Source organism: Oncorhynchus kisutch, linkage group LG6, assembly GCF_002021735.2.
Source record: "Oncorhynchus kisutch isolate 150728-3 linkage group LG6, Okis_V2, whole genome shotgun sequence".
NCBI lineage: Eukaryota > Metazoa > Chordata > Actinopteri > Salmoniformes > Salmonidae > Oncorhynchus > Oncorhynchus kisutch.
In genome coordinates this window covers 20585106-20729284 of record NC_034179.2, presented here as the reverse complement: position 1 = coordinate 20729284, position 144179 = coordinate 20585106, and the positions used below count along the sequence as shown (strand labels likewise).

At 43.1% G+C, this 144179-nt stretch overlaps 4 protein-coding genes across 11 annotated transcripts; 2 read left to right on the top strand and 2 right to left on the bottom strand.

Annotated features, from left to right (window-relative positions):
* The first annotated feature begins 32907 nt into the window (after positions 1 to 32907).
* On the top strand, positions 32908 to 65800 carry LOC109892494 (zinc finger protein GLIS3-like). Of its 2 annotated transcripts, XM_020485065.2 has the most exons (10): positions 32920 to 33246; positions 37796 to 37991; positions 38153 to 39311; positions 44973 to 45134; positions 51974 to 52084; positions 52618 to 52756; positions 54030 to 54162; positions 63486 to 63652; positions 64720 to 64902; positions 65008 to 65800. In XM_020485065.2, exons 2-10 carry the CDS (start codon positions 37819 to 37821, stop codon positions 65139 to 65141), a joined length of 2361 nt encoding a protein of 786 aa, XP_020340654.1. In that variant the 5' UTR covers positions 32920 to 33246; positions 37796 to 37818; the 3' UTR covers positions 65142 to 65800. The 2 variants fall into 2 exon arrangements, 1 of the variants encoding a protein (XP_020340654.1); XR_004210216.1 differs by lacking the exons at positions 54030 to 54162; positions 65008 to 65800 and having other exon boundaries at positions 32908 to 33246; positions 64720 to 64830.
* A 920-nt stretch (positions 65801 to 66720) lies between these two features.
* Positions 66721 to 115867, top strand: LOC109891731 (transcription factor RFX3-like). 4 transcript variants are annotated; one of them, XM_031826374.1, is made up of 17 exons: positions 66721 to 66858; positions 88143 to 88243; positions 88400 to 88491; positions 90110 to 90377; positions 91297 to 91371; positions 99018 to 99199; positions 101268 to 101387; positions 101831 to 101955; positions 102260 to 102375; positions 102767 to 102882; positions 104882 to 105180; positions 105289 to 105386; positions 105530 to 105679; positions 105916 to 106124; positions 106245 to 106398; positions 106525 to 106567; positions 109638 to 115867. In XM_031826374.1, the coding sequence occupies exons 2-17, from the start codon at positions 88148 to 88150 to the stop codon at positions 109928 to 109930; spliced, it is 2436 nt and encodes an 811-aa protein (XP_031682234.1). In that variant the 5' UTR covers positions 66721 to 66858; positions 88143 to 88147; the 3' UTR covers positions 109931 to 115867. The 4 variants fall into 4 exon arrangements, with proteins under 4 accessions (XP_031682234.1, XP_031682233.1, XP_031682236.1 ...); XM_031826373.1 differs by having other exon boundaries at positions 90110 to 90383; XM_031826376.1 differs by having other exon boundaries at positions 66722 to 66858; positions 105026 to 105180.
* Positions 112800 to 136086, bottom strand: LOC109892493 (mothers against decapentaplegic homolog 4). Of its 4 annotated transcripts, none has more exons than XM_020485062.2 (12): positions 135999 to 136086; positions 134495 to 134891; positions 134109 to 134283; positions 133982 to 134011; positions 133675 to 133881; positions 133254 to 133385; positions 131841 to 131948; positions 131499 to 131549; positions 131185 to 131368; positions 129415 to 129583; positions 118669 to 118807; positions 112800 to 117331 (listed from the first exon to the last, which is right to left on the bottom strand). In XM_020485062.2, the coding sequence occupies exons 2-12, from the start codon at positions 134732 to 134734 to the stop codon at positions 117120 to 117122; spliced, it is 1647 nt and encodes a 548-aa protein (XP_020340651.1). In that variant the 5' UTR covers positions 134735 to 134891; positions 135999 to 136086; the 3' UTR covers positions 112800 to 117119. The 4 variants fall into 4 exon arrangements, with proteins under 4 accessions (XP_020340651.1, XP_020340652.1, XP_020340653.1 ...); XM_020485063.2 differs by lacking the exon at positions 135999 to 136086 and adding an exon at positions 135522 to 135825; XM_020485064.2 differs by lacking the exon at positions 133254 to 133385.
* A 2745-nt stretch (positions 136087 to 138831) lies between these two features.
* On the bottom strand, positions 138832 to 141723 carry LOC109892066 (bone morphogenetic protein 10-like). The gene is made up of 2 exons (XM_020484483.2): positions 141182 to 141723; positions 138832 to 140616 (listed from the first exon to the last, which is right to left on the bottom strand). Exons 1-2 carry the CDS (start codon positions 141537 to 141539, stop codon positions 139553 to 139555), a joined length of 1422 nt encoding a protein of 473 aa, XP_020340072.1. The 5' UTR covers positions 141540 to 141723; the 3' UTR covers positions 138832 to 139552.
* Between the last annotated feature and the right edge of the window lie 2456 nt (positions 141724 to 144179).

The following is a 144179-nucleotide window of genomic DNA, read 5'->3' as shown; positions in this document are numbered from 1 at the left end:
AGCGATCAAACTCCCTGTGTCAAATATAAATTGCTTTGACCTTTTTTCCTCTCCGACTCATAGCTGGGGACATTTTATGCCAAATGGAAATAGTGCTCAGGTCGGCAGAATATTAGAAAAACAGGGACTGGAATGTGGAAATTAACAGAGGTATGTCCTCTATGGGAGAAACTGAAAACTGCAATCCTATGGGAATGTGCATTTCCTATTTCCGAAAAAAATGTTCCAGAAACCTTGACATTCATTTCAATACTTCCAACCCTCAAGGTAAATTGTATGGATTGTACGATAATGGAAATATTAGGAAGTCTGGGGGGAGGCATAGAGCAAATGATCATATTACAGCATTAGCTCATTTTTATTTCGATAACTACAAAAGGTGAAGGGGCAGCTTTGTGTTGTTTTCTAAGGCTTTACCTCATTCCCACATTTAAGTTCTTCAAAGTAGCATAAAGTGCCTTCAGAAAGTATTCATACCCCTTGAATTATTCAAAATTTTGTTGTGTTACAGCCTGAATTCAAAATGGATGAAATGTTTTCCCTCGCCAATCTGCAAACATTACCCCATAATTACAAAGGGAAAACATGTTTTTAGAAATGTTTGCTAATTTATTGAAAATTAAATAAAGAAATACAGTTGAAGTCGGAAGATTACATACACTTAGGTTGGAGTCATTTTAACTCATTTTTCAACCACTCCACAAATGTCTTGTTAACAAACTATAATTGTCACGGCTTCCGCCGAAGTTGTTCCCTCTCTTTGTCCGGGCGGCGTTCGGTGGTCGAAGTCACCGACTTTCTAGCCATCGCTGATCCTCTTTTCATTTTCCTTTGGTTTTGTCTTGTCTTGTATCACACCTGGCTCTAATCCCATTCATTACATGTTGTGTATTTAACTCTCTTTTCTCCCTCATGTCCTTGTCGGTGATTGATTGTTTGTAAGCGTTGTGCAAGTTATGTTTTGGTGTGCGATGGATTTTGTACCCCCACTTACATTATTTTGTATATTGTGGTTTTCGGAGTTTTTGAGTACTTAATAAATTGCTCTGTTATACCAAGTTCGATCTCCTGCGCCTGACTTCCCTGCCACCAGCACGCACCCTTACAATAGTTTTGGCAAGTCAGTTAAGACATCTACTTTGTGCATGACACAAGTCATTATTCCAACAATTGTTTACAGTCAGATTATTTCACTTATAATTCACTGTATAGCAATTCCAGTGGGTCGGAAGTTTACATACACTTAGGTTGGAGTCATTAAAACTCGTTTTTCAACCGCTCCACAAATTTCTTGTTAAACTATAGTTTTGGCAAGTCAGTTAAGACATCTAATTTGTGCATGACACAAGTAATTTTTCCAACAATTGTTTACAGACAGATTATTTCACTTATAATTCACTCTATTACAATTCCAGTGGGTCAGAAGTTTGCATACACTAAGTTGAAATTCCAGAAAATAATGTCATTGCTTTAGAAGCTTCTGACAGGCTAATTGACATCATTTGAGTCAATTGGAGGGGGATTTATGTGGATTTATTTCAAGGACTTCAAACTCAGTGCCTCTTGGCTTGACATCATGGGAAAATCAAAAGAAATCAGAAAAAAATAGCAGATTTCCACAAGTCTAGTTCATCCTAGGGGAGCAATTTCCAAATGCCCGAAGGTACCACGTTCATCTGTACAAACAATAGTATGCAAGTATAAACACCATGGGACCACGCAGCCGTCATACAGCTCAAGAAGGAGATGCATTCTGTCTCCTAGAGATTAACATACTTTGGTGCGAAAGGTGCAAATCAATCCCAGAACAACAGCAAGACCTTGTGAAGATACTGGAGGAAACTGCTACAAAAGTATCTATATCCACAGTAAAACTATATCGACATACCTGAAAGGCCAGTCAGCAAGGAAGAAGCCACAGCTCCAAAACGCCATAAAAAAGCCAGACTACGGTTTGCAACTGCACACGGCGACAAGTATCGTACTTTTTGGAGGAATGTCCTCTGTTCTGATGAAACATAAATAGAACTGTTTGACCATAATGGCCATCATTATTTTAGGAGGAAAAAGGGGGAGGCTTGCAAGCCAAAGAACACCATCCCAAACGTGAAGCAAGGGGGTGACAGCATCATGTTGTGGGGGTGTTTTGCTGCAGGAGGGACTGGTGCACTTCACAAAATAGATGGCATCATGAGGGAGAAAAATTATGTGGATATATTGAAGCAACATCTCAAGACATCAGTCAGGAAGTTAAAACTTGGTTGCAAATGGATCTTCTAAATGGACAATGACCCCAAGCATACTTCCTAAGTTGTGGCAAAATGGCTTAAGGACAACAAAGTCAAGGTATTGGAGTGGCCATCACAATGCCGTGACCTCAAGCCCATAGAAAATATAGAACTGAAAAAGCATGTGCCAGCAAGGAGGCCTACAAACCTGACTCAGTTACATCAGCTCTGTCAGGAGGAATGGGCCACAATTCACCCAACTTATTGTGGGAAGCTTGTGGAAGGCTACCCAAAACGTTTGACCCAAGTTAAACAATTTAAAGGCCAATGCTACCAAACACTAATTGAGTGTATGTAAACTTCTGACCCACTGGGAATGTGATGAAAGAAATAAAAGCTGAAATAAATTATTCTCTTTACTATTATTCTGACATTTCACATTGTTAAAATAAAGTGGTGATCCTAACTGACCTAAAACAGGGAATTCTTACTAGGATTAAATGTCGGGAATTGTGAAAAAATGAGTTTAAATGTATTTGGCTAAGGTGTATGTACACTTCCGACTTCAACTGTATATAATTTACATAAATATTCACACCCCTGAGTCAATACTTTGCAGAAGCACCTTTGGCAGTGAATACAGCTGTGAGTCTTTCTGGGTAAGTCTCTAAAAGCTTTCCATACCTGGCTTGTGCAACACTTGCTCATTATTATTTTTTAAAATTCTTAGAGCTCTCTCATATTGGTTGTTGATCATTGCTAGACACCCATTTTCAGGTCTTGCCATAGATTTTCAAGTATTAAGTCAAAACTGTGACTCTGCCACTCAGGAACATTCACTGTTTTCTTGGTAAACAACTCCAGTGTAGATTTGGCCTTGTGTTTTAGTTTATTGTTCTGCTGAAAGGTGGATTCATCTTCCAGTGTCTGTTGGAAAGCAGACTGAACCAGGTTTTCCTCCAGGATTTTGCCCGTGCTTAACCTTATTCAGTTTCTTTTTTATCTTGAAAAATTCCCCAGTACTTAATTATTACAAGCATACCCATAACATCATGCAACCACCACTATGATTGAAAATATAGATGTGTTATATTGGATTTGCCCCAAATGTAACACTTTGTATTCAGGACAAAAAGTGAATTGTTTAGGCACATTTTTGCAGTTTTACTTTATTGCCAGGGTGCATGTTTTTAAATATGTTATTCTGTACAGGCTTTCTTTTTTCACTCTGTCAATTTGGTTAGCATTGTGGAGTAACTACAATGTTGTTGATCCATCTTCAGTTATCTCCTATCACAGCCATTAAACTCTAACTGTTTTAAAGTCACCATTGGCCTCATGGTGAAATCCCTGAGCGGTTTCCTTCCTCTCCCGCAACTGAGTAAGGAGGGACGCCTGTCTCTTTGTACTGACTGGGTGTATTGATACACCATGCAAAGTCTAATTAATAACTTCACCATGCTCAAAGGGATATTCAATGTCTGCTTTTTATAAACATTTTACCTATCTACTAATAGGTGCCCTTCTTTGCAAGGCATTGGAAAATCACCCTGGTCTTTGTGGATGAATCTGTGTTTTAAAGTCATTGCTCGACCGAGGGACCTTACATATAATTATATCTGTGGGGTACAGAGATGAGGTAGTCATTCAAAAATCATGTTAAACACTATTATTGCACACAGTGAGTCCAAGCAACTTATTATGTGATTTTCTAAGCACATTTTTACTCCTGAACTTGTTTAGGCTTGCCATAACAAAGGGGTTGAATACTTATTGACACAATACATTTCAGCTTTTCATTTTTGATTCATTTGTAAAAAATAATTTGAAAAACATAATTCCACTTTGACGTTATGGGGTATTGTGTGTAGGCCAATGACAAAGAATCTGAATTTAATCAATTTTAAATTCTAGCTATTTTTTTTTTTTACCTTTATTTAACCAGGCAAGTCAGTTAAGAACACATTCTTATTTTCAATGATGGCCTGGGAACAGTGGGTTAACTGCCTGTTCAGGGGCAGAACGACAGATTTGTACCTTGTCAGCTCAGGGGTTTAAACTCACAACCTTCCAGTTACTAGTCCAACGCTCTAACCACTAGGCTACCCTGCCGCCCCATAATACAACACAATTTGTAAAAAGTCAAGGGGTCTGAATACTTTCTGAAGGCACTGTAAATGCATCTCATAAAGGGACCTGTCTTTGATGGCCATCTGGTCAGAAGTCATGTTTATAAATGGACCCTTGAGACACTTGACTTTTGAGTTACCAGCCTTGATTACTCTCTTGGCCTAATGCAATATTCATGCATTAGCCTGGGCGTGCATTACTTTCTCTCTTCTCCATTTCCCCTCCTCTCCTTGTGCTGTTCCCAGTAATTGAAATTTGTGAAGTGTGGCATGTTTAATAATGGAATTAATTTCCCATGGAAAGTGTGTGAGACAACGCACGGCGTGCAGAGGCGGGGAGTGGATGTATTTTTTTAAGGGAAGAAATGTCTGACTGCGAGCTAATTTACCCTGTAGTAGGGTTTATAGATTTATCAAGGACTGGGTTTTATTTAGCTTTATGCTTGTGTTCAATTACCTAACGCATGGAATGATTTCATACTGTACTGCCCACGAAGATCAGATGTCCATAACTGATTGGAAATGAGTGAGATGCAGTTGAGTGATCCATAAAACAGTTTGAGATTAACATTTTCCATCTTAGCACTGTGAGTATGTGTAATATCAGCGACATTCATACTACAAAATGTAGTGTAGTGAAGAGTCAATAGTGAAGAGTCAACGAATGAAACATGTCACAGTGGTTTTTTTCATCATATGAGAGGTAGCGAGGAAGAGACAGAGAGAGAGAGTATTAGGATATGACAGAGTAGAATATGCAAAGTGCTGATAAATGGACCAGAAGGAGGACGGGGATTCCCAGCTGCTTGTTAGGAGATAATGATCAAACTGGGTTGACCTCTGAGGCAGTTAATATGAAGCAGACTGCAGCTCCCAGTGAGCTGGCTCGGGCGTAAACGACAGACAGACCATCTGAGACAGAGAACAAAAGCCTGCAGCTCTCAGTCCAGCACTTCTCAGCATGGCCACTCACTCACCACGCTGGAGAGACAGGGAACAAAATCTGCATCCCGCTTCACTAGCACATGTTTTAAATCACTAGAGAACATGATGGTGCTATTCTTTCTATCTCTCTCTGTCTCTCTCTGTCTCTCTCTCTCTCTCTCTCTTTCTATCTCTCTCTCTTTCTCTCTCTCTCTCTCTCTCTCTCTTTCTCTCTCTCTCTCTCTCTCTTTCTCTCGCTCTATCTTTATAACACACTCCTTTCGCTCACCATCCACTTTCTCCTTGGTTAGCATCCACTTTCACCATCCACTTTCTCCTTGGTCAGCATCCACTTTCACCATCCACTTTCTCCTTGGTCAGCATCCACTTTCACCATCCACTTTCTCCTTGGTCAGCATCCACTTTCACCATCCACTTTCTCCTTGGTCAGCATCCACTTTCACCATCCACTTTCTCCTTGGTTAGCATCCACTTTCACCATCCACTTTCTCCTTGGTCAGCATCCACTTTCACCATCCACTTGCTCCTTGGTTAGCATCCACTTTCACCATCCACTTGCTCCTTGGTTAGCATCCACTTTCACCATCCACTTGCTCCTTGGTTAGCATCCACTTTCACCATCCACTTTCTCCTTGGTTAGCATCCACTTTCACCATCCACTTCTCCTTGGTCAGCATCAACTTTCACCATCCACTTTCTCCTTGGTTAGCATCCACTTTCACCATCCACTTTCTCCTTGGTTTAGCATCCACTTTCACCATCCACTTTCTCCTTGGTTAGCATCCACTTTCACCATCCACTTTCTCCTTGGTCAGCATCCACTTTCACCATTCACTTTCACCATCCACTTTCTCCTTGGTCAGCATCCACTTTCACCATCCACTTTTTCCTTGGTTAGCATCCACTTTCACCCATCCACTTTCTCATTGGTTATCTCTCTACCTCCACCTTTCTTATTTTTCCATACCTGTATCTCATTATTTCACAATTTCTCAGACCTCCCCCTATCGTGCTCCCTCTCTCCATCTCCTGCTATCCCTCCATTCATATTTTTCTCATTTCTCTCCTCCTCCTCCTTTCTCTTTCTCTCCACCTGTTGTGTGGAGCTGTATGTCTGTCAGGCTGGCCGTGGGGGTGGTAGTGGCAGTGTAGTGGGGAGCAGAGATAGAGTGGGTTCCAGCTGGGTGATGTGTTCACACATGATGCAGCAGCCAAGCCATAGACATATTAGTTGTAATTGTGGTAATGGGAGGGCAGGTCCCTCAAGAAGGAAGACCTGGAGATGAGGCACTGTACTGTACAGGCAACCAGGCAGAGAGATAGGAGGAGAAAGAAGAGACAAAGAGAAGAACAAGCCATCAAGCAAATTCGAAAGGTATTATGAAAAATCTAAAGGTATTACATCCACTACAATTATGATTTGATGATTTTTTTTAAATATATCGAAACGCTAATTGCATCCTGTCAAGAATCTCCCTTTCTTTTCAGTGGAGTTTTTTTCTCTTCATCTACTTCACTGTCAAACTTATCCCTTCAGATCTGATCTGCTGTCTGTCTATAAACGCATGAAGAAGAGCATCCCACATCTGTCACTTCTTAGAGCCGGCTAATTAGCTACTGTCTGAGATTTGTCAACACATTATCACATCCCCTCCTACAGCAGGCTCTGTGCTTGTCAAAGAGACTACCCACACATTTTCCAATTGTTCCGTTATAAAGAGCAGACAAATAAAATTTCTCAAAGATGTAAAATGATGAAGAAAATTAAAAAGCAATGAAGTGAGAAAGAGAGAGAAGTCCACTGCATATTCTGGGGGAAGTCAGTTGCATTCTAATCTGTGATGATTACATCTCCTAAAGTGTCAAGTACATTTCCATTTAAAGTGCTTGCTTAAACACCCATGAAGAAGGGCTCTACGCCTGGCCATGCATACAGTTGATGACTGGGGAGTCTCCAAGGATCCTGGAGCCATCAGACTCTCACCTCTCCTTCCTCCTCTCCCCTGCTGGTGAACTCCATCATTAATTGGCAAACATTGTGTTAAGAAGGTGCAGGAGAGAGGAGCCTAATTAAAAAAACATACAGAGCATTCAGAAAGTATTCAGACCCCTTCCCCTTTTCCACATTTTGATACGTTACAGCCTTACTCTGAAATGGATCAAATATAAAAAATCCTCAATAATCTAAACAAAATACCTAATAATGACAAAGCGAAAACAGTTTTTAAGAAATGTTTGCTAATTTACTAAAAATACCTTATTTACAATTTACATAAGTATTCAGACCCTTTGCTACGAGACTCGAAATTGAGCTCAGGTGCATCCTGTTTCCATTCATCATCCTTGAGATGTTTCTACAACTTGATTGAAGTCCACCTATGGCAGTCAACTGTGGGATATTATGTACATTATTTACAAATCTTGTCCAATCAATTGAATGTACATGTCAGAGCAAAAACCAAGTCCTGAGGTCGAAGGAATTGTCTGTAGAGCAGGATTGTGCCGAGGCACAGATCTGGGGAAGGGTACCAAAACATTTCTGCAGCATTGAAGGTCCTCAAGAATACAGTGGCCTCCATCATTCTTAAATGGAAGAAGTTTGGAACCACCAAGACTCTTCCTAGAGCTGGCCACCTGGCCAAACTGAGCAACCGGGTGAGAAGGGCCTTGGTCAGGTAGGTGACCAAGAACTCGATGGCCACTCTGACAGAGTTCCTCTGTGGAGATGGAAGAACCTTTCAGAAGGACAACCATCTCTGCGGCACTCCACCAACCAGGCCTTTAAGATAGAGTGGCCAGACGGAAGCCACATGACAGCCTGCTTGGAGTTTGCCAAAAGACACCTAAAGGACTTTCAGACCATGAGAAACAAGATTCTCTGGTCTGATGAAACCAAGTTTAAACTCTTTGGCCTGAATGCCAAGCGTCACGTCTGGAGGAAACCTGGCACCATCCCTATGGTGAAGCATGGTGGTGGCAGCATCGTGTTGTGGGTATGTTTTTCAACGGCAGGGACTGGGAGACTGGGTATGATGCGTCATTTAAAAATAAAGTTCAAATGGACTGGGAGTCAGGATTGAGGGAAAGATGAACGGAGCAAAGTACAGAGAGATCCTTGATGAAAACCTGCTCCAGAGTGCTCAGGACCTCAAACTGGGGTGAAGGTTCACCTTCCAACAGGACAAAGACCCTAAGAACACAGCCAAGGCAACGCACGACTGGCTTCGGGACAAGTCTCTGAATGTCGTTGAGTGGCCCAGCCAGAACCCGGACTTGAACCCAAACGAACATCTCTGGAGAGACCTGAAAATAGCTGTGCAGCGACGCTCCCCATCCAACCTGACAGAGCTTGAAAGGATCTGCAGAGAACAATGGGAGAAACTCCCCAAATATGGGGTGTTGTCACGGCTGGCTGAAGGACTGGACCAAGGTGCAGCATGGTAAGCGTACATTTGAACTTTATTTTAAAATGACGCCGACAAAACGAAGAACAAAAACCAAACCGTGAAGCTTTGGGCTATGTGCCCTGAACAACTACAAAGTTAACTTCCCACAAAACAGGTGGGGGAAAAGGGTACCCAAGTATGGTTATCAATCAGAGACAACGATAGACAGCTGTCCCTGATTGAGAACCATACCAGGCCAAGACATAGAAATATAAAATATAGAAAAAAGGACATAGAATGCCCACCCTAGTCACACCTTGGCCTAACCAAAATAGAGAATAAAAAGCCTCTCTATGGCCAGGGCGTGACAGGTATGCCAAGTATGTAGCATCATACCCAAGAAGACTCAAGGCTGTAATCGCTGCCAAAGGTACTTCAACAAAGTACAGAGTAAATGGTCTGAATTCTTCTGTAAATGTGATATTTCAGTTTTTTTAATGCATTTGCATTTGCAGAAATGTATTAAAACAGTTTTTGCTTTGTCATTATGGGCTATTGTGTGTAGATTGATGAGGGGAAAAAACAATTGAATCCATTTTAGAATAAGGTTGTAAAGTGCCAAAATGTGGAAAAAGTCAAGGAGTCTGAATACTTTCCAAATGCACTGTATGTCAATCATGGAGGAATTATAACAATATCCCTGAAAACTACATAGATACAGTATGTGTTGTGAAATGTGTTGGAAAATGCCAGAAAAACACAAGCAACACTAACCATGGGCATGTAAATCAAGGATCTATTTGTAGAGTAGTAAGAAGCAGCAGCTACACTAACATGTGTTGGCGCAGGGTGTGAATTACAGCAACAGTGACGTTTTTAGGATGTAGCTGGCTGCCTTCCGTTGGTATGATGATGATCCAGTCACTTACAGTAGGTAGGAGTGTGCATTAGATTAGAATGCAGCACTGTTGTTTGCCTTTGTGTTTCGGCCTCTTTGTCTTTATCGTCAGAGTGCCCTCACCTAGCGCCACATAAATGCCAGTAAACAACATGAATGATGTGTCTTGTACCATGGCCGCCCCTAACGCAGATTTATTAAATCACACTTTTCAGCCACACATCAGCCTTCTCCTTTGATTCATACCCCTTAATGAGTTTGCTGATGTAGAATGGCAGGGTGTAATGAAAAGGTAAAGACAAGCAAGCTAGAAAGGCATAAATAAGTCTAGGAGCAGGAGGAATAATGACAGGAGTTTAATGTCCAATTATATTAAAAGGCTTGGAGAGACAAAGGTAGGATGTGGGCTCTGGTGAGTGCGCTGCTCAATGAACCTCTGAGCGACATTGATTAATGCTAAACGGATGTATTACTCCCATCTGCGGCATCCTGATCAACAGCTCTGGCTGCCATCTCTTGCACTGCCGTACCCATCGCTGTGTGTGTGTGTGTGTGTGTGTGTGTGTGTGTGTGTGTGTGTGTGTGTGTGTGTGTGTGTGTGTGTGTGTGTGTGTGTGTGTGTGTGTGTGTGCACTCATCTTCTCCCCTTAGTGAGTTGTGGTATTAAGAGAGCTTGGGAAATTATTTCAATCAGGTTATAACCATTCTCAAGGGCGTCCAACTGATTATTTATTCACCATTTGTTGTTGCTTATTAATTGTATTCATAAGCTAAAAAGAAAGCTGAGCCAAGCTGGTTTTACAATCTATTATCTTTGATATATGAGTTTCATAAAACACAGTTGCCTTCCCATGAGAGTTCAGAACATCTTACTATCAATCAGTGCTAAGGGTGGCTGCCTCCTTCTCAAAGGAAGGGCTTAACAACCAGCCTGGTCTAATAGACACTCAAATTAGTATGATATGTTACGTTTGGTATGGTTACATAAGACATAAGATTACTTAACGCAAAAATGAAAGTTGAACTTCCTTCCTTAGCAACGTTGGAGTGACAGACTTAATAGTGTTAGCCAATCCCATCCTACCCTGGTTAGGGTGGGAGGAAACTCCCTCTCTTTACAAAGTGACTGATAGAGTGAAGTGTGATCTCCTTCCTCTGGTGAGACCTGTCAACACCTCTGATACACCAGACAGGACAGACTACCACCTCTATCTGTCCTCTTTCTACCCTCTGCCAGGCAGCCCAGAGGATGTGGTTTACAGGCCCTAGATCAAGCACACACATATCCCTACGAGCTGTAATGAGTGTCTCCCAGAGAGCCGAGAGGTAGGTCACTGCCTCACGGTAAAAGTCTCAGAAGTAAGTCTACCTCCTAAGAACTATACTCTACGATTCAATCCATTTGATCTAAATGTTTTGCTACACTTTTACAATACATTTTATGAAAGGAATTAGCTGATAAAAATAAATAAATTCAATTTTCATCTCCTTTCCATGTCTTTATATTGTAATACCTGATAACTCTTGGATAAAAACCAGTAGCTAAATGTCCAAAAACAAAAATTCAATGGATGGTGACAAATGTCTTTACCCACGGACCAGTCCCTTGGCGTGAAGTGCAGTGAATGTTCCACTGGTGACTGTCTCCTGCAGAGGCGGTCTCTGGCTCAGATTGAAGATGAAAAGACTCTGACTCGCCCGTTTCTGATTCGCCCGTTTGCTTGCAATATTATTTTGTGGCTTCACCATCGAGTTTAACGAGATGAAAATGCAGCCGGCGCTGACCCTGCATCCTCAGCAGGCTAAAACGAATGCACCAAAATAGTAGGCTACCATGTCGTCATGATCTGCTCTCTGCTGTCAAGAAAAACATGGATGCTGACATTCTCACAGGAGTCGGGATCATCAACACAAGTATTAGTCCTTTTCCGTGGCATGTTCACACTCAATTGTATAAAAATAATACATATGTGGACCAGATAGCGATGAGGAATCGGCCCCTCTTCTGGGGGGTGGGAACTGATTGAATCGACCCGGAATTGGGTGTTGGACTCGGCCCAGAATCAAAAGGAATGACTGGCCAGAATCGGCCCGATGTACCGGAATTCAGCTGACTTTGCCGTCATCTTACCAGAATCACCCCAGAAAAGGCCCGATGCAAATTTAAATAAATGTCTATAAAATTACCAGATTTGGTCATTTTAAATATTACTATTATACATTTTATGAATACAAATTATACCCATCCACCAGGAAAAAAATGGTGTCGGAGGAAACACCATGCACCTGGTGACCATGTCAGCGTGCATGCACCTGGCCCGCCACAGGAGTCACTACAGCATGGTTCGATACCCCTGTAATACTGCCTAAGGCGGCCCAGACTTGGGCCACATGACGTCGGTCGTGTCTAACTCTCAGCAGAGTGTCCCGACTCTCAGTCGGAATTGGCCCAGATCCACTGTGCTAGCTGGGAGGGTAGGTGAACTTCAGCTAAATGATGCTGTGGGGCTAGTTTCTGTGTCAGTTCTCCCAGTAACGTTGCAGACTATTATGCTATCAAATGTAGCTTTTTGTAGGTCAATGGTTACTTCCATTCAATTGAGAAAAAGGTAACTGAAAAATATTTTATTAAAGTTCCCAAGACAAGCTACAATTTCAGCTAACTAGGCTGGCACTAGCAAACTCCACAAGTAACAGTACACGTTAACTGAAGACAATCTGTGGCAATGAAACAACGGAAGTCATTCATTTTTAATGGAAGAAAAGTGATGAGAAGCGAAGTGGGCGGGGAACCTTTGGGCGATGCTGACTGGCGACTTTTAGTGAAATTTTGTGAGCCCGAAGAGAGGGAAACGTTCCTCGAAGCTGGTTGGTCCATTTGGGCTTCAGGGGTAGGATGGGAAATTGACATTCATCATAGTGATATATGGAGGACTCTAGTGCGCAAAAGCCAGATTTAGCATGGGTGGCGACATTGAGGAATTTCACAATTTTGAAGAAATATAATTCCAATGAATCATACTTGTGAGCAAACATTCCATAACTGCAGGTGGTAGTAAATCCCAACCTTGGCTTTATACCTGTTCAAACAACATACTCCAGGTGTCAGTATGCACCCTTTCAGTTTGTTTACCAACTCATCGAAGCAGTAGAAGAAGAAAATGGACTACTTAAAAATGTAGATGGTCTTAATGACGTTGTCCATTCTCTCACAGATGACATAATGGAACAGATACATTATTGTATCCTCTAACTGTCTCTATGATATTCATCCGGTAAGCATTACATTATTCCTTGATTTAATGCATTTGTTCTCTGGGAAAACAAATATTTGACCATTTTCTTTTTACATTAATAAAAAGACATACTATCTCCTCTCTACAGCCCCCTTATTCCAAAGGTTTTATTTAGCAATTCAGAGGGTGTCTATGTATCCCTGTCTTTTAACAAAGCCTGCACTCCTAGTAAAACACTTCAAAGGCCAATCTTGATTGTGCCAAGAGCAAGGAGAGGGAACTGAGCGCTTCTCTCTAATGCAATATTAGAGTAATTAAAGCCAGGGTCCCACAGGATGCTGCTTCCTCTACAGAACTTCATCAAACTAATGACCTGTGCTCTGACACTAGGGGTCAACACTCAAAATCAAACCTTAATTTTGCTCTGATTACAACTGATGGGCCCGTGAGTGGCTGGGAGGGGAGTTAGCTCACTTAGTGGATGGGTTCACAGTTAACAACGAGAGAACCAAAGTTATCAAGTTGTTTTCTCTTTAGAAGTTTCTCTAAGTTCTAGCACATAAAAATAGCCACTCCACACATCTACACCCGGCTCTCCTCCTCCATCTTTTTCTTTGACACAGACTGAGCATATTTTTATTTATTTATTCATAAATAATTTCTGATCAGTTATTATAATCATATTACATTATTATAATTCAGGATTATCTATTTAGATTTATTTTATTTATCTATTTAGATAGATATCGATTTATTTATTCGATTTATTTATCTATATAGATCTATTTAGTATTTCTTACCTAGCAAGTTGGTTTGTAAAACAAATTAAAAAGTGTATTTATTAAATCAATTGGTCAAAGGAATATTGGGGGATACTTCTTCTTCTGCACGGTGAGTTCCCTGTTGTTCATATCAGGCCTAGTTCCACAGGGAAGAGAAGCAGTTGCATTTCTTTTTGGCCTTGTTCTCCTTCCTCTTCTGAGGCTTCTCTGGCTCCTACACATTGGGCTCTTCCTCCTTCGTCTCCTCCTCCATGACCACCACCACAACCTGCTGCACTTCCTCAGGCTGAGGCTCCAGGTTGCCAAGCTGCTTGTACTCCTGGGTGAGCCCCTGTGACTCTTCCTCCCCCAACTCCTGTGAAAGCTCCACCTTCTGGCACTCCACCTTCTGGTGCAGACCCTCCAGGGTGGCATGCAGCTTCTGGACTTAGTCAAACACCTTGTCCCCCTCCAGCCTGAACTATTCTATCTCATCAATGACAGCCACCAGTGAGCCAGTGCACTGCCCCAGTCTCTCTTTTTCCACAAGGAGAATGTTCTCCAGCTTGGCCAAGTTGCCTTCGTTCTCGCGGACCCATTGAACAGCCCTCTCATCCCTCTGTACCTCAGTATGGAGGTAGTAGCTCTTCTTCTTCAGCTTGGCATTCTCCCCCTCCTGGATGTTGATCTGCAGGTGCAGGTTGGAAAGAGTCAGGACCAAGGGGTCGTCCATGCCGGGGACAGATGTAGAAGCATCATCTGGGGCTGCTGGGAAATAGTTTGCCAAAGTCAGTCATTTTACTTCTACTTGAGTAAAATGTAATTAAAGTAACATTACTTCTAGTTGACTGAGATACTCATCTTTCCACCCCTGGTGAGGGAGTGAGGGAGTGAGGGAAAGAAGGAGTGAGTGAGGGGGCTAAGAGTGTGAATGGGTGAGTGAGTGAATGTCCCATTCCACTCATTCCATTCCTTGCAGCCAGATTATACGGCACCAGTTATGTTTGCATAGATCTGTCCACAAGAGATTAGTATATTTTTGACAAATCCTTTTTTACATACAGATATGCCTTGTTGCAACGCGTAAAATAAATAAACTTAATTCCCACTGTACATTCATTATTCTTTTTCCATTTAATGCATGGAAAAGATCATGTGTGTCCCTTTACAATAGTGACCACAAAGAGTCAGGACACCCATTGAATGTCCCATCCGAAAGACAGCACCCTATACAGGGCAATGTCTCCAATCACTGCATTGGGATATTTTTTTAGACCAGAAGAAAGAGTGCCTGCTACTGGCCCTCCAACACCACTTCCAGAAGTATCTGGTCTCCCATCCAGGGTCTGACCAGAACAAACCCTGCGTAGCTTCAGAAGCAAGCCAGCAGTGAGATGCAGGGTGAAACAGTGGCTTGCGAAAATATTCACCCCCTTGGCATTTTACCTATTTTGTTGCCTTACAACATGGAATTAAAATAGATTTTTGGGGGATTTGTATCATTTGATTTACACAAAACACTTACCACTTTCAAGATGTTAAATATTTTTTATTGTGAAACAAACAAGAAATAAGACAAAAAAACTGAAAACTTGAGCATGCATAACTATTCACCCCCCCATAGTCAATACTTTGTAGAGCCACCTTTTGCAGCAATTACAGCTGCAAGTCTCTTGGGGTATGTCTCAAAAGCTTGGCACAACTAGCCACTGGTATTTTTGCCCATTCTTCAAGGAAAAACTGCTCCAGCTCCTTCAAGTTGGATGGGTTCCACTGATGTACAGCAATCTTTAAGTCATACTACAGATTCTCAATTGGATGGAGGTCTGGGCTTTGACAAGGCCATTCCAAGACATTTAAATGTTTCCCCGTAAACCACTCTAGTGTTGTTTTAGCAGTATGCTTAGGGTCATTGTCATGCTGGAACCCCCGTCCCAGTCTCAAATCTCTGGAAGACTGAAACAGGTTTCCCTCAAGAATTTCCCTGTATTTAGAGCCATCCATCATTCCTTCAATTCTGACCAATTTCCCAGTCCCTGCCGAAAAACATCCCCACCACATGATGCTGCCACCACCATGCTTCACTGTGAGGATGGTGTTCTCAGGGTGATGGGCGGTGTTGTGTTTTTGCGCCAGACATAGCGTTTTTCTTGATGGTGAGAGTACCTTCTTGCATATGTTTGGGGAGGCTCCCACATGCCTTTTGGTGAAAAACAAACGTGTTTGCTTATTTTTTTCTGTAAGCAATTGCTTTTTTCTGGCCACTCTTCCATAAAGCCCAGCTCTGTAGAGTGTACGGCTTGGTTCTGTGGACAGATACCCCAATCTCCAATGTGGTGCTTTGCAGCTCCTTCAGGGTTATCTTTGGTCTCTTTGTTGCCTCTCTGATTAATACCCTCCTGATTAATGCCCTCCTTGCCATATTCTTTCCATTTCTTTTACAATGGATTTAATGCTGCTCCGTGGGATGTTCAAAGTTTCAAATTATTTTTAAAATCCCAATCCTGATCTGTACTTCTCCACAACTTTGTCCATGACCTGTTTAAAGAGATCCTTGGTCTTCATGGTGTCACTTGCTTGGTGGTGCATCTTGCTTAGTGGTGTTGCAGACTCTGGGGCCTTTCAGAAGAGGTGTATATATATACCGAGATCATGTGACAGATCATGTGACACTTAGATTGCACACAGGTGGACTTTATTTAACTAATTATGTGACTTCTGAAGTTAGTTGGTTGCACCAGATCTTATTTAGGGGCTTCATAGCAAAGGGGATGAAAACATATGCACGCACCACTTTTCCGTTTTTAATTTTTCTTAATTTTTTTACCGTTATTTTAAAAAATTCACTACACCAGTTTGGACAATTTTGTGTATGTCCATTACATGATATCCAAATAAAAAATCTATTTAAATTACAGTTTGTAATACAACAAAATAGGAAAAACACCAAGGGGGATGAATACTTTTGCAAGGCACTGTATGCTGCTGGAAGCTCACCACACAAAGTTCAGAATAGTAGCCAGTCGTCCTCACTACAAGCACTCTGCCTCAACACTGCTGTATTCCTCTGAACCCATGTTCAGCAATCAAGTGCTGATTTGTTTTGGCGGGTTTAGTGTGTGAGATAATAAATAGAGGGAAAACACTTTTTCACAAATAATCATTATCTCATGAACACATAACAGACAGGTGTTCTAACAACTCAAATCAAAACAGGAGTGAATCAATAAAAAACATCTATAAATATATTTTTTTTTCAGGGTGTTCAAGCCTAAAATACACCAGTTCATGATGCAGTGGATGTGGTTTACAGTTCCTGTCTCTCCTCAGTTGGGAAAAGCATTTGCTATGTGAAGAGGAAAATAAAGGAGTACATTACTATAAAAGTTGAAAAGATAATTAACTAGGTGAGCCTAAGGGCTCTTACAAAATGCCTCCCCAAGCAAGATCAGAGAGCAAGAATGACCCCCAGCTACCGCAGACCTGCTTACTGATACAGAAAATATGATTGCTTTTCATATTCCACCGCATTTTGAACATTTCCTATTTTACCTCCAGGACAAAGCGATGCCCAGAACACATTAAAATAGGTGCGATGGGGGAAAAGGGGCAGGGCGTGTGGGCGTTATTAGATAAATGTATTTTAATCAACAGCATTGAAACATAAGTAAACATAATGAGGAAATTAAATGCTTGATAAAAGAATCCACCGGAAACAGACTGGAGGTGTGTTTGTACAGCTTGTTCAATTTATATGAAAATGATCCTACCAAAAACCATTTGAAGTGCATAATATATTTCACAAACTTGTGTTTCTCTGTGCAACATTCGTCTCCACATGGCACATTTTTTAATGTTTTATTATTCTTTATTTAACCAGTTGAGTTGACTGAGTCAGGGTAGCCTAGTGGTTAGAGCGTTGGACTAGTAACCGGAAGGTTGTGAGTTCAAACCCCCGAGCTGACAAGGTACAAATCTGTCGTTCTGCCCCTGAACAGGCAGTTAACCCACTGTTCCCAGGCCGTCATTGAAAATAAGAATGTGTTCTTAACTGACTTGCCTGGTTAAATAAAGGTAAAATAAAATAAAAAATTTGCAGCAACAACCTGGGGAAAATTACAAAACATAGACCTAGTTACTGTACATACCAAGATATAAGCAAGAAAAACACAATACAATAATGAAATAATGATTAATAAAGACATAACATCAATCACAGAATCATAAAAAACAAATACATTGTTGCTTAAAAAGGTCCTCACTTAGCCGTCTGAACAGCTTCAGATGCACCACTTCATTCAATTTCAGTGAATTCTGTAGACCATTGACAAGACACATAAAGATGGCCTGGTCTCTCATTGTATGTGTCCATGTGAATGTTGCCAGTAACAAACAAGCTGTTCTGTACACCCTGCTGTACGTGTGAGTGTAAGATAGATTGAGGTTTCCGCAACATGCCACCACTCTCAGTATGACACGTTCTACTGTCACCTCTGTGTAGCCTGGGTTGTACAACGACCTAGTCTGTCACTTTGTCTCTCTTCATTAGAGCCACAGAAGAGGACGACGAGACAAAATACGACATGCTGTTAACGTAAACCCCCTCTGGAGTGTGGTCTTTGACCACATATACATTCTGTAGAAACAATGCAGGCTCACTGACAGACATAGAACAACATCCTGTTGGTGATTTACTTGTACGGTACAGAACACATTCTGTCAAGTACAAGAGTATCTCTTATGAGCTTCTTAATGAGAGGAGCTAGTCTTATTTCTCTCCACAGCAGTGTATGGAGCTTCCCTGGGACAGAGGTGTAATTCAGTCCCACTAATGGTGAGGACTAGAGGGAGTGGAGCCAGGACACCTGTGTCTGTCTGCTGAATGAAAATGAATATGGTGAAGATGGATAACATATTCACTCTACTGACACTGCTCTCTGGTGGGGAATCATTACAGAAGTAATTTGGGAATCGCTGAGACTGCTGGAGTTATCTGTGCACGGATGTAGATACAGTAACATTGATTTAGCTTATTTCAACTCAAAACCAGATCTACAACAAATCACCGTTGACAATGCAGTAATCAATATCAATTTACAACTAAAGATAATAAAAGCTCGAACAAAAACACACAAGAAATAAACATAAGAATAAGAAATAAGAAGATGCACCAATTCAGGGTTAAGGTTAGGGGAAGGGTTAGATAAAATGGTTAAACAGTTAGGGTTAGGGTTAGATAAAATGGTTAAAAGGTTAGGGTTAGGGGAAGGGTTAGATAAAATGGTTAAAAGGTTAGGGTTAGGGGAAGGGTTAGATAAAATGGTTAAAAGGTTAGGGTTAGGGGAAGGGTTAGATAAAATGGTTAAAAGGTTAGGGTTAGTGGAAGGGTTAGATAACATGGTTAAAAGGTTAGGGTTAGTGGAAGGGTTAGATAAAATGGTTAAAAGGTTAGGGTTAGTGGAAGGGTTAGATAAAATGGTTAAAAGGTTAGGGTTAGGGAAATTATTAAAAGGTTCGGGTTAGGGGAAGGGTTAGATGAAATGGTTAAAAGGTTAGGGTTAGATAAAATGGTTAAAAGGTTAGGGTTAGGGGAAGGGTTAGATAAAATGGTTAAAAGGTTAGGGTTAGTGGAAGGGTTAGATAAAATGGTTAAAAGGTTAGGGGAAGGGTTAGATAAAATGGTTAAAAGGTTAGGGTTAGTGGAAGGGTTAGATAAAATGGTTAAAAGGTTAGGGTTAGATGAAATGGTTAAAAGGTTAGGGTTAGGGAAATGATTAAATGGTTCGGGTTAGGGGAAGGGTTAGATGAGATGGTTAAAAGGTTAGGGTTAGATAAAATGGTTAAAAGGTTAGGGTTAGGGAAATGATTAAATGGTTCGGGTTAGGGGAAGGGTTAGCTAAAATGTACAAAAGGTTAGGATTAGGCATAGCTGCGGGAAGTAGGGTGCTGAGGATGCTGCAGCACTCCCTGATAAAAAAAAAGGTTACCTACATTATGAGATTATAATGGATAAGAGCGATATTATTTGTAGTTGTCAAACAGCAGCCAAGCATCGATCAGTCACCAGATTAAATAAATTATGATGAACTTCACAGTGTGGTGAAAGTGTATGGTGATGATGTTTCTTTTAATAAATATTGAGGGTCATATTGTGGTGACATGCTGATCGATGCTCGGCTGCTGTTTGACAAATAAAAATAATCTTGCACTTTTGTACATAATAATCGTCATGTAGTATCGTCATCGTCTATACTTGCACTGTATCTGCAAGCTGTTGGCTAGAGTGCAAATGCCAATACCAGAGTGTGTAACGCCGTTCTTCGTTTGTTGAAAGAGAGTCGGACCGAAATGCAGCGTGGTGGTTACTCATGTCTTTAATGAATGAAAAGTGACGATACATGAAATAACTAATAAATACAAAAACAACAAACGGAACGTGAAACTTATTACAGCCTATCTGGTGAACACTACACAGAGACAGGAACAATCACCCACAAAAGACAAAGCGAAACTCAGGCTACCTAAATACGGTTCCCAATCAGAGGCAACGAGAATCACCTGACAGCTGATTGAGAACCGCCTCAGGCAGCCAAGCCTATACAACACGCCTAATCAGCCGCGATCCCAAATACAACAAACCCCAATACGAAATACAACACGTAAACCCCTGTCACACCCTGGCCTGACCAAATATATAACGAAAACACAAAACACTAAGACCAAGCCGTGACAGAACCCCCCCCCCCCAAGGTGCGGACTCCCGGACGCACCTCAAAACCAAAGGGAGGGTCCGGGTGGGCGTCTGTCATTGGTGGCGGCTCCGGCTCGGGACGTGGACCCCACTTCATTAATGTCCTCGTTCCTCCCCTTCGCGTCCTGGGATAATCCACCCTCGCCGCCGACCATGGCCTAATAGTCCTCACCCAGAACCCCACAGAACTAAGGAGCAGCTCGTGACTGAGGGGCATCTCGGGACTGAGGGACAGCTCGGGACTGAGGGGCATCTCGGGACTGAGGGACAGCTCGGGACTGAGGGGCAGCTCGGGACTGAGGGGCAGCTCGGGACTGAGGCAGCTCGGGACTGAGGGGCAGCTCGGGACTGAGGGGCAGCCCGGAACTGAGGGGCAGCCCGGAACTGAGGGGCAGCCCGGAACTGAGGGGAAGCCCGGAACTGAGAGGAAGCCCAGTACTGAGATGAAGCTCAGGTAGGTAGTAGGCTCCGGTAGATCCTGGCTGGCTGGCGGATCTGGAAGATTCAGGTTGACTAGCAGATCTGGAAGATTCTGGTTGACTGGCGGATCTAGCTGCTCTATGCAGACTGACAGCTCTATGCAGGCTGACAGCTCCTTGCAGACTGGCAGCTCTTTGCAGACTGACAGCTCTGACTGCTCCATGCAGGCTGACAGCTCCTTGCAGACTGACAGCTCCTTGCAGACTGACAGCTCCCTGTAGACTGGCAGCTCCTTGCAGACTGACAGCTCTGACTGCTCCATTCAGGCTGACAGCTTTTTGCAGACTGGCAGCTCCTTGCAGACTGGCAGCTCCTTGCAGACTGGCAGCTCCTTGCAGACTGACAGCTCCTTGCAGACTGGCAGCTCCTTGCAGACTGGCAGCTCTGGCTGCATCATGCAGACTGGCAGCTCCTTGCAGACTGGCAGCTCCTTGCAGACTGACAGCTCCTTGCAGACTGACAGTTCCCTGCAGACTGGCAGCTCCTTGCAGGCTGACAGCTCCTTGCAGACTGGCAGCTCCTTGCAGACTGGCAGCTCCTTGCAGACTGGCAGATCCTTGCAGACTGGCAGCTCCTTGCAGACTGGCAGTTCCTTGCAGACTGACAGCTCTGGCTGCTTCATGCAGACGGGCAGCTCCTTGCAGACTGGCAGCTCCTTGCAGACTGGCAGCTCTGGCTGCTTCATGCAGACTGACAGCTCCTTGCAGACTGACAGTTCCCTGCAGACTGGCAGCTCCTTGCAGGCTGACAACTCCTTGCAGACTGGCAGCTCCTTGCAGGCTGACAGCTCCTTGCAGACTGGCATCTCTGGCTGCTTCATGCAGATTGACAGCTCTGGCTGCTCCATGCAGGCTGACAGCACCCTGCAGACTGGCAGCTCAGGCTGCTTCAAACAGGCAGGAGGCTCCGGCAGCGCTGTAGAGAAGAAAGGCTCTGATAGCGCTGAGCAGGCGGGAGACTCCGACAGCGCAGGAGAGGCGAGGCGCACTGTAGGCCTGATGCGTGGTGCGGGCACTGGTGATACTGGAGCGAGGACACGCACAGGAAGCCTGGTGCGGGGAGCTGCTACCGGAGGACTGGTGTGTGGAGGTGGCTCTGGATAGACCGGACCGTGCAGGCGCACTGGAGCTCTTGAGCACCGAGCCTGCCCAAGCTTACCTGGCTCGATGCCCACTCTAGCCCGGCAAATACGAAGGGCTGGTATGAACCGTACCGGGCTATGCACCCGCACTGGAGACACCGTGCGCTCACTAGCATAACACGGTGCCTGCCCGGTCTCTTTAGCCCACCGGAAAGCACAGGGAGTTTGCGCAGGTCTCCTACCTGGCATAGCCATACTCCCTGTAAGCCCACCCCCCCAATAATTTTTTGGGGTTGTTTCTCGGGCTTCCTTGCCAACCTTGTTCCCTCGTATCGCCGGCTCCTATCTTCTGCTGCCTCTGCTTCCTCCTTGGGGCAGCGATATTCACCAGGCTGAGCCCAGGGTCCTCTTCCGTCTAATATCATCTCCCAAGACCAGAAGTCCTTATATCGCTGCTCCTCATGATTAACAGGGAGAGTTGGCTCAGGTCTGACTCCTGACTCTGCCACTCTCTCCCTGAGCCCCCCCCCCAATAAATTTTTTGGGGTGACTTTCGGGTTTCGCTCTGCGCCGCCGTGTTTTGCTTTTCGACTCCATTCGCCTATAGCCTTCCTCGCACTGCTCAAGCGAATCCCATGCGGGCTCCTGCACTCTCTTTGGGTCGGCCGCCCACCTGTCGATTTCTTCCCACGTGGTATACTCCATGCCATCCAATACGTCTTCCCATGTCCATTCCTCCTTTCGCGAAACTTATTACAGCCTATCTGGTGAACACTACACAGAGACAGGAACAATCACCCACAAAAGACAAAGCGAAACTCAGGCTACCTAAATACGGTTCCCAATCAGAGGCAACGAGAATCACCTGACAGCTGATTGAGAACCGCCTCAGGCAGCCAAGCCTATACAACACCCCTAATCAGCCGCGATCCCAAATACAACAAACCCCAATACGAAATACAACACGTAAACCCCTGTCACACCCTGGCCTGACCAAATATATAACGAAAACACAAAACACTAAGACCAAGGCGTGACAGAGTGGGCATATTTGCTATCCCTGCGCAACATTTTTAGTCTGCCTAGAATTGAAAATGCTACGGAAACCCATTTATCTTCTATTTTTTTATTTGGTGCTTGGGAATTTAAACACAAATGTAATTTGCATGTGCACTATGTTTTTAAGCACAAACTTCTATCCACAACAGGTCAATTTGATAGAAACACAATGGTAAAATGTGCGTATTGTTTTTATGCAGATTTTGGAATATTTGCGTAAAAATCTGTCGTCAATTGGATGCAAACCTAGCTATTGAGACCCTAAAGACCTAAGTGTCATTTTGGTTATGCCTGCACAACATGGTTCACCAGCAGCTCTGTATCTATGTACTGTGTCTGTATCTATGTACTGTGTCTGTATCTATGTAATATGTCTGTATCTATGTACTGTGTCTGTATCTATGTACTGTGTCTGTATCTATGTACTGTGTCTGTATCTATGTAATATGTCTGTATCTATGTACTGTGTCTGTATCTATGTAATATGTCTGTATCTATGTACTGTGTCTGTATCTATGTAATGGGTCTGTATCTATGTACTGTGTCTGTATCTATGTCATGTGTCTGTATCTATGTAATGTGTCTGTATCTGTATCTATGTAATGTATCTGTATCTACGTAATGTGTGTAACGGCTGTCGTAGGTGGAAGAAGGAGAAGACCAAGGTGCAGCGTGGTACGTGTTCATGATCTTTTAATTACACTGAACACTAGAACAAACAAAAATCAACGGAACAAACGAAACAGTCCTGTCTGGTACAGAGACAGAGACAGAAAACAACTACCCACAACTCAAGGGCGAAAACAGGCTGCCTAAGTATGGTTCTCAATCAGAGACAACGATTGACAGCTGCCTCTGATTGGGAACTGTACCAGGCCAAACAAATAGAAATACAAACATAGAACAAAACATAGAATGCCCACCCCAACTCACGCCCTGACCAACCTAAAAAATGGAACGAAGGTCAGGACGTGATAGTACCCCCCCCCCCCCCCGGACTGTGGACCCTTTCAGTGGGCCATGAATAGACAGGAGAGTCTGGCAGCGCCGGAGTGAAGGGTGACTCTGGCAGCCCCGGAGTGAAGGGCGACTCTGGCAGCTCCTGACTGACGGGCGGCTCTGGCAGCTCCTGACAGACGGGCGGCTCTGGCAGCTCCTGACTGACGGGCGGCTCTGGCAGCTCCTGACTGACGGGCGGCTCCGGACCTTGATACCTGATAGTCTGACACTGTATCTATGTAATGTGTCTGTATCTATGTAATGTATCGGTATCTATGTAATTCTATATGTATTGATGTAAAAAAAATAGGGACCACAATGGAAATAAGTCCAGGCTTTATTTGCAATCCCAGTCACTTTTAAAAATCTTTGTACTGTGTATGTACTATATATATATGTATTTTTTTCCCTGACAAATACAATTAATAAATCAATTCAAACTGTGCAGCAGCCATTTGGTGAATGGAACGAGTCATCTGTTTCAAAACACCAAAAAGTTAAATGACATCTAGAGATTGTCAAGCCAAGCCTTTGATACTGGGTAGACCTACAAGGTAGGGAGAGAGGTTTGTCGAGATTTACATCTATTTATTGTGGTGTTGAAAATGCAAACCATGATATTGAAGTGCCCGAAGTCGGTATGCTTTGTTTATTCGTTGTGTGGTGCATTGGCACAGAAACCTGTTGTTGGAAAATGTGTTGTATACATTTTATATCATGTATAGGCAACTCCAATCCTGGTGGGTCAGAAGGGAGACACAATCCCCCCCCCCCCCCATCCCTAGTAAACACAGCTGAATAAACTACAGTGAACAAAAATGTAAAAACAACATGCAACAATTTCTAAGATTTTACTGAATTACAGTTCATATAAGGAAATCAGTCAATTTAAATGAATGCCCTAGGCCCTAATCTATGGATTTCACATGACTGGGAATACAGATATGTGTCTGTTGGTCACAGATACATTTTTTTAAGTAGGGGCGTGGATCAGAAAACCAGTCAGTATCAGGTGTGACCACCATTTGCCTCATCCAGCGCAACTCATAAAGTTGATCAGGCAAATTTGTGCACAACAGCATATGTGGGAACTCCTTCAAGACTGTTGGAAAAGCATTCCAGGTGAAGCCGGTGGAGAGAATGCCAAGAGTGTGCAAAGCTGTCATCAAGGCAAAGGGAATCTAAAATATATTTGGACTTGTTTAACACTTTTTTGGTTACTACATGATTCCATATGTGTCATTTCATAGTTTTGATGTCTTCACTATTATTCTCCAATGTAGAAAATAGTCCAAATAAAGAAAAACCCTTGAATGAGTGAGTGTGTCCAGAATTTGGACTGGTAGTGTACGTCACAGACTTTGTCCCACGAGAGCACGCATGCTCAGTTTTTACCCACCTCCGCTGTTGTTGCAGTCGGCCACATAAATTAATGATATCAAATAATTGCAATCATTTTAGGTGGAAAAGTACACATTTCCTGACTCAAAACCGATGGTGCTTTTGATAAACAGAGTTCAATCGGCCATATGCTTTCAATAAAACAAAGATTTGTCTACAATTCTCTGATTTCTAGATCGTTCTTTGACTGACAATGGAGCAGAGCTAGCAATGCCAGGAAAGAAAGGGGGAGAAGGCAAACTCCACGTAACAAGTTCCAATGTATGGAATCAATTGGGAAATGTTTGATTTTAGGTCAAATTCCCCTTTAAGGCCCCCAATATTAACCAGATAATGATCAGTTTGCGCCCCAAAAAATAACAAGTTAGACAAGCCTACTGGGCTAAAAATGGACCAGCCCATTAGGCATTTGCCAGAAATACCAGATGGCAGGTCCACCACTGCACCTGCATCCCACACAGCTCTACTGGACAGATGGGACATGGAGGAAGAGAGAAAGAATAGCCTATGTCTTTATCAAGCCTTATAAGACAAGACCTGTATAGAAAGATACTGTAGTCATCATTCTACTGCTGAAGTTAGAAAGTGATGTAAAGCACGATCAGGGTGAGATACTGAGATAAAGGTAGCTAATTACTGTCTTAAAAGGATAACACAGCTTCCGGTTAATCAGGTGAGGTGGATGCCATCAGCAGTACATACACAACTGTGTTATGGGAATGTTCTTTCCAACATACAGTAAGAAGTCTCCACAGTATGGACAGATTTGATTTCCCATCTGACACTTTACAAACTCCAAGTCGATTGCAAATAGGTTTTAATTCATTCTATGGCCATACAAACATGCTGTCATACTGTCAAGACATTCAAGAAATGTTAACATCCAATCTCACCAAGTCAAATGCTAGTTATTACAGTATGACCTTGGATGCAGATTGTCATTAAAAGTTTGCTTCATCACATGCAATGTGTCTGAAAAAAACCTTTGAACAGGCCTAGCTAGTGTCATTGTCAGGTGGCCTCGTGGGAGTTCCTCCACTCCAGTGAGGGGTAGCTAGTATGACTATATGGTGCAATTAGAGGGGTGATGTGATGGTTGTCCTCCAGGTAGTGTCCCAGTAGAAGTAGGAGGAGGGGGGCTATTAATGACCATCTGCTCAGAGAGCGGCTAGTATCACCTCTTTAATGAAGATGAATGTGTAGATAGGAGGGCCTGACCAGGAGGTGCCATGCAGGGGGCTAATGACACGTGGAGGGTCCACTGCCCAGGCTCCCTAATGAGAGAGATTGGAACCTGAAGACTTAATACAATCAGTATCAGACATAATGTTACAGAGAGATTGAGTAGCCCCTGCATGACTTTACACTATTCAGTGAGCATCAGCTACACACTTATCAAACACAACTTTTGATGGCCTGTCACATTTAATGTGATGCCATGTCTATTATTCAAGAGGTTGAATACGTTTGAAAGTGTCAGATAAGGATGTAAAAAGTGTAAAGTTTTATGTAACGGTGACATCTCTTTTTGAAGTGGTTATTCCTCTAGTTTGAAGTGATGCTGCATTTGTATTGTCATTTCAAAGTTCATGCTCAACACTCAACATTCCAAGTAGAACTACTTGGAATGTTGAGACTCATCTCCTATGAGTGCTCATATTTACTCACTGCATCGAGAGGAGTCAAATGAGAACTATGTTCAACCCAAGTTCAATTCAATTCAATCTAAAAATCCTGTAGGCCTACCTAATTCACAAGCAAGCCTATTGATCCTTTTTTCCCCCTGGGATGTTCACAAACTCATCTGGCACAGGTCTTGCTTATTTTCTCAACTACCTCTCAAAACTCACAATAGCTCTGGGAAATTGCAGCTCCAGCTCTTTTATGTTTACACATCCACAGATCACCACTGCAGTGGAAGAAGATGATGAACAACACTGTGCTTCATGTTTCAAGTTACTGGATTTCCATTCATATGTATACAAAGAAGTACTTCCATACAGAAAACATTTCATGAGCTGTGAATGTCAATTTCAAAGCTTTTAAAACAGAACAAATGTCTAGTATCTTTTCATTACGTTTTACAAAAATACTAGTTTCCATTGTCTGCCTTAATTTAGGTGTAGTGCTGGCCCGGGAATCCTGTCAGATTGGCAGAGGGAGTCGAGGAGCTGAAGGATGTCCAGTACACTCTTCAAAAAAGGGTTGCAAAAGGGTTCTTCGGATGTCCCCATGGGAGAACCCTTTTAAGTTCCAGATATAACCCTTTTTGGTACCAAGTAGAACCCTCTGTGGAAAGTGTTCTATATTGAACCCAAAATGGTTCTACCTGGAACCAAAAATGTTCTTCAAAGGGTTCTCTTATGGGAACAGCCGAAGAACACTTTTAGGTTCTAGATACAGTAGCAATTTTTTCTAAGAGTGTATTAGGCAACATATCAGAGGTCCCATATAATTGTGCTGTTAATAACATCCAAAGAGAAGTGAGTTTACAACACATACCCCCAGGCCTGACCCTGCAGGCCTACTGAAATGAAAAACAAGCCTTTGCCCCGACGGCTGTTTTCAACACGAGCTGTTCTGTCAGCAGTATTTTATTAGAATCATCCTGTTCTCAAAGACAACAGTGAGAACAAAAAAAGAACACATGGTCAGAATGAAAGAGTAGGGGCTTCTGTCTATGTCTCTGCATCCATCTTCTGACTGCAATCCATACATTTTCCTCAGTTAGTGGTCATTCTGTTGCCCAGGTTATAAGTGAAATAGAGTAAGATTGATGGATGGAAGTGAGAGACATTTAGAGGCCCATCTCTTCCTCGCTCATCTCTGTCTGGAGGATTATACCTGGAGGGACTGCCTTCAGAGGGCAGAAGGATGGATGCCTTACACTCCTCCTTTACATTGGCATTCACACAGTGGATGGCATCATCCATACTTCAGAGGAGCGGAGAGAGAGAGTTTATGGCCTTTAGAGTGATGATGAGGCATTGTTTCCAGGGAGGCTCAGAGTGCCAGCACTTTTTAACACCTACTCCACACTGTTGTTTACAGTGGAAAGCCACTCATGGTGGGCTCTCGAGTGGCGCAGTGGTCTAAGGCACTGCATCTCAGGGCTAGAGGCATCACTACAGACCCTGGTTTGATTCCAGGATGTATCACAACCGGCCGTGATAAAGAGTCCCATAGGGCGGCGCACAATTGGCCCAGCGTCGTTAAGGTTTGGCCCAGGTAGGCCGTCATTGTAAATAATAATAAAATAATTTGTTCTTAATTAACTGACCTGCCTAGTTAAATAAAGGTAAAAAAGATTACTGTATGTTACAGGTTGTCTGACATGATATAAAAAAATCCATCCTTTATGTAATGGACTTTTGTTGGAGTATCTATTGAATATCTCTTAAGTATTCTTGATTTTGCATTACATAAAAAATAAATAATGACTCTGTAATTTGTTAATGTAGTAAAAGGTATGATTCAAATAAATTGATAACTTTAAATCACTACACACATTCCCTCTGTCTCACTCTGCCTACACTAAAAGGGTTGAGTCAGCCTGTAGTAACCTTGTGTTTGACTTGTATTGTCATTAGCAAATCAAACGTGGATTAATTAGCCAGCAGTCACGCGGGATGTGCATTACAGTAAGTGACTATTTTAATATAACTTCAAGAAAAATCGCCAATAGTCTTTCACATTGACACCAGTGCTTGCTGCTTTTGGAAGTGCTGCTACTGTCATTAAGTATGGAATGATTGGTTAAGTGTCAGAAAGCCCATAAATGCATTAAGTACAAATGGATCTCTTTCCAGAAATGGTTGTCACCCCTTTCCCCCCTCTACACCCCTTTCCCCCCTCTCTCTTTACCAAAGTATTCACTCGTTTACACATAAACTGTTACAGTATATACTGTTTACATTCACAATAGCAGCTTAATGTGTGACACAGAAAACAGCAATATTTTACCTAGACCATTGTTAAGCTACTGTATCTACAGTATACAGTACACAAATACATGGTTAGAAAGAATGCTGAGTTTACCTTAAGGGTTACATAAACAGTAAACACCATCTACAATGGACATAAACCCTATCGTGGTGTTCCTGCTGTATCAGTGTTTGTAGTGAAGATGGAGTCTGCATTGTTGCTCTGTCCCCAGCCCTACTACTGTATCAGTGTTTGTAGTGAAGATGGAGTCTGCATTGTTGCTCTGTCCCCAGCCCTACTGCTGTATCAGTGTTTGTAGTGAAGATGGAGTCTGCATTGTTGCTCTGTCCCCAGCCCTACTACTGTATCAGTGTTTGTAGTGAAGATGGAGTCTGCATTGTTGCTCTGTCCCCAGCCCTACTGCTGTATCAGTGTTTGTAGTGAAGATGGAGTCTGTGTTGTTGCTCTGTCCCCAGCCCTACTGCTGTGTCAGTGTTTGTAGTGAAGATGGAGTCTGTGCTGTTGCTCTGTCCCCAGCCCTACTGCTGTATCAGTGTTTGTAGTGAAGATGGAGTCTGTGTTGTTGCTCTGTCCCCAGCCCTACTGCTGTATCAGTGTTTGTAGTGAAGATGGAGTCTGTGTTGTTGCTCTGTCCCCAGCCCTACTGCTGTATCAGTGTTTGTAGTGAAGATGGAGTCTGTGTTGTTGCTCTGTCCCCAGCCCTACTGCTGTATCAGTGTTTGTAGTGAAGATGGAGTCTGCATTGTTGCTCTGTCCCCAGCCCTACTGCTGTGTCAGTGTTTGTAGTGAAGATGGAGTCTGTGTTGTTGCTCTGTCCCCAGCCCTACTGCTGTATCAGTGTTTGTAGTGAAGATGGAGTCTGTGTTGTTGCTCTGTCCCCAGCCCTACTGCTGTGTCAGTGTTTGTAGTGAAGATGGAGTCTGTGTTGTTGCTCTGTCTCCAGCCCTACTGCTGTATCAGTGTTTGTAGTGAAGATGGAGTCTGTGTTGTTGCTCTGTCCCCAGCCCTACTGCTGTGTCAGTGTTTGTAGTGAAGATGGAGTCTGTGTTGTTGCTCTGTCCCCAGCCCTACTGCTGTATCAGTGTTTGTAGTGAAGATGGAGTCTGTGTTGTTGCTCTGTCCCCAGCCCTACTGCTGTATCAGTGTTTGTAGTGAAGATGGAGTCTATGTTGTTGCTCTGTCCCCAGCCCTACTGCTGTATCAGTGTTTGTAGTGAAGATGGAGTCTGTGTTGTTGCTCTGTCCCCAGCCCTACTGCTGTGTCAGTGTTTGTAGTGAAGATGGAGTCTGTGTTGTTGCTCTGTCCCCAGCCCTACTGCTGTATCAGTGTTTGTAGTGAAGATGGAGTCTGTGTTGTTGCTCTGTCCCCAGCCCTACTGCTGTATCAGTGTTTGTAGTGAAGATGGAGTCTATGTTGTTGCTCTGTCCCCAGCCCTACTGCTGTATCAGTGTTTGTAGTGAAGATGGAGTCTGTGTTGTTGCTCTGTCCCCAGCCCTACTGCTGTATCAGTGTTTGTAGTGAAGATGGAGTCTATGTTGTTGCTCTGTCCCCAGCCCTACGCTGTATCAGGGTTTGTAGTGAAGATGGAGTCTGTGTTGTTGCTTTGCCCCCAGCCCTACTGCTGTTATATTCTGCCACACTCTGACATTTACAAACCCACCGTAGCTAGCTTAGCCAAGGAAAGGAGAGGGAAAGGAGAGGCCAAATCACAGTGGGATCAACGGAAGGTTGCTGCTTGAAGGAAACATACCCTGAAAGTACATTGAATTGTCATGATAATCTTGTAAACAACATCCAATCATATAGTTGACCTCCACAGGCTGAAAATGTTGCCATTTCATGTATTTTAAGAGCTATGTCTGTCCAAAAGGGACACTTAAATACTGTACTACTAGACTCCTAAACCATCTCATTGGTGTACTAACAGTAGCCCCTGCTGGTAAGAGGGAGAACTTTTTACATACAAGGATGTTACAGAACAGAAAATCATACATAGCATACATCAGTCCTGTGAGCTGATTAATATTACACACAGTACTATTCATATGCAATTAATTATTAAATGATAAATGGGGAATTAATTAATATTGACAGCAAGAGAGAATAGGGAAAGGGACGTGTGAAATACACAGGAGGCTGGTGGGAGGAGATATAGGAGGATGGGCTCATTGTAGTGGCTGAAATGGAATAAATGGAACAGAGTCAAACATGTGGTTTCCATATGTTTGATGTGTTTGATACTGTTTAATTTTTTCTATATCGTTGCCATTACAATGAGCACATTCTCCTATAGCTCCTCCCAACAGCCATGATTCTATATCTATGGTACCCACATACGTCAATGTCCCCAATATAGTGTTTTTGACCAGCTCCCTGTCTGAGACAACATAGAAAATGCATTTATTTGGCAGTGAGTGGCACAATGTGTCGTTTATTCCCCTAATATTCCCCTTACATTTCTCTTGACACTATTATTGACTGTGTTGCCCCTGTCCAGAGGGTTCCTCCTCTATACGGGTTACCAAGCAGACTACTTTCAAGTCACCCTAGAGTAAACACAATTGTTGCTATGCCAACTTGGAGCAAGATCCACAGGGTAAACACTCGAGACGCCAGGAGAAAAGTAGTTAACAATGGAGCCTGAACTGAGGTTGGTGGGGTTGGTGTGGAGGGAGTTTTTGACTAGATGGGATACAGCTTTTGGCAGATTTGACTTTTCGTAGCAGGTTAGCAGAACTTACGCAGCAGGTTAGGAGAATTAGGTTAAGGTTAGGAAAAGGGTTAAGGTTAGAGAAATGCTAAAATGTTGATTATTTTATGTTAATTTGACAAAAGCTGTATCCATTTATAGCCATGACCATGGAGGGGTACACTCTTAAAAAAAAAGGTGCTATCTAGAACCTAAAAGTGTTATTTGGCTGTCCCCATAGGAACACCCTTTGAATAACCCTTTTTGGTTCCAGGCAGAACCCTTTTGGTTCCAGGTAGGACCCTTTCCCCAGAGGGTTCTACATAGAAGCCAAAATAGTTCTACCTGGAACCGAAAATGGTTCTACCTAGAACCAAAAAGGGGACAGCCAAATAACACTTTTGGAGCCCTTTTTTCTACGAGTGTGGACTGGGAATATTTCTAGACGGAGAAATTAAGTTCCTTATAGCTAAATAAAACAGGCTTAAAAAATAGGAAGTTATTTTATTTTATCTTTATTTAACTAGGCAAGTCAGTTAAGAACAAATTCTTATTTTCAATGACGGCCTACCCCGGCCGACACTGGGCCAATTGTGCGCCACGCTATGGGACTGTCTTTTTTTCATTCATTCTTTCTTTCTCTCTATCACACAAACACACACACACACACAGAAAGATACAGCGAGAGAGAGACAGACAGACAGACAGACAGAGGAAAATGACACTTGTCTTTTTCATAAAACATATTCATCTGACCATCTCTGACCTGTGAATGAACTCCCATGAATATGAAAAGTAGGCTAGGCCACATCGATCATATGATGTAGCCTAATATTCAGCTAATTGTCCACAATGTCAATCATTTGCCCAGTTGTAAAATACTACAAACGGCTTTTGGATTTGCATAGAGCAGAGTTACAGAACGTCCTCTTCAAAATGGAATCATATCTCACACGCAAGGGCAAAACAGTAACCGATACACGTCCCTGCTGGAGATGATGACTAAAACGAATAGCCTACTTAGACTACAAACAAGAGGAGAGCGCGTGCCACTAACTTCCTCACAATTTCTCAAACTCTCAGAGAACATAGAGGGGTATAATATATCGAAACAACAGCGTGGTGATATCGAGAAATTATTGTATAACCTAGAAACATTATTTTATCGAAGTCATCGTCACCTTGCCGTTTCCAGTTTCACCTTGTCAATCTACTGCGCGCGAATTCACAGAAGATAGTTTAAGTGAATACTTTTCAGGTGAGTAAAAATGTCAGTGGCTGTATTTCCAATTCAATGGTTTGGCATTGTCATTGACTTTAGTTGACTTTACTGTAAACGTTAAATCTGCGTAATGTATTAATACTACAAACGTATAAAATAGTAAATTATTTTTCTTTAAAATGACTCTGCTAATAAATTCTAATCTACCAAATTACACATTGAGCAAATTACGTAACGTTAGCCAACAGTAATTTGAAACTGCAATTGGTTTTGTATAAAGTTGTTTTTAATTAAATAACATGTACGATTTTATTGACCATAGCCTATCATGTGTGTTGGACAGAAAGTGCATTAGTGAATTCATTAGGCCTGTATCACCTCTTGAATACACTTATTTTGCAAATCCTGTATTATTATCCTTGTTCATAAACAGTTTGGTCCTAATCACCATATGTGAACTTAGAATTTATATAAGTGTATTACATTGTAGACATGCTCGAAAATGGATGCAATATTTTGCTTTTGTAGGTGAGAGAGTAGAGTAGACTATATGTGACAGGTTGGCTTGATACAGTCTTATGTAGCAACATTTTAAATTGTTTTTTTCATTGGGTAAAAGTAGAGACTCAGAGTTAGAAAATGGTATATCAAACACTACAGTTAAGGGAGAATGGGGAAAGTAATTCTGCTTTGAATGTTGATAAACTTGTAACCTAATTTTTGAGAAAATGGACCTGGAATGTTTTGGTAAACCTACTGGAGAGCTCTTTCTTGTCTAAACCAGGCAACTAAAAGCAACTTTCTAAACAATGTTTTGGTGAATTTCTAGCTTGTTAGCTAGCTAGCTAGTTCAAATAATAGCCATTTCATATAGCTGACAACGTCTTCACTTTAGCTCATTTGTCTTAAATATTACAGGAAAATAAACTCACAACAAGATCATTATTGACAAGTTAATGGCGAGCCAATTACAGAAAATAGCTTACCATTGTGAGTGTGACGAAATAAAAGCAGGGCATTCTACCAGAGAATTTTAGAACTTGGACACTGTCTCGTTGACTTTATATCCTAATTTGATTTTGGTGCAGGTCATGTTCTTCACATTCCGTCTCTGGTAAACACATACTATATCAAATAAAATCAAAGTTATTTGATACAAAAGGTGTAATGAAATGGTTACTTGCATAGTGGAGTCTTTTGTTTAGACAATTAACCATAATCCCAATTCATAACATTACTACCCTGCATGAATCTGCGGGTAGCTAACTAAACAGGTTCAATGTTAGCTAGCCAGCTAACATTAGGCAATAACTAGCAATGCAAATGTCTTTGAGATATGAATAATATTACTATACAGATCATACATGTAACATTAGCTAGCGAGCTAGCCAGCTAACGTTAGCTAGCTAGCTAACAGTACGCTTTAACTTGAAATGAAAACAACTTTCTGACTAAATCAGAAATGTATAATATCTGAAAATGTAGCTAGCTAGACTATCTTACCCGTATACATGGATGGACACTTCTCCCTTTGTCACGGATGCCATGGTTGCCCTTAGTTTTAAGATGTAATCCGGAGACACAACAGCCTTTTGTTTGTTCTCTTTTCGACTCCCTCCACATATTTGCAATCAAACGCCAGAATTTTCTCCATCTCCTTAGGTATCATCATCTTCTTCCACCAGGCATTCCACTGATTTCAAAACTCAGTCCTCCAGAAAGTGGAGAGCAACATGTTTGCAGTTATTACCTACACATACTGAGCAGCCCTTTGTTATAGACAGAAGCGTGCTACATGGCAGACCAATCCAAACTCATCTCTTGACAAGTCCAGCCCATTCATTATCTCAGCCGATCATGGCTAGCGGGAAGGTTCCTCTCTTTTTTCCGTGGCTAAACAAACTAGGCTCGTAATTGAACAATGTTATTTGTATTTACAGATGGCATACAAGTTTGTTATTAAGGCACATGAAAGTTCACATGTTCCAGAAAGCATTTCTGAAAAAAAACACACTTAGATTTTTTTTAAAGGTTTACATTCAAATGCCTCTCCTGTGAAGTAGTGACGCGTGATATATGCCTAGTTTCCTGAAACGAGTCACATATGGCAACACCTGGGTGGCAGGTAGCCTAGTGGTTAGAGTGTTGGACTAGTAACTGAAAGGTTGCAAGATCAAATCCCTGAGCTGACAAGGTAAAAATATGCCGTTCTGCCCCTGAACAAGGCAGTTAACCCACTAGGCCGTCATTGAAATTAAGAATTTGTCTTGCCTAGTTAAATAACGATAAAATAAAAATATTCTTTTGAAGATAACAGTGAATTCTTCCCTATGCCAGTTATAGTTTGTGACTCCCTTATTACTCATGACTATAAAATATGCCTGTCTCACAGATGTCCGTATGGACAGACCACTGAGGGCCGAAGATGAGGGAAAGGGAAAGGGTATACATAGTCAGTTGGACAACTGAATGCATTCAACTGAGAGATGCTGATTTAGATGCTGCTCTTCCTCTTCTGCAAGACTCAATCATTACTTTTGGGAAGAGGAGCATTTTGGGACAAGGCATTATTTTCTCCAAAGGCTATTTGTGAAGAAGACACGGGGTCAGACATGAACGGTAAGGGCTGTGACCTCCTGGTCTCCCCCTCTGGTGTGCCCCTTTCCCTGGGCATGATCACAGGACAGCAGGCCCCATCCATCAGCATACCTATACGCACCACCCTCTCCCTGGGATGCTGTGCCACCCTGAGCCCATCTCCGGTGGGTAGCAGGGGCAGAGGGGTGCACCAGGACAAACTTTGGTTACTGCCCTGAGCCTCCGCAAGCAGGTGTTGACCAATGGGAAACAGCCAAATGTTTTAGGTGTCTTACAGATGTCAGGGCAAAAGTTCCTACCACTAATCAGTGCTTGGCGTCTGACTGCTCTGACTGGTGTCAAAGGTAATTTCTTGAAAGCCTTGTAATAAACAACGTTAAATACAGAGTAATACATTGACACATGGGTAAACAGCCAATGATGATGTCCTGATCTTCTATGTAAGATAACTGTTATGGACTCGAGCAGCCTCAGATTTTTCAGTGATCATCACTCAGCATGTTAAATGCTGATACACTTGTAAATGAGGATGTCACTCCAAATAAGTTTGAAGTGTCCTATTGAAGTAACCACTTGTGGTTTCCTACCATCAACTATTATTTAAAACTTAGATATTTTGGATATGCTCTGACAGGACCTGTGTTGAGGAACTCTTCTTCCTCTCAACTGAAAGATCCCAGAGTTGTTCAATCAGCCCCTCTCTTCTCCCCTCTCTTCAAAGTAGCACTGATTTACTGTAGATTGACGTCTTCATACTTCCCTTAACCTCAATATCGTCTGCCCACCCTAACCTCCGGGTTGGAGACCTCCTTTGTCCCTGGCCTGTTTATTGATAATTAACCAAGCAGAAAGCTTGTCCCCAAATGACCCAAGGAGGAAAAAGCGGAAGAAAATAAATCTAATCTGAAATGAACAGAGCAGAAAGCAGAAAGTGTCTCTGTTCAGGTTTGTTAGGGGGAATTTCAGGATTCATAAGCTTCCCCTTACAGAAAAACCACATGATTAAACATGTTTTTGGAAAATATTTCTCAAGTGATCACATTTTATTGTGTAGTTTCATGTTATCACGTTGCTTTACATGTTCAAATCTTATCACATTAACTTCACATAAGAGCACATGTGATCACAGGAAAACATGTTTCTGGAACAATTTACATGCGATCACGTGAAATTCATGTGGTTTTTCCGTAAGGGTCTACTGAACACGACAAAAACCATTAGGTTTGTGTTTGATTTCTGTTGAAGATGTCTGTCTCACGGGTCCCTGGTGTGCAAACACAGGTTGCTGTGTTAATATGGTGAAGTGAACTGTGATGGAGATGAACAGACCCTGAACCATGGATTCATTGCATCTCTATCAAAGTCAGATACTGACAGTAAAAACTAGAAATGTGTGTCAGATACATTTTTATTTATTTTAGTGAACCTTTATTTAACTAGGCAAGTCAGTTAAGAACAAATTCTTATTTACAATGACGGCCTACGAAAAGGCAAAAGGCCTCCTGCGGGGACGGGCTGGAATTAAAAATGTTTTTTTAAATTATAAATATAGGACAAAACACACATCACGACAAGAGAGACAACACAGCACCACATAAAGAGAGACCTAAGACACAGTATGATGACTGGTTGGATGCAAATGACAATGCCACAACCACATTGTAGAAGACTGCAGTAGTTAAAGCGCTCACTACAAATACACACAGTGAGAGTTCTCCACAACCTTCTTTCTATTATATAGACAAGTTGTCTTGTCTATAATTTACTTAGAAAAGCTTAATTCTATCATTCTCAAATATTATATTAAAAAAAACATATTTTAGTCGTTAAAGTTTACACTGAAAGTGTTTTTCCAACCCATAAAATGTCATCTTTTTTTTCCACTGTTTTGATTTGTAAAGCATATGGTCTAATTTCCTATGTCCCTGTAGAATATGATCTTGGTGGTGAACCCTCAACTCTCTAATGGTGAACTTGTCTCTACCAGGTTACTTTGTCTCAGGACCAAATATGCAGGTGTTGGGCCAGCAGGCTGGTGCTAACTTCTGGGTCACCAGTAGTCCCATGGTGGTCCAGAGCCTGGGTCCAATATCTCCTGTCACGAGTCAGTCCTACACCTCTGTGCCTCTGGTACCACACCCCCAACCCCCACAAGGCCTGATGGTACCGTACACAGATACCAGGTGAGTCAACCTCTGTACCACTCTAGGTGAGGGAGTATACCACCATACTCTTGTCATTACACTGATTTCTCTACTCTAAACAAAGTCAACATACAGTACAATATTAAACAGTTGTGTTACTCATTTGTGAGATTTCCCTTGTACTTCTATCCTTTCTTCAGGTCCTTGTTCTCCAGAGACTCCCTGGCATCCACCACCCTGAGCCTAGCAGAGACCCACTCAGTTCTGAGTGGCAGACAGGAGTGGCCCTATGGCTACCGGGTCCTTCCTCCACTCTGCCCACAACAGGGTTCCACCCAGGCCAGCAAGGGGGGTGAGCTGCTCAGCCTGCCCCCTGGCACTGCCATGTCTGGGGGCACCAGCATCTCCAACTCTGCCTCCTTGCCCTCCTACCTGTTTGGGGGAGATGCCAACAGCCCACGGCAGTACTCAGCCCACTCCAAAAAGAGGGCCCTCTCCATCTCACCTCTGTCAGACGGCTATGGCCTTGACTTCAACTCCATCATCCGTACCTCGCCCACCTCGCTGGTGGCTTACATCAATGGCTCCCGGAGCTCTCCGACCTCCCACCACACCCTTTCACCCCTCCAGCCTGAGGTCTATGGCCACTTCCTTGGGGTGAGAGGGAGCTGTATCCCCTATCCTCAGACTCCAGGCCTCCTCAGCCTCACAGCCTCCACGCTCGCTCTGACCCCACTGAGTTACCCCCAACCTGAATTGGAGTGTGGCCGCATGCAGAGGCTGGAGCAGGGCAGGACGCTGGAGAGCCAGATGGCTAACATGGTGGTGGAGCAGCAGTGTCTCCCAGAGGAGGGAAGAACACCACAGAGGGCTGCCAGTAACACTAATGACCTGGTGCCATCTCTACACTTTCAGCTTGAGTTGGCCACCATCATCAGATCAGATAGTCCACCGCAGTGCCCCCCACCTCCTTACCACTCTCACTACCAGCACCGCCACCTCCAAAGACCTCCTAGACACATCCAGGGTCAGCCCCAGTCCCAGGGCCCTGTCTCTCAGCCCCCCCCAGCTCCCCCTGGGCATGGGACCAGCCTCGTGCCCCATCCCCTGTCCCTCTTCCCCATGCTGGAGGACTACAGTGGGGGGTACTGCTGCCGCTGGGTGGACTGCAGTGCTGTGTATGACCAAAAGGAGGAGCTGGTTAGGCACATAGAGAAGCGCCATGTGGACCAGCGGAAGGGCGAAGACTTCACCTGCTTCTGGGCGGTGTGTCCACGCAGGTTCAAGCCGTTCAATGCCCGCTACAAACTCCTCATCCACATGAGAGTCCACTCTGGAGAGAAGCCCAACAAGTGCACGGTACATAGCAAATCAATCTCTGGTGAAGGCCTCAAAACTGCCTTTAACATGCAAGTGTGTATCTGTTTAGACATCCAATTCAGAATCCATTGGCTTTACCTGAATCCAATTTTACCTCAGCTTTACATACCATCCCCCTTATGCATAATGGTTAACATCCTTTTTTCCATAAGTGTGTTACAGGGGGTTAGTGAGTGCAGCAGTTCCCTTCCCGACTGTCTCTCCTGTCTACTGTGAGTCAACCAGCCAGGGAAATAGACATCTTGAAGTACGCATGTTGTACCTCTTTAATGCCTTTGTGTGCTCTGATGTACGTTTGAAGGCAAAAGGTTGGGGTCAGAAATTTGGTCTTTCTCCTTTTAACTGTTGCCATGATGGGCTAATTAGCCAGTTCTGTGAAAATTGACATGAGAGTTGTAGTTATTAAATCAGCACAAAGACAGTGCAGTGCTTAATATCTGGCAGGGTACCAGTCAGTAAGCCTCCTGCTCTCTCTCTCTCCCCGTCTGCCCCCCCCTCTCTCCCTCTCTCCCTCTCTTGCTCTACCAGGCCTGTCAGTAGCCAATAAGACTTATTAGTGCCAAGTCAGGTACAGACTTGGCTGGGGTTCTGTGAAGGTGATGCCCCCTGGCCCAGTTTTGATCGGTCTGGTTATATGGCCAAGCAGAGAGACAGTTGAATGGAGTTAATCTGAAAGCCATGTATCCTTGGACCTGGTTCTGATGAGGGAATTGGCTGGATTCCCCCCGAGACAGGTGCTCCCAGGCCTAGTGCTGCTGCTGGTGGTTCTCTTAAATGTGCCACGTTTTGGTTCTCTTCACTAGTCTCTATCGGTTGACAGATGAGTTGTACTACACTGTATATTAGAGCTGGGTGATATGGACAAAAAATCCATATTTTGCCCTAAATTACCTGAATTGATGCGATAATGATATAACAATACATTTATAACATTAATATGCATTATCCTTTGAACTACTATGACTAGTTTTATGGTTGTTGCCATCAATTCTAGTACAATCACCCATATTAGCAAACTTATTTCAAACGTATTTACATTTCTCTAGTATAGGCTACTTATTGCATTGAACGATATCAGCAAAATGCCTGCGATAAGTGATTGGTGTCGTTAATTTTCAGTTAATCGTCCTAGCTCTACTGTGTTGTAAATGCAGTTAAAGGTATACTTCAGGTCGGATGGGTCTGTACCATGTAATCTGACCCCCTACCCAAAAACAGAATAGACATTGGATGTGTCAGAAATGGTGCCTTATTCCCTATTTAGTGAATAGAGTGCCATTTTGTACGTACATATGTAGGATCTTCATTTGACCCGTATTGTCGCAACAAAATAATTCTGCAGCAACAGGATTTGAACATTTAGTCCATAATGTTGCTTGATCAGTGGTTAGGCTAGCCAAAATTAGACTACATGAAAAGTGGAATACTGTTACTATAACTGTGTGTTATTATTGGTAGAATCTTACATTTATCACCCTGTTGCTGGAGAACATTCAATGTATTTGAGGTTTAAAAAAGCTTACGAAAAATGTATCAACCCCTACAAAAATGTCCATTAATTATAATCCACATAATAATTCACATTTCCTGTTGCTTCAGGATTATTTTCCTACTGTAGCAAACTGGCTCAAATTAAGATCATACATCTGTATCCATTGTACACCATCCCATCATCCCAGGTTTGACTTGGCAGCATAAGATAAAAAAAGTCCTACTGAAAAGAAGTAGAACATGGTCAGTACATTATTGACAAAAACAGTCAGAAAACCAAGACTTACTGAACAAAAACAGTCTAAGCAATCAAAGTCAGGATCCTGACAGGATCCAGACTTAGACAACAGAGCCTCTCACAGAGAGAGAGAAGGTCTTAGATGCCATGCCAGCCAATTGTTCAAGATTTACGCTCTGGCTTATTGTGAGGAATGATTGACAGGAATAGGGTTGCAAACAGTAGTCCTATAAATCTACCCCAATTCTTGTATTATTTTTAACTTAACAACATGAATTGGGGTATTTAGAATATTGTATAGGTAGAGAACATTGTAAGGAACAAGTCTGTGTCAATAACTCAGTTTTGGCAAAAATGCAGATAAACCCTTCCCACTGGGCACAGATATCAATTCAACGTCTATTCCACGTTGGTTTAATGTAATTTCATCGAAATTACTTGGAAACAATATTGATTCAACTAGTGTGTTCCCAGTGGATTATCATTCCAAGCTCTCAATATGTTGACTGGTGTATATCTGATATCTGAAGTTACCCGTTTTGATTGATTGGGCCTCAAAGTATGTCACTTAACCAAAAAAAAGGCCTTCATTCATATGCCATTTCCCTTTCATACTGTAAAAAATCTGATTGTACATTTTCTTGGTGTTGGGTGTTCTATTCTGCACCAGGTTCAAATGAGTTATAGGTTCACTTGTGTAATCACAGTGTGCATTTAAGCATATCAGTTGTTAAGTTGAAAGAAGACATTCAGACTGAAACCCCAGTAGTTCCGTGTTAATCCACTTAGTTCCTTACAATGGACAGTTGCAATTCTAGTTCTGCCCACACCACCACAGAATGCAGGCCTGGTGAGATTTCTGGTTTGCCAAGATTTTTAGCGGCATCTCTACAACCGCAAGGAGGGAAATAACCAGCTTCTTCTCAAGTTTCTGTAACTTTTTAGCTCTTGTTTTAAAGTAACTGTCCAGTGTTTCCGGAGTTCTATGAAATATGACCTAAAATGAATTACAATATGAGTGAAATAGTTTTTCTTCACAAAAATTGCAATTGAGTATGTAAAAATTGAAGATTTTTCTGTGTTTGAACGGTGTAGGTGTATCCCAACAACAGAATGGTGTGGGTGTAGACCAGTCAGTAAAAATATTTACATGAGTAGACCACTGATTGGCCATCTCAGCCAATGAGCCATCATGACATTGTGTTCTATGTGGAAATAGAAAGGATTTTTTAAACGGTCTCTTTGAGATACAAATTTGAGGTTGGGTTTTTTAAGTGTAGGATGAGTGTAGGATGAGTCAACATTATTTGGGTATGAGTTAACAGAATATTAACTTTTAAAAGTGAGATTTTCACTGGACAGTTACTTTTAAGACCTAAAAATCTCATGCACTAAACTTTTACATTTAAAGAAGATGATAGCAGACAAGAGGATAATTTGACTGAGAATGAGGAGAGGATATGTGAGAGTGAAGTGAGACATGAGAGTCTGAAGAGGATAAGAATGGGAGTTGAGCTGTAGATAAGAGTATGAAAAACGCCATGTGAAGATGTGAGATGTGAGAGAGAACAGCGAGAAGAAGTAGGTGAGGAGAAGAGAGAGTTGAGATGTGAGAGAGAGTGGAGATGTGAGAGAGAGTGGAGATGTGAGAGAGAGGGTGGAGATGTGAGAGAGGGTGGAGATGTGAGAGAGAGAAGAGAGAGTGGAGATTTGAGAGAGAGGAGATTTGAGAGAGAGGAGATGTGAGAGAGAGGGTGGAGATGTGAGAGAGGGTGGAGATGTGAGAGAGAGAAGAGAGAGTGGAGATGTGAGAGAGAGGGTGGAGATGTGAGAGAGGGTGGAGAGGAGAGAGTGGAGATGTGAGAGAGAAGAGAGAGTGGATATGTGAGAGGGGATATGTCAAGAGAGTGGAGAAGAGAGATTGGAGATGTCAGAGAGTAGAGAGAGGCTAAGGCACTACTGTGGGCACTAGACTGACTCTGCTGGCACGATGTGGGCGGGTCATTGTTCCCCAGGGCATAGGAGGCTGCCAGGGCCTGTCAGGAGGCTGGCTGTGGCATTTAGTTCCACCGAGGAGCCATGTTGCTATCTCTTCAGACCCTCTGTCTCTCAAAGCAGCTAAAAGGGGACTATTAGCTTTATTAGAGGGGGGGGGGCACTGCTGGGCTCCTGGCAGTATAGTGTGATGCTAGTTCTTAGTTTTTTTCCCATCCCCAGGTTGAATGACTATTTATCCTGCTCATTCTCCGTGGCCTGTGTTTTTCTTATGCTAGCCGGTCTGAATGGTCCGATGCTGATCCCTTTCTCTACACTGTTGTTTTGAGTGTCTGGTCATAGGGTACTTTCCTAGGATGCCACTGTATTAGACAACATTTGGACAGAATATCCTGCTGTGTGTGAGGAAGACTTGTGTAAGACTGGCTTTCTCCACTTTCAGTAATACACAACGGCTGTTAGGTCATGTCCCCAGACATGCAGGGCATGGTAAACACCCACAAGGAGAGAGATCGTCATCGTTGCATGGGAAACTCCATCTGTAAGCATTAAAATGCTGTTGAAAATACCCCCAAATTCACACATTTACTATGATACAGTCATGCAGAATCAATTTTCTATCCCTAATAGACGGTTGAGCACTAATAGAATTCTCCGGCATATCCGCATCCCTCGATTCCTCTTGAGTTACTTAAGGATTATAAAATATATCCTTTACTCCATTCCTTTGACTTAAAGAACATATGGTTCCCATCAGACAGAGTCATAATGGCTTTACTGGAATTTAGTTTTGGCATAATGACAGTACTCTGCTGGTGGTTGTGGTTTTGCTCTGCAGGGTGTATGTTTGTGCCTGCTGTTTTCCAACTTCGAGAGAGAACATTTGCGAGTGTAGTGTCTCTGGAGTAGGTAGTGCTTTGCCTGTACTGTATGTTAGATATGTGAATTTCATGAAGATACTGTCCTGCAAGAAGATACCAGCAATGTTGATTCAGATAGAGTTCAGAAGAGAAATAGAGTTTGAAGTTAGCGCTATGTTATTACATTAATTAAAGGAATGGGAAATATGTCCCATACGAATGCGATGAGTCAAATATTAAAGGAACTGTATTTAGTCAGTTCAGACTGAGGGAGAGGTATAGCTATGCAAGGAATCCAGTCCTGGAGGAACAATAATAAAATGGGTCACGGTTCCATGACTTTACTCTGTGATGCTGAAGTAAGAACATTCCAAGCACCATGACCGCAGAGAGTGCAAAGTGCTAGGCTTGGCTTACAGTAAGAAACTGTGATGATTCACATGTTTTGAGGGTGAAGTCATTGCAGTGAGGTGGGTAGTACTACACAAAGGAGAGCTATTCAGTTCTGCTGACTTGAATTAACTACACTACTACTGTATCTCATACCTTGTGACAGCGAGTGCAGTAGACCTGGGCAGAGAGCAAGTTATTTTGGCAAGGAACAAACCTCTCTACCTTAGCCCTTCTACCAGTTGGTGGTAGCATTTTTCTACAATGAGTTACTCTGTCATGTAGCTCCTACGAGACCCTAGAGACAAGATCGTTTTTACAGACATTGAGGTCTGTTTACACACATATACTGAACCATGCTGGTTACATTGACAACCTCACCTCTTATATAGTGTTTGTCAGTGTTGTTTTTTCTCGGATATTGTTTTGTGGTTAGTGCTATCTGCAATCCTTGGGTTGTCCGTACCCTAAACCCTAACCTTAACCTAACCCTAACCATTTTAAATGTCAATTTCAATGGGGTATTGTCAGAGTTGGGACATCCCAAGTATCCCAGACAGCCTGAACTATTGATTTGTGGCCCAAGATGTACAGTATAGTTTCATGATAGGTATACTAATTGTACACTATCACTCCTGTCCCTGTGCCCTATGTGTGTGGTTGCAGTTTGAGGGCTGTCAGAAGGCTTTCTCTCGGCTGGAGAACATGAAGATCCACCTGCGCAGCCACACTGGAGAGAAGCCTTATATATGCCAGCACCCCGGCTGCCACAAAGCCTTCAGCAATTCCAGTGACAGAGCCAAGCATCAGCGCACACACCTGGACACGGTGAGTTGAGTGGCATAAACTCAGACAGACACACATATGGTGGGACAATGACGCTGGAGGAGATGGCTGCCGTTTTACGTCTCCTAACAAATTGTGTTATTGTGTGTGTTTTTTCGCAACTTATTTTGTACATAATGTTTCTGCCACCATCTCTTATGACTGAAAAGAGCTACTAGATATCAGGACAGCGATTACTCACCTCGTACTGGAAGAAGAGTTTTTCTTTAACAAGTCGGATATAAAGGACTTACTTCAGACACCCGACAAGGCCCTCATCCCCGTCATTCGCAGGAGAAAGAGACAGCGATATCGGGGACGTAGGTCGTGTTGCCGATATCAGTTGAAGTTTACATAGGTTGGAGTCATTAAAACTCATTTTTTCAACCACTCCACAAATCTCCACAAATTTCTTGTTAACAAACAAATAGTTTGTGCATGACACAAGTAATTTTTCCAACAATTGTTTACAGACAGATTATTTCACTTATAATTCACTATCACAATTCCGGTGGTTCAGAAGTTTACAAACACAAAGTTGACTGTGCCTTTTAAACAGCTTGGAAATTTCTCGAAAATTATGTCATGGCTTTAAATGCTTCTGACAGGCTAATTGATTTGAGTCAATTGGAAGTGTACCTGTGAATGTATTGCAAGGCCTAGCTTCAAACTCAGTGCCTCTTTGCTTGGCATCGTGGGAAAATCAAATGAAATCAGCCAGACCTCAAAACAAATTGTAGATCTCAACAAGTCTGGTTCATCCTTGGGAGCAATTTCCAAATGCCTGAAGGTACCACGTTCATCTGTACAAACAATAGTACGCAAGTATAAACACCATGCGACCACTCAGCCATCATACTGCTCAGGAAGGAGAGGGGGTTTGTCTCCTAGAGTTGAACATGCTTTGGTGCGAAAAGTGCAAATCAATCCCAGAACAACAGCAAAGGACCTTGTGAAGATGCTGGAGGAAATAGGTACAAAAGTATCTATATCCACAGTAAAACGAGTCCTATATCGACATAACCTGAAAGGCCAGTCAGCAAGGAAGAAGCCACTGCTCCAAAACGCCATAAAAAATCCGGACTACCGTTTGCAACTGCACATGGGGACAAAGATCATACTTTTTGGAGAAATGTCCTCTGGTCTGATGAAACATAAATAGGACTGTTTGGTCATAATGACCATTGTTATGTTTGGAGGAAAAAGGAGGAGGCTTGCAAGCCGAAGAACACCATCCTAACCGTGAAGCACGATGTTGGCAGCATCATGTTGTGGGGGTGCTTTGCTGCAGGAGGGACTGGTGCACTTCACAAAATAGATGGCATCATGAGAAAATAAAAATTATGTGGATATATTGCAGCAACATCTCAAGACATCAGTTAAAGCTTGGTAGCAAATGGGTCTTCCAAATGGACAATGACCCCAAGCATACTTCCAAAGTTGTGGCAAAATGGCTTAAGGACAACAAAGTCAAGGTATTGGAGTGGCCATCACAAAGCCCTGACCTCAATCCTGAAGAAAATTTGTGGGCAGAACTGAAGAAGCGTGTGCGAGCAAGGAGGCCTACAAACCTGACTCAGTTACACTAGCTCTGTCAGGAGGAATGGGCCAAAATTCACCAAACTTATTGTGAGAAGCTTCTGGAAGGCTTCCCAAAACGTTTGACCCAAGTTTAACAATTTAAAGGCAATGCTACCAAATACTAATTGAGTGTATGCAAACTTCTGACCCACTGGAAATGTGATGAAAGAAATAAAAGCTGAAATAAATCATTCTTCCTACTATTATTCTGACATTTCACATTCTTAAAATAAAGTGGTGATCCTAACTTACCTAAGACAGTGAATTTTTACTAGGATTAAATGTCAGGAATTGTGAAAAACTTGAGTTTAAATGTATTTGTCTAAGGTGTATGTAAACTTCCGACTTAAACTGTATATTACAAAGGCACTACAGAGGGTTGTGCGTACGGCCCAGTACATCACGGGGGCCAAGCTTCCTGCCATCCAGGACCTCAATAGCTTGCAATGTCAGAGGACTGCCCTTAAAATTGTCAAAGATAAGACTCCTGAACAGCTAATCAAATAGCTACCCAGATGATTTGCATTGCCCCCCGCTGCTCTTACTCCCCGTTTATTATCCATGCATAGTCACTTTAACTCTTCCTACATGTACATTACTGTTCAAAAGTTTGGGGTCAGTTAGAAATGTCCTTGTTTTTGATAGAAAAGCAATTTCTTTTGTCCGTTAAAATAATATTAAATTGAACAGAAATTAGAGTGTAGACATTGTTAATCTTGTAAATGACTATTGTAGCTGGAAATGGCAGATTTTTTAAATGGAATATCTACATAGGCGTACAGAGACCCTACAGAGCTGCTACAGACCTATATCTATCCTACCCTGCCTTTCTAAGGTCTTCGAAAGCCAAGTCAACAAACAGATTACCGACCATTTCGAATCTCACCATACCTTCTCTGCTATGCAATCTGGTTTCAGAGCTGGTCATGGGTGCACCTCAGCCACGCTCAAGGTCCTAAACGATATCTTAACCGCCATCGATAAGAAACATTACTGTGCAGCCGTATTCATTGATCTGGCCAAGGCTTTCGACTCTGTCAATCACCATATCCTCATCGGCAGACTCGACAGCCTTGGTTTCTCAAATGATTGCCTCGCCTGGTTCACCAACTACTTCTCTGATAGAGTTCAGTGTGTCAAGTCGGAGGGTCTGCTGTCCGGACCTCTGGCAGTCTCTATGGGGGTGCCACAGGGTTCAATTCTTGGACCGACTCTCTTCTCTGTATACATCAATGAGGTCGCTCTTGCTGCTGGTGAGTCCCTGATCCACCTCTACGCAGACGACACCATTCTGTATACTTCCGGCCCTTCTTTGGACACTGTGTTAACAACCCTCCAGGCAAGCTTCAATGCCATACAACTCTCCTTCCGTGGCCTCCAATTGCTCTTAAATACAAGTAAAACTAAATGCATGCTCTTCAACCGATCGCTACCTGCACCTACCCGCCTGTCCAACATCACTACTCTGGACGGCTCTGACTTAGAATACGTGGACAACTACAAATACTTAGGTGTCTGGTTAGACTGTAAACTCTCCTTCCAGACCCATATCAAACATCTCCAATCCAAAGTTAAATCTAGAATTGGCTTCCTATTTCGCAACAAAGCATCCTTCACTCATGCTGCCAAACATACCCTTGTAAAACTGACCATCCTACCAATCCTCGACTTTGGCGATGTCATTTACAAAATAGCCTCCAATACCCTACTCAACAAATTGGATGCAGTCTATCACAGTGCAATCCGTTTTATCACCAAAGCCCCATATACTACCCACCATTGCGACCTGTACGCTCTCGTTGGCTGGCCCTCGCTTCATACTCGTCGCCAAACCCACTGGCTCCATGTCATCTACAAGACCCTGCTAGGTAAAGTCCCCCCTTATCTCAGCTCGCTGGTCACCATAGCATCTCCCACCTGTAGCACACGCTCCAGCAGGTATATCTCTCTAGTCACCCCCAAGACCAATTCTTTCTTTGGCCGCCTCTCCTTCCAGTTCTCTGCTGCCAATGACTGGAACGAACTACAAAAATCTCTGAAACTGGAAACACTTATCTCCCTCACTAGCTTTAAGCACCAACTGTCAGAGCAGCTCACAGATTACTGCACCTGTACATAGCCCACCTAAAATTTAGCCCAAACAACTACCTCTTTCCCAACTGTATTTAATTTTTATTTATTTATTTATTTTGCTCCTTTGCACCCCATTATTTTTTTATTTCTACTTTGCACATTCTTCCATTGCAAAACTACCATTCCAGTATTTTACTTGCTATATTGTATTTACTTTGCCATCATGGCCTTTTTTTGCCTTTACCTCCCTTCTCACCTCATTTGCTCACATTGTATACAGACTTGTTTATACTGCATTATTGACTGTATGTTTGTTTTTACTCCATGTGTAACTCTGTGTCGTTTTATCTGTCGAACTGCTTTGCTTTATCTTGGCCAGGTCGCAATTGTAAATGAGAACTTGTTCTCAACTTGCCTACCTGGTTAAATAAAGGTAAAATAAAATAAATAAAATAAAAATACCTAGGTGTCTGGTTAGACTGTAAACTCTCCTTCCAGACTCACATCAAACATCTCCAATCCAAAGTGAAATCTAGAATTGGCTTCCTATCTCGCAACAAAGCATCCTTCACTCATGCTGCCAAACATACCCTTGTAAAACTGACCATCCTACCGATCCTCGACTTTGGCGATGTCATTTACAACATAGCCTCCAATACCCTACTCAATAAATTGGATGCAGTCTATCACAGTGCCATCCATTTTGTCACCAAAGCCCCATATACTACCCACCACTGCGACCTGTATGCTCTCGTTGGCTGGCCCTCGCTTCAGACCTTGCTTGGTAAAGTCCCCCCTTATCTCAGCTCGCTGGTCACCATAGCAGCACCCACCTGTTGCACGCGCTCCAGCAGGTACAGTATATCTCTCTGGTCACCCCCAAACCAATTCTTACTTTGGCCGCCTCTCCTTCCAGTTCCCTGCTCCCAATGACTGGAAGGAACTACAAAAATCTCTGAAACTGGAAACACTTATCTCCCTCACTAGCTTTAAGCACCAGCTGTCAGAGCAGCTCACAGATTGCACCTGTACATAGCCCATCTATAATTTAGCCAAAACAACTTCCTCTCCTCCTACTGTATTTATTTATTTTGCTCCTTTGCACCCCATTATTGCTATCTCTACTTTGCACATTCTTCTACTGCAAATCTACCATTCCAGTGTTTTACTTGCTATATTGAATTTACTTTGCCACCATGGCCTTTTTTCCCCTTTACCTCCCTTATCTCACCTCATTTGCTCACATTGTATATAGACTTATTTTTCTACTGTATTATTGATTGTTTTACTCCATGTGTAACTCTGTGTTGTTATATGTGTCAAACTGCTTTGCTTTATCTTGGCCAGGTCGCAATTGTAGATGAGAACTTGTTCTCAACTTGCCTACCTGGTTAAATAAAGGTGAAATAAATCAAAATAAATAAATCAGCATTTGTGGGTTTGATTACAGGCTCAAAATGTCCAGCAACAGAACTTTCTTCTGAAACTCAGTCTATTCTTCTTCTGAGAAGTTATTCCATGCTATTCCATGCGAAAGATTGCCAAGAAACTGAAGATCTCCCTTCACTGAACAGCTCAAACTGTCTGTAATCAAAATATAAAGAGGAGTGGAAGGCCCTGGTCCACAACTGAGCAAGAGGACAAGTACATTAGTGTCTAGTTTGAAAAACAGACTCCTCACAAGTCCTCAACTGGCAGATCCATTAAATAGTACCCGCAAAACACCAATGTCAACGTCAACAGTGAAGAGGCGACTCCAGGATGCTGACCTAGGCAGAGTTGCAAAGAAAAATCCATATCTCAGACTGGCCAATAAAAAGAAAAGATTAAGATGGGCAAAATAACAGACACTGGACAGAGGAACTCTGCCTAGAAGGCCTGCATGCCAGAGTTGCCTCGTCACTGTTGTCGTTGAGACGAGTGTTTTGCGGGTACTATTCAATGAAGTTGCCAGTTGAGGGCTTGTGAGGCGTCTGTTTCTCAAACTAGACGCTCTAATGTACTTGTCCTCTTGCTCAGTTGTGCACCGGGGCCTCCCATTCCTCTTTCTATTCTGGTTAGGGCCAGTTTGCGCTGTTCTGTGAAGGGAGTTGCTGATGCTCTAGATACTCAACTAGTCTGAAGAAGGCCAGTTTTATTGTTTCTTTAATCAGAACAACAGTTTTCAGCTATTCTAACATCATTGCAAAAGGGTTTTCTAATGATCAATCAGCCTTTTAAATTGATAAACTTGGATTAGCTAACACAACATGCCATTGGAACACAGGAGTGATGGTTGCTGATAATGGGCCTCTGTAAGCCTATGTAGATATTCCATAAAGAAATCAGCTGTTTCCAACTACAATAGTCATTACAACATTAACAATGTCTACACTGTAACTCTGATCAATGTGATGTTATTTTAATGGACAAAAACTTTTCTTTCAAAAACAAGGACATTTCCAAGTGACCCAAAACTTTTGAACAGTAGTGTACATATTACCTCAATTACCTTGGCTAACCAGTGCCACTGCACATTGACTCTGTACCGGTACCCCCATTTGTTACGATTTTCTTCTTCCTCCTCTGAGGAGGAGGAGTAGGAGAGATCGGACCAATGCGCAGCGTGGTAAGTGTCCATGTTGATAATTTATTATCACGAGAACACTAAACAAAATAACAAAGGAGAATGAACAAAACAAAAACAGTCCTGTCTGGTGTAGACACAAAACAGAAAACAATCACACACAACTCAAGGGTGAAAAACAGGCTACCTAAGTATGGTTCTCAATCAGGGACAACGATTGACAGCTGCCTCTAATTGAGAACCATACCAGGCCAAACACAAAAATACCAAATCATAGAAAAACTAACATAGACAACCCACCCAACTCACGCCCCTGACCACACTAAAACAAAGACATAACAAAATAACTAAGGTCAGAACATGACACCTTTATATAGCCTTGCTACTGTTATTTTACTGCTGCTCTTTAATGATTTGTTATTTTAAATTTTTTACTTAGCAATTTTTTACTTAACACTTATTTTTCTTAAAACTGCATTGGTGGTTAAGGCTTATAAGTCTTAACCTGTTGTATTCGGCGCATGTGACAAATAACATTTGATTTGATTTGAAAACACACATTGAAAGCCATAAATTGTTGGTTTTGTGACAATTTACATTTTGTGTCTGTGTGTTTGTGCAGAAGCCGTACGCGTGTCAGATCCCTGGTTGTGTAAAGCGCTACACTGACCCAAGCTCCCTGCGCAAGCACATCAAATCCCATTCCTCCAAAGAGAGGCAGTTGAGGAAGAAGGTCAGTATGGAGCTGCCTGGACTCTGCTCTTAACAGTTATACCTGATAATCAGCTCCATCACACTTTACAGTCAAAGTGTGACTGCAATCTCAATGTCTATTTAGACTCTTTAGACACACTCTCACTCTCTCTCTCTTTCACTGCCTCTTAGTTTCCCCATTTACTGTACGTGATGGGGACACTTCTGTTGTATCACAAACACATTCACTCGTACAGTACACTATGCCTAAACATAATATTGTATACATCTTCTCTAGTTAGTTGATTTGCTTTGCTGCGTTGTAATACTCAGACTATTAAAGTTCCTGTTGATAAAAATCATCCTCATTAACTCTATCTTCGAGTTAAGGTTATGTAACCATAGATACTGTACAACCAGCCACAGAAGGTGAGTTGTTTCTATTTTTTTTTAAGTACAGTTTACAAATGCGCGCTCCCACATTCACAGCTTCTTTCATTAGCAAGTTACTTTATTCTCTGCTTGCATTTATGCTGATCTCTGTACATCTGTTTCTATGTGATTGGTCTTAAGCTGAGGTCATCTATTGACATGGGCCAAGAGGCATTAACGGACTGTCTAACCATCCAACCCCTGCTACCCAGCCTCTCTCTGGACATGATTAACAGCAAGCTGGGCCAATCACCAATACCTTCCCTAGATCTCTACACAGGTAAGCATTTTTCACATGCATTGACGGTGCCTTTAGTACAGTAGTTCTGGAAAATATAGCCTTACTAGAATGTGAAGGCCATGGTTTCATACACTGTACATACAGAAGTATGTGGACACCCCTTCAAATTAGTGGATTCGTCTTTTTCAGCCACACCCGTTGTTGACAGCTGTATAAAATTGAGCACACAGCCATGCAATCTCAATAGACAAACATTGGCAATAGAATGGCCTTACTGACGAGCTCAGTGACTTTCAACGTGGCATCATCATAGGATGCCATCTTTCAACAAGTCAGTTTGTCTACTTTCTGCCCTGCTAGAGCTGCCCGGGTCAACTGGAAATGCTGTTTGTGAAGTGGAAAGTCTAGGTCAACAACTACTCAGCTGCAAAGTTGTAGGCCACCCAATCTCACAGAACAGAACCGAGTGTATAAATCGTCTGTCCTCGGTTGCAACAATCACTACGAGTTCCAAAGAAGAACTGTTCGTTGGGAGCGTCATGAAATGGGTTTTCATGGCCAAGCAGCCTCACACAAGCCTAAGATCACCATGCGCAATGCCAAGCGTCGAACTGAGGGGTGTAAAGCTCGCCTCCATTGGACTCTGGAGCAGTAGAAACACGTTCTCTGGAGTGACTCTTCACCATCTGGCAGTCCGGCGGACAAACCTGGATTTTGCGGATGTAACTGTAACGTTTGGTGAAGGAGGAATAATGGTCTGGGGCTGTTTTTCAACAGTTTTGGGAAGGCCCTTCCCTGTTTCAGCATGACAATGCCCCCGTGCACAAAGTGAGGTCCATACAGAAATGTTTTGTTGAGATCAGTGTGGAAGAACTTGACTGGCCTGCATAGAGCCCTGACCTCAACCCCATCAAACACCTTTAGGATGAATTGGAAAGCCAACTGCGAGCCAGGCCTAATCACCCAACGTCAGTGTCCGACCTCACTAATGCTCTTGTGGCTGAATGGAAGCAAGTCCCCGCAGCAATGTTCCAACATCTAAAGCCTTCCCAGAACAGTAGAGGCTGTTATAGCAGCAAAGGGGGGAACCAACTCCATATTAATGCCCATGATTTTGGAATGAGATGTTCGACGAGCACATACTTTTGACGAGGTGTCCACATACTTTTGGTCATGAAGTGTATGTTCTTATACTCCTTAGTTTGAGTCTGAGTTAGAGGCTTATGCAACGGGTGTGGCTGGAATAGCCGAATGCTGTGTGTAGCATTGTTCGGTGTATCCATATCTCTCCTTTGTTGTCTGTGTTTGATAGATCTGCTGACCAGTGGGCAGTCTAGCCACTGTGTGTCTCTATCCATCCCTTTCCCTCCAGCTGTTCCACAGGGCCAACCCTCCTCAAACAGCTCACACCTGGCTCTGCTGCGCCCCCAGCAGGACAGTTATAGGTATACAGCCACACAGCATAAAGACTATTATTAGTCTTTTGGTCTTTTAATTTTTTTATTTAACCTTTATTTAACTAATCTATTTGAGTTCACCACATATGTTTTTTCAGCTGTGAGGCAATTCTAGAGTTTGTTTATTGTCGTTGCCGGTTTTACATTTATATGGGGAGGGAACTTTTGCATTTAGGATAAACAATTATTATTCGTAAAATTGTGTTTTTCCTATGGTTAGATTATGAATTTTCATAGGCAGCTGTCACAACCTGGACCATGCTAAACTTCCCTGACTTCTGTCACTTAGTATGTGTTGCCGTTGTGGTTATGTGGAAATAATTTTCTAAGACATTTATGGTGAGACCATTTCCATTTTAAAACTATATGTGCCAAAATATACTGTAATTCTGTTTTAAATGTAAAAAAGTGTAAGAGACCGTCTTGAACTAGAAAAGTGGATACCATTCATCATAGTCATATTTAGTCACATTCTTATATCGCTGTAATGAAGTATTCTCACCATAAATGCAATAATCAATTTATAATATACCAGTGGATACTGCTGAGGGGAGGACGGCTCATAATAATAACTGGAATCGAGTTTAATGGATGGAACGGAGTGACTGGAATGGTATCAAACACATGAAAAACATATTTTTGATACCATTCCATTTACTCCATTCCAGACGTTATTATGAGCCTTTCTCCCCCCCCTACTGCCCCCACTGTAATAAACATATAGGAGAAGGAGTCATGCAAGGATGTCTATAATTGCATTCAATGTTCCTTCCTTGAGACTGAGAATTCAGTCATTTTTCCAGGTCTTGTGTAAAGTTTGAAGAACTGGTGCTGGCTAATGAAAGTTCTGAAGTCATTGCCTTAAGAACTGTCTTTCAGTCTCACTCCCAATGATTTATCAAATCAAATCGAATGTTATTGGTCACATACACATGTTTAGTTGATGTTATTGCGCGTGTAGCGAAATACTTGTGTTTCTGACTCCAACAGTGCAGTAATATCAAACAAGTAGTATCTAATATATACACTAGATGACTGACAGGGGGCGCTGTTTTGAAGCCCTCGCAGCTCTATCTTGGCACCACCGCCTGTCACGCCTTGGTCTTAGTGTTTTGTGTTTTCGTTATATATTTGGTCAGGCCAGGGTGTGACAGGGGTTTACGTGTTGTATTTCGTATTGGGGTTTGTTGTATTTGGGATCGCGGCTGATTAGGGGTGTTGTATAGGCTTGGCTGCCTGAGGCGGTTCTCAATCAGCTGTCAGGTGATTCTCGTTGCCTCTGATTGGGAACCGTATTTAGGTAGCCTGAGTTTCGCTTTGTCTTTTGTGGGTGATTGTTCCTGTCTCTGTGTAGTGTTCACCAGATAGGCTGTATTAGGTTTCACGTTCCGTTTGTTGTTTTTTTGTATTTATCGTTATTTCATGTACCGTCACTTTTTTTCATTAAAGACATGAGTAACCACCACGCTGCATTTCGGTCCGACTCCCTTTCAACAAACGAAGAACGCCTTTACAGAATCACCCACCACACACGGACCGAGCGGCGTGGTTACAGGCAGCGACCGCAGGAAAAGCGAAAGGAGCAATGGACATGGGAGGACATTATGGACAGCAATTGCATGGAGTATACGACGTGGGAAGAAATCGACAGGTGGGCGGCCGACCCAGAGAGAGTGCAGGAGCCCGCATGGGATTCGCTTGAGCAGTGCGAAGAAGGCTATAGGCGAATGGAGTCGAAAAGGAAAACACGGCGGCGCAGAGCAAAACCCGAAAGTCACCCCAAAAAATGTATTGGGGGGGGGGCTCAGGGAGAGAGTGGCAGAGTCAGGAGTCAGACCTGAGCCAACTCTCCCTGTTAATCATGAGGAGCAGCGATATAAGGACTTCTGGTCTTGGGAGATGATATTAGACGGAAGAGGACCCTGGGCTCAGCCTGGTGAATATCGCCGCCCCAAGGAGGAAGCAGAGGCAGCAGGAGATAGGAGCCGGCGATACGAGGGAACACAGTTGGCAAGGAAGCCCGAGAAGCAACCCCAAAAAATTATTGGGGGGGGGCTTACAGGGAGTATGGCTATGCCAGGTAGGAGACCTGCGCAAACTCCCTGTGCTTTCCGGTGGGCTAAAGAGACCGGGCAGGCACCGTGTTATGCTAGTGAGCGCACGGTGTCTCCAGTGCGGGTGCATAGCCCGGTACGGTTCATACCAGCCCTTCGTATTTGCCGGGCTAGAGTGGGCATCGAGCCAGGTAAGCTTGGGCAGGCTCGGTGCTCAAGAGCTCCAGTGCGCCTGCACGGTCCGGTCTATCCAGAGCCACCTCCACACACCAGTCCTCCGGTAGCAGCTCCCTGCACCAGGCTTCCTGTGCGTGTCCTCGCTCCAGTATCACCAGTGCCCGCACCACGCATCAGGCCTACAGTGCGCCTCGCCTCTCCTGCTCTGTCGGAGTCTCCCGCCTGTTCAGCACAGCCAGAGCCTTCCTTCCCTCCTGCGCTGTTGGAGTCTCCCGCCTGTTCAGCGCAGCCAGCGTTTTCCTCCTCTCCTGCGCTGTCGGAGTCTCCCGCCTGTTCAGCGCTATCAGAGCCTTCTCTCTCTACAGCGCTGCCGGAGCCTCCTGCCTGTTTGAAGCAGCCTGAGCTGCCAGTCTGCAAGGTGCTGTCAGCCTGCATGGAGCAGTTAGAGCTGTCAGTCTGCATGAAGCAGACAGAGCTGTCAGTCTGCATGAAGCAGCCAGAGATGTCAGTCTGCAAGGAGCTGTCAGTCTGCAAGGAGCTGTCAGTCTGCAAGGAGCTGCCAGTCTGCAAGGAGCTGTCAGCCGGCATGGAGCCTTCAGAGCTGTCAGTCTGCATGAAGCAGCCAGAGCTGTCAGTCTGCAAGGAGCTGTCAGTCTGCAAGGAGCTGCCAGTCTGCAAGGAGCTGCCAGTCTGCAAGGAGCTGCCAGTCTGCAAGGAGCTGCCAGTCTGCAAGGAGCTGTCAGTCTGCAAGGAGCTGCCAGTCTGCAAGGAGCTGCCAGTCTGCAAGGAGCTGCCAGTCTGCAAAGAGCTGTCAGCCTACATGGAGCAGTCAGAGCTGTCAGTCTGCAAGGAGCTGCCAGTCTACAGGGAGCTGTCAGTCTGCAAGGAGCTGTCAGTCTGCAAGGAGCTGTCAGCCTGCATGGAGCAGTCAGAGCTGTCAGTCTGCAAAGAGCTGCCAGTCTGCAAGGAGCTGTCAGCCTGCATAGAGCTGTCAGTCTGCATAGAGCAGCTAGATCAGCCAGTCAACCAGAATCTTCCAGATCTGCTAGTCAACCTGAATCTTCCAGATCCGCCAGCCAGCCAGGATCTACCGGAGCCTACTACCTACCTGAGCTTCATCTCAGTACTGGGCTTCCTCTCAGTACTGGGCTTCCTGTCAGTTCCGGGCTTCCCCTCAGTTCCGGGCTGCCCCTCAGTTCCGGGCTGCCCCTCAGTTCCGGGCTGCCCCTCAGTTCCGGGCTGCCCCTCAGTCCCGAGCTGCCCCTCAGTCCCGAGCTGCCTCAGTCCCGAGCTGCCCCTCAGTCCCGAGCTGTCCCTCAGTCCCGAGCTGCCCCTCAGTCCCGAGCTGCCCCTCAGTCCCGAGCTGTCCCTCTTTCCCGAGATGCCCCTCAGTCACGAGCTGCTCCTTAGTTCTGTGGGGTTCTGGGTGAGGACTATTAGGCCATGGTCGGCGGAGAGGGTGGATTATCCCAGGACGCGAAGGGGAGGAACGAGGACATTAATGAAGTGGGGTCCACGTCCCGAGCCGGAGCCGCCACCAATGACAGACGCCCACCCGGACCCTCCCTTTGGTTTTGAGGTGCGTCCGGGAGTCCGCACCTTGGGGGGGGGGGGGTTCTGTCACGCCTTGGTCTTAGTGTTTTGTGTTTTCGTTATATATTTGGTCAGGCCAGGGTGTGACAGGGGTTTACGTGTTGTATTTCGTATTGGGGTTTGTTGTATTTGGGATCGCGGCTGATTAGGGGTGTTGTATAGGCTTGGCTGCCTGAGGCGGTTCTCAATCAGCTGTCAGGTGATTCTCGTTGCCTCTGATTGGGAACCGTATTTAGGTAGCCTGAGTTTCGCTTTGTCTTTTGTGGGTGATTGTTCCTGTCTCTCTGTAGTGTTCACCAGATAGGCTGTATTAGGTTTCACGTTCCGTTTGTTGTTTTTTTGTATTTATCGTTATTTCATGTACCGTCACTTTTTTTCATTAAAGACATGAGTAACCACCACGCTGCATTTCGGTCCGACTCTCTTTCAACAAACGAAGAACGCCGTTACACCGCCGGTGTAAAAAAGATTTTGGAAGCTATAGAAATGCATTTTTAATGTCAACATTTGTTTTTGCCACATTTATTCTATTACAGACACCTTAATGCATACTTTTAAATTATATTATGTAAGATAAACATAAAGATAAAAAAACATATATTACATTTTTTTTACTTAAAGTATAATTTTTTGGAATGTTCTGTTACTGTCCTCACTACAACAACAAAATACTTAAATATATGTACTATATATACAAAAGTATGTGGACACCCTTTTTAATTTGTGGATTCGGCTATTTCAGCCACACCCGTTGCTGACAGGTGTGTAAAATTGAGCACAAAGTCATGCAATTTCCATAGACAAACATTGGCAGTAGAATGGCCTTACTGAAGAGCTCAGTGACTTTCAACGTAGCACCGTCATAGGATGCCACCTTTCCAACAAATCAGTTCGCAAAATGTCTGTCTTGCAAGAGCTGCCCTGGACAACTGTAAATGCTGTTATTGTGAAGTGAAAACCTCTATGAGCAACAACGGTTCAGCCGCGAAGTTGTAGGCCACACAAGCTCACAGAACAGGACTGCCTAGTACTGAAGTGTGTAGAGTGTAAAAATCATCTCTCCTCGATTGCAACACTCACTACCGAGTTCCAAACTGCCTCTGAAAGCAACTTCAGCAAAGAACTGTTCATCAGGAGCTTCACGAAATGGGTTTCCATGGCCGAGCAGCCACACATAAGCCTAAGATTACCATGCACAATGCCAAGCGTCAGCTAGAGTGGTGTTTAGCTTGCCGCCATTGGAGTCTGGAGCAGTGGAAACATGTTCTCTGGAGTGATGAATCACGCTTCACCATCTGGCAGTCTGATGGACGAATCTGGGTTTTGCGGATGCCAGGAGAATGCCACCTACCCCAATGCATAGTGCAAACTGTAAAGTTTGGTGGAGGAGGAATAATGGTTTGGGGGTGTTTTTCATGGTTTGGGCTAGGCCCCTTAGTTCCAGTGAAGGGAAATCTTAACGCTACAGCATACAACATTCTAAATTATGTGCTTCCAAATTTGTGCCAACAGTTTGGGGAAGGCCCTTTCCTGTTTTAGCATGACAATGCCCCCGTGCACAAAGTGAGACCCATACAGAAAGGTTTGTCGGTGTTCGAAAAACTTGACTGGCCTGCACAGAGCCCTGACCTCAACCCCATCAAACACCCTTGGGATAAATTGGAATGCCGACTGCAATTCAGACCTAATCGTCCAACATCAGTACCCGACCTCACTAATGCTCTTGTGGCTGAATGGAAGCAAGTCCCAGCAGCAATGTTCCAACATCTAGTGGAAAGTCTTCCCAGAAGAGTGGAGGCTGTTTAGGCAGCAAAGGGGGGGGGGGGCTAACTCCATATTAATGCCCATTATTTTGGAATGGTATGTTCGACGAGGAGGTGTTCACATACTTTTGGTCATGTAGTGTATAATTTGTCTTTGAAACATTTAGTTTAAATACTGTAGAATTCTATTCATTCTACTGCTCCTTAAGGGGACTTCAAAGCCTCTCACTGACCAATACATAGCTTCAGCAATCGAGGGTTTATATACATCATTGCTCTTTCCCCTTCTGGGTTACCGATTAACAGCGTTCTTGGTATTCTGCAGGGGACAATTATATCTTTATATAGTGACAGACCTTACCTAGTCCTGTTGAAATCTACAGTCCCTTCAACATACTCTATTGATGGCTCCTGGCAGATACTTTTTTTCTGTCTCAGTGTGTCTAAGACATTGACGGGCAGATACAGTGGGGCAAAAAAGTATTTAGTCTGCCACCAATTGTGCAAGTTCTCCCACTTAAAAAGATGAGAGAGGCCTGTAATTTTAATCATAGGTACACTTCATATATATGACAGACAAAATGAGAAATAAATGCCAGAAAATCACATTGTAGGATTTTTTATGAATTTATTTGCAAATTATGGTGGAAAATAACTATTTGGTCACAACAAGCAAGATTTCTGGCTCTCTGTCCTCCACTCGTTACCTGTATTAATGGCACCTGTTTGAACTTGTGATTAGTATAAAAGACACCTGTCCACAACCTCAAACAGTCACACTCCAAACTCCACTATGGCCAAGACCAAAGAGCTGTCAAAGGACACCAGAAACCAGAAACAAAATTGTAGACCTGCACCAGACTGGGAAGGCTGAATCTGCAATAGGTAAGCAGCTTGGTTTGAAGAAATCAACTGTGGGAGCAATTATTAGGAAATGGAAGACATACAAGACCACTGATAATCTCCCTTGATCTGGGGCTCCACGCAAGATCTCACCCCGTGGGGTCAAAGTGATCAATAGAACGGTGAGCAAAAATCCCAGAACCACACGGGGGGACCTAGTGAATGACCTGCAGAGAGCTGGGACCAAAGTAACAAAGCCTACCATCAGCAAGGGCATTGAAGATGAAACGTGGCTGGGTCTTTCAGCATGACAATGATCCCAAACACACCGCCCGGGCAACGAAGGAGTGGCTTCGTAAGAAGCATTTCAAGGTCCTGGAGTGGCCTAGCCAGTCTCCAGATCTCAACCCCATAGAAAATCTTTGGAGGGAGTTGAAAGTCCGTGTTGCCCAGCAACAGCCCCAAAACATCACTGCTCTAGAGGAGATCTGCATGGAGGGATGGGCCAAAATACCAGCAACAGTGTGTGAAAACCTTGTGAAGACTTACAGAAAACTTTTGACCTCTGTCATTGCCAACAAAGGGTATATAACAAAGTATTGAGATAAACTTTTGTTATTGACCAAATACTTATTTTCCACCATAATTTGCAAATAAATTCATTAAAAATCCTACAATGTGATTTTCTGGATTTTTTCTTCTCATTTTGTCTGTCATAGTTGAAGTTTACCAATGATGAAAATATACAGGCCTCTCTCATCTTTTTAAGTGGGAGAACTTGCACAATTGGTGGCTGACTAAATACTTTTTTGCCCCACTGTATGTGTTTTAATGGCATCACTGATTGCATAATGTCCGACTCTCTGACAATGTGTCAGACAATGGTGAATAGATGGTTATATTTCTCATCCATCCCGTTAATGTGGTTTGTTTTTTTAAACGTGTTCACATCTACTTTCTGTGAAGAGAACCTGCAGGCCCAGTTGCATCTGTTGGGCAAGCGACTTGCTATTTTCTATTCATTTTGAGTTCCCATTGGCACAGTCCCTGTAGCCATGACTGATTCAAATGCCTCTCCCCTTTTCTCTATTTTTTTCTCATCTGCAACAAATAAGTACTTAAACATCGGTTGTCATGGCTTTATGGCAGTAGGCTCATAGTTAGAATAATCTGATTAAAATAAAGCACAATTTTCTCCCATTGTGAAAGACTCCAATAGGCTTTTTGTGGCACGCTGCATCTGAGCTGTGAAGAGAGTTGTTGAGAAGAGGTTTTACAGGTTGGGAATGGCCAGCAACACTGTTGCTTGTTCAGCTCACAAAAAAACATAACTTCGTCCATGCACTTCAAAGGCGGGGAGAAGAAGGGTTTTCTGTCGTTTTGGGCAGCCAGATGCTCATGGCTTCTCACTGACACTGATTGTCCTGGTAGCAGCGGTAGGCCGCAGCATTCACCACAGGATTCTAGGTACACAATCAGCCATTGAAAGCGTTGGTCATTGGTCTCAAGGGCCTGCATTAGTGGAAGCTATAGGCACCAACTTGAGTGGCTCAGGAATTCAATAAGTGAATCATAAAATCTGAAAAATACCATTCAGAGGCTGTGGGAAGAGAATTGCTGTTATTACCTTTCTAGATGTTAAATCGATTGTAAAATCCCTGTTGACATTTTCTTCACTGCCTTTATGTGATTTCGTTATTCACTCATTCAACCTGTTCATCGTTATTCCCTTAATCAATTGCATTGTAAACACCTCAATTATTTGAATTACACTGGTGCCAGTAAGAAAATGAAAAAGGTTTACAGCTACACAATAAAAGCGTTCAACCAACTCATTGTTTTGCCTTCTGAAGCATTTTCTTATCTCTTACTTTCTGATGCTTAGTTTGGGAGGAAAAAAAATCCAGTCTGGGCAACAACAAAAAAACAAACAGGTCATTAAGATTTCTCTCACATTCCGTCTGCTAAATAAGAAGCTTCTATCTGTGCTTAGTTCAAATTGGTTATTTAAAGTCGGGGAAGTGTGCTATGTTACTATGCCTCAGTTACGAAGTAGCTGCCTCTTAAACAGACGTCTTCTTGTCAGTGTCTTTTGACTGAAAGAGCTGTCAGTAGTTTGAGGCAGAGTGGAGTTCACGGCATCATGATATTGTTTGTCTTTTGACTGAAAGAGCTTTCAATGGTTTGCGGCAGAGAGTAGGGTTAACAGCATCATGATATTGTGCAGTCGGTATGCAGATTAAATTATAGTGAGCTCCAAAAGTATTGGGACAGTGACACACTAAAATAATTGGTTGGATGCATTTGCTATTTCTTTTGGTTTTGTTTCAGATTATTTTGTGCCCAATATAAATTAATGGTAAATAATGTAGAAGTGTTTAGAAACATCTTATATTCTTATTTACAACAAAAGTGACTCCAAAATGACACCATACAATATTTACCATTAATTTATATTGGGCACAAAATAATCTGAAACACAACCAAAACAAATAGCAAATGCATCCAACCAATTATTTTAGTCACAAGCTTGATGTTGTCATTGCGTTCTATGAATATGGGACCAAATGCTTAACGTGTTACTACTTTAATACACATAAGTGAATTTGTCCCAATGCTTTTGGTACAATAATAAAAGGGGACCATGTACCAAAAGTGCTTTAATTTCTAAACGGTTCCCCCAATATGGATGGAAATACCTTCAAATTAAAGCTGGCAGTATGCACTTTAACCTCATAGTCATTGTATCGTTTCCAATCCAAAGTGCTGGAGTACAGAGCCAAAACAACAACAAATGTATGACTGTCCCAATACTTTTGTAGCTGACTGTTTGTCTCATTTTAACAGCCTGATATTCACTCATATATTTGAAACATTTCAGGTTTGTTGATAGGTCCACCCACCAACTCAACCCCGGGTCCCACCAACACCAACTGCCTGGCCCCTCCAGTCCTCACACTCATCATCCTACTGTCTTATCCCTAAAGACCAGCACACCCCTGAATCATCCCAGTCACACTCCTGTAGTAAACACAGACCAACACCCAGGTAAATGACACCTACTAACTACAGGTACCTCATATGTTCGCTGCATCTATTACGTGTTAATGTGCTGAGTTGGCGATATCCTTCATTGGAATGTCAAAAGTGACATTCGATAATGCATCACAGAGATCTTCATAGAATTACACCTGCACCTACAAAGGGGCTTTGCTTATTGACTGTGGAAATGTGCCTGGGGAAAGAAAGCAATGGTACAATTCCTCTGGGAAATTTATACTCCGCAATGAGAGTTATTGTTTGTTTTATTATGAAAAAGTCTATTAAAGAATCGTGTGGGTGGTTTGACATTCTGTAGGTTGATCTTGGCTTATTTCTATCAGTTGTGTAGCTGGTGGCTGATGTTCTTCAACGTAGGAAAGAAGAAGCAGCTTCACTCTCAATCATAGCTTAAAATAGATATCACTTTTTTCCTACTGGACAGCAGTACTTAATGTTGACAAGGTGTTCACACAAGCACGCTGTGCACCATTTCTGTTGTTTTTATATATCAGATGAATAATAGTTCTTCAATAAGATACCATGGTGATTGTAATGGTTCATAGAACTTCAACTAACTTTTATTACTTTTATCTATACCGTATTTAGAGAAAGATATGAACTCTGGTTTTAATATGTCTATGTATGTATGTTCCCACTGGGCACACACTTGTTGAATCAGCATTGTTTCCACGTCATTTAAATAAAGTGTTGTTGAACCAACGTGGAAAAGACGTTGAATTGACATCTGTGCCCAGTGGGTTGCCTGTTTGTATATAATGTTTTCATGTTTATTGTTCACCTGCCCGGGGATGTAGATTATGTAAATGAGCTGTTAGCTCTGGTGCAACGCATCACTTCTCACTTCTGAGACTTTTATGTTTTGTTGTAAATTGTCCCTGTTCAAATCAAATGTATAAATTAAATTAAAATAAAGCCAAGTTGCTTCTGAAGAAATGAAAATGAATGAAGATGAAAATAGGGAAACATCAGAAAATGAAAACAGATACTACAGTCTCCCCCTTCATCTATTCAGAAATTAAAATAACAAGAAGTACCTGTTCTTTTTTCCTCAGGTTTTAGTGGTCAGATCCAGATGGTGTACTCTCCATTATACAATAATGGTACACATAAATCCACCAAGCAGACAAACTCCTGTCACCTGATGGAGATCCCAGAGTTTGATGATAGCCTTTCTCCAACATTCACAACTCAGAACAGACTAGACATCTCCCAAAGAGCTCTGTCTGGGCTCACAGGTAATAAAGAGACACAAAGGACAATACAGTACATTACGGATCAACATGCATTCATTTGCATCTATCTTATAATAATGACTCTGTGTGTTATTGTTGCATCCACAGTATATGACCTGCAGGGTGCATCACAGGATCTGCTTGTTAACCCAGTGCCAGTGATGTCAGAGGACGCTTATTTACATGTCAGTGCAGTGGACCGTTGCCCTAGCCAGCTCTCCTGTATCTACACTGAGGGGTGACGTCAGCAAATCTACCTCTTTTCTAAAACAGATACTCTGTAATACAACTCGTACAACAACTATATTGTTCTTCAGCTACATGTTCCTTGACATTGACCTGAGTGTGATGCCCATCTTGGGTGAGAACTGTAGACAAGAGGGGACATTTAGTAGCTTTAATTAAATAGGCAAAATGAACATGTCCACATCACTTATTAACTGATATTAGTCAATGAACATTTTTTTCATCATGGCAAGTCATGATAATTCTGACATCTTTAGATGCTGTCTTCATTCAAGTCAGTATCATCAGATCTCAGAGTCTAAGCCCACGATGAAAGTGCCTCCTAAAGATTGTATACTGAAAACAAATCGCAGTTCTGTAGATGCCAATGATATTGAGATTTGGAGGATGTTTTTATGTTTACATTATTTGAATGCATTTGTACAGTTATATCAAAATATTGTCCCCCCTTTTATGGAATTACACAATGTAAATACCATAAGAAGCACATTGAAGGCATATGTGTGTTCTTTTTCAAATGGGTGTTGTTCTTCGTAGCATATGAATTCATTTCATGAAACAGAATGTCCTTCGATAAATCAAATATATTTTTGTGCGAATATGTTGAGGAATCTGACTTGAATTGGTTGTTTTTTAATAAAAAATGTATGATTAAGCCTAGAGAATATTTGAGTTTTTTGTAAGAAGGCATGTCTATCTACTGTTATACATAAATGTGTAAGGTAAAAAGAAAGCTTGTAATTTATTACATTTAGTTGCATTGGTAGATGATGAAACCCTGACATATTTAATTTGGTCCTAAACAATAGAAATGGTTCATTAGTGACAAAGTCATTTATATTACAGAAGTAACCCCAGTAAAAAAATCAAAAACCTCTAAAAAAAGGCCCTTTATTGGTTGGATGGAATAAAGCAATTGTGTATTGAAAGGCATTGAGGGACCACTATTTAGACAGAAACTATAAAATGTCCCTCAATAACATAGACATTTGTCTAATAGTCTAATCATTTAATGAGATGATGTATATCACTAAAACACAATCTTTTTTATACATGATCTGTCTGTATCTTTCAAGCTTAGATTGTCTTAAAAATCATAGATGTGTGTGTGTGCAACAATGAGAGTGGGAGTTGCCTCCTTTCTTTGTTATCTCAACCACTCTTTACCACCCAGTGGTGCACGGTAGTCCCGCTTTGGGAAAACAACTTGATTCAATGAACTAATGCGATTATTAATACTGTTTTCCATGTTGTAATGTGCGCATAATGAACTATTCTATGACAATACTTTTATCCGCAACTTTCATACATTAGATTAAATTACACATGAACAGTACACCCCTATCCACCTCAATGTTTCCAGACGTCCCACGCTCTACAGCAGAGCGGATGAGTAAATTGATGATTCCATATATTTATGATAACATCCTCCTTAATTAATTGCAATACCGCTTATAATACTAAAGCTGGTTTTCTTGTATCATATTGTTATGTTCTCAGCAGCACACCCATCCAACACGCCATCATTGTAGCTCCTCCTACAGAATACTCAGGTTAGGTTGCGCCCGGTGAGTTTTATAGCAACTGTTGCCCTGTGAGGCAGCGCCATAGTCACCGTAGTCCTGGCGACTGTAACCCACCAACAACAACAACCTCTCGTTCCATCATTACCACCACACCATCCTCATCCTCATCAACCAGTCCTCAGCCCAGGTTTGAATATACTTACTATTTATACCAGCATGTGTTTTCTCTAATTCACGCCAAATGATTATACTTTATAAAATGTCTACCGTGCTATTTTAAGCAAAGCAAATTCATATCTGCTCTCCTTTATTATGGTTAGCTAGCTGAGATAACGTTAATGTTATTTCCTTCCAGGTAACGCTAGAAAGCAATGTGCTTATTTGCGAAAGTAGCTAAACTAGCAAGCTAATATACAACGTTTATACGCAAAATAAATGTTTTATGTTGCTAGCTTGCTAACGTTAGATATTCTATCCGAGTTTGCTGTGGCTCATCGGCCGTGCAATGACAGCTAACGCTAGCTAGCTTGTTTTGGCTAACGCTAGTTAGCAACTAGCTAGATACAGTCAGAGCAGGTGTCTGATTTGTGTGTTTCAATGACCATCGCCAACTTCCTGGTATGATGGCTGTCAAGATACCGCACATTTTCAGTAATATTATACGAAATATGGGTAGTTACTTGCTTTGGCATTTTAAATCAATTCGAGCTATCATGTTCATTCAGTAATTATTGCTAATTGAGGTTAGCAGTAGCTTTTCCCTTTTGTCTTTGCTTGCTAGCATACACTTGGTTAACCAGCTAGCTTCCTTTGTAGCTAGCGTTGCGGAGCAGGTGCCACAAAGGCTTCGGTAGCTAACCCTGTGTTAAGAGAGAGGGGCTAGCCAAGTTAGCTAGCTAACTACTTTAGCTAAACCTTTCAATGGCTATTGATTTCAGATTTTTTTAGTTGAATGTGTCGTCACAATCTATTACCCGTTAACCAGCTAGCTGGTTTCATAAGTCATAACCTATCTAGCTATGGCTAGCTAGCCAGTTTGAAATGCCTATGCTATGGCACAGAGCACTATCTAGCTAACGTTATAATTGTTTAAGCTGATGCAAAAAGTAAAAGAAACGATAGCTACCACATTGACATTTAGTTACAGTTGTAGTGTGTGTGTCAGAGAGAGATGGAATTGTGCTGTGAGCAGGTAGAAGAGTGAAGTTGATACTTTCTTTAAGACAAAGCACAAATAATAAATGCAGTCATCTATCAAATTTCTTTAATTGACAAGTTACATTAGGCTAATAACTGCTGTTTTTGATCTGCCAAACAAACTGAACCTGATGATGACAGGTGTTGTTTTTTTTAAGTTATTTTTTTTTGTTACTTGTGGGGTTGGGTAGGTAGCTAACTGATGGGTTAGTGGCAGTGTAAACACCCTGTTTCAGCTGCGTTCTGGACTCACTGGCTGTGTTCCCCTGCTCAGATGTTGCATGCATCAGCCAATGGTTGCATGTTATGTCATCGACGGTGTCATTGACTGACAGATTGCGATAACATATGATATAGTTGGCTGATAGGTAATACCTATCCAGGCGTTGTAAGATCTGGCAGATGTCAGCAACAGCTGGACAGAGGAACGCACCCACTGATTCCACCAAGCAGGGGAAATGTGGCCTAAAACTTACTGCAAATGACAGTCATGTCTCTTTTTCTCACAGACATTCATGGCACGGCTTACGAGGTTCATAACTTTTGAATATTAAATTCTAACTGGGGTTTTCAGATGTCATTTCGTTAGGCCTACATTCTCAGACCCTCCTTGAAAACGGAGAGCGGTATAGAGTAGAGGTCTACCGATTATGATTTTTCAACACCGATACCGATTATTGGGGGACCATAAAAGTCGATACCGATTAATCGGCCAATTTTTTTAGATTTGTAATAATGACAATTACAACAATACTGAATTAACACTTATTTTAACTTAATATAAAACATCAATAAAATCAATTTAGCCTCAAATAAATAATGAAACATGTTCAATTTGGTTTAAATAATGCAAAAACAAAGTGTTGGAGAAGAAAGTAATTATGTGCCATGTAAAAAATATGTGCAATGTAAAAATATGTGCCATGTAAAAAAGCTCATGTTTAAGTTCCTTGCTTAGAACATGAGAACACATGAAAGTTGGTGGTTCCTTTTAACATGATACTTCAATATTCCAAGGTAAGAGGTTTTAGGTTGTAGTTAATATAGTATTTATAGGACTATTTCTCTCTGTACCATTTGTATTTCATATAACTTTGACTATTGGATGTTCTTATAGGCACTATAGTTTTGCCAGTGTAACAATATAGCTTCCGTCCCCCTCTTCGCCCCTACCTGGGCTCGAACCAGGAACACATCGACAACAGCCACACTCGAAGCATCGTTACCCATCGCTCTACTAAAGCTGCGGCACTTGCAGCGCAAGGGGAATAACTACTCCAAATCTAAAAGCAAGTGAAGTTTGAAACAGTATTAGCGCACACCCAGCTAACTAGCTAGCCATTTCACATTGGTTACACCAGCCATTAGGCTGATAGGCTTGAAGTCATAAACAGTGCTGTGCTTGCGAAGAGCTGCTGGCAAAACGCACGAAAGTGCTGTTTGAATGAATGATTACGGGCCTGCTGCTGCTCAGTCAGACTGCTCTATCAAATCAGACTTAATTATAACATAATAACACACAGAAATACGAGCCTTTGGTCATTAATATGATCGAATCCGGAAACTATCATTTCGAAAACAAAACGTTTATTATCTCAGTGAAATACGGAACCGTTCGGTATTTTATCGAACGGGTGGCATCCCTAAGTCTAAATATTATTGTTACATTGCACAACCTTCAATGTATGTCATAATTACGTAAAATTCTGGCAAATTAGTTCGCAATGAGCCAGGCAGCCCAAACTGTTGCATATACCCTGACTCTGCGTGCAATGACCTCAAGAGAAATGACACAATTTCACCTGGTTAATATTGCCTGCTAAACTGGATTAGTAGTTATAACTAGTGATTATGATTGATTGTTTTTTTATAAGATAAGTTTAATGCTAGCTAGAAATTTACCTTGGTTTATACTGCATTCGCGTAACAGGCAGGCTACTTGTGGAGTGCAATGGTTAGAGCGTTGGACTAGTTAACTGTGCGGTTGCAAGATTGGAATCACTGAGCTGACAAGGTGAAAATCTGTCGTTCTGCCCTGAACAAGGCAGTTAACCCACAGTTCCTAGGCAGTCATTGAAAATAAGAATGTGTTCTTTACTGACTTGCCTAGCTAAATAAAAGGTATACAAATTCAAATAAAAAAAATGAAATAATTGGAAATTGGCGCCGATTGTTATGAAAACTTGAACCGGCCCTGATTAAGCGGCCATTCCGATTAATCTGTCAACTTCTAGTATAGAGTCGTCGGGACAATGAAAGGGGCAGCAGACAGTCAGGTTCTTAAAGCGGGAATTATTATTGTATCTGGAATAGACTGGGTGGCGTTGTAGTAATTATAAGGGCATATCCCAGTTCTCTCCAACAACGCATCATTAAAAAGGTTTTGAACACCTTTTTACTCTCTCAAACCTCTGCAATTTGCATTAAGGTGCACCACACTTTTTATTAATCTGCAACATGGAAATATCCTAGCCATCTTTGCACTGAATGCTAGTTTGGTGTTTGCTCAGTCAAGAGCGGTGTATAGGCCTGCTGCCCAGATAAAAAAAATATTTATATCCACTCATGCTACTCCTTACCGATAGACCATTTTTTACTTGATCAATTATAGGCTACATTATTGTATAATTGTTCACAGCAAATATATAGATTATCAGTTTCCTCCTAGTGATTTTGAGGCTCTTATGTCCTCTTGGATGATCATTATAGATGGATTTGGACCCCTCTGCGAGGAAGGGAAAGCACCAGGTTTCTTTACGTTGCATTATCCTTCTTTACAGTCAGGTCCACTGGGAGTTCGCTGCAGCCAGCCGCAGCCCTCTGGCCCTGCTAGGGGAGAGGAACAGGTGTGTGTGGAGATGTGGGTCCCCTGACCCTAATTGTTTGTGAGCTCCCTCACATTACCTTCCCCTGACAAACAAGCCAAGAAATGACTGTTATAGTGCCTTCAGAGAGTATTCACACCCCTTGACTTTTTCCACATTTTGTGATTACAAAATGAGATTAAAATCTAGTTGATTGTCTTTTTTGTGTGTCAGCAATCGACACAATGCTCTAATGTGAAAGTGGAAGAAAAATTTGTAAATTTGTAAAACAGAATAATAATATGTGTGTGTGTGATATATACACTGCCGATTTTGCAGGTTTTCCTACTAACAAAGCATGTAGAGGTCTGTAATTTTTATCATAGGTACACTTCAACTGTGAGAGACGGAATCTAAAATCCAGAAAATCACATTGTATGATTTGTAAGTATTTAATTTGCATTTTATTGCATGACATAAGTATTTGATCACCTACCAACCAGTAAGAATTCCGGCTCTCACAGACCTGTTCGTTTTTCTTTAAGAATCCCCCCTGTTCTCCACTCATTACCTGTATTAACTGCACCTGTTTGAACTCGTTGCCTGTATAAAAGACACGTGTCCACACACTCAATCAAACAGAATCCAACCTCTCCACAATGTCCAAGACCAGAGAGCTGTGTAAGGACATCAGGGATAAAATTGTAGACCTGCACAAGGCTAGGATGGGCTACAGGACAATAGGCAAGCAGCTTGGTGAGAAGGCAACAACTGTTGGCGCAATTGTTAGATAATGGAAGAAGTTCAAGATGATGGTCAATCAACCTCGGTCTAGGGCTCCATGCAAGATCTCACCTCGTGGGGCATCAAGGATCATGAGGAAGGTGAGGGATCAGCCCAGAACTACATGGCAGGACCTGGTCAATGACCTGAAGAGAGCTGGGACCACAGTCTCAAAGAAAACCATTAGTAACACACTACGCCGTCATGAATTAAAATCCTGCAGTGCACGCAAGGTCCCCCTGCTCAAGCCAGTGCATGTCCAGGCCTGTCTGAAGTTTGCCAATGACCATCTGGATGATCCAGATGAGGAATGGGAGAAGGTCATGTGGTCTGATGAGACAAAAATAGAGCTTTGTGGTCTAAACTCCACTCGCCGTGTTTGGAGGAAGAAGAAGGATGAGTACAACCCCAAGAACACCATCCCAACGTGAAGCATGGAGGTGGAAACATCATTCTTTGGGGATGCTTTTCTGCAAAGGGGACAGGACGACTGCACCGTATTGAGGGGAGGATGGATGGGGCCATGTATCGCGAGATCTTGGCCAACAACCTCCTTCCCTCAGTAAGAGTATTGAAGATAAGTCGTGGCTGGGTCTCCCAGCATGACAACGATCCGAAACACATAGCCAGTGCAACTAAGGAGTGGCTCCGTAAGAAGCATCTCAAGGTCCTGGAGTGGCCTAGCCAGTCTCCAGACCTGAACCCAAAAGATTATCTTTGGAGGGAGATGAAAATCCTACAATGTGATTTTCTGGAATTTATTTCTCATTCTGTCTGTCATAGTTGAAGTGTACCTATGATGAAAATTACAGGCCTCTCATCTTTTTAAGTGGGAGAACTTGCACATTTGGTGGCTGACGAAATACTTTTTTGCCCCACTGTGTGTGTGTGTGTATATATATATATATATATATATATATATATATATATATATATATATATATATATATATATATATATATATATATATATATATATATATATATATATATATATATATATATATATTTCACACACACACACAGTTGAAGTCGGAATCATTAAAACTCGTTTTTCAACCACTCCACACATTTCTTGTTAAAAAACGATAGTTTTGGCAAGTCGGTTAGGACATCTACATTGTGCATGACACAAGTAATTTTTCCAACAATTGTTTACAGACAGATTTGTTAACCTACAATTCACTGTATCACAATTCCAGTGGTTCAGAAGTTTACATACACTAAGTTTAGTGTGCCTTTAAACAGCTTGGAAAATTCCAGAAAATTATGTCATGGCTATAGAAGCTTCTGATAGGCTAATTGACTTCATTTGAGTCAATTGGAGGTGTACCTGTGGATGTACTTCAAGGCCTACCTTCAAACTCAGTGCCTCTTTGCTTGACATCATGGGAAACTCAAAAGAAATCAGCCAAGACCTCTGAAAAAATATTGTAGACCTCCGCAAGTCTGGTTCATCCTTGAGAGCAATTTCCAAATGCCTGAAGGTACCACGTTCATCTGTACAAACAATAGTATGCAAGTATAAACACCATGGGACCACGCAGCCGTCATACCGCTCAGGAAGGAGATGCGTTCTCTCTCCTAGAGATGAACGTACATTGGTGCCAAAAGTGCAAATCAGTCCTAGAACAACAGCAAAGGACGTTGTGAAGATGCTGGAGAAAAAAGTTACAAAAGTATCTATATCCACAGTAAAACAAGTCCTATATCGACATAACCTGAAAGGCCGCCAAGCAAGGAAGAAGCCAATGCTCCAAAACTGCCATAAAAAAGCCAGATTATGGTTTGCAACTGCACATGGAGACAAAGATCATATTTTTTGAAGAAATGTTCTCTGGTCTGATGAAACATAAATAGAACTGTTTGCTCATAATGACCATTGTTTGGAGGAAAAAGGGTGAGGCATCCCAACCATGAAGCACGGGGGTGGCAGCATCATGTTGTGGGGGTGCTTTGCTGCAGGAGGGGCTGGTGCACTTCACAAAATAGATGGCATCATGAGGAGGGACAATTATGTGGATATATTGAAGCAACATATCAAGACATCAACATTAAAGCTTGGTCGCAAATGGGTCTTCCAAATGGACAATGACCCCAAGCATACTTCCAGAGTTTTGGAAAAATGGCTTAAGGACTACAAAGTCAAGGTATTGGAGTGTCCATCACAAAGGGTGGGCCAAAAATCACCCAATTTATTGTTGAAGCTTGTGGAAGGCTACTGAAACGTTTGACACAAGTTAAACAATTTAAAGGAAATGCTCCCAAATACTAATTGAGTGTATGTAAACTTCTGACCCACTGTGAATGTGACATTTCACATTCTTAAAATAAAGTGGTGATCCTAACTGACCCAAGACAGGGATTTTTTTTACTAGGATTAAATGTCAGGAATTGTGAAACTCAGTTTAAATGTATTTGGCTATGGTGTATGTAAACTTCCGACTTCAACTGTGTGTATATGTATGTGTGTTTTTTTAATATATATTTTTAACCTTTATTTAACCAGGCAAGTCAGTTAAGAACACATTCTTATTTTCAATGACGGCCTGGGAACAGTGGGTTAACTGCCTGTTCAGGAGCAGAACGACAGGTTTGTACCTTGTCAGCTCGGGGGTTTGAACTCGCAACCTCCCGATTACTAGTCCAACGCTCTAACCACTAGGCTACACTGCCGCCCACGTACAGTGACTTGCGAATGCATTTTTCCTGGAATTAAAATGGAATTGTGGGGGGGGGGGGGGGTTTGTATCATTTGATGTACACAACTTTGCCTACCACTTTGAAGAAGCAAAATATTTTTTAGTGTGAAACAAACAAGAAATAAGACAAAGAAATAGAACTTGAGCATGTTTAACTATTCACCCCCCCATCCCAAAGTCAATACTTTGTAGAGCCACCTTTCGCAGCAATTACACCTGCAAGTCTCTTGGGGTATGTCTCAAAAGCTTGGCACATCCAGCCATGGGGATTTTTGTCCATTCTTCAAGGAAAAACTGCTCCAGCTCCTTCAAGTTGGATGGATTCCACTGGTGTACAGCAATCTTTAAGTCATACCACAGATTCTCAATTGGATTGAGGTCTGGGCTTTCACTAGGCCATTCCAAGACATGTAAATGTTTCCCCTTCAACCAGTCGAGTGTTTCTTTAGCAGTATGCTTAGGGTCATTGTCATGCTGGAAGGTGAACCTCAGTCCCAGTCTCAAATCTCTGGAAGACTAAAACAGGTTTCCCTCGAGAATTTCCCTGTATTTAGCGCCATCCATCATTCCTTCAATTCTGACCTGTTTCCCAGTCCCTGCAGAGGAAAAACATCCCCACCACATGATGCTGCCACCACCATGTTCTCGGGGTGATGAGAGGTGTTGGGTTTGCGCCAGACATAGCGTTTTCCTTGATGGCCAAAAAGCTCAATTTTAGTCTTATCTGACAAGAGTACCTTCTTCCATATGTTTGGGGAGTCTCCCACATGCCTTTTGGCGAACACCAAACGTGTTTGCTTATTTTCATTCTGTAAGCAATGGCTTTTTTCTGGCCACTCTTATGTAAATCCCAGCTCTGTGGAGTGTATGGTTTAAAGTGGTCCTATGGACAGATACTCCCATCTCCGCTGTGGCGTTTTTCAGCTCCTTCAGGGTTATTTTTGGTCTCTTTGTTGGCTCTCTGATTAATATTCCACACACCACTGCGACCTGTATGTTCTTATCGGCTGGCCCTCGCTACGTATTCGTACACAAACAGTGTAGCTATTCCCTCCGCAAGGCAATCAAACAAGCTAAGCGTCAGTATAGAGACAAAGTAGAATCGCAATTCAACGGCTCAGACACGAGGTATGTGGCAGGGTCTACAGTCAATCACGGATTACAAAAAGAAAACCAGCCCAGTCACGGACCAGGATGTCTTGCTCCCAGGCAGACTAAATCACTTTTTTGCCCGCTTTGAGGACAATACAGTGCCACTGACACGGCCCGCAACCATAACATGCGGACTCTCCTTCACTGCAGCCGAGGTGAGTAAAACATTTAAACGTGTTAACCCTCGCAAGGCTGCAGGCCCAGACGGCATCCCCAGCCGCGCCCTCAGAGCATGCGCAGACCAGCTGGCTGGTGTGTTTACGGACATATTCAATCAATCCTTATCCCAGTCTGCTGTTCCCACATGCTTCAAGAGGGCCACCATTGTTCCTGTTCCCAAGAAAGCTAAGGTAACTGAGCTAAACGACTACTGCCCCGTAGCACTCACTTCCGTCATCATGAAGTGCTTTGAGAGACTAGTCAAGGACCATATCACCTCCACCCTACCTGACACCCTAGACCCACTCCAATTTGCTTACCGCCCAAATAGGTCCACAGACGATGCAATCTCAGCCACACTGCACACTGCCCTAACCCATCTGGACAAGAGGAATACCTATGTGAGAATGCTGTTCATCGACTACAGCTCAGCATTTAACACCATAGTACCCTCCAAACTCGTCATCAAGCTCGAGACCCTGGGTCTCGACCCCGCCCTGTGCAACTGGGTACTGGACTTCCTGACAGGCCGCCCCCAGGTGGTGATGGTAGGTAACAACATCTCGACCCCGCTGATCCTCAACACTGGGGCCCCACAAGGGTGCGTTCTGAGCCCTCTCCTGTACTCCCTGTTCACCCACGACTGCGTGGCCACGCACGCCTCCAACTCAATCATCAAGTTTGCGGACGACACAACAGTGGTAGGCTTGATTACAAACAACAACGAGACGGCCTACAGGGAGGAGGTGAGGGCCCTCGGAGTGTGGTGTCAGGAAAATAACCTCGCACTCAACGTCAACAAAACTAAGGAGATGATTGTGGACTTCAGGAAACAGCAGAGGGAACACCCCCCCCCCCCCCCCCCCCCCCCCCCTTATCCACATCGATGGGACAGTAGTGGAGAGGGTAGTAAGTTTAAGTTCCTCAGCGTACACATCACAGACAAACTGAATTGGTCCACCCACACAGACAGCATCATGAAGAAGGCGCAGCAGCGCCTCTTCAACCTCAGGAGGCTGAAGAAATTTGGCTTGTCACCAAAAGCACTCACAAACTTCTACAGATGCACAATCGAGAGCATCCTGTCGGGCTGTATCACCGCCTGGTACGGCAACTGCTCCGCCCACAACCGTAAGGCTCTCCAGAGGGTAGTGAGGTCTGCACAACGCATCACCGGGGGCAAACTACCTGCCCTCCAGGACACCAACATCACCCGATGTCACAGGAAGGCCATAAAGATCATCAAGGACAACAACCACCCGAGCCACTGCCTGTTCACCCCGCTATCATCCAGAAGGCGAGGTCAGTACAGGTGCATCAAAGCTGGGACCGAGAGACTGAAAAACAGCTTCTATCTCAAGGCCATCAGACTGTTAAACAGCCACCACTAACATTGAGTGGCTGCTGCCAACACACTGACTCAACTCCAGCCACTTTAATAATGGGAATTGATGTACAATATATCACTAGCCACTTTAAACAATGCGACTTAATATAATGTTTACATACCCTACATTATTCATCTCATATGTATACATATATACTGTACTCTATATCATCTACTGCATCTTTATGTAATACATGTATCACTAGCCACTTTAAACTATGCCACTTTGTCTACATACTCATCTCATATGTGTTTTCTGTACTCGATACCATCTACTGCATCTTGCCTATGCTGCTCTGTACCATCACTCATTCATATATCTTTATGTACATATTCTTTATCCCTTTACACTTGTGTCTATAAGGTAGTAGTTTTGGAATTGTTAGTTAGATTACTCGTTGGTTATTACTGCATTGTCGGAACTAGAAGCACAAGCATTTCGCTACACTCGCATTAACATCTGCTAACCATGTGTATGTGACAAATAAATTTGATTTGATTTGACGTATTCGTCGCCAGACCCACTGGCTCCAGGTCATCTATAAGTCTTTGCTAGGTAAAGCTCCGCCTTATCTCAGCTCACTGGTCACGATAACAACACCCACCTGTAGCACACGCTCCAGCAGGTTTATCTCACTGGTCATCCCCAAAGCCAACACCTCCTTTGGCCACCTTTCCTTCCAGTTCTCTGCTGCCAGTGACTGGCACAAATTGCAAAAATCGCTAAAGCTGGAGACTTATATTTCCCTCAATAACTTTAAACATCAGCTTACCGATCGCTGCAGCTGTACATAGCCCATCCAACCTACCTACCCCCCCATATTGTTTTTATTTACTTTTCTGCTCTTTTGCACACCAGCATCTCTACTTGCACATCTATCACTCCAGTGTTCATTTGCAAAATTGTAATTACTTCCCCACTATGGCCTATTTATTGCCTACCTCCTCACACCATTTGCACATACTGTATATAGACCTAATTTTTTTTCTATTGTGTTATTGATTGTACGCTTGTTTATTCCATGTGTAACTCTGTGTTGTTGTTTGTGTCACACTGCTTTGCTTTATCTTGGCCAGGTCGCAGTTGTAAATTAGAACTTGTTCTCAACTAGCCTACCTGGTTAAATAAATCAAATCTTTAAAAAAATACCCTCATTGCCTGGTCCATGAGTTTTGGTGGGCGACCCTCTCTTGGCAGGTTTGTTGTGGTGCCATATTCTTTCAATTTTTTAATAATGGATTTAATGGTGCTCCGTTGGATGTTTCCGATGTTTTCTTTTTTTTTAACCCAACCCTGATCTGTTCTTCTCCACAACTTTGTCCCTGACCTGTTTGGAGAGCTCCTTGGTCTTCATGGTGCCGCTTGCTTGGTGGTGCCCTTTGCTTAGTGGTGTTGCAGACACTGGGGCCTTTCAGAACAGGTGTGTGTGTGTGTGTGTGTGTGTGTGTGTGTGTGTGTGTGTGTAATATAAATATACTGAGATCATGTGACAGATCATATGACACTTAGATTGCACATAGGTTAACTTAATTAATTAAATAATGTGACTTCTGAGGGTAATTGGTTGGACCAGATCTTATTTAAGGGCTTCATAACAAAGGGGGTGAATACATATCCACGCACCACTTTTCCATTTTTTTTTATTTTGGGGAATTTATTTTTTGGACTATTTTGTGTCTGTCCATTACATGAAATCCAAATAAAAATCCATTAAATTACAGGTTGTATTGCAACTAAATAGGAAAAACGCCCCTGGGGATGAATACTTTTGCAAGTGTGTGTGTGTGTGTGTGTGTGTGTGTTTTGAGCATTGCTTGACAACCATTTTCAGGTCAGATTTAAGTCCAAGCTGTAACTCTGCCATTCAGGAACATTCAGTCTTGGTACGTACAGGGCATTTGGTAAGTATTCAGACCCCTTCCCCTTTTCTACGTGACAAACTTATTCTAAAATTGTTTTTTTTTTTTATATTCCCTCTTCTACACACAATACCCCATTTTGACAAAGCTAAAACAGATTTGTATTACAAATTAAAAACTTACCTTATTTACAAGTATTCAGACCCTTTGCTATGAGACTCAAAATTGAGCTCTGGTGATCAATAAAAACAGAATGCATTCTTGAGATGTTTCTACAACTTGATTAAGACAGGATTGTGTCAAGGCACATATCTGGGGAAGGGTACCAAAACATTTCTACAGCACTGAAGAATCCCCAAGAACACAGTGGCCTCCATCATTCTTAAATGGAAGAAGTTTGGAACCACCAAGACTCTTCCTAGAGTTGGCTGCCAAGCCAAACGGAGCAATTGGTGGAGGAGGGCCTTGGTCAGGGAGGTGACCAAGAACCCAATGGTCACTCTGACGGAGATGGAGGAACCTTCCAGAAGGACAACCATCTCTGCAGCACTCCACCAATCAGGCCTTTATGGTAGAGTGGCCAGATGGAAGCCACTACTCAGTAAAAGGCACATGACAGCCTGTTTGGAGTTTGCCAAAAGGCACTTAAAGGACTCTCAGATCATGAGAAACAAGATTCTCTGGTCTGATGAAACCCAAGATTGAACTCTTTGGCTGGAATGCCAAGCGTCACGTCTGGAGGAAACCTGGCACCATCCCTAGGGATATTCCCTATAGTGAAGCATGGTGGTGGCAGCAACATGCTGTGAGGATGTTCTGCAGGAGCTGGGAGACTAGTCAGGATCGAGGGAATGATTAACGGTGCAAAGTACAGAGAAATCCTTGATGAAAACCTGCCCCAACGCGCTCAGGACTTCAGACTAGGGTGAAGGTTCACCTTCCAACATGGCAATGACCCTAAGCACACAGCCAAGACAACACAAGAGTGGCTCCGGGACAAGTCTCTGAATGTCCTTGAGTGGTCCAGCCAGAACCCGGACTTGAACCTGATCGAACATCTCTGGAGAGACCTGAAATTAGCTGTGCAGCGATGCTCCCCATCCAACCTGACAGAGCTTGAGAGGATCTGCAGAGAAGAGTACGAGAAACTCCCCAATAACAGTTGTGCCAAGCGTGTAGCATCATACCCAAGAAGACTCGATGCTGTTATCGCTGCCAAAGGTGCTTAAACAAAGTATTGAGTAAAGGGTCTGAATACTTATGTAAATGTGATATTTCAGTTTATTTTTTATTTGCAAACATTTTCTTTTTCATTATGGGGTATTGTGTGTAGATTAATGAGGGGAAATATCTACATACAATACCCCATAATAACAAAGCAAAAACACGTTTTTAACCTAAAACACAATTTGCTAAATTATTGACCTCCTGAAAGGTGATTTCATCTCCCGCTGTCTGGTGGAAGCAGACTAAACCAGGTTTTCCTCTAGGATTTTGCCTAGCTCCATTCCATTTCTTTGTTATCCGGAAAAATTCCCCCAGTCCTTAACGACGACAAGCATACCCATAACATGACGCAGCCATCACAATGAAAATATGGAGAGTGGTACTCAGTAGTGTGTATTGGATTTGCCCTAAACATAACACTTTTGTATTCAGGACATTAAGTTAATTTCTTTGCCACATGTTTTGCAGTATTACTTTTGTGCTGCCTTGTTGAAAACAGGATGCATGTTTTGGAATATTTTAATTCTGAACGGGCTTCCTTCTTCTTTTCACTCTGTCAATTAGGTTAGTATTGTGGAGTAACTACAATGTTGTTGATCCATCCTCAGTTATCTCCTATCACAGCCATTAAACTCTGTTACTGTTTTAAAGTCACCATTGGCCTCATGGTGAAATCCCTGAGTGGTTTTCTTCCTCTCTGACAACGGAGTTAGTAAGGACGCCTATATCGTCTGGGTGTATTGATAATAACTTGTGTAATTAATAACTTCACCATGCTCAAAGAAGTATTCAATATCTGCTTTTTTATTTGTTACCCATCTACCAATAGATGCCTTTGTGAGGCATTGGAAAACTTCCCTGGTCTTTGTGTTTTGAAATTCACTGCTCAATACACAATTGTATGTGTGCGGTACAGAGATGAGGTAGTCATTCATAAATCTTGTTAAACATTGTTATTATTGCACACCGTGTGTCTATGCAAGGTATGTGACTTGTTTACTCCTGAACATATTTAGTAAACATTTCAAAAACATAATTCCACTTTGACATTATGGGTTATTGTGTGTAGGCCAGTGACAAAAAAACGAGATATTAAATTGTCCATCATTTACTGCAGTGTTTCTCAAAATAAAATCATTTCAATCTTACCTTTATAGCATTGCAAGCTACATCAATAAATCTGTTACGTCATATTCCACTGAATGTGTTGTGTGGGCCCTGATGCATTAAGAAACCTCTGCAGGCATCAATTCCAAATGAACGGAACAGACTGGCAAAAGCAACATCGGGAAAACAATTAATTTAAATGAATAAATTACAACGAATTAGCTTAATGATTATTTGCACAGCTTGATTTTTAGAAGTTATTGCTGTGATCTGAGGACTCTAGTTCTAAATCACGAGCATCTGAAAGTCTAAATCATGAGCATCTGAAAGTCTGTCTTTTGACACTATTGTTGTTCTACATTGTTCATATAGGACCCATTAGTTATAGGCTAGGCCTATTTCGTAGGAACATGCAACCACTGTCGTGTGTGTGTGTGTGTGACTCCCTCTCTTGATTTATATTCAGCCGATTCCTCCCCTCTCCATAGATGTTTAAGGCAACACACACACGCACCTCTGTGGACAGAGGACAGGATGTCAGAAACGGCTAGTTATCAGATCACATTACCACTTACCTGAAGTCAGGTGTAGGGCAAAAATAGGACCATGCCACCTGTTCCCTGGATCCTGTTCCATTTCCAATCACTTAAAGAGCAGCTGATTCATTCAATTATTCATCCATCCATTTTCATAGCTTAGCAGCATAAACTGTGTGTTTTGTTCTCTTATCTTCATGCACAGCAGCCTGTGTACACTACATGTGGATCAGACATTGTTGACCGAACAGGAGACCTTCCCATGTTTAAATAAGCCCACCTCTGTCTGTCATCTCATTGTGTTTTTACATGACAAGGTGTACTGTATCACTGTTCCATAATTGTAAGGGAAAGAGGGAGGCTCACTCGGGTGGTGCTAGCACATGAGCATATATAATACATTGACGTAACTCCGATTTTAAGGTGTTTACGTGTCCTACTAATTCAAAAAATTGCTCAGAAAACCAGGTGTTTTAATCGGCGCATGCTTTCCTTTGATTATGATCGTACGCCGATTTAAAATAGTTATGTTAACCACCTTATTGTGCTTAATGCCATACTCTGTCTACTAACATAATCATTTTAAAACTAGATTATTGGTGTGCATGGAAACTTACTCCATTACCACATAGGTCTAACATGATGCATGCCTCTTTATTTGGGGTTGCCTTTCTTCCACAGTGTTGCAACCCCTTTCCCCAAAACATGTTGTTTCAGGACATTCATCAATACATTTTTAGGTTTTGGACAATCCACTTGCTATCAGTCTCAAATGGATATAGGAGGCATCAGTATTTTAGACTTTCAACATAATGTATTCATTTTGGTTACGTCATTCAAGTTGCTCCTTTATTGGCTCTGATAATGTGATGACATCTTGCTCTGATGTAATAGCCCTCCCCATTTCCTCAGCTGTCAGCCAAATTGGGGGGAAGGAGCCGGGAAGGGTGAAGGAGAGGCTACGCGAGTCTTGCCCTCCTCAGTGGCCTTTGTTTCTACGTGGCTTTGTAGAACATGCAGTTGCTCAGTGGAGCACAGCGCTTAAGTGGGCCACAGGGGAGTGAGAGCAGGCTGAACAAAGTGCCTAGGGATGGGGGGGGGTGTAAGGGGCGGCAGGTGCCCTGTTTACATCCAGAAAGTCATTCCTCTCCTTGTCTCCTAATCATCAGGGGTCTCGTCAGGGGCAGGCTGCAGGGAGCAGGTGGGCTTTGTGTAGTATAGTCAGACAGGGCCCTGCACTTTAGCTCTCCTTTGGCAGAGTGCATGGAGCAGAAGAAAAATGGAACCTGTAGAGACTAGAGGAGAGAGCGTGACCTGCAGGTAACCTCTGGATCCATCACTTAGCCATGTCAGCATCATCTCCCTGGCACCGACTGTCACTGTCAAGTTAGTTTCTGTTGTTACCTGGGCTTTTGGAGCTTTTTACACCATGTCAGGCTATCAGCAGAACATATGGAAAGTTAACTGAGAGACATTAACGAATCATCAACGAATCAGAGATGGAACAATAAGTGAATGAAGTCATATAGGATTTTCATCTTCACCGGATTCTGAGAGCTCTTCAACATGTTGAAAGTCTTTCTGCCTTTGGTTGTATCAACTGGCTAATACATTACAGAAACCAGGGGAATACTTTAACCCCTGCCGCACCAGAAAAGTATAGGCTATGTTCCTTCCACTGAGAGGTTTCAGTTTGAAAGTCGTGACTGACAGCAGAACAACAGCAGCAGAATGTTCTGCCAGGTCTCTGGTTCTTTCTGTGAACAGCATGGAACCACCTGTCTGAATCAGTGCTCAACTGTTTCAGTTTTTTAGCAATAAAGGATGGGGGGGAAAATCCTATTCAATCCAGCCTCTTGAGTTGAATGGGAATGATGTCGATCTCTGTGCATTCAGACCACAACACCTGTTAACCTCCGGTATATCACTAAAGATGAACAGAGAGAGAGATGGTGCAGGCAAGGCAGACCCTGGAGAGATGCAGAGCTATTAGGAGACAGTTTAATTAACCAGGAGAGGCTTGGTCATGGAAACTAAGTTGAGCAGAAGAGGGGGGAGAAGGAGGGGGGGGGCACCACGGAGGAGGAGGAGAGGTGGCTGTTCTATGATTAGCCTACATGCAGCGTTACTGTGAATGTCTCCCTCTGCCCAAGTCCTCATCTCACTATAGCTCTGTGTGTTCAAGGTTTGGTCGTTAGCCAATAAAGGTGGATTCTAAATCACTGACACCCTGCATTTTGGGACACCTATGGAAGTGTTCTAATGCAGAGGTGAGAGAACGAAGTTTAAAAAAACGTGGTTTGACAGTGGACATGACCAGATTTTCACAAAATTTACCTAAATGTGTTTGGCAATAAATAAATCAAAAGATATCTGAATGATACAAAACAGTTGGAAGTTGTAAAGAAATCCAGATTTGTGAGAGCAGAGACTGAAAGTGCAGCTCATTAGGGCTGTTAAATATTAACTTGATTTTATTGCTATGAACACAGAGACAGGAACTCGCTGCTTGGACCACTGACTCATACACTACCTTAGTGACCTGAGTACATTCTGTACTGCTGGCCACAGTTGCATGAGTACAGCAGCTATAATATCACAGGTACAGTCAGTGTGATGGGTTCCTAGTACCGTGTGACTTACTGGAGCAATTAGGGTTAAGTGCCTTACTCAAGAGTACATTGGCAGATTGTTCATCTAGTCGGCTCCGGGACTCGAACCAGAGACCTTATTGGTTACTGGCCCAACACTTTTAACCGCTAAGCTACCTGCCATTTCTATGGTACTGTGAATGTAAAAGTGAATGTTGTGCATAGACGATTGGCACAGAAGCTTACTTCCTGTCTTGCCAGGATCTGAATGATCACTGTTCATTAGTCAACCTGTATATTATAATAATCATATTATAGTTATTGTCAAATCATCAAGGATTTTTGTCTCTGTGAGGTGATATTGATTTTCAAATCCCAGACCCATGAAAACAAAAAGGAGAGCCGCACATTCTAGGAGCTCAGATGCAATAATTGAATAATCTAATATCCAACGTTTGGACAGACACGCTGTCTTCATCAGGGTATAATGACAAACACTGCGGGTCACTAGTTTATATAGTTTCAAAGGACACACGGGTGTCTGTGATCATGGCCGGGTGTGGCTTGATGTCATTGGTTGATTTACAGATATAAATAGAACATATAAAATAGATACAATTTGGCTACATAAGCCTACAAATATTTACAATGAATATCAAAATCACAATAATCACAAGAATGGCTTCAGATCGAATGGTCTTTAAATGAATGATCCAGGCAGCCTCTTGTTTTAACAATAAATTGTCGAGGTCACCCTCTCTCCTAGGGAGGGTGACATGTTCAATGCCGATATAACGTAGGGACAATATAGTGGTTTGCTTTCAAAAAGTGGGCCGTCACTGGGTATGTCAAGTTTTTGCACGTGATGGTGCTCCGAGATTTTTACTTTTAATTTGCGCTTCGTTTTACCAACCTAATTTTTACCACAATAACAAGTTATAAGATAAATAACTACCTGAGCATGTGAGCATGTGATAACACCTTTTGATTGGGATCTCCTCCCCTGTTTTGGGGTGTTTTGAAGGATCTACAATGGCTATGCATTGAGCACAGCCATTACATCTGTAGTTTCCATCCAGTAGGGGTGCAAATAGATGTTGTTCAGGGATATTCTGAGTTTACCACCTGATCTCTGAGATTTCTGGAGAATTTCTTGCCGTCTTTCGGACGGGACGTTAAACAGGTGTCCTGACTCTGGTCACTAGAGGCTAGGCCACTCCAGGACCTTAATGTGCTTCTTCGTGAGCCACTCCTTTGTTGCCTTGGCCATGTGTTTTGGGTCATTGTCATGCTGGAATACCCATCCACGACCCATTTTCAGTGCCCTGGCTGAGGGAAGGAGGTTCTCACCCAATATTTGACAGTACATGGCCCCGTCCATCGTCCCTTTGATGCGGTGAAGTTGTCCTGTCCCCTTAGCAAAAAAAACACCCCCAAAGCATAATGTTTCCACCTCCATGTTTGACGGTGGGGATGGTGTTCTTGGGGTCATAGGCAGAATTCCTCCTCCTCCAAACACTGTGAGTTGAGTTGATGCCAAAGAGCTCCGTTTTGGTCTCATCTGACCACAACACTTTCACCCAGTTGTCCTCTGAACATTCAGATGTTCATTGGCAAACTTCAGACTAGAGATCGACCGATTAATCGGAATGGCCGGTTAATTAGGGACGATTTTCAAGTTTTCATAACAATCGGAAATCTGTATTTTTGGGCGCCGATTTGCCGTTTTTTTAAAATATTATTTTATTATTAAAAAAAAAAACTTTTAACTAGGCAAGTCAGCTAAGAACACATTCTTATTTTCAATGACGGCCTAGGAACGGTGGGTTAACTGCCTCGTTCAGGGGCAGAACGACAGATTTTCACCGTGTCAGCTCGGGGGTTCCATTCTTGCAACCTTACAGTTAACTAGTCCAAAGCAATAACGACCTGCCTCTCTCTCGTTGCACTCCACAAGGAGACTGCCTGTTACGCGAATGCAGTAAGCCAAGGTAAGTTGCTAGCTAGCATTAAACATATCTTATAAAAAACAATCAATCCTAATCACTAGTTAACTACACATGGTTGATGATATTACTAGATATTATCTAGCATGTCCTGCGTTGCATATAATCTGACTGAGCATACAAGTATCTGACTGAGCGGTGGTAGGCAGAAGCAGGCGCGTAAACATTCATTCAAACAGCACTTTCGTGCGTTTTGCCAGCAGCTCTTCGTTGTGCGTCAAGCATTGCACTGTTTATGACTTCAAGCCTATCAACTCCCGAGATGAGGCTGGTGTAACCCGAAGTGAAATAGCGTTTCAAATGTCACTCCTCTGAGCCTTCTAGTAGTTGTTCCCCTTGCTCTACATGGGTAACGCTGCTTCGTGGGTGGCTGTTTTCGGTGTTGCTGGTTCGAGCCCAGGGAGGAGCGAGGAGAGGGAGGGAAGCTATACTGTTACACTGGCAATACTAAAGTGCCTATAAGAACATCTAATAGTCGCAAGGAATATGAAATACAGATGGTATAGAGGGAAATAGTCCTATAATTCCTGTAATAACTACAACCTAAAACTTCTTACCTGGGAATATTGAAGACTCATGTTAAAAGGAACCACCAGCGTTCATATGTTCTCATGTTCTGAGCAAGGAACTGAAACGTTAGCTTTCTTACATAGCACTTTTACTTTCTTCTCCAACACTTTTTGTTTTTTGCATTATTTAAACCAAATTGAACGTTTCATTATTTACTTGAGGCTAAATAGATTTTTTTAATGCATTATATTAAGTTAAAATAAGTGTTCATTCAGTATTGTTGTAATTGTCATTATTACAAATAAATAATTAAAATTTGGCCAATTTAATCTGTATTGGCTTCTTTTTTTTCTTCATCCTTTTTCACCTTTATTTAACCAGTTAGGCAAGTTGAGAACAAGTTCTCATTTACAATTGCGACCTTTTTGGTCCTCCAATAATCTGTATCGGCGTTGAAAAATCATAATCGGTCGACCTCTACTTCAGACGGGCATGTATAGGTGCTTTCTTGAGCAGGGGGACCTTGCGGGCGCTGCAGGATTTCAGTCCTTCACGGCGTAGTGTATTACCAATTGTTTTGTTGGTGACTATGGTCCTAGCTGCCCTGAGATCATTGACAAGATCCTCCGGTGTAGTTCTGGGCTGATTCCTCACCGTTCTCATGATCATTGCAACTCCACGAGGCGAGATCTTGCATGGAGCCCCAGGCCGAGGGAGATTGACAGTTCTTTTGTGTTTCTTCCATTTGCGAATAATCGCACCAACTGTTGTCACCTTCTCACCAAGCTGCTTGGCGATGGTCTTGTAGCCCATTCCAGCCTAGTGTAGGTCTACAATCTTGTCCCTGACATCCTTGGAGAGCTCTTTGGTCTTGTCCATGGTGGAGAGTTTGGAATCTGATTGATTGCTTCTGTGGACAGGTGTCTTTTATACAGGTAACAAACTGAGATTAGGAGCACTCCCTTTAAGAGTGTGCTCCTAATCTCAGCTCGTTACCTGTATAAAAGACACCTGGGAGCCAGAAATATTTCTGATTGAGAGGGGGTCAAATACTTATTTGATGTGCATTTTCTGGATTTTTTTGTTGTTATTCTGTTTCTCACTGTTCAAATAAACCTACCATTAAGATTATAGACTCAACATTTCTTTGTCAGTGGGCAAAGGTACAAAATCAGCAGGGGATCAAATACTTTTTTCCCTCACTGTATAATAATAATATTGTATGTAATATTGATTTTATACTCCCAGACACACCTTTTCATGAATTGTTCTGGTACTGTATATGCAAACCAAATTGAGAAGAAGGTTGCTTGTAGAGTTCGTTGCAGTGGAGTTTGTTTAGCCACTGTGGTGCTAGGCCAGAGTTCAGAGCTTGTGGCTTGCTATAGTCCCCTCCATCTATGGCTCTGGTCGTACCCAGTTGACCAATGTATCCTCTCTCTCTTCTGCAGGCGCCATGCAGACCCCTGAGGCAGGCGCTGAATCCGCCTCCACTGTCCACACCGCTGTGCCTGTGCAGCCTGCAGGCTCCGCCCAGCAGGTGTCCTCTCAGGTGTGTGTGTGTGTGTGTGTGTGTGTGTGTGTGTGTGTGTGTGTGTGTGTGTGTGTGTGTGTGTGTGTGTGTGTGTGTGTGTGTGTGTGTGTGTGTGTGTGTGTGTGTGTGTGAGAAAGTGAGATTTGTATCTAACGCTTCACTGTGTTGTTGCAGGCCCAGACTGTTCAACAGGTTCAGCATGTATACCCAGCACAACAGGTGCAGTACGTGGAGGAGAACAGTGGCGTCTATACCAACGGGAACATGTGAGTGTTTCGTGTTGTTCACCCATTTTTTGCCACCCCTCTGCTGCAGTGGCACTATACATAGTTGCTTTAATGTATTCTCTGTCGTCAATGGCAACAGCTAAAGTCACTTCACAGCAGCATTTCTGCCACACAAACATGGCAGGGGCAGTACAAGCACAGTGAAGTACTGTTTGGATATGTGCAGTCACCTGGAGATGACCAGGAGTATCTAGAAGTGCTACGGAGTCTTCTCCTGGGCTTGGGGGACAGGATACACTCTACTGACTAGCCCAGGCTGTGCCTGTCCCATAGTGACAGACACACAGTCACAGACAGACAGCGGTCTCTGAGGGAGGGGCTCAGGGAGGGGTACAGCCCGGCTAACAGGCGAGCTGAACACAGACTCACTTCAGGGCAGAACAAGTGAGCTGAGCACACACTTACACACAATCTATTTGAGTCTGTTAACTGTTTGTTAGTACCACATTCTTGTCTCCTCCACAGAAGTAGACTGAAAAGAGTACAGTAATGTCTTCTACATGAAAAAGGGCAGTGGATATTTCTTACAGTTCAGATGATTTGTCAACAAGAATCATGCCTCTGCCCCAAACTTTAAAAGTGCAGTAACTGCAGTCAACTTTATTTTGGACACAGTAACCGCAGAATAAAAAGTGTTATTTTGGACACAGTAATCGCAGAATAAAAAGTGTTATTTTGGACACAGTAACCGCAGAATAAAAAGTGTTATTTTGGACACAGTAATCGCAGAATAAAAAGTGTTGTTTTGGACACAGTAATCGCAGAATAAAAAGTGTTGTTTTGGACACAGTAATCGCAGAATAAAAAGTGTTGTTTTGGACACAGTAATCGCAGAATAAAAAGTGTTGTTTTGGACACAGTAATCGCAGAATAAAAAGTGGTGTTTTGGACACAGTAATTGCAGAATAAAAAGTGTTATTTTGGACACAGTAATCGCAGAATAAAAAGTGTTGTTTTGGACACAGTAATCGCAGAATAAAAAGTGTTGTTTTGGACACAGTAATCGCAGAATAAAAAGTGTTGTTTTGGACACAGTAATTGCAGAATAAAAAGTGTTATTTTGGACACAGTAATCGCAGAATAAAAAGTGTTATTTTGGACACAGTAATTGCAGAATAAAAAGTGTTATTTTGGACACAGTAATCGCAGAATAAAAAGTATTATTTTGGACACAGCACTGCAATTTGTTTTCGTACGATCAGAGTTCTGGCATAGGTCTTATAAAGGGTTGAGAGAGAATATGTTTCTGGTACACGTGAATTGAGACCTGCTATCATAAAGGGAGTTGTGTCAAGCCACTGAAGGGTGCCATTATATCAGAGGCCAGGTTAATGGAGTGACTGCAGTCAAGACGACAAACACAGAAATCTCTGTCAGCATGGCCACTCCTCAGGTGATTTGAGTAACTATGGAAACTCCACTTTCAATAACACAGGAATATTGCATGCCCACGAAGGCTCAGAATGGTACCGCTAATTCACATCCAATAAGCACTCTAGCACTCTATTGAAACTTGCCTTTATGTAAAGGGCAATTATCTTGAACCTATTGCTCTGGGGGGAAATGTGTAACTTTTTCCTCCACTATTTTTGCCCAGACGGACATACTCGTACTCCGAGCCCCAGCTGTACAGCCAGAACAGTGGAGGGAGCTACTTTGACACGCAGGGCAGCTCATCCCAGGTGTCCACGGTGGTGTCATCCCATGGCATGGCCAACAACGGAGGGGGGAACGGGGGGCTGACCATGGGTCTGGCTGGGGGGCAGATCATCAGCAGCTCTGGGGCCTACCTCATCGGGGGCAACACCATGGATAACTCTGCCCCCCACCCAGCAGCCCAGACCACCCGAGCCTCCCCGGCCACTGTGAGTGTACGGCCCCCCTCTACTTACTATTCTCTGTCCCTCCCGGTCTCTCCCTCTCTGTCCCTCTTTGTCCCTGTCTGTCCCTGTCTGTCCCTCTGTCTGTCCCCGTCGGTCCCTGTCCCTCTCCCTGTCCGTCTCTGTCCCTCCCTGTCTGTCCCTGTCTGTCTTTGTCCCTGTCTGTCCCTGTCTGTCCCTCTGTCTGTCCGTCCCCATCTGTCCCCGTCTGTCCCTGTCCCTCCCTGTCTGTCCCTGACGGCCAGGCCACTCTCTTCTGCCTGTCATAATGCATATCTGAAGCCTTTCTTCAGTAACTATAGCACCACTTAGCTACTTCATGTCGGTGTCTGAGAATGTCTGTAATTGTGTTGTCTCCCTATTTCCTGTGGTCTTCTCAGCTAGTACTTCAGTTTTCTATAGTCATCTACCCATCCAGTACTGTGAAACGGAATTTCCTCTTGTGTTGTGTTTTAGCTGAGGTGTAAATAAATAGTAATCTCCTCCATAATATTTGTTGGTTCTGCTTTGCTGTGTAGCGAAGCGTTTAGACTTGAGTGCAGTCCACCGCAGTGGATCTGTGCTACCTTCCGGTGGCTGAATATGGTAGTTTCACAATATGGTAGTTTCACAATATGGTAGTTTCACAACTTCTGAGATAATTTCTTATATTATTGTGGTGTTAACTTTTTTCATTGTTTTGCTTGACTTTCAAAAGAAGAAGTATGTCCATGTACAGACAGAGACAGTAAATTGAATTTAAGTTTAAACTGGCTTCGCAAAGCAGTGCTTTTAGGAGTAATTTTGGTGATGCTTGCTTTAGGATCTGTCCTGGATTTTCTGTGTGTCAGTATTTTCATTGTTCCACTGCAACTTCGTCCTTTGTTGTTTTTCCTTCCATTTTTTTTGCTCCTTGGTTAATCAGATTGAAATGGCGATTGAGACGCTCCAAAAGACTGAAGGTTTATCCAGTCAGAGAAGCTCACTACTCAACAGCCATGTAAGTCACCACTCTAAACGCCTCACCTTGCCTGCATAGCTGTGCTCTCTCTCTTCCAGAATCTCCAGCTCGCTCTCTCTTTTAGTATCTCCAGCTCTCTCTCCCCCTCTTCTAGTATCTCCAGCTCTCCCTCTCTTCTAGTATCTTCAGCTCGCCTTCTCTTCTAGTATCTACAGCTCTCTCTCTCTTCTACTATCTACAGCTCTCCCTCTCTTTTAGTATCTACAGCTCTCCTTCTCTTCTAGTATCTACAGCTCTCCCTCTCTTCTAGTATCTACAGCTATCCCTCTCTTCTAGTATCTCCAGCTCTCCCTCTCTTCTAGTATCTACAGCTCTCTCTCCCTCTCTTCTAGTATCTCCAGCTCTCCCTCTCTTCCAGTATCTACAGCTCTCCCTCTTTTCTAGTATCTACAGCTCTCCCTCTCTTCTAGTATCTACAGCTCTCCTTCTCTTCTAGTATCTACAGCTCTCCCTCTCTTCTAGTATCTACAGCTCTCTCTCCCTCTCTTCTAGTATCTCCAGCTCTCCCTCTCTTCTAGTATCTCCAGCTCTCCCTCTCTTCTAGTATCTACAGCTCTCCCTCTCTTCTAGTATCTACAGCTCTCCCTCTCTTCTAGTATCTACAGCTCTCCCTCTCTTCTAGTATCTCCAGCTCTCCCTCTCTTCTAGTAACTACAGCTCTCTCTCCCTCTCTTCTAGTAACTACAGCTCTCTCTCCCTCTCTTCTAGTATCTCCAGCTCTCCCTCTCTTCTAGTATCTCCAGCTCTCCCTCTCTTCTAGTATCTCCAGCTCTCCCTCTCTTCTAGTATCTCCAGCTCTCCCTCTCTTCTAGTATCTCCAGCTCTCCCTCTCTTCTAGTATCTACAGCTCTCTCTCCCCCTCTTCTAGTATCTCCAGCTGTCCTTCTCTTCTAGTATCTACAGCTCTCCCTCTCTTCTAGTATCTACAGCTCTCTATCCCCCTCTTCTAGTATCTCCAGCTGTCCTTCTCTTCTAGTTTCTACAGCACTCCCTCTCTTCTAGTATCTACAGCTCTCCCTCTCTTCTAGTATCTACAGCTCTCCCTCTCTTCTAGTATCTACAGCTCTCCCTCTCTTCTAGTATCTACAGCTCTCCCTCTCTTCTAGTATCTACAGCACTCCCTCTCTTCTAGTATCTACAGCTCTCTCTCCCTCTCTTCTAGTATCTACAGCTCTCTCTCCCTCTCTTCTAGTATCTACAGCTCTCCCTCTCTTCTAGTATCTACAGCTCTCTCTCTCTTCTAGTACCTACAGCTCTCCCTCTCTTCTAGTATCTCCAGCTCTCTCTCCCTCTCTTCTAGTATCTACAGCTCTCCCTCTCTTCTAGTATCTCCAGCTCTCCCTCTCTTCTAGTATCTCCAGCTCTCCCTCTCTTCTAGTATCTACAGCTCTCCCTCTCTTCTAGTATCTACAGCACTCCCTCTCTTCTAGTATCTCCAGCTCTCTCTCCCTCTCTTCTAGTATCTCTAGCTCTCCCTCTCTTCTAGTATCTACAGCACTCCCTCTCTTCTAGTATCTCCAGCTGTCCTTCTCTTCTAGTATCTCCAGCTCTCTCTCCCTCTCTTCTAGTATCTCTAGCTCTCCCTCTCTTCTAGTATCTACAGCTCTCTCTCCCTCTCTTCTAGTATCTACAGCTCTCTCTCCCCCTCTTCTAGTATCTCCAGCTCTCCCTCTCTTCTAGTATCTTCAGCTCGCCTTCTCTTCTAGTATCTACAGCTCTCTCTCTCTTCTACTATCTACAGCTCTCCCTCTCTTTTAGTATCTACAGCTCTCCTTCTCTTCTAGTATCTACAGCTCTCCCTCTCTTCTAGTATCTACAGCTATCCCTCTCTTCTAGTATCTCCAGCTCTCCCTCTCTTCTAGTATCTACAGCTCTCTCTCCCTCTCTTCTAGTATCTCCAGCTCTCCCTCTCTTCCAGTATCTACAGCTCTCCCTCTTTTCTAGTATCTACAGCTCTCCCTCTCTTCTAGTATCTACAGCTCTCCTTCTCTTCTAGTATCTACAGCTCTCCCTCTCTTCTAGTATCTACAGCTCTCTCTCCCTCTCTTCTAGTATCTCCAGCTCTCCCCCTCTTCTAGTATCTCCAGCTGTCCTTCTCTTCTAGTATCTACAGCACTCCCTCTCTTCTAGTATCTACAGCTCTCCCTCTCTTCTAGTATCTACAGCTCTCCCTCTCTTCTAGTATCTACAGCTCTCCCTCTCTTCTAGTATCTACAGCTCTCCCTCTCTTCTAGTATCTACAGCTCTCCCTCTCTTCTAGTATCTACAGCTCTCCCTCTCTTCTAGTATCTACAGCACTCCCTCTCTTCTAGTATCTACAGCTCTCTCTCCCTCTCTTCTAGTATCTACAGCTCTCTCTCCCTCTCTTCTAGTATCTACAGCTCTCCCTCTCTTCTAGTATCTACAGCTCTCTCTCTCTTCTAGTACCTACAGCTCTCCCTCTCTTCTAGTATCTCCAGCTCTCTCTCCCTCTCTTCTAGTATCTACAGCTCTCCCTCTCTTCTAGTATCTCCAGCTCTCCCTCTCTTCTAGTATCTACAGCTCTCCCTCTCTTCTAGTATCTACAGCACTCCCTCTCTTCTAGTATCTCCAGCTCTCTCTCCCTCTCTTCTAGTATCTCTAGCTCTCCCTCTCTTCTAGTATCTACAGCACTCCCTCTCTTCTAGTATCTCCAGCTGTCCTTCTCTTCTAGTATCTACAGCTCTCCCTCTCTTCTAGTATCTCTAGCTCTCCCTCTCTTCTAGTATCTACAGCTCTCTCTCCCTCTCTTCTAGTATCTACAGCTCTCTCTCCCTCTCTTCTAGTATCTACAGCTCTCCCTCTCTTCTAGTATCTACAGCTCTCTCTCTCTTCTAGTACCTACAGCTCTCCCTCTCTTCTAGTATCTCCAGCTCTCTCTCCCTCTCTTCTAGTATCTACAGCTCTCCCTCTCTTCTAGTATCTCCAGCTCTCCCTCTCTTCTAGTATCTACAGCTCTCCCTCTCTTCTAGTATCTACAGCACTCCCTCTCTTCTAGTATCTCCAGCTCTCTCTGCCTCTCTTCTAGTATCTCTAGCTCTCCCTCTCTTCTAGTATCTACAGCACTCCCTCTCTTCTAGTATCTCCAGCTGTCCTTCTCTTCTAGTATCTCCAGCTCTCTCTCCCTCTCTTCTAGTATCTCTAGCTCTCCCTCTCTTCTAGTATCTACAGCTCTCTCTCCCTCTCTTCTAGTATCTACAGCTCTCTCTCCCTCTCTTCTAGTATCTCCAGCTCTCCTTCTCTTCTAGTATCTACAGCTCTCTCTCCCTCTCTTCTAGTATCTCCAGCTCTCCTTCTCTTCTAGTATCTACAGCTCTCCCTCTCTTTTAGTATCTCCAGCTCTCTCTCCCTCTCTTCTAGTATCTCCAGCTCTCCCTCTCTTCTAGTATCTACAGCTCTCCCTCTCTTCTAGTATCTACAGCTCTCTCTCCCCCTCTTCTAGTATCTCCAGCTGTCCTTCTCTTCTAGTATCTACAGCTCTCCCTCTCTTCTAGTATCTACAGCTCTCTCTCCCCCTCTTCTAGTATCTCCAGCTGTCCTTCTCTTCTAGTATCTACAGCACTCCCTCTCTTCTAGTATTTTCAGCTCTCTCTCCCTCTCTTCTAGTATCTACAGCTCTCCCTCTCTTCTAGTATCTACAGCTCTCCCTCTCTTCTAGTATCTACAGCTCTCCCTCTCTTCTAGTATCTACAGCTCTCCCTCTCTTCTAGTATCTCCAGCTCTCTCTCTCTTCTAGTACCTACATCTCTCCCTCTCTTCTAGTATCTACAGCACTCCCTCTCTTCTAGTATCTCCAGCTCTCTCTCCCTCTCTTCTAGTATCTCCAGCTCTCTCTCCCTCTCTTCTAGTATCTACAGCTCTCCCTCTCTTCTAGTATCTACAGCTCTCCCTCTCTTCTAGTATCTACAGCTCTCCCTCTCTTCTAGTATCTACAGCTCTCCCTCTCTTCTAGTATCTACAGCTCTCCCTCTCTTCTAGTATCTACAGCACTCCCTCTCTTCTAGTATCTACAGCTCTCTCTCCCTCTCTTCTAGTATCTCTAGCTCTCCCTCTCTTCTAGTATCTACAGCACTCCCTCTCTTCTAGTATCTCCAGCTGTCCTTCTCTTCTAGTATCTACAGCTCTTTCTCCCTCTCTTCTAGTATCTACAGCACTCCCTCTCTTCTAGTATCTCCAGCTGTCCTTCTCTTCTAGTATCTACAGCTCTCCCTCTCTTCTAGTATCTACAGCTCTCTCTCCCTCTCTTCTAGTATCTACAGCACTCCCTCTCTTCTAGTATCTCCAGCTCTCCTTCTCTTCTAGTATCTACAGCTCTCTCTCCCTCTCTTCTAGTATCTCCAGCTCTCCTTCTCTTCTAGTATCTACAGCTCTCCCTCTCTTTTAGTATCTCCAGCTCTCCTTCTCTTCTAGTATCTACAGCTCTCCCTCTCTTCTAGTATCTCCAGCTCTCCCTCTCTTCTAGTATCTCCAGCTCTCCCTCTCTTTTAGTATCTCCAGCTCTCCTTCTCTTCTAGTATCTCCAGCTCTCCTTCTCTTCTAGTATCTACAGCTCTCCCTCTCTTCTAGTATCTCCAGCTCTCCTTCTCTTCTAGTATCTACAGCTCTCCCTCTCTTCTAGTATCTCTAGCTCTCCCTCTCTTCTAGTACCTCCAGCTCTGTCTCTTCTAGTACCTCCAGCTCTCTCTCTTCTAGTATCTCCAGCTCTCTTTCTTCTAGTATCTCCAGCTCTCTCTCTTCTAGTATCTCCAGCTCTATCTCTCTCTTCTAGTATCTCCAGCTCTCTCTCTTCTAGTACCTCCAGCTCTCTCTCTTCTAGTACCTCCAGCTCTCTCTCTTCTAGTACCTCCAGCTCTCTCTCTTCTAGTACCTCCAGCTCTCTCTCTTCTAGTATCTCCAGCTCTATCTCTCTCTTCTAGTATCTCCAGCTCTATCTCTCTCTTCTAGTATCTCCAGCTCTATCTCTCTCTTCTAGTATCTCCAGCTCTATCTCTCTCTTCTAGTATCTCCAGCTCTATCTCTCTCTTCTAGTATCTCCAGCTCTATCTCTCTCTTCTAGTATCTCCAGCTCTCTCTCTTCTAGTATCTACAGCTCTCCCTCTCTTCTAGTATCTCCAGCTCTCCTTCTCTTCTAGTATCTCTAGCTCTCCCTCTCTTCTAGTACCTCCAGCTCTCTCTCTTCTAGTACCTCCAGCTCTCTCTCTTCTAGTACCTCCAGCTCTCTCTCTTCTAGTATCTCCAGCTCTCTCTCTTCTAGTACCTCCAGCTCTCTCTTCTAGTATCTCCAGCTCTCTCTCTCTTCTAGTATTTCCATTTCTCCCTCTCTTCTGGTATCTATAGCTCTCCTTCTCTTCTAGTATCTCCAGCTCTCCCTCTCTTCTAGTATCTCCAGCTCTCCCTCTCTTCTAGTATCTCCAGCTCTCCCTCTCTTCTAGTATCTCCAGCTCTCCCTCTCTTCTAGTATCTACAGCTCTCCTTCTCTTCTAGTATCTACAGCTCTCCCTCTCTTCTAGTATCTACAGCTCTCCCTCTCTTCTAGTATCTACAGCTCTCCCTCTCTTCTAGTATCTACAGCTCTCCTTCTCTTCTAGTATCTACAGCTCTCCCTCTCTTCTAGTACCTCCAGCTCTCTCTCTTCTAGTACCTCCAGCTCTCTCTCTCTTCTAGTATCTACAGCTCTCCCTCTCTTCTAGTACCTCCAGCTCTCCCTCTCTTCTAGTATCTACAGCTCTCCCTCTCTTCTAGTATCTACAGCTCTCCTTCTCTTCTAGTATCTACAGCTCTCCCTCTCTTCTAGTATCTACAGCTCTCCCTCTCTTCTAGTATCTACAGCTCTCCCTCTCTTCTAGTATCTACAGCTCTCCCTCTCTTCTAGTACCTCCAGCTCTCTCTCTCTTCTAGTACCTCCAGCTCTCTCTCTCTTCTAGTATCTACAGCTCTCCCTCTCTTCTAGTACCTCCAGCTCTCCCTCTCTTCTAGTATCTCCAGCTCTCCCTCTCTTCTAGTATCTCCAGCTCTCCCTCTCTTCTAGTATCTCCAGCTCTCCCTCTCTTCTAGTATCTCCAGCTCTCCTTCTCTTCTAGTATCTCCAGCTCTCCTTCTCTTCTAGTATCTCCAGCTCTCCCTCTCTTCTAGTATCTCCAGCTCTCTCCCTCTCTTCTAGTATCTCCAGCTCTCTCCCTCTCTTCTAGTATCTCCAGCTCTCTCCCTCTCTTCTAGTATCTCCAGCTCTCCTTCTCTTCTAGTATCTCTAGCTCTCCCTCTCTTCTAGTACCTCCAGCTCTCTCTCTTCTAGTACCTCCAGCTCTCTCTCTTCTAGTACCTCCAGCTCTCTCTCTTCTAGTATCTCCAGCTCTCTCTCTTCTAGTACCTCCAGCTCTCTCTTCTAGTATCTCCAGCTCTCTCTCTCTTCTAGTATTTCCATTTCTCCCTCTCTTCTGGTATCTATAGCTCTCCTTCTCTTCTAGTATCTCCAGCTCTCCCTCTCTTCTAGTATCTCCAGCTCTCCCTCTCTTCTAGTATCTACAGCTCTCCCTCTCTTCTAGTATCTCCAGCTCTCCCTCTCTTCTAGTATCTCCAGCTCTCCTTCTCTTCTAGTATCTACAGCTCTCCCTCTCTTCTAGTATCTACAGCTCTCCCTCTCTTCTAGTATCTACAGCTCTCCCTCTCTTCTAGTATCTACAGCTCTCCTTCTCTTCTAGTATCTACAGCTCTCCTCTCTTCTAGTACCTCCAGCTCTCTCTCTTCTAGTACCTCCAGCTCTCTCTCTCTTCTAGTATCTACAGCTCTCCCTCTCTTCTAGTACCTCCAGCTCTCCCTCTCTTCTAGTATCTACAGCTCTCCCTCTCTTCTAGTATCTACAGCTCTCCTTCTCTTCTAGTATCTACAGCTCTCCCTCTCTTCTAGTATCTACAGCTCTCCCTCTCTTCTAGTATCTACAGCTCTCCCTCTCTTCTAGTATCTACAGCTCTCCCTCTCTTCTAGTACCTCCAGCTCTCTCTCTCTTCTAGTATCTACAGCTCTCCCTCTCTTCTAGTACCTCCAGCTCTCCCTCTCTTCTAGTATCTCCAGCTCTCCCTCTCTTCTAGTATCTCCAGCTCTCCCTCTCTTCTAGTATCTCCAGCTCTCCCTCTCTTCTAGTATCTCCAGCTCTCCTTCTCTTCTAGTATCTCCAGCTCTCCTTCTCTTCTAGTATCTCCAGCTCTCCCTCTCTTCTAGTATCTCCAGCTCTCTCCCTCTCTTCTAGTATCTCCAGCTCTCCCTCTCTTCTAGTATCTCCAGCTCTCCCTCTCTTCTAGTATCTCCAGCTCTCCTTCTCTTCTAGTATCTCCAGCTCTCTCTCTCTCTCTTCTTGTATCTCCAGCTCTCTCTCTCTCTCTCTTCTAGTTTCTCCAGCTCTCTCTCTGTCTCTCTTGCTCTCTTTCACTCTGTGGTGATGGGGATGCCTCCTGTGCTCTGATTGAAAATGTTCACTCCTTTAGTTAATTGTGCTTTTAATGCCAGATCAGTGGGTGATGGTATTTTACAGACAAGTGGGGGAGGGTGACACATGGGACTATCTGCTAGTGACATACATGTGTGTAATTGACACCATACACCCCCCCTCCCAGCTGCAGTGGCTCCTGGATAACTATGAGACAGCGGAGGGGGTGAGTCTGCCTCGCTCCACCCTCTACAACCACTACCTGCGCCACTGCCAGGAGCAGAAGTTGGACCCGGTCAACGCTGCTTCCTTTGGCAAACTCATCCGCTCCATCTTCATGGGGCTCCGCACGCGTCGCCTGGGCACACGGTAAGCTACTGAGAGAACAGACACGCTCTAGTATTGACCTCTCTCTCTCTCCTCTTCTTCTAGCCTATCTCTACATCACCAGTCCTCCAGTCCTGCTCTCTCTTCTCTTCTACTATCCTATCTCTACGTCTCCAGTCCTACTCTCTCTCCTCTTCTACTATCCTATCTCTACATCTCCAGTCCTGCGCTCTCTCCTCTTCTACTATCCTATCTCTACATCTCCAGTCCTACTCTCTCTCCTCTTCTACTATCCTATCTCTACATCTCCAGTCCTACTCTCTCTCCTCTTCTACTATCCTATCTCTACGTCTCCAGTCCTGCTCTCTCTTCTACTATCCTATCTCTACATCTCCAGTCCTACTCTCTCTCCTCTTCTACTATCCTATCTCTACGTCTCCAGTCCTACTCTCTCTCCTCTTCTACTATCCTATCTCTACGTCTCCAGTCCTACTCTCTCTCCTCTTCTACTATCCTATCTCTACGTCTCCAGTCCTACTCTCTCTCCTCTTCTACTATCCTATCTCTACGTCTCCAGTCCTACTCTCTCTCCTCTTCTACTATCATATCTCTACGTCTCCAGTCCTCCAGTCCTGCTCTCTCTCCTCTTCTACTATCCTATCTCTACGTCTCCAGTCCTACTCTCTCTCCTCTTCTACTATCCTATCTCTATATCTCCAGTCCTACTCTCTCTCCTCTTCTACTATCCTATCTCTATATCTCCAGTCCTACTCTCTCTCCTCTTCTACTATCCTATCTCTACATCTCCAGTCCTACTCTCTCTCCTCTTCTACTATCCTATCTCTACATCTCCAGTCCTACTCTCTCTCCTCTTCTACTATCCTATCTCTACATCTCCAGTCCTGCGCTCTCTCCTCTTCTACTATCCTATCTCTACATCTCCAGTCCTACTCTCTCTCCTCTTCTACTATCCTATCTCTACATCTCCAGTCCTACTCTCTCTCCTCTTCTACTATCCTATCTCTACGTCTCCAGTCCTGCTCTCTCTTCTACTATCCTATCTCTACATCTCCAGTCCTACTCTCTCTCCTCTTCTACTATCCTATCTCTACGTCTCCAGTCCTACTCTCTCTCCTCTTCTACTATCCTATCTCTACGTCTCCAGTCCTACTCTCTCTCCTCTTCTACTATCCTATCTCTACGTCTCCAGTCCTACTCTCTCTCCTCTTCTACTATCCTATCTCTACGTCTCCAGTCCTGCTCTCTCCTCTTCTACTATCCTATCTCTACGTCTCCAGTCCTACTCTCTCTCCTCTTCTACTATCCTATCTCTACGTCTCCAGTCCTGCTCTCTCTCCTCTTCTACTATCCCATCTCTACATCTCCAGTCCTGCTCTCTCTCCTCTTCTACTATCCTATCTCTACATCTCCAGTCCTGCTCTCTCTCCTCTTCTACTATCCTATCTCTACATCTCCAGTCCTGCTCTCTCTTCTACTATCCTATCTCTACATCTCCAGTCCTGCTCTCTCTCCTCTTCTACTATCCTATCTCTACATCTCCAGTCCTGCTCTCTCTCCTCTTCTACTATCCTATCTCTACATCTCCAGTCCTGCTCTCTCTCCTCTTCTACTATCCTATCTCTACATCTCCAGTCCTGCTCTCTCTCCTCTTCTACTATCCTATCTCTACATCTCCAGTCCTGCTCTCTCTCCTCTTCTACTATCCTATCTCTACATCTCCAGTCCTACTCTCTCTCCTCTTCTACTATCCTATCTCTACGTCTCCAGTCCTCCAGTCCTGCTCTCTCTCCTCTTCTACTATCCTATCTCTACATCTCCAGTCCTGCTCTCTCTTCTACTATCCTATCTCTACATCTCCAGTCCTACTCTTTCTCCTCTTCTACTATCCTATCTCTACATCTCCAGTCCTGCTCTCTGTATCTCCTCGAACTCCTGCAGTTGAGTATTTCCCTTTTCCTTGGCCTTTATTCTTTTCCCGTCTGTCTTCATTAGGATTTCTCGTTTGGTATTACAGCATGTTTTTGATTGGTGTAGTGTTCTTCAGTACTGAGAACAGTTAGCTGATCGTTCCTGACTGTGTGTGTTGCAGAGGGAACTCGAAGTACCACTACTATGGGATCCGGTTGAAGCCGGACTCTCCTCTCAACAGACTGCAGGAGGACATGCAGTACATGGCCCTCAGACAGCAGCCTGTCCAACAGAAACAGAGGTACAACACACACACACACATACAGGCTTTCATAGACACACATACAGGCTTTCACACACACACATACAGGCTTTCATAGACACACATACAGGCTTTCACACACACACATACAGGCTTTCACACACACACACACACACACACACACACACACACACACACACACACACACACACACACACACACACACATACACAGGCTTTCACACACACACACACACACACACACACACACACACACACACATACACAGGCTTTCACACACACACACACACACACACACATACACAGGCTTTCACACACACACACACACACACACACACACACACACACACACACACACACACACACACACACACACACACACACACACACACACACACAGGCTTTCATACACACACACACACACACACACATACAGTACTGACTGAGGCATTGTTATTGTAGGTTTAAGCCGATGCAGAAGGTTGATGGTGTATCTGGGGAGAACTTCTCAGGCGGAGGCCAGCACACCCCCAGTGCAGCGGAGCAGACTGTCATCGCACAGAGCCAGCACCACCAGCAGTACCTGGGTGAGTGAGCAGTGTGTATGCTTACTAACTGACTTGCAGCGTCAATAGATTGATAGCGTTTGATGCTCCCAGATGGTCTATTTATTGACAGTTTGTTTGATAGTAAGTGCTCCTCTGATGAGTTCTGTAAGCAGTCTCCTAAGTGTTCCCCTGTCGGTTATACCCTGCACTGAACCATTGATACCATTTTCTCAGCCTTTAGCATTTCCTTGTTAAATATCTACCCTGTTTGTTTCTCTGCTTTTTACTGGACTGATAACGTGAGTTGTTGTTGACCTTGGTTTCCATGTGTCCCTCCTGACAGACACATCGCGGGCCCTGCCAGACTTTGTGGAGCTGGACCTGGGAGAGACCAACGGTGACAACGTCAGCCCAGACGACATCAAAGCTCTCCAGTCACTCTACAGAGAGCACTGTGAGGTCAGAGATGATCCATCACCTCTAACAACATTTCACATCAAAGTTTTGTATTATGCTAAATGTGCAAATGAATGGGAGCTTTCTTTGGCATGCATGATATTTCCAAGTCTTCATCTCCACTAATCAAATCAAATTTTATTGGTCACATACACATGGGTAGAAGATGTTATTGCGAGTGTAGCAAAAATGCTTGTGCGTCTAGTTCCGACAGTGCAGTATCTAACAAGTAATCTAACACTTCTCCAACAACTACCTAATACACACAAATCTAAAGGGGTGAATGAGAATATGTACATGTAAGTATATGGGTGCACACCAGATCATCCATGCTAATCAGAATGACTGTGAAGGAGCATTGTGTGATGTTGACCATGTCGTGTGTCTCTTGCAGGCCATTCTGGATGTGGTGGTCAACCTCCAGTTCAGTCTAATAGAGAAGCTGTGGCAGACTTTCTGGCGCTATTCTCCTTCTGACTCAGTGGAGGGCGCCACCATCACAGAAAACAGGTCCTCTCTCTGTCTCTCTCTCTTCTCTTCTCTCTCTCTCTCTGTTTCTCACACACACTCTCTCTCACTCGTTATCTCTCCCTCTCTCTTGTTGTCATTAATCATTGTCCATTAGGGATGGATCGAGATTTACAAAATGGTTACCTGGAGGAAAATGGGAGAGGGTCATGCTTTTTAAATTTCAGTCAAAGGAAAGGTTTAGTATATATTTTTTGTATGTAGTCCAGGGGAGGGTCAGGTAATGTGTAATTGATGAAATTTAAATATTTCTCAGTGTGTATCAGTTTTCTGTGTGTATCAAGAATGGTCCACCACCCAAAGGACATCCAGCCAACTTGACACAACTATGCGAAGCACTGGAGTCAACATGGCATCCCTGTGGAAAGCTTTCAACACCTTGTAGAGTCCATGCCCCAATGAATTGAGTCTGTTCTGAGGACAAAAGGGGGCGGGGTGCAACTCAATATTAGGAAGGTGTTTCTAATGTTTGGTATACTCAGTGTATACCTGATGCCACCCCTCACCTCTGATTCTCCGCTGGGCGCCCAATATCAAGTACGCCTATAGGCTATTTAGTGTGGTCTCAATCAAATGATCCATAGCCTATAGGCTACAAAGTCCATGCTCGGAGAAGCATAAGGCAAGTTATATCTGTGAGATAACTGCTGGGATGGTGTAAATAAAACTAGGCTGCATTACACCCTGTAATGGATATTCCAACCTTGAGTCCCGGTCTGTTCTGCTCTTGCTGATCAAAAATGTTTTTGTGAGCTGTCTAACCAATGGCTGTGCTGTGTAGGGCTACGGTGGCAGTTCAGGAGGAGAGTCAAAGGCTTTTCCAAAGAAAGTCTTTGACTAGGCATAGTCCCAAAAATTCACTAGCTTGCATACCGACTACCTTGTTACTACTAAGCTATGTGGAATTGTTTTAAGATCATACCAAGGATCATTTTGCGATTTGATTTTGAATTTTAAGACCCCTTGAAGTATCCCAAAAATGATTTGATGGATAACATTTTGTGGCCTTACTGATATTAGCCCATAGAAATGCATTGAATAACAGATTCACTACATGGAACAACAGATAGTCCCCCCCCCCAAATACATCTAAAGGAAGTTTGTTCTGAAGGATCTGTCCTACATCTGAGAGGTAAGAAAGATCAGGAAACAAGATTTTTTACATGTATTTAATCACTTATTTTAGGCACTAAACTGTCTCCATATACACTGTACTTCCGTAAATTGTTTCAACTGGTAGCGGGGGACCGTCAGACGAATCTTGAGGCTTGTGTGCATCTTAGAGCAAAACCAACATGTTCGTGAGAGTCTCACCTTTACATAGAGAGGTCATATTTGTGTGTAGCCCAAACTGTAGCCCACAATTCCTGCGTTTGCCATGTAATGCTTACAGGTCTGTCTGTCCAAGAAATGAGGATAAACGGCAGAATGTTCTCTGCTATCCACTTTGTTTTAATTATTATTTGGGGTATAGGGGAGGGTCACTTTTTTTAAGAGTTCAGGGAGGGTTTAGGTCAAATATATTTTGCTGAAGGGAGGGCCATCCATTTTCATTTCAGAGAGGTCTGATTTTCTCCATGTAAATCTTATTATAAATAACTTTAACTTCCTTAAAACAGATGTCCATTAGAGAAATATGTCCATTAGAGAAATATGTCCATTAGAGAAATATGTCCATTAGAAACATATTTCATTATAGTAAACCTAAACTCTTCATCCTCTTGAATGCTTCAAATATCCTTTTGATAAGGAAATGTTTCAAATGTCTTCCAAATGGACAGATGTCTTTTGATTGGAGAGATGTAATGTGTCAAAAGTCAACCCCATCCCCGGACAGTAGGGCCAGTGAGATTGAGATGAATCTGACCCAGTATATGAGAGTATGTGTAACTCTTGAACCTGGTCTCCACAGTGGTGAGAGTGAGGTCAATCTGACCCAGTATATGAGAGTATGTGTAACTCTTGAACCTGGTCTCCACAGTGGTGTGAGTGAGATTGAGGTGAATCTGATCCAGTATATGAGAGTATGTGTGACTCTTGAACCTGGTCTCCACAGTGGTGAGAGTGAGGTGAATCTGATCCAGTATATGAGAGTATGTGTAACTCTTGAACCTGGTCTCCACAGTGGTGTGAGTGAGATTGAGGGCCGTCTGCCCTGCTGCAGACTGCTGGTGCTCTGTAGGAACGAAGCTGTGCTCAAGTGGATGAGTTCCTGTGACCACCTGATGTACCAGGCCCTAGTGGAGATCCTCATCCCTGATGTCCTCAGACCCATCCCCAGTGAGTGGCTGTCACACACAAGCACTTTCTCACTCGTCCTTAGTTGGATATCAGAATTCAAATGTTGGTCATTAAATAGACTGCTGTGCTTTGTATCTGTCCCTCTAGGTGCCTTGACTCAAGCCATCCGCAACTTTGCCAAAAGCCTGGAAGGCTGGCTCAACAATGCCATGAACACCATTCCACAGAGAATGATCCAGACCAAGGTAAAAACACACCTTACTTACACACATTTTTACAAATCAACTTAAATGGCCTATTTTTGTATTATTTTCTTTGATCCTGACTTTCCCGTTTTATCTGTTCGTTTTTATCTGATTCTAATTGGCTGCTGTTTGATTGGCTGCAGGTTGCCGCTGTTAGTGCCTTTGCTCAGACGCTGCGTCGCTACACTAGTCTGAACCACCTGGCCCAGGCAGCACGCGCCGTGCTGCAGAACACCTCCCAGATCAATCAGATGCTCAGTGATCTCAACCGCGTCGACTTCGCCAACGTGCAGGTCCGTCTGTCCCTCTGGCTGTCCGTCCCTCCGTCCGGCTGTCTGGCTATGGTTTTGTTTGATTGTCTGTGTATTTATTTAGAGGGATACATCTGTCCATTGTATTGCCATCTGTCCTCATCTGTTAGTCCTCTCTCTGCTTGAATTAGCTGTTTATTTCATCAAAGGATGTGTGTGGATCTGTGTATTTGCAAGTCCACACTGACCCGTCCCATCTCTCTCGTCTCTCTCTTTAGGAGCAGGCGTCGTGGGTGTGTCAGTGTGAGGAGGGTGTGGTTCAGAGGTTAGAGCAGGACTTCAAGGCCACTCTGCAGCAGCAGAGCTCTCTGGAGCAGTGGGCTGCCTGGCTGGACAACGTGGTCACCCAGGTCCTACAGCCCTTCGAGGACAGGCCCAGCTTCCCCAGGGCGGCACGACAGTTCCTGCTCAAGTGGTCCTTCTACAGGTCAGCTACTGTACCGTCCATCGAAATAGAATAATTTCTATGTTTTTGCCCTCTTACCCAATTTAAGTAGTGTGTTGTATTGTTTATCATATTCATTGTTCCTGTTCATCTCTTTTTCAGCTCCATGGTGATTCGGGACCTGACCCTGCGCAGCGCGGCCAGTTTTGGCTCGTTCCACCTGATCCGCCTGCTCTACGACGAGTACATGTTCTACCTGGTGGAACACCGCGTCGCCCAGGCAACCGGTCAGACACCTATCAGTGTCATGGGAGAAGTAAGGGCCAGAAGAAATGAACACGTTATATATATATATATAGACACACACACATAATTGTAACAGTCCCATTACTCTTGGGCTCAGTTTCAGTATGGTTTCTGTGTGATGTTTATTGTATTGCAGTTCGATGACCTCAACGCCATGTCACCTGCTAACATAGATAAAGGTAAGCCAACCCCAAGCTGTCTCTACAGGCTCTGTAGGTTTCTGTGTCTACAGGCTAAGTCTCTGTAGGTTTCTGCGTCTACAGGCTAAGTCTCTGTAGGTTTCTGTGTCTACAGGCTAAGTCTCTGTAGGTTTCTGTGTCTACAGGCTAAGTCTCTATAGGTTTCTGTGTCTACAGGCTAAGTCTCTGTAGGTTTCTGTGTCTATAGGCTAAGTCTCTGTAGGTTTCTGTGTCTACAGGCTAAGTCTCTGTAGGTTTCTGTGTCTACAGGCTAAGTCTCTGTAGGTTTCTGCGTCTACAGGCTAAGTCTCTGTAGGTTTCTGTGTCTACAGGCTAAGTCTCTGTAGGTTTCTGTGTCTACAGGCTAAGTCTCTGTAGGTTTCTGTGTCTACTGCTAAGTCTCTGTAGGTTTCTGTGTCTATAGGCTAAGTCTCTGTAGGTTTCTGTGTCTACAGGCTAAGTCTCTGTAGGTTTCTGTGTCTATAGGCTAAGTCTGTAGGTTTCTGTGTCTACAGGCTAAGTCTCTGTAGGTTTCTGTGTCTACAGGCTAAGTCTCTGTAGGTTTCTGTGTCTACAGGCTAAGTCTCTGTAGGTTTCTGTGTCTACAGGCTAAGTCTCTGTAGGTTTCTGTGTCTACAGGCTAAGTCTCTGTAGGTTTCTGTGTAGGTTTCTGTGTCTACAGGCTAAGTCTCTGTAGGTTTCTGTGTCTATAGGCTAAGTCTCTGTAGGTTTCTGTGTCTACAGGCTAAGTCTCTGTAGGTTTCTGTGTCTACAGGCTAAGTCTCTGTAGGTTTCTGTGTCTACAGGCTAAGTCTCTGTAGGTTTCTGTGTCTATAGGCTAAGTCTCTGTAGGTTTCTGTGTCTACAGGCTAAGTCTCTGTAGGTTTCTGTGTCTACAGGCTAAGTCTCTGTAGGTTTCTGTGTCTATAGGCTAAGTCTCTGTAGGTTTCTGTGTCTACAGGCTAAGTCTCTGTAGGTTTCTGTGTCTACAGGCTAAGTCTCTGTAGGTTTCTGTGTCTACAGGCTAAGTCTCTGTAGGTTTCTGTGTCTACAGGCTAAGTCTCTGTAGGTTTCTGTGTCTACAGGCTAAGTCTCTGTAGGTTTCTGTGTCTATAGGCTAAGTCTCTGTAGGTTTCTGTGTCTACAGGCTAAGTCTCTGTAGGTTTCTGTGTCTATAGGTTAAGTCTCTGTAGGTTTCTGTGTCTACAGGCTAAGTCTCTGTAGGTTTCTGTGTCTACAGGCTAAGTCTCTGTAGGTTTCTGCGTCTACAGGCTAAGTCTCTGTAGGTTTCTGGGTCTACAGGCTAAGTCTCTGTAGGTTTCTGCGTCTACAGGCTAAGTCTCTGTAGGTTTCTGTGTCTACAGGCTAAGTCTCTGTAGGTTTCTGTGTCTATAGGCTAAGTCTGTAGGTTTCTGTGTCTACAGGCTAAGTCTCTGTAGGTTTCTGTGTCTACAGGCTAAGTCTCTGTAGGTTTCTGTGTCTACAGGCTAAGTCTCTGTAGGTTTCTGTGTCTACAGGCTAAGTCTCTGTAGGTTTCTGTGTCTACAGGCTAAGTCTCTGTAGGTTTCTGTGTCTACAGGCTAAGTCTCTGTAGGTTTCTGTGTAGGTTTCTGTGTCTATAGGCTAAGTCTCTGTAGGTTTCTGTGTCTACAGGCTAAGTCTCTGTAGGTTTCTGTGTCTACAGGCTAAGTCTCTGTAGGTTTCTGTGTCTACAGGCTAAGTCTCTGTAGGTTTCTGTGTCTATAGGCTAAGTCTCTGTAGGTTTCTGTGTCTACAGGCTAAGTCTCTGTAGGTTTCTGTGTCTACAGGCTAAGTCTCTGTAGGTTTCTGTGTCTATAGGCTAAGTCTCTGTAGGTTTCTGTGTCTACAGGCTAAGTCTCTGTAGGTTTCTGTGTCTATAGGCTAAGTCTCTGTAGGTTTCTGTGTCTACAGGCTAAGTCTCTGTAGGTTTCTGTGTCTACAGGCTAAGTCTCTGTAGGTTTCTGTGTCTACAGGCTAAGTCTCTGTAGGTTTCTGTGTCTACAGGCTAAGTCTCTGTAGGTTTCTGTGTCTACAGGCTAAGTCTCTGTAGGTTTCTGTGTAGGTTTCTGTGTCTACAGGCTAAGTCTCTGTAGGTTTCTGTGTCTACAGGCTAAGTCTCTGTAGGTTTCTGTGTCTATAGGCTAAGTCTCTGTAGGTTTCTGTGTCTACAGGCTAAGTCTCTGTAGGTTTCTGTGTCTACAGGCTAAGTCTCTGTAGGTTTCTGTGTCTACAGGCTAAGTCTCTGTAGGTTTCTGTGTCTACAGGCTAAGTCTCTGTAGGTTTCTGTGTCTACAGGCTAAGTCTCTGTAGGTTTCTGTGTCTATAGGCTAAGTCTCTGTAGGTTTCTGTGTCTACAGGCTAAGTCTCTGTAGGTTTCTGTGTCTATAGGTTAAGTCTCTGTAGGTTTCTGTGTCTACAGGCTAAGTCTCTGTAGGTTTCTGCGTCTACAGGCTAAGTCTCTGTAGGTTTCTGGGTCTACAGGCTAAGTCTCTGTAGGTTTCTGCGTCTACAGGCTAAGTCTCTGTAGGTTTCTGTGTCTACAGGCTAAGCCTCTGTAGGTTTCTGCGTCTACAGGCTAAGTCTCTGTAGGTTTCTGCGTCTACAGGCTAAGTCTCTGTAGGTTTCTGTGTCTACAGGCTAAGTCTCTGTAGGTTTCTGTGTCTACAGGCTAAGTCTCTGTAGGTTTCTGCGTCTACAGGCTAAGTCTCTGTAGGTTTCTGCGTCTACAGTACATAGAGTTCTTAAGATCTTTGAGATATGTCCGTCCAGCATGGCTGTGGGTCATTCAGCTTTCAGGAGCCTTAACTCCTCTTACCTTGGTCTCAACGTGTTGTCACTTAAAGAGCAGCGCCTTCAATTAATACCCATTGATTTAGTTAAATGTAACATTCAAATGTTACATTTAGAAAAGCTGTTTTTTTGTGTGCTGCCTTTCCTGTCAAAACAATGGTCCCGCAGGACTCCTGAGAATCCTGGAGAATCATTATTTTAACTCTGTACCTCTGGTCTTCCTGCCCATCTGTCTGACTGACCTTGTCCCTCTGTCTAGACGAGGTGAGTGAGATGGACAGTGACCTGGAGGAGGACATGGAGGAGTCCGGGGAGCCGCTGGCCAAGCGGGAGAAAGCTGAGGTGGAACATGAGCACCAGGTGATCCAGGTGATTCAGGTGGGGGCTCTGGAGGACGGCAGTAACCCCGTGGTGGGGGTGCTCCAGCCGGGCATCCTGAACTCCCTGCCCCAGCCCCCCCAGAACCATGCTGAGCACATCCTCACCACCTCCGCCGCCACCACCACCATCCGCCACTGCAGTGCCACCGGCAACACCTACGCCTCCGTCTGAGAGGGAGATGACCCCCCCCCCCCCCCCCCCCCGGGCAACCTCTCTCCTCTCTGTCTCTCGCTGTCACGCACGTCTGCACTGTCCCCTCTGTCGTACGCTGTGTTTTCTCTGCACTCGTCTAGACACACTCCTCCCCCCCTCCATCCTGACCAGTAAGGGAGTGTGAAAAACATCACGACCACAGCTGGCGTCACACAAGCAGTGGATGGATGAGTAGAGCTAGACGGGAATGTGGATCTGCTGGGGAGAGTCATGTGGACGGGCTGTCTCTGTCTGTAATGTGGCTGTCCTCTGGGTCAGGGAGGGGGATTGGGAGGTGGGGGGTTGTACAGGTGTGAGACACTGGCTGACCCTACTGTAGCTGTGTAGAAGGGAAGGTGTCCTTACTTAGAGATTCACATATTTCCTGATGTTTAAAAGCTCAAATCCAAGCCACCAGCCCCAGAAGAACAACTGCATTGATTGACAGAAAACACTTGGTTCTCTCTTAGATTGGCTTGTTTAGTATATATCTAAACAACCACACAGGTGCTATTCTCTTACACTACCAGATGTTCAGACAGAATTCAGTTGAATGACATAGTATTTTTTTAAAGTCATGAGTCTTTCGAAGCATTGTTGAGATATGACATTTGGTGGATTATGATTGCTTATTGCTTGTAATGTGTTGTTTGGCATCCTATGATTTATTGAATAGTGTATAATTGTAGCCATGATCCCCTGATAAGCACTAATGGCTTTTATCCATGAAGTTAGTTCTGCCCATGAAGGAAGACATTCTGTTATTTATGCTGTTTACTGTGTAGAGACAGAGAGACGAGGTTAAACAGACAAGCTGTAGTACACCACTTCTACAACACTGGCTTTTCTACACATTTCATGCATAGGTTGGGGTGTGCTTGACTTATGGCCTTGGTTTGGTTGGGTTTAGATGCTCGATAGTGTGACAAAATTACATTAGTTGGACTTATTATCTACTGATATGTTCTCAGTACAGTAGGTGTGTTTTTTTGTAGGTTTCTTGAGTTCTGAATGGACCAAAAACCAACCAACCAGAGGAAACTGGCAGAGCGAAAGAGAGCCATCATGGCCGCCACAGTTACCACGGCGAGGGTGCTGCGTGTTCTGTTTCCTGTCCCAACAGTGCCGTGTTGCAGAGCAGAGTGAATGTCAGGGATTCTATGTACCTCGGCTTCATCATAGTGCCTTAATAACCCTTACTGCAGCTGTCCATGTAGTCCTGACTGATTGTGTGGTTGAGGGAAAGGATAGCACACACACACACACAGAGACACACACACACACACACACACAGAGACACACACAGCTCCTCTGCGTTACTGTCCCAGCAACAACTTTGTGTCTCTGGTGACTTGTGGCTGGATTTGGGCTGGCTCATCAGTGTTACTGCAGGGCTGGAGAAATGCAGGTTCAGAGGTGCTTGTTTTGTTCTCTGTGCTGGTTCTATGAAATGTTTTGTTTTGTTTGTACCTGCTCTCACTCTTTCCACACTCGAGGCCTGCTCCTGCTTTGGCCTCTGCTATTGGGTGAAGTGTGTGTGCATGTGCAGATGGGAGGACTTGATTGAGATGTTGATTGTGTGTGTATGAATGAGTCTGAACATGTGTTTGAGCACACCCACTAGTCACCCTACCTCACACCAGTGTTGCCAGCCCGTTGACACGTACAGCACAGTCACCAAACTTGTTCTGACATACTAACCGTATTACTCCTTCAACGCTGCACACTAACATTATACATGCCTGTTACACCACACACAACTAAAATACACAGTCATTTCAGCCCCTTCAGTTCTTAGTCCACAACGTCATCACCCCTTATTATCTCCCTTCTAAAGTGCATATTTGTATAGTGGACCAAAAGTAGATATTTTCTGATATTTAAAGATATATATATATATATATATATAAGGATGATACAATGTATTCATTTTGTTTGTTTTGTTTTCATGTGGTTGATCTGATTGTCATCTGTGATTGTTTCTTTTGTAGCTCTTCTGTGATTGGTTGATTGACTGTGAAATGGGTGGGGGCATGGGGACCAGCTTCTCTGATGACACTGGATACACATTTTGTACTTGAACTGTTATTGATAGCTTTTAGGAAATGGAGAACACACAGGAACAATGTGTTGAACTGGAAGAATCTTGTTGTTGATACTACTGAAGTTACCTTTCTGTTTTTTAACTCTCATCTGGAGAACTGTCTGCACCAATGCTTTGCCTCGACTTCATTTATTAGTATTCATAGTGCTTTTGTTTTACTATTTGAGAAATTATTCTTAAGTTATGCACATGTATCCATGCGTAAACCAGTCTTGAAAATGGAATTATAACTTCTGAGAAACAAAATGTACCTGCAAAAGGACTGGAATTGTGTTTTCAGTGGAAGTGGATTTATTTGATAAACTACATTTTCTTTACAGGTATATGAGAAAGGACAAGTAGAATTATATTGCCTTTCATTAGTTTTCGCGGAAGATGAAGTGCGTTCACTTTAAACTGAAGGTCATCGACCTTGCTTACAGGTAACTGAAGGTCATCGACCTTGCTTACAGGTAACTGAAGGCCTTTGGGCATTTGTTTACATGCCAAACTCTGACCTCACAGAAATGACAAGATCTTTCTTAATGACTGTACTGTCACCCAACATGCTGTTAGATATGGCTCTTGGACTTTGACCTTTTTGTCATGAAAATACTGAAGATGTTAAGATTAAATGTGTATTCATTTGTGCCTGGAGTGCAAACGGCTTACAGATGTGCTTTAGAATCTTGAAAGTGCTTTTTTTGGTCTTGCATGCCTTTTTTGTGCTGCTAGAATCTGTTGGTTTATCTCATTTTTTTTTTTAATATGTGCCAGACAGTAAATGCTGTATTCACTCTGTAACCTCATCAAACCTGCCTGTTTTAACATCAATTGTGTTTTATTCATAGTTGACCATTCACAAAAAGTCATACATTTATATTTGTTTAAGATTGAAAATATTAGGGCCTTCCTTTTTGGTTCCTTGATAATTGAGCCCATTTCCAACGTTAAAGGTTAGATCCAGCAACTACAACAAGAAACTGAAAAGGAAAATATCTTGACATCCTGCAAAACATATCAGCTACTCTCAAACTATGTCAGTTGGGAGGGGTGAGAATACGGCAGCTTCACTGATCCACGAGACCCAGTGCCTTTGATTTTGCCCAGGGCAGGGGGGCCTACGTCTCTGGTCTGACTCCATGGTTCCAGATACAGGCTCTTTAGACAGGCGTTTTATGGTAGTGAGGTGAAAATGGCTGCTCACAGTGAGAGGAGGATATGGGCCTGAGGGATCGTACACTTCTACCCTTGATCCTGATCTCATCCAAACTATGAGTACTGGTCAACTATTACTGACCAATGACCACACAGGACAGTTTACAATGGATGGAGCTTGCTCCAGATATTTTCTGTTGGACTGCGCATTAGGAGAGAACTACTATTGTATAGATTTACTGTATCACTAAACTAACAAAGATTGGAGTATAACTGGACTGGGATATTTGCCAATAGCAACACTGTACTATGACTTTCATTGTTGTCACGATCATTTCCTTTCGTTGTATGATATTCACTGATTGCTGTATGTTTGCTTTATTCAGTATGATTTGGAATATTTTCCTGTTCTGTTTTAAGTGCCATTTGACAGTCTAGTGAGTTGTGGCCCGCTGTAGCACGCTCTAATGCAAGCACACGCATTTGGCAGTGGATTTATGGGGAAACCTTTTAGTTGAAAACTCCCCAGATGTAACCAAGATGTAAATATAGACAAAATGGGAAGAAATGATATTTATTTACTGTCTCCTTAAATATTTGTTTTGTTCTTTTTGGATGTTTTATTTCAGCCAAAAAAACATTGATTTCTCTTTTTCCTCGTTTTGGATAATGTATTGTATTCATATACAGGTAGCTGCCACGATAATGTTAACACTTCAGTAAATGAGGGATACAAAGTATGTTAAATAAGTAGGTGGTTCTACAAAGGTGTGGTTCCTGAATTAATTCAAATTAAGCAATGAACATCCCACCATGCTTAGGGTCATGTATAAAAATGCTGGGCAGGCCCTTGTTTTGGCTAGCATGGCTGTGCCCCTATCCACAGGGCATGAGTGGTCACCTGAATGGTTTTGATGAGCATGAAACAATGTAAACCCTATGCCATGGCTGTCTGTCACCAGATCTCAACTCAAATGAACACTTGTGGGAGATTCTGGAGCCGTGCCTGAGACAGAACACCAAATGATGGAATTTCTCATGGAAGGATAGTGTTGCATCACTCCGATAGAGTTCCAGACACTTGTAGAATCTACAGTGTTTTCAGAAAGTATTCACACCCCTGATTCTTTTTGAAATGTTTTTGTGTTACAGCCTGAGTTTAAAATGGATTAAATTGAGATTTTCTAGGGAGGTTTTCCAATTCCTCACAAAGATGGGCACCTTTTGAAGTAATTAACTCACCATCAGGCCAATGGTGACTTTAAAACAGTTAGATTGATGGATCAACAACATTGTAGTTACTCCACAATACTAACCTAATTGACAGTGAAAAGAAGGAAGCCTGTACAGATTAAAAAATAATGCTGCAAAAAATGTGGCAAAGCGATGAACTTTTTGTCCTGAATACAATGTTATGTTTGGGGCAAATACAACACATTACTGAGTACCACTCATCTAATTTTCAAGCATAGTGGTGGCTGCATCATGTTATGGGTATGCTTGTAATCGTTAAGGACTGGGGAGTTTTTCAGGATAAATAGGAACGGAATGGAGCTAAGCATAGGCAAAGTCCTATCATATGTTTGTTGTGTAGTAAATATTTCAGCTTTTATTTTCATTAGTTTTTTTCCTGTAAAGCACATTGTGTTACATTCCATGTCTGAAATGTGCTGTGTATAAATAAAGCTTGATATATGATTTGATTAGAGGAAAACCTGGTTCAGTCTGCTTTCCCCCAGACACTGGGAGATAAATTCACATTTCAGTAAGACAATAAACCTAAACACAGGCCAAATCTTCACTGGAGTTGCTTACCAAGAAGACAGTGAATGTTCCTGAATGGCTGAGTTACAGTGTTGACTTACATCTATGGCAAGATCTGAAAATGGTTGACAAGCAATGATCAACAACCAATTTGACAGAGCTTGAAGACTTTTTTTAAAGCATAATGGGCAAATGTTGCACAATCCAGGTGTGCAAAGCTCTTAAGAGACTTACCCAGAAAGACTCATCTGTAATCGCTGCCAAAGGTTTTCTGTGTTGACTCAGGTGGTTGAAAACTTCTCAAGATATGTTTTATTTTTGTAAACATTTTTTATTTTTACAAATGTTTGATTTTTTCTTACGCTTTGACAGACTATTTTGTGTAGATTAACAAAACATGACAAATCCATTCTAATCCCACTTTGTAACAACATTGTAGAGAAAGCCAAGGGGTGTGAATACTTTCTGAAGGCACTGTATGCCAAGGTGTATTGAAGCTGTTCTGGCCCAATGCCCTATTAAGACACTATGTTAATGTTTCCTTTATTTTGGCAGTTACCTGTGTATACATACTGTACATCTCAAGTGACTTTCTTTTTGTGTGTTGTTTCAAGTTACCTCTTAGCTAGTATATTATATCTTCTTAAATTGGCAAGAGCTAACCAATAAGTGTAGGGTGATTTGTATTGTGTATTTTACATAAAAGATGAGGAAAACTGGGAAACTTTTATATTTATAAAGGCATATATATTAACATTTAGTTTGTCGTAATGATGAAAATATAGGAACTATTAAAGACACGTAGTTTGGTTTTCTGAATATTTCAGACTTGAGCTCAGGCTAGCTTAGTGTTGTTTTCTTAAAATTTGTGGCTTGTCTTTTAAATTAATAAACTTTTTCTTGTTGAAAATAATTGTCATTGCTGTTGTATCTCAATTAAGTTGTCAGAGAATGGACACACCGAGAAGATGAACGGATAAAAACAGTGGGCGTGTTAGTGAATGAAAAGCATCCATGAGTCATGATTGCTAATATTCTCAAATGCAGAATCTGGTCTTAAAAACATTTACAAGTTTCACATGACTGCTATGACCCATTTACACGTTTCATATGGGTCCATTTGGTATCAATATGGCTTCAGACTTTCCTCCAATATCTCTAAGGAATGTTATCACAAGTCCAGGGCGGGACGATAGCAGGAACGCAATACTCGTTGGTGTCATGGAAACAAAACAGCACATTTAACTTCTTTAGGAAAACAGCCCTAGGAAAACACACGTGTTGTCATCCAGAGTTCGATTTATTTTTTCTCTCCCAAGTTATAGCAAAATATTTTCCATACAGCAGGTTTTTAAAAGGATCAAAGAGTTGTTTGCTTCATGTTTTCATTTTTACCATGGGAAAAATATTGTGATATTGGTATCACAGCCCTTAAGTCAATTCTTCCAAGTCATGGTTACAGAACTTATAGTGGTGGAGATAAAAATGGACCGAAACTGAAATGGACAACCGGCATCTGTCTAGACATTGAGGCATCTGAAATATTAATTTAAGTCAGTGATGTGAACACCATCTTCCAAAAGCTCTGGCCTGGATCACACTCATTGCTACAAAAGCTGAATATTCTAAGACACACATACCTACTTTCAAATATAAATGTGGAAACCACCCTCACACTGCATATCAAAATACATTTTCTAAACAATCAACAAGACACAACATACTGAAAACAAGCACATGAAAAGCAAACCAATAAAGTGCTAATTTAAGCTAATGTCATTTAAAAAACATAGCATTGACAACTCAAAAATACAGTATATAAACTGACATGAATAGGAAGATATGAAAATAGATATTTATGAATAGAAAAAAGAGAATGAAAAGCATCCATGAGTCATGACTGTGTATCCTGATTCTGAGGCGAGTAGAAAACGGATTCATGAGCTGGTATCTTCAGAGCGGGAACTCTGGCTGGCTGTGATGCCAGCGGGTATAAAATATAAATCATATATATTCTTCTGCTCTCTCATCCCATTCAGCACAGCAGACAGCGGGATGATAAATAGTTAAGATGGACTAGCCTACGGGGCATGGGCAGTCCATCAGTCAGTTCAAGGGTTGGCTGGCTATGGACAGTTCGTGAATGTGTTGCAGTTCTATAACTCAGTCCAAGGGCTGAGGGTCAGCGATGGGCATGGTGTGCAGCACCTCATCCAGTAGCTGCAGGGCCCGGTGGAGATGGATCTCAATCCAGCACGGTGTCTCCTTGATGCTCTGCCGGGGGTAGTCAGGCCCCCAGCCCTTCACAAAGCTCATTCTCAGGATACACAGCCTGCGCAGGTCATCCACTCCTATACCCGCAGCCGCAGACATACCTGGAGGATGGGGGTTAAAAACACTCAGTGGTTAGAGGTTGTAGTTTAGTGCTACAGTGAGGGGAAAAAGTATTTGATCCCCTGCTGATTTTGTACGTTTGCCCACTGACAAAGAAATGTTGAGTCTATAATTCTAATGGCAGGTTTATTTGAACAGTGAGAGACAGAATAACAACAAAAAAATCCCGAAAAACACATGTCAAAAATGTTATAAATTGATTTGCATTTTAATGGAGGGAAATAAGTATTTGACCCCCTCTCAATCAGAAAGATTTCTGGCTCCCAGGTGTATTTTATACAGGTAACAAACTGAGATTAGGAGCACACACTTAAAGGGAGTGCTCCTAATCTCAGTTTGTTACCTGTATAAAAGACACCTATCCACAGAAGCAATCAGATTCCAAACGCTCCACCATGGACAAGACCAAAGAGCTCTCCAAGGATGTCAGGGACAAGATTGTAGACCTACACTAGGCTGGAATGGGCTACAAGACCATCGCCAAGCAGCTTGGTGAGAAGGTGACAACAGTTGGTGCGATTATTCGCAAATGGAAGAAACACAAGGCCATGTACTGTCAAATATTGGGTGAGAACCTCCTTCCCTCAGCCAGGGCACTGAAAATGGGTCATGGATGGGTATTCCAGCATGACAGTGACCCAAAACACACGGCCAATGCAACAGAGTGGCTCACGAAGAAGCACATTAAGGTCCTGGAGTGGCCTAGCCAGTCTCCAGACCTTAATCCCATAGAAAATCTGTGGAGGGAGCTGAAAGATCGAGTTGCAAAACGTCAGCCTCGAAACCCTAATGACTTGGAGAAGATCTGCAAAGAGGAGTGGTACAAAATCCCTCCTGAGATGTGTGCAAACCTGGTGGCCAACTACAAGAAACATCTGACCTCTGATTGCCAACAAGGGTTTTGCCACCAAGTACTAAGTCATGTTTTGCAGAGGGGTCAAATACTTATTTCCCTCATTAAAATGCAAATCAATTTATAATATTTTTTACATGTGTTTTTCTGGATTTTTTTGTTGTTATTCTGTTTCTCACTGTTCAAATAAACCTACCATTAAAATTATAGACTGATCACTTCTTTGTCAGTGGGCAAATGTACAAAATCAGCAGGGGATCAAATACTTTTTTCCCTCACTGTACATCAGACAGAATGAGTCACTCAGTTATTCACCACCTACTCTGGGGAATATAGAGTTTCATATCTGAGACAGTACATACACTTCCCCATTTCTGTGAGGTTCTGAGATGCTCTGAGACAAGACAAATGGATATATTGCTGGGCAGACAGGTTAAAGGATGAATAGTATGTAGAGAGACTCACTAATGGCGGGCGCGATGCCTCCCACAGAGCCAGGCCCGGGGATGTTTCCAGCCACTGCTGCCGCCTGTGCTGCGGCTGCCGCCTGGGCTGTGGCTGCCTGCTGCTGCATCTGCCTGTGGCACTGACGCAGGTCAAACACCTGCACATCACAAGGGGGAAAGGCAGGGTTAGGGCCTACACACAATAGGGTAGAAGGGATAGGGGTTCAACGAGGGATGGGCATCAGAAATAACTTCACTATTCAAATCATGACATTTTTTCCAGATATCCAGATTGTCAAAATTAGGGCTGTGCCGAGTACTCAGGCAAAACAAGTATCCTAATGGATATGGAGAATGTTACAAATACGATTATGACATGAGTATTTTTTGTAATTATCTGTGTTCAGAAAAAAGGTCATTTTCAGCTGCCAGCACACATCTTTCACTCAGTGTGAAGCGCTGTGCACTCTAAACAATTATTGGCTAGTTCTTCTGTCAGGGTATCGGATGAGCCTGCTGCAACGATTGGATCAGAACAAGCCATTTTCCCTCTGCTCTCATTTCCCCACAGACACACTCGCGGCTCTGTTTCACTCAAACATCTCAGGGCACAAGTATCCTCTTCTCCAAACATTGTGTATGAATCAGAATTCGTAGCTAGTCGTTGTTCAATGCAGTTATTTCCTGTCGACTTTGCAGAGATATGGTTGTTTTTGTCTGGCTACTTGACTTTGTTCAGTAGACTAGTTTGTCTGATCTTATAATTATTCCATTGCTGACGACATCTGTATTTATTACGGATCCCCATTAGCTGCTGCCAAAGCAGCAAAATGAAGGCAGTTTATACAATAAAAACATTACAATACATTCACAGATTTCACAACACACTGTGTGCCCTCAGGCCCCTACTCCACCACTACCACATATCTACAGTACTAAATCCATGTGTATGTATAGTGCGTATGTTATTGTGTGTCGATGTGTCTGTGCCAATGTTTGTGTTGCTTCACAGTCCCGCTGTTCCATAAGGTGTTTTTAATCTAATTTTACTGCTTGCATCAGTTACTTGATGTGGAATAGAGTTCCATGTAGTCATGGCTCTATGTAGTACTGTGTGCCTCCCATAGTTTGTTCTGGACTTGGAGACTGAAGAGGCCTCTTGTGGCATGTCTTGTGGGGTATGCATGGGTGTCCTAGCTGTGTGCCAGTAGTTTAGACAGACAGCTTAGTGCATTCAACATGTCAATACCTCTCATAAATAAAAGTAGTGATGAAGTCAATCGCTCCTCCACTTTCAGCCAGGAGAGATTGACATGCATATTAGCTCTCTATGTACATCTAAGGACCAGCCATGCTGCCCTGTTCTGAGCCAATTGCAATTGTCCTAAGTCCTTTTTTGTGGCACCTAACCACAGGACTGAACAGTAGTCAAGGTGCAACAAAACTAGGGTCTGTAGAACCTGCCTTGTTGATAGTGTTGTTAAGGCAGAGCATCGCTTTATTATAGACAGACTTCTCCCCATCTTATCTACTACTGCATCAATGTTTTGACCATGACAGTTAACAATCTAAGGTTACTCCAAGCAGTTTAGTAATCTCAACTTGCTCAATTTCCACATTATTTATATCAAGGTTTAGTTGAGGTTTAGCGTTTAGTGAGTGTTTTGTTCCAAATACAATGCTTTAAGTTTTAGAAATATTTAGGGCTAACTTAGTCCTTGCCACCCACTCTGAAACTAACTGCAGCTCTTTGTTGAGTGTTGCAGTCATTTCAGTCGCTGTAGTAGCTGATATGTATGCGGATGACTCAACGTTATACACAGACACTCTGGCTTTAGTCAAAGTCAATGGCATGTCGTTAGTAACAATTGAAAAATCAAGGGGCCTAAACAGTTACCCTGGGGAATTCCTGATTCTAACTGGATTATACTTGAGAGGCTGGAAGTAACACCCTCTGTGTTCTGTTACTTGTCTAACTTTTTATCCACATTATAGCAGGGGGTGTAAAGCCATAACACAGCCGTTTTTCCAGCAGCAGACTATGATCAATAATGTCAAAGGCTGCACTAATGTCAAAAGCTGACATTAATTTAATCACCTCTTCCACACTGACTTTACAGAATTCAAAAGTACAATTGTCTTTCATCAGTGTTTGTTGCTGGCCTGTCATCCCTAAGTTTGCTTATCTTGCCAATGAAAAAGTCATTAAAGTAGTTTGCAATATCAGTGGGCTTTGTAATGAATGAGCCGAGTTGGCTTTTTCCCCCCCAAGATTCCATTTAAGGTGCCCCAAAGCATTACTATCATTCTGTATATACATTTTTGTTTCAGTGTAGTTTATTTTTATTTTCATTTAATTTAGTCACATGGTTTCTTAATTTGCAGTACATTTGCCAATCAGTTGGGCTGCCAGACTTAATTGCCATACCTTTTGCCTCATCCCTCTCAACCATACAATTTTTCCATTCCTCATCTAAGTTTCACAGGAATATGGTTCTGAATATAGACTGCAACAGCGCCCCTGTTGGCATAACCATGTATTGCTACCATTGTATCAAAGGTATTATCTAAGTCAGTTTCAGAGAGTCAGAATATGAATGTCATCTGTTACAAGCAAGTTATTGACGTCATGGACCTTGTTTCTTAGGCTACATACGTTAATATGGGCAATTTTTAGCACTTTTCTGGGTTGTTTGATTGATAAGCTTCCCAGTAAAGCATTAAAAACAGAGGTAGACTTACTCATGTTATTTACATTGGAGCTGATCGTACAGGATGAGCTGCATAAAGTGGTCTTCCTACTATTGCACACCGCCTCAGTTCTAATAGTCACTTTGGTTTTCGGCTCATGATTACTGCTTACAATAGCTGTAGGATAAAACAGATGTATTTGGTGCAATTAGGGGTACATAAATTAAATTACTTACATTGCGTTTTCCAATGCCCCTAAGATCATGTACATTTGATGCAGCATTATGACGACTAATTATCACAATGGTAGGGATTAACTGAGCAGGTCTTGGATCATTTACAAGTCATTGTTTCAACACAGCCTTGAAATGTGTGGACAGAGTCCAGAAGCCAAGATGATTTGGATGGACTCCATCATTCCTGTAGAGTATCTTCTGTTTCAAGAAGGTGTCAAAGTTATCAATAAAAGTGACTCCAGCAGAGCTACAGTCGTCTTTTAGCCAGATGTGTAATGCCCAACGATGGTACCGGACCTGAAATTAGCAGTTTTTTGGAGTCTTTTAATGCTAAAATCAGTTCTTTAATCCAATCCATTTTCAAATGTTCTGAGTTAGCCCACCTGATGTCGTTTGACCCCACACGGACTACAACAATGTCAGCTCCCAGCATCTGTGGTAGAACAGTCAGAAGCAGCCTTATGTCCTGTACTCGTGCGCCTGGGTAGCACAGGGTTTTTGCCTTGGGGACCAAGATGTTTCTCACCATAGAGCTGCCTATGATGACAGCTGGTGATGTTGAATGGGTCAGTCTCTCAGGCAGCCTCGAGGTCTAGTGAGGCTGGGCGCTCCGAGAATCTGAACCCGAAAGTAGAAGCCACTGCAGAGGGAGACAGAATCGAGGACGAAGATGCAGGTACCTCCGGATCCGATCTTGATTGGGAAGCCACCATGGACGAAGGCGCCAGAACCTCTGGCTCCAGGGCGGCAAAGCTGTTTCTGGTCCGTGTCAGTTCCGGGCTCAACATCTCCATGGAGACCCCCGTTGCCAGAGGACGCTTTCTTCGACTTCCACGGCGAGTGATATACCTCCATGGCTGGTTGGGTCGAGAGCAGCTCTGTTCTCCAGGGAAGGGGGAGACCCCTTTTGGCATGGAACCCTGCTTTGCACCGGCCAGTCGGCTGTGGAGAGCCGACACGGCAGTGAAACTTTCACCAGACCAGAGCGGCATCTGGCTACTGGGGTGGAAGAAAAAAGGTGAGTGTGGGTTCCCCAGTAGTTTATGTAGGTTTGCTTCTTGCTTGCTAAGAGTAGCTACTTCGCTCCTGTAGTCCTCCGCAAGCAAGCAGTTGCTGTCGTTATACAAGCTCATGATTGTTTGCTATTATTTATTCTCGCCTAGGCATGTTCACCGAGCGACAGATTATTAGGAAAAAAAAAAAAAGTTAGTTTATTTTGATCGCACAAATGTGGCATAAGTGTTGGGAGAGAAATGCTTTTCTCCTCTCCAAAGTGAAACAATCTATGGGACAAGCGAATTAGCCTACTTTCATCTAAATAAATGCAGGGAGTAGTAGCCAACCATGCTATTTATTCGTCTATTTTGTTGATAATTGAATAGGAACAATTAAGTAAATCATGTGCATTTTGATCTGCCGGTGTTGTTTGCAAGGCTTGGGCGGTATACAGTCTATCAGGATATTTGGAAAAAGCCATGTGATGGGTTTTCAATACCTTCAAAACAATTTACTGTAAGTTTCTATGAATTTGGATATTTGTAGCTACTTTTTAAAGTGAATACCTGCATTCAACTTGTGCAATGTGTAAGGAGATAATGTGACAGGTGAAATGAAGAATGTAAATCGGCTTTATGACGCTTACCATAGTTCTCCAGAACAGTTGAGCCAGTCACCTGTTTGTTTGTAAATAGCACAATGGGAGAAAGCGGAAGCTGGTGAGTCCATAGTGTTCTGTCTATCGGCGATACTAAATAATGTTTGCCATCAGATATATTACAACGGCTTTCTGCCAGAAGTCAAAGGGCTCTGGATGAGTAATTTTTTCCCCATGCATTTTTTTTCTCCTCCTCTGCTCCTCGTAGATGCTGCTCTTTCTTCAGAAAAGCATGCATCAGAAACTGTTCATTTGCATAATTTCTCGTTCACTTTTGCTTGTAAATGTCCACACATTCGGTAGCTAATAGCTACGCTTGTATAACTTTGAGCTGGATGACCATCTTTGCAATTAGTTTGTTCGTTTTCGCGTGTTAGCATTTAGCTATGTGATTTCGCTATTAGTTTGTGCTAATTTTGATATCATTCTGGTAAATGAGGACTTGCGTTTTTAAAGGCCCTTTGTGTGTTATGCCGGTAATATCGTAAATCCTGGCATGAGACTATATGAAAATCTGGATACTGCCCAAGCCTAACGTTTACCTTTGAACAATGTGTGTGAATGAGTGAACGAACACAACGATGCGCTCTGAGTGATAGAGCAGTAATGCGCACTTGAGGTACAGTACCAAGTCAAAAGTTTGGATACACCTACTCATTCAAGGGTTTTTATTTTTACTATTTTCTACATTGTGGAATAATAGTGAACACACAAAAACTATGAAATAACATATGGAATCATGTAGTAACCCCAAAAAATTGTTATACAAATCAAAATATATTTTATATTTGAGATTCTTCAAAGTAGCCACCCTTTGCCTTGACAGCTTTGCACACTCTTGGCATTCTCTCAAACTGCTTCACCTGAAATGCTTTTCCAACAGACTTGAAGGAGTTCCCACATATGCCGGTCATCAATCACTCTTTATTGGTCAAATAGCCCTTACACAGCCTGGAAGTGTGTTGGGTCATTGTCCTGTTGAAAAACAAATGATTGTCCCCCTGCGCAAACCAGATGTGATGGCGTATTGCTGCAGAATGCTGTGGTAGCCATACTGGTTAAGTGTGCCTTGAATTCTAAATAAATCACTGACAGGGTCACCAGCAAAGCACCCCCACACCATCACTCCTCCATGCTTCACGGTGGGTACCACACATGCGGAGATCATCCGTTCATCTACTCTGTGTCTCAAAAGGACACAGCTGTAGGAACCAAAAATCGCAAATTTGGACTCATCAGACCAAAGGACAGATTTCCAACGGTCTAATGTCCATTGCTTGTGTTTCTTGGCCCAAGCAAGTCTCTTCTTCTTAGTGTCCTTTAGTAGTGTTTCTTTGCAGCAATTCTGATTCACGCAGTCTCCTCTGAACAGTTGATGTTGAGATGTGTCGGTTACAATTTCTGAGTCTGGTAACTTCATTAGTTATCCTCTGCAGCCGAGGTAACTCTGGGTCTTCCTTTCCTGTGGCGGTCCTCATGAGAGCCAGTTTCATCATAGCGCTTGATGGTTTTTGCAACTGCACCCGAAGAAACGTTCAAAAATCTAAAACTTTTCCGTATTGACTGACCTTCATGTCTTAATGTAATGGACTGTCGTTTTCTCTTTGCTTATTTTAGCTGTTCCTGCCATAATATGGACTTGGTCTTTTACCAAATAGGGCTACCTTCTGTATACCACCCCTACCTTGTCACAACACAACTGATTGGTTCAAACGCATAAAGAAATGAACCACAATTAATCCACAAATTAACTTTTAACAAGGCACAAGGTTAATTGAAATGCTTTCCAGGTGACTACCTCATGAAGCTGTTTGAGAGAATGCCAAGAGCGTGCAAAGGGTGGCTACTTTGAAGAATCTCAAATATAAAATGTGTTTTTATTTGTTTAACTTCTTGGTGACAGGGGGGCAGTATTGAGTAGCTTGGATGAATAAGGTGCCCAGAGTAAACTGCCTGCTACTCTGTCCCAGATGCTAATATATGCATATTATTAGTAGTATTGGATAGAGAACTCTGAAGTTTCTAAAATTGTTTGAATGATGTCTGTGAGTATAACAGAACTCATATGGCAGGCGAAAACCTGAGAAAAATCCAACCCGGAAGTGGGGAGGTTTGTAGTTTTTCAACTCTTTGCCATTCCAATATACAGTGTAAATTGGGTCATATTGCACTTCCTAAGGCTTCCACTAGGATGTCAGTCTTTAGAACGTTGTTTCAGGCTTCTACTGTGAAGTGGCGGCGAATGAGAGCTGATTGAGCCAGGTATCTGGCAGAGTGCCACATGCTCTGAGGCGCGGTCACGAGAGAATTAGCTCTCGTTCCATTGCTTTTCTACAGACACAGGAATTCTCCGGTTGGAACATTAAACATTTATGATAAAAACTTCCTAAAGATTTATTCTATACTTAGTTTGACAAGTTTCTACGGGCTGTAATATAACTTTTTGACCGATGTACGGCTGGACCTGAACGCACGTTTGGATTTGTTTACCAAACGCGCAAACAAAAGAAGCTATTTGGACAAATTATGAACAAATCAAACATTTGTGGAACTGGGATTTAGAACTAATGAAAGTAACGTGCCAATGTAAAATTAGATGTTTTTATATAAATATGCACTTTATCGAACAAAGTTCTATGAGTGTATTCTGATGAAGATCAGAGGTTAGTGATTAATTTTCTCTCCATTTGTGACTCCTCTCTTTGGCTGGGGAAAAAAAAATGGCGTTTTTCTGTGAGTTGGTGGTGACCTAACAATCATTTGTGGTGCTTTCGCTGTAAAGCCTTTTTGAAATCAGACACGGTGGCTGGATTAACGAGAATTTTATCTTTAAAATGGTGTAAAATACTTGTACGCTTGAGGAATTTTAATTTCGGAGATTTGTTGTTTTGAATTTGGCGCCCTGCACTTTCACTGGCTGTTGGCGAGGTGGGACGCTAGCTTCCCACATATCCCAGAGAGATTAACACTTTTTTGGTTACTACATGATTCCATGTGTGTTATTTCATAGTTATGACTTCACTATTATTCCACAATGTAGAAAATAGTAAAATTAAAATAAAAAAACCTGAATGACTAGGTGTGTACAAACTTTTGACTGGTATCGTATATGCTTTACCAGCATTTAAAACACACGTCCGGGTTTCCAATCACAAGTAAATCCGATGAGTATCAAGTGTGATAAAACGGATATGATTACGAGTATGACAAGATCAGCACCCCCTAGCCTAAATATATTTTCACTGCTGTTTCAGTGGGCGGGGGAGGGGCCGCTGTGTGTGAGACGGGGGAACAGGGCAAGCAGAGTGTAAGAGAGACTTGTAGCTGCCATTGGTTATTTATCATCCCATCTGATAGTGCTGGTCTTAGCTTGCTTGTCTACTGTGCAGTCAAGATAGCCAGCTAGCTACTACATTTCGCTGAGCTTTCTTTCTCCCTGTCCTAGTCTACAAATAAACACCCACTTCCTACCTGTTGGCCTCATCTCTCTCATTTAGCTCACTTTTAATTTTAATTCCATCTTGCATTGATTAAAGATCTCTCACTTCACTTGCTACACATTGAGCCCCTGACTGTAGTGCAGCTTCGATTGGCCAACCAAAACAAGCTAGACACTTGAAACGGGTGTATGTAAGTTACCGGGCATGCATGCCATAAAAATTACATAAAAATGTTTGTTTTAATCAATTCAAGGCCCAGTGCAGTCAAAAACATGTTTTTTCTGCGCTTTATAAATATTTCCACACTAGGAGGTTGGAATAACACTGAAATTGTGAGAATTATGATAATGCCCTTTAAGTGTAACAGCACTTTGAAAAGACCGCCTGAAATCTTAGTCTGTTTGGTGGGATGGAGTTCTGGCCTACTCACTCAGACCACTCCCAGACACACTTAGCAAATATCTTACTTGAGAAATTGCTCTTTGCTAAGAAGCTATTTGTTTATTTTTTCCCATTTTGATTTGAAACAAGTCACAGTAAGTTACTTAATTGTTACCCAGAAATTATTTGATAGACATAAAAACAGCTGCATTTGACCTTTAAGAATTGAAAAGGCTGTGGCAGCGAATAGGATATTTTCAACCCGCCCTGCCGGAAACCACTTTCTCAAAGCTACGGATCACCATGATGATGTAGCCTACTGTATGTCTCTGCCTCATATTTCTGAACAGCTGAAATAAAAACCCTGCAGCGATTTGAACAAGCATTCAAGGCCATTATGGAGGCTACAAGCTTCTCTGTCTGTTGTGACGGATATTGCAGATGCACATGCAGGACACAGTCCCTACACATTACATTAGAGAAAAAAATCTATCTGCATTTTGTGTTATGATGTAGGCTAATCTTTATAATTGCTGTCATATTGTAGCCATTAGCCAGAGTTACATGTCTTTTGTGTATAACATGTAAATAAATAGCTGCATGTAGCCTAACTCCTGCTGAGAAAACATGAAATTGCACTAATGCTCAACAGCCTAATGAGACATGGAATGCATTAGTTGCAACATGTCGACCATGTCCTTTATGTACAACATGAAGTGTGTAGGCTACACCAGACAAAGGCTTTCATCGCCAACCAAAACGCAGCGGAGCACTGAGCTGCAGCTATAAAGCTGGCGTAAAAAAAAAATCCTGCACTAGAGCAGAAATCTCAATCAGAAAATCTGGAACCGTAGTCACTTCAGAATTTTAAATGCCATGGTATATCCTTGTACGTAACAATGGCAAATTGATCATTTAGTTTAGACCAAGCCTTTTCATTGTTGAAATAGACCAATCTTATTTCTCTAAAAATGTTCCTCATCAATCTACACACAATACCCCATATTGACAGAGTGAAAACAGGTTTAGATTTTTTGCACACTTAAAACTGAAATACCTTATTTTACAGAAGTATTCAGACTCTTTGCTATGAGACACGAAATTGAGCTCAGGTGCATCCTGTTTTCATTGATCATCTTTGATATGTTTCTACAACTTCATTGGAGTCCACCTGTGGTAAATTCAATTGATTGGACATGATTTGGAAAGGCACACACCTGTCTATAAAAGGTCCCACAGTTGACAGTGCATGTCAGAGCAAAAACCAAGCCATAAGGTCGAAGGAATTGTCTGTAGAGCGCCGAGACAGGATTGTGTCGAGGCACAGATCTGGGGAAGGGTACCAAAACATTTCTGCAGCATTGAAGGTCCCCAAGAACACAGTGGCCTCTGGAGATTGGAGAACTTTCCAGAAGGACAACCATCTCTGCAGTACCAATTTATGGTAGAGTGGCCAGACGGAAGCCACTCCTCAGTAAAAGGCACATGACAGCCTGCTTGGAGTTTGCCAAAAGGAACCCGATGGACTGTCAGACCTTGAGAAACAAAATTCTCTGGTATAATGAAACCAAGATGGAACTCTTCGGCCTGAATGCCATGCTTTGAGGAAACCTAGCACCATCCCTACGGTGAAGCATGGTGATGTTAGCATCATGCTGTGGGGAATGTTTTTCAGCTGCAAGGACTGGGAGACGAGTCAGGATCGAAGGAAAGATGAACAGAGCAAAGTAGAGACAGATCCTTGATGAAAACCTGCTCCAGGGTGCTCAGGACCTCAGACTGGGGCAAAGGTTCACCTTCAATGCGACAACGACCCTACGCACATGACCAAAACAATGCAGGAGTGGCTTCGGGACAAGTCTCTGAATGTCCTTGAGTGGTCCAGCCAGAGCCCAGACTTGAACCTGATCTAACATCTCTGGAGAGACCTGAAAATAGCTGTGCAGCAACGCTCCCCATCCAACCTGACAGAGCTTAAGAGGATCCGCAGAGAAGAATGGGAGAAACTCCCCAAATACAGGTGTGCCAAGCTTTTAGCGTAATATCCAAGACTTGCGTCAACAAAGTACTGAGTAAAGGGTATGAATAATTATGGAAATGTGATATTTATTTTTAATACATTTGCGTAAAATTTCAAAACCTGTTTTTGCGTCATCATTGGATACTGTGTAACAATCCCTAGGTAACAACAGTCTAAAACTGAATGGATTTTAACCTGTTTTGAAACAATAAACCCTCCCAAGTAGTAAACTCTCAACTTTGTGACAACAATAAGAATAGAAGTATAATAATATTATTATTAAATAATAAGTACACAACCTCAATGGAATACATTAGAATAATACTGAAATAAAATCTGTCACCTTGATATAGGCGCTGGGGTAGATCTTGTGCACTGCGTCTCCAGGGGCCCGTCCTGCCTCCCTGTCCAAGTAATAACTCTGCACAAACACTGCATGATCGCTAAGGCAACGCACCCACACGTCACCTTCCCCTTTACACTCCAGCTGCACCCCTTTACCAATGTGAAGTCTAAAGCCAGGAAGGAAGGAAAGAAGCAGACGGAGACAAACAGTACAAAAATAAATTAAAAGCCTTCACATTTTGCTAGTGTATTTTTCCAAAACTATGAATGATGTTCTGCTTAGTCATTTCATTTAGCAAAGACATTAAATCATGACTTGTTCTATAAATCTTTCCTTTTTTCTATTTGATATGGTAGGTTCATGACTTTGGCCTGGGGGTAAATACCTCTTCCCCCCTTTTTCTTCTCTCTACCCTACTGATGTGACATTTGAAAACCCCTTGGTTAACATAGAGATTCTGGGAACATCAGAAGGTGGGGGGAAATTAACTAGATTCTGGTAATCCGACCAATTGAACATATGCGGTGGTACTTAATGAATATGATGTCAGTTCGGTTGTCATCTGAGACATTCTCATCAATGATAGGATGACAAACTCTACAGCGGAAAGTCTGCATATTGTAGTTATCAGATTCACATGGAATTGTTGTTCAATTTAAATGTTTGAATATAAAATTATTGGTGAAGAGATTAAATGTAATTTTAGCTTCCATATGAGAGATTTGGGTTTTCATAAGGTTAGGGCTCTGCTCAATCAGTGGCCCGCCCCTGTGAAGAGACATGGGTTATAAAACTTTTCAAACACATCCTTCTCGCTCCACTATATAAAGCCTTGACAAAAATGTAACCTCCTATTCCGAGGATGTGAGAACGACGGTCCATACGTTAAAAGGACTAACATGTCAACTACAGAACTAAGCCAACCTCAGCGTGAGCTTTGGTTGCGAATGGGATGAACTTTGAACTCTTATTCACTACAGAAGTGATACCTCCTAGCCGTTGAGTTAGCAACAGCAGCTGCAAACGTGGGCTAGGAAAGAACAGACAGAGTATCCCGTCTACCACACAACGACGTTACTACAAAGTATTCAATTTACCACGAGACATTCTTCAAAGGACAAAGGACTCGGTTGGGCAATACAGCCTTCCATCTACCACCAACTTACCGAAGCGCAGCTTATTTATTGCATTTTCCTTTTCCAAATGGGCGGTAATTTAGAATGCATGAAATACTGTATTTACGATAGAGACGTCGCTTCTCCCTTTGTTCCTCAGTCTTCCCGCTCTTTCACTCAAACCCAGACCATTTCTTGGGGTTACCAGCTGTCATATCTGTTCCAACCCCTAGGGACGTTTTCCTTCATGATATAATTTGTAATCAAGGTATGATTCATTCTGTGTATATGTAATTCTGTGTGATTAGTTAGGTATTTAGTAAATAAATAATTAAACCCAATTTTGTATTGCTGATTCAACTTGTTAGCCAGGGTTCGTGAAGATAAACCAAGAATTTACCATTTTCAGATGAGACTGAAATAAGGTGACGATTAATATTGACTGCTATTGATGTAAAATATTACTAGGTCTTTAAGAGTTTATTCGGATAAAAGCTCTATAAATATTATTTCGTGGTGCCCCGACTTTAGTTAATTACATTTACATGATTAGCTCAATCAGGTAATATTTATTACAGAGAAAGGATTTTATAGAATAGCATGTCATAATATCACTTAATCCGCCATAGCCAAAGACACGACAGTAGAGTACCTAGCTCTCTCGATGGCCTCTGTCCTGTGGACGTTGCAGAGCTGGCCCAGGCAGAAGCGGTCCCCTCCTGAGGGATCCACGTACCCATCCACTGTCACCGTGGGGCAGCTGGCCGGAACCTTGAACGTCTCCCCCACCTGAACATCCATCTCAAAGTAGGCAATGGAGCACCAGTAGTCAGGGGCTGGAACAGAACACCACCACATTCAATTCACATGGTCTCTGTACTATTTCACAACACATACCGTATCAAATGGGGACACATACCGTACATGCAGAACTAACTCTCTGAGTAACGTTTCACACAGACTCACCCGGATGATTTGAGATGGGTGGCTGGAATGCAATCTCATTGTTGACCATCCCTGGAAGAGAATGTCATGTAATTAAGACAACGGTGCTGTTGGGTGTAGTTTGTACTGCTCGGATCAAAGGAGTACAAATGAATGTTGAATGATTTAACATTGACTATTTGACATTATATGTGCACATTTACATCCTTTCTGGGAAACAGCTCTTTCCTTTTACAAGAACTCAATTTTTGCATTAGTTCAAGGTTAGCTTGTTGCTTTGAGGGATATATAATCTTTAAGGCTCAGATGTTGGCAGCACCCTTAGATATATGCCCAGAGAGGGGGGATAACACAGCCACTCACAGTAGTGTGGGGTGTGGGGCATGGGTTGGTGGTGCTGCAGGTGCCCATTCTGGTGGTGAGGCACTGAGGGGGTGAAGTTCCCATTTCTCGGCCAGCCTGAGGCGGCATCTGAAATCAGAACAATCACCAGTTGCATCAGACCATAAGCACAGATAGAAAATACCATGACCAGAAAAATACCATGACCTAAAAATAACTCAATCACACTAAACACATACCTAATCAACTATAACAATGGCCTCCTGTCAGAGGGCTGAGAGGAATTCTATAACTGACCAAGGAGGAATTAACCCCCTAGAGAGGCAATGTGGTAATGCTGAAAAGCTTTTTGAGAGAACATCCAGATTATGAGAAGTAAATGGGGTTACGGTGAAAAGCAACAGGGCAGGAATTTGTGGGCTGGCGGAAGTACACTGAGTATACAAAACATTAGGAACACCTTCCTAATATTGAGTTGCACCCCCCCTTTTGCTCTCTGAACAGTCTCAATTCGTCAGAGCATGGACTCTACAAGGTGTCGAAAGCATTCCACAGGGATGCTGGCGCATGTTGACTTCAATGCATAGTGTCAAGTTGGCTGGATGGCCTTTGGGTGGTGGACCCTTTTTGATACACACAGGGAACTGTTGAGTGTGAAAACCCCAGCAGTGTTGCCGTTCTTGACACACAAACCGGTGCGCCTGGCACCTACTACTACACCCTGTGCAAAGGCACTTAAATCTTCTGTCTTTCCCGTTCACCCTCTGAATGGTGCACATACACTCCATGTCAAGGCTTTAAAATCCTTCTTTAACCGGTCGCCTCCCCTTCATCTACACGGATTGATTTAACAGGTGACATCAACAAGGGATCATAGCTTTCAACTTGTCAGTCTATTATTATTTTGTTATTTAACTAGGGAAGTCGGTTAAGAACCAATTCGTATTTACAATGACGGCCAAACCTGGACAGCGCTGGGCCAATTGTGTGCCGCCCTATGGGACTCCCAATCACGGCCGGATGTGATACAGCCTGAATTCGAACTAGGGATTGTAGCGACGCCTCTTGCACTGAGATGCAGTGTCTTAGACCGCTGCGCCACTCGGGAGCAAATGTCATGGAAAGAGTTCCTAATGTTTGTTACACTCATCGTAGGTTTCCATTGTCATGGTCTATGGAAGGCAGATGAATGTGAGTGCTACCTGTAATGATTGTTTGAAAGTGCAGGTAACTTATGTGATTGTTCGTGACATAGGCAGTGTGAGTGCTAAGCTGTTATTTTTAGGCTGTTGGATGCAGGTGCCAACTAAATTTAATGGTGTTTGACAGGGCTTGGGTCAATTCCATTACAATTCAGTAAATTCAAGAAGCAAATGGAATCAACCCCAAACTTGGTATTGTATGAAATGTGGAGGGCCAAGTGTGGGTGCTTACTGTGATGGTATGTGGCGCTCTGTGCCAGGGAGAAGCCGCTCTGCCCCTGTGAAGGCCCTGGGCCTGGCCTTGAGGAGAACTGCCGCAGCCCTTCAGTGCTATGGCTCCCTGACAGAAGGCTAGTGGACTGGGCTATAAAGGCAGGAGCAGGATGGGCCAGAGTGAGTGAATAGGAAAAACATATGCACACACACACCCAGACCCAAACACTCCACAATACAGAGACACAAACAAAAGTGATTAGGAAGGACACCTCAGAAAAAGGAAAAAGCTTCTCAGCATGACCCTGACTGGGGTATGAGGGAGCCACTGTATCCTGTATTTATGTCAGGAGCGTATTCACCACAAAACAAAGTGTTACATTTAAGGGGAGTAATGAACTGCAAGACAGGGGAGGGTTCAACACAATGCAGTATCTCACTTGAGGCTCCAGCAGCGAGGCTGGAGAAGGCAGAGGTAGAGGCTGAGCTGCTGCCCTCAGGGGGAGGGAGCAGAGCCGAGCTGCTGAACAACTCCTGGGGACCCCCTGGTCCGGAGGGCTGGTGCTGGATGGTCTGGTGGTGGCCATCCGCACCAGAGTGAGATGGCTGGTTCTCAAATTCATACTCATCTTTGACCATGAGTGTGCCTGGTAGGGCAGGGAGGGTGAGAGGGTCAACGTTTTGGGGAACTTCATTTGAATCCTCTGTTGTGAACTGCAAATTATTAGTACAGGGCAAGACCCTTACCTGAGCTTGAAAGAGTCAGTCCTGAAAGGTCTGTGAAGAGAAGTAGAGGGACACAAATAAGATCCAACTTAAAATTCAGAGGGGTTAAACAGTATTCAAGAGAGTGGAGAAAACAAATCCCACTCACCAATCCCTGGTGATACCACCCTCTCATAGTGGTATGGGTTAACACACACATTGTCAGCTTTGAGGTCAAAGGCAAACTGGCAGTATTTCACATGCTTCAGTTCATTCTTGTGCAGGTCAGGCCACCGCCACAATGTGGCATAGATCACATGGGGGAAGCCTTTACGCCCTGCTACCTGAGAGCACAGAGAAGACGTGTTATGAACTAAGCACAGCAGTCATCTGAGAAAATAGTTCAGCCCGTAATGTGAGTGTAATATCTTCTATCAGCAGGTTGGTATTCATTAGGCACCAATGGGACTGAGGGACAGGGAGGGACTACCTGAACTTGTCCAATAAACACTTTTTTTGGTGCAATAATATTAAATTACTCAGCTACCCCATTACCTGCAACCGTCCATCCAAGGTGCGCTGTATGGTGACACACTTGCTGGGGTGAGCTCCGTTGGTGGTGATGGCTGTGATGAGAGAATCTAGCTCATCTTTCTTCTCCTTCAGTTTCTTGACGAGGCTCTCGATGGCTCGCTTGGCGAATGTCTCGCTCTCTCCACCCTGTCTGTGGCACATCAGGCTGTGCACGATACTCAAGCAAGCGTCGGTGCTTGTGGGGGTGTTTGTGATCGACATCTTGCTCACCGTTCTAGTGTCTCTATTACTTGATGTTCAATCATATGCTTAATTCTCACTCAAGGAATGAGTCAAACACAATCTCAGAAGCCTTTTGCTAGGGTGAGAATGACATGTGTCCTGTTCACTCTACATACTTCGGGGTGTCCAGGACAGTCTGCAGTAAGGGAGACAGAAAAGAATGTTAGTTGTACTAACTTGCTACTATTTCTGTGATTTCACGTCAATGCAGAAAAGCATTGCCTGACAGCAAATGAATGATGCCGACAAACGTTAGCTAGCTACTTTTCTACAAAACCTTAAATTACAGAAACAAAAATATTACTCAGCTACAAAAACAGATTAACGTTGCATAAAACGCGTCAAATCGTGTCTTAGAGACTACCAAATGCCTATCAGTAGTAAATTAACATTTTGGGGCGACAGGTAGCTTAGTGACTATTACAGAGCGTTGGGCCAGTAACCGAAAGGTAGCTGGATCGAATCCCCGAGATGACAAGGTAAAACGCTGTCGTTCTGCCCCTGAACAAGGCAGTTAACCCACTGTTTCCCGGTAAATAAAGCATTTGTTCTTAACTGGCTTGCATAGTTAAATAAAGGTTACTTTTTTTATGACATCTTGACACATTTCCTAACAACTAGCTAAGTTTTGTAAACGACGAACGTTAGCAACCCAAGGATGATGTGCCCCGTGTGGTTAAATTGTAAGTCAGTGGAAACTACATACAAGCAAAAAATAAGTAATAGGTATCTATTTATCGGACTTAAAAATACACACATTTCTTACCTGTGTGTCCAGTGTTTAGTACAGCCGATTATCACATAGCTAGTTACTTTAGCGACAGCTAAAGCTTGCTAACGGTAGTCGTCAACAAAACCAGTGTTTTCTGAATCGAATTTCGAGCCAATACTCGATTATCTTCTCGTTATGAGATATTATGCGACTGTATTCTACGTTTTTCAATTGTGCCAGTGACTGAACAAAACCAACATGTTTGCAATATACTCGTAAACAATGCTATAGCGCCAGCTACAAACATAAACTCCCTGCGACTCGTGAGTGCAGTGCCGCTCATGTCAGCAGCAGGGGGCGCATGTTTTGTGAGCGCTTTGCTGGAGCTCAGTGGCCAGGCTGGTCAGCTAAAAGTTGGCCCTGGGCTGATAAGATCAGTTGTGGTTTCATATCGTTTGTATGTGTTCATTCGATATTCCATTCATAACAGACAAATGTAATTTAACATGTTAAACCTGTCTACAAACTCACGTAGAAGTGTTTAGTTCATCAGTTCTGCTCCTCGTTGTGTATAGCCTAGACATTTATATTGTTCCCTTTTTTTACCAGGTAAGTTGACTGAGAACACATTCTCATTTATAGCAACAACCTAGGGAAGTTACAGGGGGGAGGAGGATGAATGAGCCAATTGGAAGCTATGGGGTTTTTAGGTGGCCATGATGGTTTAAGGGCGATTTTGTGAAATTAGCCAGGACACCAGGGTTAACACCCCGACAATAAGTGCCATTGGATCTTTAGTGACCACAAAGAGTCAGGACACCATTTAACATACATTCAAAGCAGCCTACACAGGGCAATGTCCCCAATCACTGACCTGGGGCATTGGGATCTTTTTATTTTCAGAGAAAAGAGAGCCTCCTACTGGCTCTCCCATCCAGGACCAACCCTGCTTTGCTTCAGAGGCAAGCTGACAGTGGGGTACAGGGGTGGTATGTCATTTGTTTTAAGTAAAGTAAATGTACCATACGTCTATGTGCATATCCAACACTCTGGAGATTTGATCTGGAATTTAGTTCAACAACACCATAAACCAACCATGTCTTCATGCTGCAAAACAGTTTATTTTTCCTGAAGATAATTCATTGCCACAGGATTAAATGTCAAATGAAATTGACAAAATAAATAACCATCATAATTCATAAAGTGAGTACTCTGAAATAATATCTGAAACAGCCCCATAGGTAAATACAGTATAGTTGTGATTCACAAATGCATGTCAGTGAAGTGCAAATCTGGACTCAGTCATTCAGCGTTATTGCATAGAGGTTGTCTCGCCTTCAGTCCACTGACAACAGAAACTGGGTAATGATGTGACATGTGTTTTTCCATCTGTCCTGTAGAGAAAGCCATGATTAGGGCTGCCGAGTGGCCATGTCAGACAAGGTTAGGTGGGAGGCAGCGGTGGGTAGAGAGAGAACGTCCAATACAGAGAGGCTGTCTGGGGGGTGGATCGTCCATAGAGATTGTTGGTGTTGGGGCCCAGGAATCTGACAGCACCCTCTCCCAACTGCTCACCACTTGGAATGGCGTCTCATCCTGAGTGATGGTCTACAAGTCTCCAGGCCCTGACACCTCTTTATCACCATCACATTGAGGGGGGGGGGGGAGAGAAAGTGGCTCGCGTGGCATGTGGCTTTAGAAGGAAGTGTGATTGTGGGGAGGGAGTGTGAGTCAGACTGGGGCAAATAGATTACCCCACAAATAAGTGGATAGAATGGATTTGAAACAACCATTTGGTTCTATGGACATGGACAGTATTATGTATTCAGGAAAAATAACATTTAGCAAACAAACTTAATCTATGGCTCTGTGCATCATCTGCACCTTTCTGCTTCTGTTTTCTACAATTGGAGAGGTTTGATGTAATTGCAGAGATAAACGAGATCTGCAATAAAGAAAAGTAATGACACTTTTGTATAGTTTTTCTTTGCTTTCACATTCTCTTCTCTGACTTAACACTCTTGAAAGGTTGTCCATATAGCAAGTACATTGTTCAGTGCCATTTTTGCACAATGCCACTCTATTCAAAGCAATATTAATTTCAGGTTCACTTCTGCTGTAGTGCACTTGTATTCTTGGCTTGTCTGCATGCCTTTAATGGAGAACCTCAAACAAAGTGTAATCTCTAACACATTTCACTAGGCTATGTCTAGTCAATCATGGAAGCACACAGGGTTGTCTGATTACAAAGAAATAGTAACTGTAATCAGTTACGTTACCAGCAAACATATTGTAATCTGATTACAGATACTTTTGAAAAACTAGATCACTTCTTGGATTACTTTTAAATCCAGAAAGGGTGTTTGCGGATTTATTTATTTTTTTACTATACGGTATGCCGTCATTGTAAATAAGAATTTGTTCTTAACTGACGTGCCTAGTTAAATAAAAAGACACCTTTCTGTTTTCTCAATGACATTCAATTCAGAATTGGAAAAAGATGCACGTTTAAGTTTGTTCCACCTGAGCGAGTCTGACCTCAAGTCAGAGACCTCTGATGACACACCAAATGTGTTTGATGGATAATTTTTGTCTTCTTCTAATGCCACTTAAGGGGAAAATAATTTTAAAAAGTTATCAGATTACGTTACTGAGTTTGGGTCATCTAGACGTTACATTACTGACTGCAATTTTGGACAGGTTGATAGTAACTTTAACGTATTCAATTTAGAAAGAAACCTACCCAACCCTGAAAGCACTCACATTTGTAATGAACTTCAAACACAATTTATTCTGCTCTGCTTTAGAACACACCTCTTTGTCTTAGCATGTAGGATATATACAAGTTATCTTTTGTAGTTTTTCTTTCATTTATAATATACACTGAATGTACAAAACATTATGAACACCTGCTCTTTCCATGACATAGACTGACCAGCTGAATCCAGGTGAAAGCTATGATCCCTTATTGATAACACTTATTAAATCCACTTCAATCAGTGTAGATGAAGGGGAGGACACAGGTTAAAGAAGCATTTTTAAGCCTTGAGACAATTGAGACGAGGCTGAATGGGCAAGACAAAATATTTAAGTGTCTTAGAACGGAGTATGGTAGTAGGTGCCAGGCGCATCGGTTTGTGTGAACAACTGCAACGCTGCTGGGTTTTTCACATTCAACAGTTTCCCGTGTGTATCAAGAATGGTCCACCACCCAACGGACATCCAGCCAACTCGACACAACTGTGGGAAGCATTAGAGTCAACATGGGCCAGCATCCCTGTGGAACACTTTCGACCCCTTGTAAAGTCCATGCCCTGACGAATTGAAGCTGGATGGGTAACATTTTGTGTGTGTGTGTGTGTGGGGGGGGGGTGTTTTCTTATGCCATTTAGCAGATACAAATTAAGAGTCATGCGTGCATACATTTTACATATGGGTGTACACAGGAATCAAACCCACAAATACTGACCTGGTAAGCACCCTACTCTACCAACTAAGCCATACAGGACCAACCATTTAAACCAAGAGCTACTTAAACCAACAAAGTTTTGTGCATATCTGACGGTACATACCAATATCGCCAAAATGAAAGTCAAATGTATGATCACCAACTACAAAGAACAGCATGATATTCACATTTCACTTTTTTGTTCTTAAAAAATAATAATTATATTGCTGGCATTGTAAAATAGCATTTATATAATCTCAATATAATAAGAAATGTACTTTTACAAATGGCAAATGTACATAATTGAATGCACATACAGGCAGGACCCTCTTGCTCTGTCATCTTCCTATTTACGCCTCCACTGTTTATCTTTGTCATACAATGTAGTTGATGCTGCAAAATATAGATATAGAAATTATTCATTCCCTTAATATGGTTTACTGTATGCATTCTGTTTACACTATATGTCTGCTAATAGCTCACAAAGCAAGTATCCTTAATGATTGCAGAAATGTATTATTTTCAAATAGGCACTTTTGATCTGATTTTCTTCTTGATAGTGAAATTGATGACCACTCAGTCTACGTTAATCCACAGTCTCTATACCTCTCTCCTGAACCTACAGTCAGTTCTATGACTATCTACAGCCGCATTCTGACACCACCATGCCCTCGTACTTGTGCATGTAGGTGACCACTCCTCCGTCCTCGACATAAAGGAGTGAGATGGGCTCTAGCTTGGTGGGAACACAGCAGGCTGGTGACGCCTTCTGTGGAATCTTACTGCTCAGCCGACTCTGGACAATGGCGTGCTTGGTAGGCGAGACCTCAGAGGTCATAGGGTAGCTGCATACACCATTGCACTCATAGGCTTCATAGCCCAGGGGCTGTATGACCCAAGTATCCCAGCCAATGTCCTTAAACTCCACATAGAGAGGGGTCTTCTTACAGGGGTCACCCTTGGTGTTGCGGCGGATTCGGGGAGGCGTGTCATAAATGAGGTTGGAGTGCAGTTGCATGAGAGTCTCCTCGTCCAGCTCCTCTCCATCAGTGTTCCTAGCATCGCTCCCAGCCTGGTCCCCCCAATTCACCTGTGGACTCGGCTCCAGGTCAGGCGCCAGGTCATTCTCATGTTCTGTAAACTGGTTGAGCTCCCGCTTGTCCTCCTCACGATGGTCTCTGTTCTGATCATCTGAGAACACAATCACCACTGGCATGTGTTTACCATCTGAGCCCATTTCAACATCCACATCGACCAACTCTTTCCTTCCATCCTCTTCTCTGACCTGGGGGGTCTTCCCACCATCAGAACCCAGACTTGCAATGTGGACCTCCAGTCGGTGGGCGGAGCTCTCTGCCTTACACCAAAGGTTGACCTGATGGGTCAGGTCAAAGGTAATCCAGGCATCGTCTTTACCATAGACTTGCCAGGTTGCCAGCACCTCCATTTCCTCCATTTTGTCTGTCTCCTGCTCATTCCTTCTTTCGTCCCTCCCCTCTTCTTTCCTCCAGTGCCCCCCCTCGTGGATCTGGTAGATGGTCACCTTGCGATCAAGGCCGGCGTAGCATCTGCGATCCCTCTGGACCAGGGTGTAGAGGCGGAGCTCGGCGGTGAGGATGTGCTCGTGGTGAGGGATGGAGATGTTGAATAGCAGGGGGTGTGTCCTCACGCCACTGACCGTCACACTGTAGAAGGAGGAATCTGGAATTAAAATATCAATGAAGGTCTGAATTGGGTTTAGACTCAAATTGGATTTAATCAATTTTATATTAAATAATGCATCAATAATAAGGCTTTTAATTTAGCTATTTTTTTATATGGTTAGAATAAATTGCGATCATATCATGTAATTTGACTTCAAGAAGAGGAAATAAGTAACTGTTAAACCAATTACAATTTAATAAAAGTTTCTTTAAGGGTAAATATCATATTTCATTCTTGTCCAAATTTAAGGCGAAGTCCATAACACTTTGAATCATTTAAAGTTAATCTCAGTTATCCAAACAGAGAGTGATTTACAGTTAGTCAAATCTTAACTTCTCTAAAAGAACAGCTGAGTATCTGTACATTTTTAATATACTTTTTAAGTTGTATTGGTCAATAGATTGTATGAGTGAGTGCTATTGTTCTCAAGTTCATTTGAGTTGCTTTATAATGTTAGCTAAATAAACAATTAATCATATCCAAAGATACATTTTTTCAAAATGATGAAAAGTTAAACATTTAAAAAACAATGTCTTCAGACAAATATAAGTACATGTTGTACCTTCATTCTTGAAACTACGCACTATGTTGGCAGAGGGCATGGCCGTGCGATCGTTGGCAAAGCGGTTGTACAGTTCCAGCATGTATTCTGGTGGCTCTTTACGGGCCTCACGGGGCCTTGGCCGGGGGCCCAGCTCTGTGAGGTTCAATGTGGACAGAAACTGACCCTGAAAGTCCTGCATGTCCAGGTCTTCATTCTGCTCCAACATGGAGGTATCCACCAGACCTCTAGCCCCAGGGCCCCTTCGAAACTCCTCAGGTGACATGATTGGACTGCCCTGGCTCGAACCAGGCAGCAGCAGAGGCAGGAGGCTCAGAGAGTAGATGTAGCCCAGTATGGAGAACACTGGAGTAACCATGACTGCCTGAGTCAAAGGCGGGTTCAGGTCCAAAGGATGAGTATCAAGTATGGAAATAGAATAGGATCCTCAGCAGAGGATACCTGCGGAACAGTTCTACCTTATCCAACGGCAGTTTGTCTCGGGGCTGACAGGGTGGTGTGGGGGTCGAGGGAAAACAGCTTTGTCCTTGTTGATCTTGTGATTGGGTGCAGAGGGCAGGGCGGGATGTGTTGTCCACTTCACTGTGCTGACATGTTGGAGATGTCACTTGGGCTCTGCCTCTCTCTGGGCCAGCCAGCCTGCTGACGACCACTAACTCCAACACCACTCATCTTCTATCTACCGCACCCTGCCTCTCTCTGGGCCAGCCAGCCTGCTGATGACCACTAACTCCAACTCCACTCATCTTCTATCTACCGCACCCTGCCTCTCTCTGGGCCAGCCAGCCTGCTGACGACCACTAACTCCAACTCCACTCATCTTCTATCTACCGCACCCTGCCTCTCTCTGGGCCAGCCAGCCTGCTGACGACCACTAACTCCAACTCCACTCATCTTCTATCTACCGCACCCTGCCTCTCTCTGGGCCAGCCAGCCTGCTGACGACCACTAACTCCAACTCCACTCATCTTCTATCTACCGCACCCTGCCTCTCTCTGGGCCAGCCAGCCTGCTGACGACCACTAACTCCAACTCCACTCATCTTCTATCTACCGCACCCTGCCTCTCTCTGGGCCAGCCAGCCTGCTGACGACCACTAACTCCAACTCCACTCATCTTCTATCTACCGCACCCTGCCTCTCTCTGGGCCAGCCAGCCTGCTGACGACCACTAACTCCAACTCCACTCATCTTCTATCTACCGCACCCTGCCTCTCTCTGGGCCAGCCAGCCTGCTGACGACCACTAACTCCAACTCCACTCATCTTCTATCTACCGCACCCTGCCTCTCTCTGGGCCAGCCAGCCTGCTGACGACCACTAACTCCAACTCCACTCATCTTCTATCTACTCATTTGCGTGTGTGCTTTCTCTGGTTGTTCATGGATCATTGCTGATGGGAGAATTGTACACACAACTTTCAGCTTAAATTCTCTTTAACCTACAATGTGATATCTGTTTCTTTAGGATAAACTTTGTATTTATTTATGACACCTGAGTGAGGGCACTGGATATCAGCATTAATGCATTTTCTTGGAAAGAGTAACCTCTGGGATAACCTCTCAATCTCATAGGGTGATGCAGGCTGAAAAGTGAATTAGGAAGGATCATAACTCGTAACACTCATTGACAATCTAATGCAGTGCTGCAGGTGTCCCACAAGAGGTCAGAGTATATCCAGAGACCATAGATCCATGACAGTGCTTTCCTTTCTTCAGGTTACTGTACAGTACTGTACAGAGTCTACCAAACATTTATGCTCTTTCAATAACAGACTGACCAGGTAAATCCAGGTGAAAGCTATGATCCCTTATTGATGTCACTTGTTAAATCCACTTCAATCAGTGTAGATGAACGGGAAGAGACAAGTTAATGTTTTTAAGCCTTGAGACAATTGAGACATGGTTTATGTATGTTTGCCATTTAGAGGGTGAATGGGCAAGACAAAATATTTAAGGGCCTTTGATATGCTAGTAGGTGCCAGGTGCACCGGTTTGAATGGTCCATCATCGAAAGGACATCCAGCCATCTTGACACAACTATGGGAAGCATTGGAGTCAACATTGGCTAGCATCCCTGTGGAACGCTTTTGACACGTTGCAGAGTTCTTGCCCCGACAAATTCTGCTTATCAGTAGTTCAGTAGTTCAACAATAAACATTAGTGTGTCAATACACTTCTTGATTAGATAAAAAATTAATTAATTGAATAAGCACCATCTAAAATCTGCAAGAGCAATTACAAAACTTCAAATTATCTTGATAAACAGATATTATCTATTGATTGACATCTCGTAGCTGATTTTAATGAAGCCCTCTGTGGTGTAGCCTACCTGCTGTGCTACATAACGACAACCTCTGGGGCAGTGGCATTTCATTGACACCTTCATAGTGTTCAGTGCAGTCCCTCCGTACTTACAGTACAAGTCAAAAGTTTGGACACACCTACTCATTCCAGGGGTTTTCTTTATTTTTAAAATTTTCTACATTGTAGAATAATAGTGAAGACATCAAAACTATGAAATAACACATGAATCATGTAGTAACCAAAAAAGTGTTAAACAAATCAAAATATATTTTATATTAAGATTCTTCAAAGTAGCCACCCTTTGCTTTGATGACAGCTTTGCACACTCTTGGCATTCTCTCAACCAGCTTCACGAGGTAGTCACCTGGAATTTCAATTAACAGGTGTGCCTTGTTATAAGTTAATTTGCAGAATTTATTTTCTTCTTAATGCATTTGAGCCAATCAGTTGTGACAAGGTAGGGATGGTATACAGAAGATTGCCCTATTTGGTAAAGTCCATATTATGGCAAGAACAGTTAAAATAAGCAAAGAGAAACGACAGTCCATCATTACTTTAAGACATGAAGGTCAGTCAACCATCAAGCGCTATGATGAAACTGGCTCTCATGAGGACCGCCACAGGAAAGGAAGACCCAGAGTTACCTCAGCTGCAGAGGATTCATTAGTGCAGAAGTTCATTAGTGTTAACTGCA

Excerpts from the sequence above, each read along its gene's own strand:
- LOC109892066 (XM_020484483.2), bottom strand. The coding sequence starts at position 141,539 with ATGGTTACTCCAGTGTTCTCCATACTGGGCTACATCTACTCTCTGAGC. Across the intron at positions 140,617-141,181 it reads GCGTAGTTTCAAGAATGAAG|ATTCCTCCTTCTACAGTGTG; the intron begins GTACAACATGTA and ends TTTTAATTCCAG.
- LOC109892493 (XM_020485062.2), bottom strand. The coding sequence starts at position 134,734 with ATGTCGATCACAAACACCCCCACAAGCACCGACGCTTGCTTGAGTATC. Across the intron at positions 133,882-133,981 it reads ACTGACTCTTTCAAGCTCAG|GCACACTCATGGTCAAAGAT; the intron begins GTAAGGGTCTTG and ends CTGCCCTACCAG. Across the intron at positions 129,584-131,184 it reads GAGGCCATCGAGAGAGCTAG|ACTTCACATTGGTAAAGGGG; the intron begins GTACTCTACTGT and ends TCCTGGCTTTAG.
- LOC109892494 (XM_020485065.2), top strand. The coding sequence starts at position 37,819 with ATGCAGGTGTTGGGCCAGCAGGCTGGTGCTAACTTCTGGGTCACCAGT. Across the intron at positions 45,135-51,973 it reads AGCGCACACACCTGGACACG|AAGCCGTACGCGTGTCAGAT; the intron begins GTGAGTTGAGTG and ends GTGTTTGTGCAG. Across the intron at positions 54,163-63,485 it reads CCCCAGCAGGACAGTTATAG|GTTTGTTGATAGGTCCACCC; the intron begins GTATACAGCCAC and ends GAAACATTTCAG.
- LOC109891731 (XM_031826373.1), top strand. The coding sequence starts at position 88,148 with ATGCAGACCCCTGAGGCAGGCGCTGAATCCGCCTCCACTGTCCACACC. Across the intron at positions 91,372-99,017 it reads GCTCACTACTCAACAGCCAT|CTGCAGTGGCTCCTGGATAA; the intron begins GTAAGTCACCAC and ends CCCCCCTCCCAG. Across the intron at positions 105,680-105,915 it reads TCGACTTCGCCAACGTGCAG|GAGCAGGCGTCGTGGGTGTG; the intron begins GTCCGTCTGTCC and ends CTCTCTCTTTAG.